The sequence below is a fragment of the Lampetra planeri genome, chromosome 30 (assembly GCF_965212315.1).
Source record: "Lampetra planeri chromosome 30, kcLamPlan1.2.h2, whole genome shotgun sequence".
In the NCBI taxonomy this organism is placed as follows: domain Eukaryota; kingdom Metazoa; phylum Chordata; class Hyperoartia; order Petromyzontiformes; family Petromyzontidae; genus Lampetra; species Lampetra planeri.
The window spans coordinates 11080340-11200827 of record NC_136136.1 but is presented as its reverse complement, the minus strand read 5'-3'; the positions used below and the strand labels follow the sequence as shown (position 1 = coordinate 11200827).

General features: G+C 50.9%; 2 protein-coding genes across 3 annotated transcripts; one reads left to right on the top strand and one right to left on the bottom strand.

The window, feature by feature from the left end:
- The first annotated feature begins 22467 nt into the window (after window positions 1–22467).
- LOC144728967 (sister chromatid cohesion protein PDS5 homolog B-like) lies at window positions 22468–53344 on the top strand. 2 transcript variants are annotated; one of them, XM_078608762.1, is made up of 32 exons: window positions 22468–22532; window positions 23925–24049; window positions 24965–25186; window positions 27643–27729; window positions 28514–28611; window positions 28990–29113; window positions 29713–29793; window positions 30482–30622; window positions 31063–31178; window positions 31289–31383; window positions 32080–32228; window positions 32462–32598; window positions 32949–33062; window positions 34019–34100; window positions 34478–34526; window positions 34745–34884; window positions 35359–35474; window positions 36040–36148; window positions 36340–36500; window positions 36897–37020; window positions 37629–37790; window positions 45439–45507; window positions 46059–46189; window positions 46707–46830; window positions 48095–48317; window positions 48454–48568; window positions 48988–49120; window positions 49217–49336; window positions 50822–50884; window positions 51361–51437; window positions 51815–51905; window positions 52127–53344. In XM_078608762.1, the coding sequence occupies exons 2-32, from the start codon at window positions 23936–23938 to the stop codon at window positions 52352–52354; spliced, it is 3795 nt and encodes a 1264-aa protein (XP_078464888.1). In that variant the 5' UTR covers window positions 22468–22532; window positions 23925–23935; the 3' UTR covers window positions 52355–53344. The 2 variants fall into 2 exon arrangements, with proteins under 2 accessions (XP_078464888.1, XP_078464889.1); XM_078608763.1 differs by lacking the exon at window positions 22468–22532 and adding an exon at window positions 22645–22923.
- Window positions 53345–54678: 1334 nt separating this feature from the next.
- LOC144728965 (sprouty-related, EVH1 domain-containing protein 2-like) lies at window positions 54679–120132 on the bottom strand. Its single transcript, XM_078608761.1, has 7 exons — window positions 119284–120132; window positions 76058–76280; window positions 73155–73323; window positions 72794–72861; window positions 69170–69334; window positions 67990–68274; window positions 54679–67449 (listed from the first exon to the last, which is right to left on the bottom strand). The coding sequence occupies exons 1-7, from the start codon at window positions 119307–119309 to the stop codon at window positions 67027–67029; spliced, it is 1359 nt and encodes a 452-aa protein (XP_078464887.1). The 5' UTR covers window positions 119310–120132; the 3' UTR covers window positions 54679–67026.
- Between the last annotated feature and the right edge of the window lie 356 nt (window positions 120133–120488).

Below are 120488 nucleotides of genomic sequence, written 5' to 3'. Positions count from 1 at the left end.
TTGTTATTTTTGTTGCCGACCCCTGGGTTCAGAGCAAGGCTGCTGCTGATGAAGGGAATGAGTTATTATTGCAGGGGTCGGCTTCCAAAATAACAAGGAAATCACATTTTTTTTTCGGATTTAGCAACAAGAGCCGCGCGATGCGTGCGGTGAATACGAGACGGCGGGTCCTGAATAAAAAAAATAACTCACGAAGCTGAGACCTTTTAAAGAGCCGCACGCGGTTCCGGAGCCCCCGCAGGTTGCCGCCGGCCCCTGGGTTGAATCGAACTAGTGGAGTTGGGGGGGTAACAGAGAGAGGGGGGGTGCCCCACGTGTCCCCCCCGCGTGGCCCCCCCCCACGTGCCCCCCCCCCCCCCGCGCCCCCCCCCCGCGTGACCCCCCACGTGGCCTCCCCACGCGTGTCCCCGCGTGCCCCCCCCCCCCACGTGGCCCCCCACGTGCCCCCCCTCCCACGTGGTCCCCCACGTGCCCCCCCCCACGTGGCCCCACGCGGCCCCCACGTGGCCCCCCACGTGACCTCCCCACGCGGCCCCCACGTGGCCTCCCACTTGCTCCCCCCAAGACCGGGGAGCTCCGCGTTGCCCGCGGCGGCCACGGAGCGTCGCACTCCAGAGGCAAGTCGCTCGCCTTGCCGCTCGCCGCTACACGCAACGCATCGGGCCCTCGACGGTGAAGCGAATCGACTGCCGTCGAGAACATGGACCGCCTCCACCTCCCTTCACACGACGGATTCAGTCTGCGGGGATCGCGGTTGTGTTGCGAGTCGGCTCTTTGTGAAGTGTGTGCATAGCTGTTAACACATTAGCAGTGTCCCCGACCTTATCACAGAACAATTCAGACCTCGTCGGCCGTCACCCCGTGCCGCTGATCAATCTCAAGCTTCATCCCACAAAGTCCCATCACGAGAAACACAAACACGTCGACGAAATCTAGATTTGACGAAACGTGTTTTTGTCGTGCCCTATTGAAACGGATGTACGCGGTGTGGACCTGCAAGCCCAAGTTTCCCTGTACAAGAATGCGGGGTAAACTCTATGGGTTGACACGGTGTGTGTTTGTGTGTATACATTGTGCCACTTGGTAAGGGCTTTAAGTGTACATGTGACGACCCGCACGCGCTACACGACGGAAATTCAAACGAAACATTCAACCGCGACAACGGATTCCTAAATCTCGTTGACCTGTACACCAGCATGCATACTGCCTCACACACACACACACCGACATGTTTAATACAGAGTATAGCATCAACAAGACTACGGGACATCTGTGTAATAAAAGAGCTTTATAGCTCGTCGGATTCCTCCAGAATGAACACATGCCTGTCGAGGGGCAGCGCTGTTGGCGAGCGCATGTTTGTTTCTGAATACTGTAACTTGTGCATGTCGTGATTCAGTCTATAGTTGTGAACAGCATACCTATCAACCCTTTATCAGTGCCCTAGCTTATTGCAGACCAATTCAGACCTTATTGGTCACACCGTGCCCCTATAAATATCAACATTCATCACAGACACATTTATTTTGTTTCCCGTATTGAAACAGCTGTACGCCTTATGAACCTGAAAACTAAAGTTCCCTGTACAAGACTACGGAGTAAACCTTCCGAGTTGACAAGTATGGAACTCCATAACGCAAGGTTTTTTGGGGGGGTTAGATCGCGTAAATATATAAATGTGTCGTTAAACCCGCCACCACCCGACACAGCCAACTAGTAAGGGTTGTCACAAACAGAACGTGCCAATTCGTTACTGGTACAGCACACATGGTGTGTATTGGACAGCAAATCCACATTTACATTCCGAGTCCGACGTTTCGCCAGTAATTACAACTAGCATCATCAGGCGAACAGCCAGATTTGCGTCGGGTGGTGGCGGGTTTAACGACACATTTATACTTACGCGATCTAACCCCCCCAAAGAACGTATATTATAGATGATAACATTGGTCGCTAAAGCCTACTACGTGTTAAACAGGTATGGAAACTGTCTTCCATGTCCGCAAAGGGTTCCTTATTACGAGATCATACATCTTGGTAGTCGTCGCCAGCGGTGGTTTCAAGTCTCACCGCTGCTGATGAGGGACACCCAACGTCGAAACCGGCCCAGAGTTTGAGTCAATGCCGCTGTGCAATCTCCACCAGAAGGACCGTGCGGCTGATGGGTGTAGAAACATACTTTAGTTTTTATTCAATGCCCTGGGTCAGATACGGGAAGGAGGCGGAATTTCCCCGCTTATGTTCATGTCCCATTATCACGAGTCAACGTCGATGAAAGTATCGACGATTGATTTATGATTGGCATAAACCAATTGATTCTCACGCGTGCAGTATTACCAGCAAAATCGATACTCGATGACTGCACGCGTGAATAAAGAGTTGCTTGCTATATTAGGCATGTACCGTATGACGAATCTCCCGAGTTGTACACGAACATATCCTGTAAATCGTAGTCAATGGCTTTGCTACCTTCAAGTGCCAAGCGGCCAGCAACGCACAGCACTAATGAGTCGTACTGCAAGAGCAAACATTGAGTCGAACGAATTCCGAAGTCGAGCGGTGCGAGGAAAGTTTTGTGTAGCGCCTCATTTAAAACGTCCTCAGTTACATTTACAATGCGGTAATTTCTATGGGAAAATGTAAGTAAGATTGTATTAGCATCTGTGAAGCGTCGTACACGGACTCGTGATTAAATTGCACCGTATTTACAGTTTTAAAATAAGTAACATATAGACTCGTGTATTTACAACATCAATGTGAGCTAACACTGTACCGTACCGAGCGTTCGCTAATCCATTATGAAAAAGTAGTTGCGCCTCACTATGAGATCTCTTTTACCAGTGGCAAAATATGATAGTAGGTTTTTACCCTTTTAACTGGTACAAAACTGACACCTTTATTCAAGGCATCATGTTTGCAATGACCACAACACAAGTAGTCAAAAAAGCAAACAAAAAGAAGCAACTCTGATAAGGATGATAATATGCACTGTCCTTGAAGTTGATTGGCCCACACCCGAGACGGCTTTCTTTAGAGCCTAGTCCCCATTGGTGTAGGGCCAGATGACACCAGAAGGCGTACAACTCAAACACAGTGCAATATCAGAGTATTGAGAGCTCGGGGTAAGCATTTACACTATGAGATCTCTTTTACCAGTGGCAAAATATGATAGTAGGTTTTTACCCTTTTAACTGGTACAAAACTGACACCTTTATTCAAGGCATCATGTTTGCAATGACCACAACACAAGTAGTCAAAAAAGCAAACAAAAAGAAGCAACTCTGATAAGGATGATAATATGCACTGTCCTTGAAGTTGATTGGCCCACACCCGAGACGGCTTTCTTTAGAGCCTAGTCCCCATTGGTGTAGGGCCAGATGACACCAGAAGGCGTACAACTCAAACACAGTGCAATATCAGAGTATTGAGAGCTCGGGGTAAGCATTTACACTATGAGATCTCTTTTACCAGTGGCAAAATATGATAGTAGGTTTTTACCCTTTTAACTGGTACAAAACTGACACCTTTATTCAAGGCATCATGTTTGCAATGACCACAACACAAGTAGTCAAAAAAGCAAACAAAAAGAAGCAACTCTGATAAGGATGATAATATGCACTGTCCTTGAAGTTGATTGGCCCACACCCGAGACGGCTTTCTTTAGAGCCTAGTCCCCATTGGTGTAGGGCCAGATGACACCAGAAGGCGTACAACTCAAACACAGTGCAATATCAGAGTATTGAGAGCTCGGGGTAAGCATTTACACTATGAGATCTCTTTTACCAGTGGCAAAATATGATAGTAGGTTTTTACCCTTTTAACTGGTACAAAACTGACACCTTTATTCAAGGCATCATGTTTGCAATGACCACAACACAAGTAGTCTCATAGTGTAAATGCTTACCCCGAGCTCTCAATACTCTGATATTGCACTGTGTTTGAGTTGTACGCCTTCTGGTGTCATCTGGCCCTACACCAATGGGGACTAGGCTCTAAAGAAAGCCGTCTCGGGTGTGGGCCAATCAACTTCAAGGACAGTGCATATTATCATCCTTATCAGAGTTGCTTCTTTTTGTTTGCTTTTTTGACTACTTGTGTTGTGGTCATTGCAAACATGATGCCTTGAATAAAGGTGTCAGTTTTGTACCAGTTAAAAGGGTAAAAACCTACTATCATATTTTGCCACTGGTAAAAGAGATCTCATAGTGTAAATGCTTACCCCGAGCTCTCAATACTCTGATATTGCACTGTGTTTGAGTTGTACGCCTTCTGGTGTCATCTGGCCCTACACCAATGGGGACTAGGCTCTAAAGAAAGCCGTCTCGGGTGTGGGCCAATCAACTTCAAGGACAGTGCATATTATCATCCTTATCAGAGTTGCTTCTTTTTGTTTGCTTTTTTGACTACTTGTGTTGTGGTCATTGCAAACATGATGCCTTGAATAAAGGTGTCAGTTTTGTACCAGTTAAAAGGGTAAAAACCTACTATCATATTTTGCCACTGGTAAAAGAGATCTCATAGTGTAAATGCTTACCCCGAGCTCTCAATACTCTGATATTGCACTGTGTTTGAGTTGTACGCCTTCTGGTGTCATCTGGCCCTACACCAATGGGGACTAGGCTCTAAAGAAAGCCGTCTCGGGTGTGGGCCAATCAACTTCAAGGACAGTGCATATTATCATCCTTATCAGAGTTGCTTCTTTTTGTTTGCTTTTTTGACTACTTGTGTTGTGGTCATTGCAAACATGATGCCTTGAATAAAGGTGTCAGTTTTGTACCAGTTAAAAGGGTAAAAACCTACTATCATATTTTGCCACTGGTAAAAGAGATCTCATAGTGTAAATGCTTACCCCGAGCTCTCAATACTCTGATATTGCACTGTGTTTGAGTTGTACGCCTTCTGGTGTCATCTGGCCCTACACCAATGGGGACTAGGCTCTAAAGAAAGCCGTCTCGGGTGTGGGCCAATCAACTTCAAGGACAGTGCATATTATCATCCTTATCAGAGTTGCTTCTTTTTGTTTGCTTTTTTGACTACTTGTGTTGTGGTCATTGCAAACATGATGCCTTGAATAAAGGTGTCAGTTTTGTACCAGTTAAAAGGGTAAAAACCTACTATCATATTTTGCCACTGGTAAAAGAGATCTCATAGTGTAAATGCTTACCCCGAGCTCTCAATACTCTGATATTGCACTGTGTTTGAGTTGTACGCCTTCTGGTGTCATCTGGCCCTACACCAATGGGGACTAGGCTCTAAAGAAAGCCGTCTCGGGTGTGGGCCAATCAACTTCAAGGACAGTGCATATTATCATCCTTATCAGAGTTGCTTCTTTTTGTTTGCTTTTTTGACTACTTGTGTTGTGGTCATTGCAAACATGATGCCTTGAATAAAGGTGTCAGTTTTGTACCAGTTAAAAGGGTAAAAACCTACTATCATATTTTGCCACTGGTAAAAGAGATCTCATAGTGTAAATGCTTACCCCGAGCTCTCAATACTCTGATATTGCACTGTGTTTGAGTTGTACGCCTTCTGGTGTCATCTGGCCCTACACCAATGGGGACTAGGCTCTAAAGAAAGCCGTCTCGGGTGTGGGCCAATCAACTTCAAGGACAGTGCATATTATCATCCTTATCAGAGTTGCTTCTTTTTGTTTGCTTTTTTGACTACTTGTGTTGTGGTCATTGCAAACATGATGCCTTGAATAAAGGTGTCAGTTTTGTACCAGTTAAAAGGGTAAAAACCTACTATCATAGTTGCGCCTCGTAAAATAAAATTAAAGGCGAGAGATGCAGCGGAGCTCGTGGTCTCGAAGTGCACCTAGCCTGGCACAAGCGCCGTGGTGACGTCACCTCCACTTCATGGCGGTTTGTTGCCTAATAACGACGGCAATATGCCACCTGGCACTGCACAGCAGAAGCTGCACTATATGATGATATAAGCACACCAATTGGGAGCAAGGCCAGCTATGGTTTTATCCCCAGCAGCATGCTTGGATCAAAAGTTTCCCATTTCATTTCCCCTCCCAACCACCAGTGTGGAAACAGGACCCTGCGGGGTGGGCTGGTAGGAACGAATAACCAAAGAATATAAACATAATGTATTATTACACTTGTTTAGCCAGGAAAGCCCCACTGAGTCTAAGGGTTTTTGTAGGGTCCTGCCAAGTGTTTGCAGTAGGGGGCGATGTTGCTACACCTAATCGGACGATACGAAGGGAGAGTTTGAGGCCTAGTTCTAGGCTTTAGGCCGCTGTGAGTTAATTTTTAATTTAAATGTTTTAATTATTTATGTAAAAGCTTTAAATGTAAATGTTTCTATTTAAAAACATCAGGGAATGTAAAATTGTAAAATATTAACTCCCTTTCACACACGCGGGGGTATGATACGAAGGGAGAGTTTGAGGCCTAGTTCTAGGCTTTAGGCCTAGCTGTAGGCTTTAGGCCGCTGTGAGTTAATTTTTAATTTAAATGTTTTAATTATTCATGTAAAAGCTTTAAATTTAAATGTTTCTATTTAAAAACATCAGGGAATGTAACATTGTTAAACATTAACTCCCTTTCACACACGCGGGGGTACGATACGAAGGGAGAGTTTGAGGCCTAGTTCTAGGCTTTAGGCCTAGCTGTAGGCTTTAGGCCGCTGTGAGTTAATTTTTAATTTAAATGTTTAAATTATTTATGTAAAAGCTTTAAATTAAAATGTTTCTATTTAAAAACATCAGGGAATGTAACATTGTTAAACATTAACTCCCTTTCACACACGCGGGGGTACGATACGAAGGGAGAGTTTGAGGCCTAGTTCTAGGCTTTAGGCCTAGCTGTAGGCTTTAGGCCGCTGTGAGTTAATTTGTAATTTCAATGTTTTAATTAAAAGCTATCTCAGGGAATTAGGCCGCTGTGAGTTAATTTTTAATTTAAATGTTTTAATTAAAAGCTATCTCAGGGAATTATAAGGGAATGTTACACTTGTTTAGCCAGGAAAGCCTCACTGAGTCTAAAGGTTTTTGTAGGGTCCTGCCAAGTGTTTGCAGTAGGGGGCGATGTTGCTACACGGACGGACGGACGATATAATCTATTGTAGACTGGTTCACTTCGTTCCTTCCAGTATAATGCATTGCTTATACCACAACTGTGCTTATTAAAGGTGTGCTTATATGTAGATTCGGCTGTGTTGGTAAAATGTGTACGTGTATGCAAATCCACTGATGTGTTTTCTTTCATTAAACCCCCAGGTTGACCCTCACCATGGGTATCTTGAACTCGATTCTACCAGGAAACACGAAGGCTGACCAAGACCTCATTGCTGTGTCAGACAATCACCCGTGTGCTGACCGTGACCCTGACTGTAATCCTGGTCAGTGCCGAGACAGTTCAATCACCAGTCACTCGCCGACAGAAACCCTTGTCCCTGCCACAGCTATTATTTCCTCGCTGGATATCAAGGCAGACTTTGTGAACCGAAGTAGTCATTTAGGCGACGCCATCTCTACCCACTGTAAAGGCACAGCGGATACATCTACCACAAGGGGAGATGCCCGAGAAAAAACCACACCACCCAACCAACCTTCACCTTTAACAAAATGCAGGCCAATATCACCGACAAGCGGCATTCAGTCTGCGGAGGCCACTCAACTGCCAGGTGGGACAGAACCAAGTGATGTCGGTGGGTTGGCAGAGGCACAGCAGAATGTCACATCTCACTTGGAACCAGTGGTCAGACTTGATAAAAATAAACAAGAAAGCCCTCTTGTTCAAGAGTCTACATGTGACCCTGCCAAAGCTGCAGTTCCAAAGCCCACGAATCGGCTACCTTCAGCCACAGCTAACAGGCATTGGCACAGAAATATAAGCCATCCGTTAGTAAAAAAGCCTGGCAAACAAAACAGGAGGAATAAACAGCATCAGGTGAGTGTGCATAAACGGGCAGCCAAACTCTTGCCACCAAAGCCTATTGCTGAGGCACATTCTGCAGTAGTTTCGATGGCGATATATTACAAAAAGCTCGACAGTTCTGCCAGCAAGAATTCTGCGGCCAGAGTCTATACTGTTTCACCAAAAAATCCAGCCAACAGCCAAAAAAAGGTATCTATGACTGACGCAGCAGAGGTCACGACACTGAAAACTGTAGCAAAGCAAGTGTTGCAAAATAATATACGTGGTTATAACCAAAGTGCAAAACAGGTGGAACAACAAAGTAGGGAAAAGAGTGATCATGGCCTGAGCGTGGCCGCACCTCAAACTGTGGATCAACCTGCCCTGCAAACATCGTCGGTCGACAAAGCTGATGCGCCAGCCCAACCACAACATTCATGCCAGTACTCGAGACCCAACAGTTACATCCAGGCTATTCAAACACCTCCCCATATTATTTCAGTCAAAAGTCCAAGAGTACCTTGCGCTGACGGTACACCGAGTAACGGTAAAGCAACTGCGGTGCTGGTTAGTTCATCACAGGGTTTGGAGGAGCAGAGTAAAGAGAGGGGAATGACTACAATGGAGACTGCCGTCACCATAGAGGGTGGAATGGAGAAAAAAGAGGAAGAATCTGTAACCAAAGTTCCACCCTGCATGGCGGCTGTTCAACCACAGGACAAGGGTATTTGTAGTACTCGCCCTCATGATGAAAAGGCCAAGACAACACACGGCAGTCACGGGGCCGACACAAGGAGCACTCGTGTTACCATCGGCGCAAATGCAATCACGATCGTGAAGAAGAGCACCCACACAACACAAGTTCGTGGTGGCAACCCCACCGGAAAAACACAAATTGCTGCTGCCACCTTCAGCACCATGATGCCGGTCGACAATAGTGCCAGCAAGGGAGACTTCATTATGGGTGCGAAGACAAATGTCACCACCAACATCACCATGAGCACTGCAGTGAATAAGACTATGAGCAGCGTAAGTCCTGCCTCCCCACACGACACGGTCACCTCCAGCAATGCTACCCACGAAGTGGCGGCCACCTCTAGCACCGCAGCCAAGAGCAAAGCTAGCAGCGCGCACCCTCGAGACGGTGCCACGAGTGCGTGCGAGGTAAATAAAGCGAAGGGAGAGGAGGACATGGCCCCTGTGCGCAGAGGTACGGGACGCTTCCCGCCCTTTGTGGTGGAAGGAGAGTGCAAGCACCACACGGCGAACAAGGCCAGCAAGCATCTCGAACGATTGCCACAAGGGCGACGATGAGACCGCCAAAAGGTAACGTTTCAATTCAACAGGTAACAACAAGCATGTGGGGAAAACATTTTCTCCATTTTTCACATTAAATAATCTTCGGGAAAATGTAGGAAACCATTTTATGCACGTTATTTGACATTTGTAGTCGCATTCTGCACGCACATCATCACATATTGTACACGCAAAGACAAAAAAACCCATTTAGCCAGCATAGACCAGTGTTTCTCAAACTTTTTTGGCCCGTGGAACACTCAGCCGATGCAAACATTTCCGCGGACCACCCAGCCCGCCAATCCGTGTTCTTGGTTCAAAACACATTCACTTCTCTTTAAATACCAGATACACAAAATCGTATTACTGGAACGTACAATTTTTTATGCAGCTATAAGGTTTTTTTTAGATCTTAGGGCTATGGTAGTTTAATGAGGGTAGTTCACCTAACTTCATTTCAAATTAAATATAAGTAAAATATGAATTTGTCTGAAACAAAAGGTATAAAATTGTCATTATTTCCAGATCAACCTATGCATTTGCATCAGCCCCGCGGACCACCTGGAGGACCGTCGCAGACCACTGGTGGTCCAGGTACCACACTTTGAGAACCACTAGCATAACAAGCACCTATTAATTTGCGAAGTGCCAACTTTTATTCTGCTTGATCGTACAAACTACTCTACTCATCACTGTGATGTTTACTTCAAGACATGGTTATTACCTCCCCTTCAACTCGGAGGGAGATGCATTCGGCCAAGTTAATCTCGAATACATAATACACACGTAATTTAATCCCTTATCTATCCGCAGTGTTTTTTCAGGACCAAAACCCTCAATCTTTGACACTACAAAACACTAAGTGCACAGTACCGAAGACAAAAAAACTCACATGGTTCTCATTCAGTCTCTGTCAATGCCTCAAACACCTGGAATGCCATCACTTTAAACATGTCCTTGATTTCTCTTCCATCTAAAGCACAATTTGATGCTCAGCTGTTGCTTATTTTGATAGCGTCACTTGAAATCGTATTTGACTCGGATATCCTTGTCAATTTACATATTTGTACAAATCACTTTTATTCTGCTTGATCGTACAAACTACTCTACTCATCACTGTGATGTTTACTTCAAGACATGGTTATCACCTCCCCTTCAACTCGGAGGGAGATGCATTGGGCCAAGTTAATCTCTAATCTCTAATACATAATACACACGTAACTCAATCCCTTATCTATCCGCAGTGTTTTTCAGGACCAAAACCCTCAATCTTTGACACTACACAACACTAAGTGCACAGTACCGAAGACAAAAAAACTCACATGGTTCTCATTCAGTCTCTGTCAATGCCTCAAACACCTGGAATGCCATCACTTTAAACATGTCCTTGATTTCTCTTCCATCTAAAGCACAATTTGATGCTCAGCTGTTGCTTATTTTTGATAGCGTCACTTGAAATCGTATTTGACTCGGATATCCTTGTCAATTTACATATTTGTACAAATCACCCTTTATCTTACTCTTTGGTTATTTCGGTAAAGTCATGTAGATAGAAAAAATAACTGATAAATCACGACGTTTCGATAGCAACACAAGCCATCGTCTTCAGGTGAAACAATACAGCAGGCGGACTGCTGAGGAGAAAATGTAGCGAGAGAGCTACTGCAACCAAAGGTTATATACGTTTGTGGTGGGTACAACCCGAGGATAAGTGGGCTGGGCTAGGGATGGAATTTGCAAGTAAATGTAATCGCAGAGAGGGTAGGGGTGGGTGACTTCGGCTAATCCGGGGAGGGGGGGCTGCTGCAATGGGCGAGAGGGTGGGGGTGAAATTTCAGAGGGAAAAAGGTTATAGAGAGAATAAAATAGCAAACTTAGAAATATAATGCAACTCAGAGAGTCGGCCAACACAACAGTTAATACGAAACCTGGTTGATTAACGTCCTTCCAAAGATTGCTAAATTTTGCATCCATCTTCTCGGTTGAAGTCATATCTGAGTTGTGTGGAAATCCTCCCCGTAGAGGTGGTTTAATCTTGATTTGAAGCTTTTGTGACTGCAGGAATTCATACTCTTTGGTTCTTTCGGTAAAGACGATGGCTTGTGTTGCTATCGAAACATCGTGATTTATTAGTTATTTTTTCTATCTACGTGACTTTACCGAAAGAACCAAAGAGTATGAATTCCTGCAGTCCCGAAAGCTTCAAATCAAGATTCACCCTTTATCTGTTTAATGTTTTTCTATAATGTAATTGTATTATGATCAGTGCAATATTTGTATTTCTCATGAGACAGTTGTGTTCTAATTCCTGTTTGCTTCATTGCTATACTTTGCTTTGTTTCGTCATATTTGTGGCCCAGGTCACTCTCGCAAATGAGATTATGCTGGTCTCCTGAGTTCTCACCTGATTAAGCAAAACAAATTTGAACCTACTAGACAATTAATTTTAATGTATAGATTACTTTAAATGTTTACTATGCAGGCGAGGCATGAGCTGACGTTGTGTTCTGTTCACGCAGGGAGCTCCAGGAGGGATGGACCTCCGGAGATGTGCGTGTTCACCATTCTTGCCTTTCTCGTCACTGGGACGTCCTCCTCAACGCCTCGCTCGTTCTCGGCTGCGATGCTATTTTTTAGTGCATCTACGATGTGACTTGTTTTCATAGGCATAGACAATTCTTAAAATATCCTACAGGTCTCAAGTTATTGCATGCAATTGTTAAAAAAATAATATATAGCCAAGAGAGACAAGGAAGCACCCTTGTATGGTAACGCAAATCAAATCCTTTATTTATAATGTCACATTTATTTTCCAAGAACGTGAAGTACCCAAGAGGAATTATCTTTTTTACAAACTATTTGTTGAGTATAGTTTTTTAATTTTGAAATGTTTGTACCATGAGACCAGCACACCACAGGAGCCTTTTAAATATATAAAAATATCTAGGTTTATAGCCAGGGATAAGGAAAAGGTGCTTGTGTATAACTGGTGTAATGAGAAAGGGCCACATGTAGAAGTAACAGATTACTTTATTTAGGTAGCGATTATACATAATGTAGTGTGCCTTCAAAATAACGGGCTAACTCTGGGGTGGATTGCCCAGGTAAATTTATTTTTCTCAAGCAATCCGTTATTTACATGAAGACAAGATTTAGGCCATTTACACCCTATAATTGTAATAGATTGTTTTATATTACAAAACATCAAATATACGACAAAATCAATTTTAAAAACACCATTGCCCCATAGAAAATCACATGCGAGCTATCCAGTGAACAATCCTCTTACATTTTTGAGCTTCAGGAGTGTGAAAAAAAACAGATGTAGAGTATTATCAGGGTACCGTTTGTTATTTTCTAAATGTAGGTGTTTTTGATATCCGAGTGTTGTCTGTTATCGTACATGGAAGATAGATAAAGTCAAGCTACTATAGAAGGGCCTTTTTGTCTTTGACTACACTTATATGTTAATGCCAACACATCGTCTTTAGTTTTTAAATTTGATAAGCATTGCATAACTCTTGAATCACTGATACAGAAGTATTTTTTATATGGTCCACAAGAGGTAGAGTTATTCTCTTGCTGGTCACCAACAAATTAATTAGCATTCTACAAATGACGACCTACCTAACTATTATCTTCACTTTGCACATATCAAAATTCCACAATATTTCACTGGATATATTTCTCACGTATATATATGTGCATAGGTTGAATTAGCCATACGTTACATGGCAAAGGGCTCGCTGCCGTCTGATTGTTTAGCCGAATTGTTGATATTTTTGATAGGCGCTGCAAGCGTGTAACTACAGCTGTTAACCATTAAAGGCACTGTCAAGTTATTTTAACTACACTTAACGTCTCCTCCCCCGTTGGTTTTGATAAGAGAGCATGACTCAGTACGCTAATGTGAATAGAACAGACCTTGTGAAATGACGTGTGGGGCAAAATTATATCCAGGTTTGTTGGTATGGATGTGACAATATATGGAAAAGCCTAAATATAAGTTCATAAGAATGTGTATTTTATGGCAATAAAGCAAAGTGACAACTGTTTACTGCTGTACTTTTAATGGTCAGTTTCCTACAACCCAACCAATTTCAGCAGCAGGCTATGTAGTTTTTTTTATCTTACCACATCCCAATTTAACACGTAGGCTTTCGCAACCAATATTATTCATAATCAACGTTTTTGGGTTTAGATCGCGTAGCATAATCACAATAAAACACATTCCAAATGATTACTAATCTACAACTCGCATCGTAACAATAGCCTGATTACTAATCTAGTATATAATTACAATAACTCCCCCCTCAAATCTTTGCACTTGATGAGTTAATGATGACGTCACCCTGCTGCTGCTCTATATAAGAACGGGAGACACAGCAGAGCCTCACCATTCTGGCGAATTGCCCGATGAGGAGGGGGGGGGTGGTGCGGTGCCTCTGTATCTCTGCTGGTGTCGTGCCAAGTCTCGGCTCCCTGGCTGCCTGGCCAGTGGCAGCCTCGCAGGCCCTCGGGGGCATGGCGACCAAGCGCTCTGGGGTGGTGAGCCAAGGTGAGCGGGCCGGGTTGGCTGCTGCAGAGGCGGAGGATGGTGAGGTGGGACTGCCTGGAGGAGGGAGACCCGCAGAGGAGAGGGACGAGGCGCGAGCATCTACCTCGAGGCGAGCGGAGGAGGACGCCTGGTGGCAGCGGGCGAGGAAGGGAGAGGAGCCGACGAGGAGTGGAATGGTGTCTGCCAGCCCAGGAGAGGAGGCGGAGGAAGCACCGAGCTCGGCGGGCCTGCAGGCGCAAGGTGCCCAAAGCGACGCTGTCCAGGCAAGTCCTGGACCTGTGGGGGCAGGGCGGCCCCAGGAGCGCGCAGGGCGGTGGCGCGGAGGATCGGGGGGGAACTTCACCCCGATACACGCCAAGCGGCACAATTGTGTACGGATGTCCTTCAAAGAGGACGTGCCAGAGGAAGTCACTATCGACAGACCGAGGTTCGTGTGGTCTGTGATGATAGAAACTCTGCGAGTGGATTCTGAGGATCTGTTTTGTTTGATTGCCCTGCCGGGTGGCCGGGCTTTTGACGTGAGCTTCAAGACTAGTAACTTGCTGCAACGCTTTATGACTTTGTTCGAGGAGAAGGCGGGGGAGAGGCCACTGTCACTGCTTAAGCTCCAACTGCTCTCCGAGCTAGACACAAAAATTGTCACCGTGTTTTTGTATAATGAGACTCTGCCAGACCACGACGTCGAGGTGTGGCTGAGGCAGCACTGCCTGGTGCTTTCGGACAGTAAACGGGTCCAAGACTCTTTAGGGATCTGGACGGGCGCCAGACAATGGCGAGTGAGGTTGAGAACGGCAGAAGGGGCTCTGCAACACATCCCGAGCGCCCTGAACATTGGTGGCAATAGGGGCTACGTGGTGTACGCGGGGCAGCCGAAGCTCTGCAGGCGATGTGGGGGAAGCGGCCATCTGGCTGCAGCGTGCGAGGCACGGATATGTTTCCGATGCAAGGCACGGGACCACGTTGTGACAGAATGCTGCGCCCCGGCATTGTGCAACCTATGCGGGAATAAAGACCACCTGTACAGGGACTGCCTGCTGTTGTACGCAAACAAGGTCCGCGCACATAGGAGCAGGGTGGCGGATGGAGAATGGGAGGTGGCCGAGGACGGGCTGAAGCCAACGCAGCCCGGTGGGAAGATGGAGGACGGGGGTGGAGAGGTGGGCAGGCAGGGTACGCCACTGCAGGACGGGAGGGAGGAGGGGGAGATGACGTCGGAGGAAGACGCGGATCCCACGGGCCGGCAGGTGGAGCACCCTGGGGACAAGGACGAGGAGCCCGTGGGAAAACCCCCCGACCCAACGGTGGTTGACTGGGCGGAGGCGGTGGAGGCGGGGGAGGACGGAGAGGAGCAGCAGAGGGAGAGCACCAGGAGGGAGAAATTCAAGAAGGTGGTGAAAAGGAAGCGGAAAGCGCTGCGTGGCCCAGCGAGGACGACCCGCAAACGGGACCTGGAGGCAACAGACTCCTCGATGGACGCGAGGTCGTCGGAAGATGGTGCCGTGGCGGCTAAGACCAACCAGGGAAGAGGGCTGCCCAAGGAGCCTAGGAGAGCGGAACAGTTGCAGGGATTGGCTGACACAAACCTGTACGAACTATTGGACGATGAGCCTGGGTAGGGAGAGGCAATTCTGGGTATGGACCTCACGGTAGCATCAGTAAACGTGAGGGGAATGTGGGGCAGGGCTAGGAGGGGGGCCATTCTACATTACCTACGGTCCCTGAAAAAGGACGTTTACTTTTTACAGGAGTGCCACTTGCCATACTTCCTTGGTCGAGAGGATCTGGCTAGGGACTGGGAGGGACACTGCTTCTGGTCCGGAAGCAATGTTAATAGGTGCTCAGGAGTGGTTATCCTCCTAGGTAGAAAGAACATAGAGGTGCAGGAGGCCCGAGAAGTGGTCCCGGGACGACTCCACTATGTCCATGTTGCATATAGTGGGGCGGCGGTCCGGCTGATCAATGTGTATGCCCCCACAGGCTCTCCGGAACGTGTGGAGTTGCTAGAGAACGTGGCAGCCTTGCTGCTAACACGAAGGCACATCGTCATGGGGGGTGATTTTAATTGCCCGCTAACCCTGGCGGGCACGCTGCCAGTCACCGGATGTCGAAAGTTGGACCCCTCCTCTTGGAGGCTGGGGGCTTTGGTTGAAGATTTTGATTTGATTGACTCTTACCGGTCATTACACCCAAAGCGACCAGGGTTCACGTGGTCGAGTTGTTTGGGAACCTCACACTCGAGGATTGATTTCCTCTTTGTCTCTGCCAAGGTTAAGGTGGAGAGGGTGGAAAACGAACCTTTTTCTTTTTCCAACCATAAGATGATAGCTGGGGGGCTCAGAATCCCAGATGAGCTGAGGTTGGGAAGGGGAATCTGGCGCATGAACTCGGGACTGCTGGAGGACAAAAAGGTGGTGGAGGAATTTGTCAGGCAGTAAGAGGAATGGAGGAGCCTGCGGTGCTGCTTTGGCACGATAGCTGAATGGTGGGGAATGGTGAAGGGGCGAATTAAGACCTTTTTCCAGTCCCAGAGCAGAAGGAGGAGTGTAGGGGTTGCGTTGCGGGGATTGAATGAGAGATTGGAGGGAGCGTATAAACTAATGGAACTGGGATTCCCCGTCATGGGAGAAATAAAGCAACTAAAAGATAGGATCTCTGCGGTGTTGGAGAAGCAGGCCGCGCAACTTGCTTTCAGGGCTCGGGTGAAGGCGGTCGAGGAGGGTGAGCGTTGCACGCGTTTTTTCTTTAAGAAATGCAGGAAAGCGGACAACACAATCCGAGAATTGGTATGTCCCAGGTTAGGTAGACTCAAGCACACAGAGGAGATAACGGAGGCTGCCAGGGGTTACTTCAAGGAATTGTACAGGAGTAGGCCGTCAGACGAAGGGGCGCGGAGCACACTGCTAGGGGGGGTAGATAGGGTTATTGGGACTCCAGAGGAGATGAACAAGCATATCCAGAGGGCAGAATTGGATGAGGTGGTGGGGGGATTACGTCGGCACAGAGCACCAGGGGTAGATGGGATACCGGCTGAATTCTATGTTACGTTTTGGGATACCGTCAGAGACGACATGTGGCAGATGTATAAGGAAATTACGGAGGAAGGCCCTGTGCCAGATTCAATGACAAGAGGGGTCATAACCCTTGTATACAAGGGGAAGGGGCAGCGCAGTGACCTCGGGAGCTGGCGCCCGATCACCCTGCTGAACACCGATTATAAAATCCTGGCCAAAGTTATCGCGGCACGACTGGGGAAGGTGGTGGGGGAGGTGGTGGAGTCTGACCAGAAGTGTGCGGTTCCGGGCAGGCGGATATCCGATAACCTCATTCTGTTGAGGGAGGTGGTGGAAACCACTGTGGAGAGGGGTAATTCATTGGGACTACTCAGTTTGGATCAGGAGAAGGCATTTGATAGCATCTCGCACAATTATTTGTTCGCGGTTTTGAGGCGAATGGGGGTGGGGAAACAGCTTATTGACTGGATAAGGAAACTATATCATAAGCTCACAGGTAGCCTGCTAATAAATGGAGTCCTCTCGGAAGGGTTTCCAATTGGGTCCGGTGTGCGGCAGGGGTGCCCGATGTCGCCGGTGTTATTCATAATGTGCATGGAGCCTTTTGCCCAGGCTGTCAGGGGAAGCCAGCTGATTAGAGGGGTGAGCATGCCAGGGTGTGCGGAACCAGCAAAAATTGCAACGTATATGGACGATGTTGTCATTTTCTGTGGGAATGTTGCTTCGGTATGGGAGGCCCTAGGACTTGCGGATAGATTATTTTTGGCCTCGGGATTAAAGGTGAATGTAAGCAAAAGTGAGTTGCTGATATTTGGTGACCCCAGGTTATTTGAGGGCCGCCCGCCAGGTATAACGGTCCTGGTGGAGGGGATAAAAATCTTAGGAGTCACGTTCTATAGGGAGGATTCTGCGGCTAAGAATTGGCGGGGAAAAGAGTGCATGGTGAGAGGCAGGCTGGCTGGTTGGGCAGACAGGTGCCTTTCAATGGAAGGTAGAATGTTGGTCTTGAGGGTGGAAATCCTCCCGGTACTTATCTACCTGGCCTACGTGTTCCCGCCGGGGGCGCAAATGGCAAAAAGGTTGGAGCGCCTGTTCTTCAAGTTCATCTGGGGGGGAGGGATGGACCGAGTGAAGAGAGAAACAATGTACAAACGTGCCGAGAACGGTGGGAGGGGGGCCCCGAATGTCGCGTGCATCCTCGACACGATTTTTGTCTGTAATACGCTGCGACTATATTTCTCCAATGGGCTCCAGGTGAAAGCCTCGTATTATGTTCTGTACAGACTGGCGTGGCTCCTGAGGCGGCTAAGCATGGCGTCGTTGCCGCGCGGCACCCCCCTGGCTTGGCCTCAGGGGTGGTTGTGCACCGCGGTAAATGAATACATCACGAAGTACGAGCCGGACCGGACACGGGGGTCATGGGTTCCCAGGGAAGTCCTGGCGGAAATGTCGAAAAAGGAGGTCTGCACAGAGGTGCCAGGTGCTCGGTACCCGGGCCCGACAAATTTGGGAAAATGTAGCATCGGCAGCCCTGACGAAAAGGCAGCGGGACTTATCCTGGCTGGCCGCATGGGACAGGCTGGAGTGCAGGCTATTTATGTGTTCCCGCAGATTGGCCCGCTCTCCTGATTGCCCGAGAGGCTGCGACCTGGGAGAGAGCGCTGCTCATGCCCTCGTACAGTGCCCATTTGCCCAGGAGGTGTGGGAGTTAAGTCGACCCCTGCTGTCCCATTTTTGCCCCGTAAAGGCCACAGCGCCTAATATGATTTGGGGGATGTTCAGGCAGAGGGCGGGTGGGGTCTGGGCTCAGGCATGGGCCGTCATAGGTGCCGTAAAAGAGGCCCTGTGGACGGCGCGCCAGAAGCTGATTAAGGGCGTCTATATGTCGCCTCCCGAGGTATACCGACTAGCCAGGGGGCTGTTAGAGAGGGTGGTGGAGGTGGAGCGGGCGACAACGGGCAGAGCAGCCACAAACGCGAAGTGGCGATGGCCGCCACCCAAGTGCGGGATAGGCTGAATTCGAAACGACCCCCCCCCCCCTTCGACGAGAATGGGTGGATGAACGTACCCCCTCCCCCTTCCTCCGTTGCTACGGTGACTTCTTGTTTTTTCTGAGTAAAGGGTGTGAAAGAGGGGAACTCGATCGCGGCGTACTCGGTGCATCGGCTGTAAAAAGGATCCCCTGTTCCCGTTACGTTCATGTGGTTTTTCCGGTCTTTTGCTGTTATTTTGGCTGTACAAGGCAGAGGCCTGCTCTTGATTGAAAGGAAATGAAAACCTTAAATCGCAATTACCAGCGAAACGTCGTACTCAAATTGTAAATGTTGTGGTTTCGCGCTTCAACACACCGGTGGGCTAAAGCAGTGAACTAATTTGTCTTTTGTCAACGTGACACTTTTTTACTGATTGGCCGTGTCGGGTGGTGGAGGGTTACGACACATTTATAAATAACGCGATCTAAAACCAAAAACGTTGATCACATCCCAATTTTCAAACTGACAATTACATGAAAACATTTTAAAATCGATGTTCATAAAATGGTACAATTAGTTTTTGTGTGAATAATACAATACTTTGTATAGCCTTGAGTCACACTGACGTGATGTTTTCAGGTCCTCAAACGGTGGTGGTGTAATACAACAAACTTGGCACAAATGTAGTTCTTTTGACCTGGTGATCTGCACAAGGCTGAGAACTTTTGTCCATGCAATGCACCCCCGTGTGTGTTAAGAAATCGATGCATTTGCATGAACAAGGCACTTCGACACTTTACTATCTCATTGCAATCAATAGAATGCAACTGTTAACCAGTCTTGGCGATTGAATCAGAAGCATTACAAACCCCCGTTCACCACCAAGTGGCGCTGACGTCACTACGGCGCTAGTGCCATTCTAGGTGCACTTTGAGGCAGTCACTCGGGTCAGTCGCCTCCTCATCACACTTCTATCGCTACTACCATGTTTACCGTTCCCGTGAACATCACCCATGTTGAGGACTTGCTCCACCAGATACGGACTCTTTCTTTCTGCTTATTCCCTGGCACTGATATACGGTGCGTTTTCTGGAAGACGTTTCTGTTTTATCCTGGATTTTTCTGTTTGCACGTAGTCACTTTAAGATGTTTCTTGTTCATGTTTTTGTTTGTTGAAACTAAATGAAACTGAAGGCCGTAAATATAATATATTTTGGGGGGGACACATCCTCTCCAATATTCAAATATGCTCAAAATGTCCCCCCCCCAATCTATATATATAAAATCGCAAATCTGTCTGTCTATCTGTCTGTGTGTGTGTCTGTCTGTCTGTGTGTCGCCGGACCATACGCAGTTTCATTGGACGAAATGTGAGGGATTTGCGAGACACGATTGGTCCGTTTGGTTTTCCACGGCGGTTGTCCCTGGCAACGGGTAGCGACGCATTTGCTGCGGGGTGGACGCCATTTTTAATTCCCGTTAAAAATATGCGCACGCATTAACACGCGACTCTGAGGTAAATTCATCAAAGTTTCACGTCCTCTTCACTCCCCCCCCCCCCACTGTGTGCAATTACTATTATAGGGTCGGTAGATAATAAAATTATAGCGATTACACAGTATTATTGTAGCGGGGGGGGGGGGGGGGGGGGTAACGGCCCCAGTACCCAGCCTCAGCCGGGTGGGCAATCTAGGCGAGGCCGGAGGCTCTGCACGGTACTAGGCCTCGACACCCCACCACACTATAGGCCGTACATATTACTGCACAGCGGCCGAGGAGATCGTGGCTGGGGGGCGGGGGGGGCAGGGGTAGCAGCCCATCTGTGTATATATGTAAGGTTATTAAGAAATATATTTTTCACTCGGGCAACGCCGGGTACTTCTGCTAGTATTGCTATAAAAATAATTGCTATGCTGTGTAAATAAAAACAACAATTTGCTAAACCTTGGCCACAATATCTGGACTTGTCTTCATATAAATCAATGCATAGATTTCTGTTTATATGATTGTGGTTATACGTTTTTCATCCCTAATCTCAAACATTACATACAATGAAGCAAGAAATGGTACAAAAAAGTAAAAACAGCAATGTAATACAATGCACTGAGACATTATTGTATCAAAGTCCATCCCATGTGTTGGTGAATTTTTTCATATTTTAGGTAGGAAATGGCAGTTTTCAAATTTAGATTTTTTTCTGGGTTGGGACCCCCAGGAAGATCTGGTCCCCCCAATGTTGACTCCATGGCGAGGGCCTTGCTGGAATTCCCTGCCCATCACCACCGCGGTGTCTTGAAGATGTCAACGACCTCGCCTGGTACACAGGAGGGCATGGGTCGAACACCGACCCTGACGCCTGCTGACTTGCATCCCACTGGGATTTTAGCACAGTGTTGGTGTACGGTGCTTTTTCTGCAATATTTTGCTGTCTTTTCTTGGATTTTCTGTTTGCACAAAGTCACTTTAAGATGTTTTCTTGTTCATGTTTGTTTGTTGCGGTTGCACCCGATTCAAGAGCCGAATGGCTCACAGGGCTATACCTAATAAATGAACTTGAACTTATATTCTTGGTTCTTTCGGTAAAGTCACGTAGAAGGGAAATAAAATAATATAAAACAATAAATAAAAATTTGAACTTTTATATTTGGAGTTTGCGCGTCTCTCTCTCCCCGTGGTTGCGTGGATTTTTCTCCAGCTTCCTCCTTTTTCCTCCCTCCACATTTAGAATCAACATCTTGCCTTTAGAGCATTTGGCTACTCCAACAAATCTACACACAATGATGATAAGCCACTTAGTTGAGCTGTCATTTGTGGCCAGGTAGCTTCTGAAAAATAGTATAGCTCAGTGAGTCTTACCTAGTAAAATAACAAGTATAACCCGTAAAAACTAAGTTTTTCACTATAAATCCTTTATATGCGTGGCGGCTAGAGTCCTCTCGTCCTCTGGCTTGAGATGGCTGCCACATGGGTCAGATGATTGCATTGCACCATTAAGCAATTGGTAATTAAATATAATATTTTAGTCCTAAAAAGTGTAACATTTTTGATTTTTTTTTTCACGAACATTAATTGTCACGCACAACGAGTCTGTGGAAAATGTCAGCTCGATTGGATCACGGGAAGTGGGTTAAAAAACGACCGAAAGATTTGCACGGTCGTAAGCAAGCGAACTTATAAAGGATTTAAAAATAGGTTAGTTCCCCCCCCCTCCTCCAAGCATCAAATAAACCTGCTCTATTCGAGGAATGTCTTAGTTAATTCTTATCAAACCCTGCTTATGGTGCTGCTTGTTGCTGGACGTTTTGTAGCCCGTGGCCCCAGCACCAGAGGTCGCAATCGGGTACCCGATACCCGTACCCGTACCCGATATCCGGCTACCCGTACCCGGCCGGGTATGGGTACGGGTACCCGTTTGCGCCCCTGGTGCGGCCGGGTACGGCGGGTACGGGTAGGCCGTGAGTCACTGGTGAGTAACCGTTTGTCACTTATTTCCCAACGTCTTGTCTCTTCTCACAATTCAAGTTCCTAGAATCAACCCACCCGCGCCTGCAACATGGCTTCATCCCAGAGGTCGCAATCGGGTACCCGTACCCGCATCCGGCCGGGTACGGGTAGCCGGGTATCGGGTAGGGTACGGGTACCCGTTTGCGACCCTGGTGCGGCCGGGTACGGGTAAGGAATCAAAACCCGTTTGCGACCTCTGCCAGCACGTGAGTGAGTGCGATGACGTCACGTTAACTTTTGGCGGGAAAGCGACCGTTGGTGGGGGGGAGGAGTCACCTGGAGGTGACGTCACCAGTGTTAAAGCTTCCACTCGCCTCAGGTGCATTGGCTGTTCGTTAATGTGTTTTAATTATTACCACTCATTACATGTATAAACACAAGCGCCGTTTATAGCATTCACAACTTGCTTTGGATTTGTTAAAATCACGCGGTAGGGGTGGGGGGTTATTTTTAGGTAACACGAGTAGCGTCTCATCCGGGAGTGTTTCTGTAGCACTAATTACACTTGTGGCGCACGGCAGCTGCTATTAATGTATTACAGTAACATCGTCGCGTTTATGATTCATTTCACTCACTTCATAAGCGTGTCGAGTACCTAATTGACACTAAAATTCGCAAGTTTTGCAATCCAGAGTGTCGTCGTGTTGATCTCCGGGCGCGGCAGCTGAAACATTGTTCCAAGTTTCTTCTTGAAGCTCCTTTCGCGCACTGTACGTAGACAACCGTGCTAATGGCAGGTGTGGAAGAGTAGACCAATGTACCCCCCCCCTGGACTCGTAAGAGGGAGGGTCTTTCCACCAGCAGTTGCTCTCTTTATCTGTAACGTCACCATCATCATCCACTGCGATGTAATAATGATGATATGATAATAATGATGATGATAATAATGATGATAATAATGATAATGATGATAATGATAATAATCCACCTTCACACGTGCAGACGAGCAGATTTCATCGCTCCATCTCCTCAGTGGATGGCCTCCGTGTCCGCGTTGCATTTCATTCGCGTACAAATCACCCCCCTTAACATTTAACTAAACTCACCCTCAGATATTGTAACTTAAACATATCGTAAACACATACATTTTTATCGGAACCTGGGTTTAAAACTCACAATTAAAATTTATCTCGCATTGATTTTCTAAATGTGTGAACTTAACGCCACAGTCCCCCACATCCACCAACCCGCACTTTAGAGCGTGGTGAAATTCTAGATTTGAAGCTTTCCTGACTGCAAGGATTCATACTCTTAGGTTTTTTCGGTAAAGTCACGTAGGTAAAATAATAGTTAAATAAAATAATAATAAATGAAGATAACTAAATTAAATCACGACGTTTCGGAAGCAACACAAGCCTCCGTCATCAGGTGTAGACTGCTCCAGTAATTTTACACCTGATGACGGAGGCTTGTGTTGCTTCCGAAACGTCGTGATTTAATGTAGGTATTTTTATTATTGTATTTATTTTCTTACGTGACTTTACCGAAATAACCTAACAGCGTGGTGAAGTATGACCGAACACCGCCCACGACTTGGACATACGTGCAAAAGAGCTTCTCAGATCATCGGATTTCTCCAGGATGAATAAAGACTCCGATTCTGACCGTCCACGACCCCCACGCCGGGGTTGAAGCACTCGCAGTGTATGGCAAAAGTATCGCCGTGTTGGTGGTGTCGTGCGCTAACCACTGTGCCACCGCTCCCCCACAGGATCAGCAGCCATGCCTGACCTCAGCTCGGATTTCAGTGATGCCGATGACACCATTGTGTACCCGGAGGGGCTGAAGGAGATATCTGAGCATCTCTCGAGTATAGAACTCAACAAAAGACTCAAGGTATCTGCTGTCAAGATCTTCATCGATGTCCTCATCACATCCCATTCTCGACGACTGCTGCATCTCCCCACATCCCTTGTGTCAGGGACCTCCTCTCTACCAAATCCCTCACCTACCCACATCTCTCACCTCCCAAAATCATTTACTTCTCCACACATATTAACAACCACACATAGCTCATATCCCCGTGTTCTATCTCTGCCATCTCATCTCATCCTACGTCCTCTACTCCCCATGTTATTATTGTTGTTACTGTTGTCAACCTGCTGCTGTTCTGGCTCGTGGATATCATTTTGTGTGCGGTTGTTTTGGTTGTGTTTTTGCGGTTGTGTAGATGTTGGCATGATGACTGATACGGATGGTGTGGTTGTTGATGTGTTGTTGCTATCTAAATGCTAATGATGTTATGGTTCTTATTGTTGTGTAGCTGCTGGCGATGGCTGGTGGTTATGATGTAGCAAGTGGTGGTTGGATGTTGGTGTGGTTGTGAAGCTGGTGGGTATTGTGGTTGTCTAGCTGATGTATGTTGTGGTTGTGGAACTGGTGGATATTGTGGTTGTGTATCTCGTGGATGTTGTGGTTGTCTAGCTGATGGACGTTATGGTTGTGTAGTTGATAAATGTTTTTGTCAATCTGGTGGATGTTGTGTTTGAGAGCTGGAAAAATGTTTCTCCCAACATTTAGAAACATGCTTTTATAGTATTTGTCCGATATAAATTTACACATGATAAGCCACTAAGTTGAACTATCAGTTGTGGCGAGGTCACTTCTGAAAAAGAGTTGTAAAGCTCATTGGGGCTTATTAGGTCAAATAAAAGTAATTTATAGTTTATCTTGAGATATTGTGGTTGTGTAGCTGCCGAGCACGCTTGGCTGGTGGATGTTGTGTAGCTTGTGGATGTTATGTTTGTGTAGCTGCTGGCACGCAGACTGATGGACCTGGAGCAGAACTCGTCGGGAGAGAGGAAGTGGCTGGCACCGCTTGCACGGCTCCTGGCCACAGCGCCATTCCTGCGCCACGCCGAGAGCGCAGTGCGCCGCCTCACGGCCTGCTGCCTCGCCAGCATGCTCCGCATCCTCGCTCCACATCACCCATACTCCTCATACTCGCCATCATCAGCGCACGCTCACATCAAGGTGAGACACGTAACCACCCACATTTCACATCCTCACACTCACACACATCAAGACTTACTGAGACTCACTGACACGCACTGAGACTCATCGCTCACCAACATACTCTACACCACCCATGCTTATCATAGGCATCTTCCTCAGTGTGACATGCTCACATCAATTTGGGGTGCCACATACTCACCGACAATCTCACAGCATTACTACTTGACTTAACTCTCACTGAGACGGACGCACTGTCAAACACCGCTCATCAGCAGACTCCGCACACATACTCGCTCCCCACCAACCATATTTATCTTAAACCCTTATTCATCGCATGCTCATATTAGGGTGAAACTCCCCCTCCACCCATACGCCTCTTCACCCACTCAGACCAGGGTGGGTCAGACTACAGAGATTCACCAATAACTCATTCCTCCTCCTCACACTTACTGCAGGGTGAGGAAATATAACTCACCGACACTCACTTAGACTCGCTGAGAATAAGTGAACACAATACGACTCAATGAAACTCTCTTTACCTCAACAAACTTTCTTCATGTATTTTTGTCCCTCTCTGGGTCTATGTTTCAGTGTGTCTAAATGTATCTTCCTCTGTGTCTGTTAATGGCTCTGGTTGTGTGTCTACCTGTTACTCTCAGTGTTTTTCTCTGTGTCTGTAATTACAAATATCTACATTTAGCAATGCCTTGTATGCAAACTATCAATGCGCTTCGCTTTGTACATTATTGGCACCCCTCAGTTTTGCGCTCTGGTCGCCCTCCCATGAGGCAACCTGTTTGTTACATGGCCATGAGATAGCGCGTTTGCTACTTGTTGCAGAGGTTTACAATTCAAGCTGCTGACGACTCTGGTTGATGCTGTGGATTTCGACTTAATACTTTCGTGACTGCAGGAATTAATATTTTTTTGTTCTTTCGGTAAAGTCACGTAGATATAAAAAGAATAATAAAAATAAAGTTAATAAAAATATAAATAATACAAATAAAATGTAAATTATAAAAAAAACAAAAACCACTAATGTAGACTGTAGCCTGGTTCTTAATCTGAGTGTACTGGCAGTCTATAATGTAGACTGTAGCCTGGTTATTAGGTTTGGTAAGTGTACTGGCAGTCTATAATGTAGACTATAGCAATGGTTATTAAGCTGGGTGAGTGTACTGGCAGTCTATAATGTAGACTGTAGCCTGGTTCTTAACCTCGGTGAGCGTACTGGCAGTCTATAATGTAGACTGTAGCCTGGTTCTTAACCTCGGTCAGCGTACTGGCAGTCTATAATGTAGACTGTAGCCTGGTTTTTAAGCTTGGTGAGCGTATTGGCAGTCTATAATGTAGACTGTAGAAATGGTTATTAAACTGAGTGAGTGTACTGGCACTCTATAATGTAGACTGTAGCCTGGTTTACTATGGGAACCTCATTTGCCAGTAAAAAATATGATAATTGGTTCTTTACCCTTCTATCTGGCAACAAAACTGACACCTTTTTACAAGGAGTCATGTTTGCATAGACCGCAATACCTGCAGTCATAATACAAAAAAAATAACATAACTCTGATAATGTGCACTGTCCTTAAAGTTGATTGATCCACACCCGAGACAGCTTTCCTTAGAGCCTAGTCTCATATGGGTAGCCTGGTTCTTAACCTGAGTGAGCATACTGGCAGTCTATAATGTAGACTTATTCTTTGGTTCTTTCGGTAAAGTCACGTAGATAGAAAAATAATCATACAAATAAAGTGAATAAAAAAAATCTATAAAATAAAACCACGACGTTTTGATCGTAACACAAGCGGTCGTCATCAGGAAAAGGGGGGTTAGCCTCTCAAGGCAAACTGTTTATAAAGGTTTAAAATGGGCGTATCCCAAGTGTCAGCAGCATGGGAGGAGCAGCTAATGTTAATGTAAGTGATGGTAGTAGTGGGTAACGGCAGTGCTGGTGGTGGGTTTCCACCAATTAAAGGGCTGCCAGGTAATCATTGCACCTCGCTTTACACAATCGCACTGTTGACGGTGGAGGTTGCTGCTAGTGGTGATGGTAGTAGTGGGTAATGATGGTACTGGTGGTGGGCTTCCACCAATTAAAGGGCTGCCAGGTCTAAAATGGAAACATTACAGCCAGTTATGACTTGAAATGGTTGATAACGTCCTTCGAGTGATTGCTGAGTTTGTACCCATCTTCTCGGTTGAAATTGTCGTCTATGTCTGTATATATAGATGGCTTCATGAACGAATCTTTGTTGATTGCCAGTGCTGCATAGACCTTGTGCTACACAGAGACAGCTGTTAATGGCAGTTCTCTCGGCAAAAACAAAAACTACAGCTAGGCATTGATGGTTGACACGATATGTAATATATGGTGCTTTGAGATTCTGGAGCATTTAAGGACCAAATGTATCCATATCCTTAATTCCTCTCCCCATCTTCTTTCCTCCCCACCCCTGTCTGTTTACTCCTAGGAAATCTTCATGTTCTTCACAGAGCAGCTACAAGGCCTGGCTGACCCAACTGGATATGAGTACAGACAGTGCTACTACCTGCTGGAGGTGATGATGAGTAGGGAAAAAAAACGAGAGGAGGTGGTCAGGTGACTCAGAGTTCAGAGTGCTGAGCCAACACTGCTGAGATGCTGGGTTCAAATCTGAGATTCAACTGTCTGGGATTAAACTGGGTTCTTAATTGTAGTGAGTTGATACGCTCAGCCCAGTCACCATTATCTTATATAGAGACCCATAGACTCTAATAGAGACCCACAGCCTTGTATAGAGACCCATAGAATCACATAGAGACTCATAAACTTACACAAACTTACTTGCCATTTAAACGGGTTTTCAAGTGTACCAGCCCGTTCAGCAATAAAAAGCAATCAATTTGGATAAATTTCAGCAACGAGAATAAACATACTGGTTTGACCAAGTATGTGCCGCACATTACTCTCATGTGGCAGAGTGGGTAAGAAAGTGCTGCCCTCTACTGTGTGGACCACAGGTCGCTTGAAGGGATTTCAGAGGGGATCTCAGAAGAGTGGTAGAGTGAATGAGTGAAGTTAGCAAGTTAGAAGGTAAACGATTAAGAGGGCAAGGGAGTGGGTGAGTGAGAGGATGAGCAAGTGGGCAGAGTATTAGTAATTGGGTGAATGAGAGAAAAGATGAGTGAATGAGGGCATTAGCAAGTGAATTAACGAAAGGTGAGTGAGAGAATGAGGTGATTGTATGAGTGATTGGTGAGCCCATGAGAGACGAGTGAGGCTAGCGTGTGAGTGAGTGAGCAGGTGAGTAACTAAGCAACTATGGTGAGTGAGCGAGTATCTGTACATGTGTGTGTGTGCAGAGCGTCACCCTCGTAGAGTCATACGTGCTCTGCCTGCAGCTGGAAGACAGCAACGAGGTGTTCACTCATCTCTTCAGGACTCTATTCTCTGTCGTTAGGTGCGGCTTAGACAGACCTGTAGATTCACCTTATTTAAGGGTCGGGGGGACGGCATATAAAACCTTGGTGGGGGGTATTAATACACACTATTTGGCACACTAAACAAATGTTAATGCTAACTATGCAATTTTCTTTTATCTCACTTGCATTCTAATCTAATTCTTACCTCCTGTGTATGAGGAAAGGCTGGTACACCCATTGCTTAATTGTGATATTTTTTGTACAAACATGTCAACTAAAATCATTTAGCAGGGTGGCTAAGTCTTGCTAAAAGCAATGAAAATGCTGCTAATGCTGCTGATGATGTTGATGATGCCATTGGTGCTGCTGCTAGTGCTGCTGATGATTCCGGTGTTGCCGGTGCTGCGGTGTTTCAGGCGGGAGAGCGTGGAGAATGTGCACCGGCACAGTGTGACACTCATGAGCACCATCATAATGGAGGCCAAGGGCGCCAGCACCGCAGTCCTTGACTCTATCCTTTACAACCTAATCAGAAGCGAGGTGTCCCACTCACAGCAGTACTTACAGATCTCCACAAAGACACTCATAGTGTATAGTAACTAAAACAAAGTGCACACCAAAACAATCACTACGAAGTGCGTAACAACATAATCATCATTATCATCAGAATCGTTACGGTCATCAGGATCACCAGTGTTATCAATATTATTATGGTCATGCATATCATCATCAACATCGTCATCATTACAATATTCTAATTTTCATGATCATGATAGTTATCATCATAATCACCATTATTATGATCATCGTAATCATAATCATGGTCATCAGGCTCATCAGCATCACACTCATAATGATGGTCATATTCTTCACAATCATTGTCATAATCATAATTATGCTCATCGTGATTATCATAATTATAATTCACATAAACAACATTATAACCATTAATCATAATCATAAACAATAATTATCCTGATCATTAATCAATGACGATGATCAGGATCACATTTCTCACCTTCATTGTTCCACCCTGAGGCAATGGCAGATATTCCACATTCCTATGGTGAAAAATGAGTTAATCTGCAGCACAGCACATTGTAATACCGCCATGGTGGCGATGGGGCTTTTGTGTTTAGGATTTTGATGAGCGATCCTATAGCCTGGCCAAGGATCTTCTGAAGAAGACAACCGAGGTCATAGAGCCATCCATCACAAACGTATGTCTACATTTACCGACAGACACTCTACTGTCGCTTTGCTACTGTAGTCATCATTATGACAGGAATTTGAATGTCGTTCTTCTGTTGCCTCCTCATCTGGGTTACTGCTGCCATGACAGATGAAACTCCAGACACTTTATCGTAACTACAGACCCTGATCTTAACTCTTGTCTCCTTCACGTCTCTGTTCGACTAGCATGGTCATTGTTACAGACACTATATTGTCATTGTTTTGCTTTCTTGTCTCTGTTGCTGCTACTATTTATAACGTCATCGTGTGGCATGCTAGCCTTCGCTAACAGCACTTGCTTCAACAGTCTGTTTAGGCTATATGGTGTATCTTTGTCACGAACGATACTATAGACATGAGTTCAGTACTAGACACTCTCATCATCGATTTGTCTCCTCCGTGTCTCTCTTACTACTATCACAATCATTACAACAGATGGTAATTCAGTCTGTTATCTTTGTCTGCTATTGCCGTCTCATCATTGCTGTGTTCTTTGCTACTATCACCATCATGCTACTATGTATGTATGTATGTTTAACTTCTTTTGCACCGTATGGAGCCAACTGTGCTGATCAGAGGTGCGGGAGAGGGACAACAAACTTAACACAAAAATAAGTTCCATGTCTATTTCACTCTGTATTTCTACGTTTCTCTATATTTCTCTCTGTCTCTCAGCTCTTCAATCAGGTGGTTATCCTGGGTAGGGAGGAGGTGAGTGACCTCTCCACGCATATGGGGGAGCTTCTCCTGGAACTCTACGCCATCGACGCCTCACTGCTGCTCTCCACCCTGCCTCAGCTCGAGGGGAAGCTTACGGTCGCCGCCCATACTACACCACACCGGCTTTCAGCTGTTACATTTTCTATTGTTCCCTCGCCATTACAATGATTGAGATATATGAAACTCTACTCCGTGAGAATCTATGGTTCTTTATGACGGAGATATGCATATAGACCCATATTTGCATAATAATCCATAGGTCTACGAAGACTAGTACACTTACATAGAGATCCATAGACCTACATGAAGCCAGTTAGACTAACATAGACCCGTAAACTCTCCTATTGAGTTTATCGGTCTCAAGGTCTTCTGATTTAAGCATCCATGTCTACGAGTTCCTTGTCTTAGAGGTTCTTGTCTAAGTGTTCTTATCTCAGGAGACTGCAAATTTCTTGTTTCCAGTCCTGTCTGTATCTTCTTTGCTGGCTGTGTCTCTGTGTCTTGTGTCTTTGTCTCCCATCTGTCCTTTTCCACAGAGTGAAGATGCCTCTGTGCGTCTCGCTACCGTCTCCCTCCTAGCCAAAATGTTTGGCGCTGCTGGATCGGAGCTGGCTTTAAAAAACTCAAGGCTTTGGCGCTGTTTCGTGAGACGGTGAGAGCACCATCATTGTGAGGAAATCGTATTTTGACCCCCATATAATTTTAACCCTGGTGTAAAAGTGTGATCACTGTAGAATTCTGCGTGTGTTTGTGTCTGGACAGCTTCAAGGATGTGAGTGCACCCGTGAGGCTGCGGTGTGTGAAGTTTGCTGCTCGCTGCCTTAAGAACAACCCAGGGCTTGCCAAGGACCTGTGCGGTCAGTTGCTGCTATTTAGATGGAATATTTACGATACGTACTGGGGTAAATGTCTTTGTGTTTACAGTAGTGATGTCACCTGATGTCATGTAACACCATTTTTTGGCGAGAAAAATTAGGAAGAGACATCACTTCTGGTTTCCAGATGGATTCAGAATTATTATTTTTCAGATTGTCTGAAATCTTATATCTAGGCTTTATTTTCAAAACATCCTAATATTGGGAGCATATCCCTAGTGGGTGAATATGTTTGTGTATATATATATGTATACGTGTGTGTATATGTGAGCCCGAGGAGCTCACATATTCATAGGCGCTCGCTATCAGCACTTGCCCCAAGAGTCTGTTAAGGCTATACGAGGGATCTTTGTTTTTGTCTTTGCCCGAGGAACAGTAGTGTCGTGCTCATGACTAATAACAACGGCGAATATTTGAACCAGTAATTTACCTTCCCTAAGTCAACCTATTCTTAAAATAAAAACCTGGTGTGGTGTGTAAACATTAGCACTGGAGGGACAAAGGGTGGCCAGGCGTGGTGTTGGCCACCCACCTCCTCGTGTGCCGTCCCATCCTTCGTAGGTGTTCACTAACAGCATTTGCCCCGCCAGCCTACTAAAAGCTCATATGGGCGATGTTTGTCTTTGTATACATGTGTATGTACTTGTATATATGCGTGTGCAATGTTTATGAGGACAGACGCGCTGGAGGGCCGATCCCGTGACCCTGAGGAGGCGGTGCACTTTCAGCTGGTCTGCTGCGTGTCCTCCGCCTTGAAGCTGGAGCCATCCCTGCTGCACTGGGATGCACTTCCCCGAATACTTCGCTCTGCTACGGCTGACAAACGCGTGTGTTAACCATCGTACCACGACGGCAACCTACCCAGATAGACCTGGCTGAAATGAATCCCTGGTTGAGATGGAAATGCTGCTGTTGAAAGTGTTGGCTATGGTGGTGGTGATTTTGTTGGTGGTGCGTTGATGATGATTTATGATGGTGGCGGTCTTGACAATAATTATGGGTGTGCCGATGGTGGTGTTTTTGTTGGTGATGATAGTGGTGTTGCCACGTGGTTGTGCAGGTGAGTGTTCGTAATGAAGCTATACGTGGCCTCGCCAGCCTGTACTACCACCAGTGCCAGCGCGAGGACACGGACGCGGTCTCCTGGATCCCTTCGGTGCTGCTACATTTCTACTACCGCAACCGTCTAGAGGACAGGTGAACAGCAACAAAGGAATATATTTACCGATCCGTACTGCTCTTCTGATCATGGGGCAACCACAGGCGCTTCAACGGTTAATAGATTAAATTACACTATATCCCATGTCCACCCTCTGCAGTATTTATGCATGGTTTAACTGTCATGTTCTATAGATTTTCACAAATCTAACCGTTTCACATACAGTAATGTGTTTTTATTCTTGCGTACATTCACTTGCTTATGAAGTACTTTGAAATATTTGTTTCCTCGTCTTTAAAGCAGTCTTTACTATATTTGTCGAGAAACCTATTTGAGCATGATGTAACTTTGGCCATGATTAAATATTGATCTTGATATTTATTCCCAGGCTCTTGGTAGAGCGAATGTTCACACAGTATCTGGTTCCATACTGTCTGGAGGCAGAAGAGAGAATGAACCAGCTCCTGCACCTGTACTCCTCTCTCCCACCCAGCGCCTGCAAGTGAGATGGGCCCTAATGTGTGAAACACGATACCTGTTAGGTATTGGTTCCCAATATTCGTCTTAATCCTATACTATTGCAAAGGCTAAAATGCCAATTTTTTTTCAGATAATGAAATCAAGTGGATTTGCAACTACTTATCTGATTTCAAATTGTCAATAACACATCATCTGATGGGACCCGCATTCCTAAGGGAATTCCTCAGGGCTCTGTGTTTGGCCGTATCCTTTCTCTTAATGTCAACAATATAGGCATCTCTATATATGTGTCTGTATATTTCCTGCTGAGGGTGTTTTTTGCATGTCAATCAAGAAACGGTAATTTTGTCCTCCGAGCAAAACATTTCCCAAATTAAATGTCTTCTTCCTGGTATTTCCCCCATTAATGTGAACCTTCTACTCTTCTTTCTCACCTATTTCCTCTCCTGGGCCATCATCTCCATGTCCACTCCACAGTGCTTCATGTCCAGATTAAATAACACCCCAATTTGGTTACTTTACCCGAATTTTATCCTGATTGTGCTATTTGCATTGTGTCATGAGATGAAGAAAGCATTTGGAACTCTCGAAGAGCAGTGTAACCCCTCGTGCTAGAGAACAGCTGACAGAAGCAGATCACTTCAAGTAACCTCTGAGATCACTTCAAGTGACTTCTGAGATCACATCAAGTGACCTCTGATCCACACAGTAGAGGGCAGTACTTTCCCACCCACTCTTCAACGGAAGATAGAATTGTATACTGTATACTACTGGGACATTTTATGCTACGTATAGGCTATTTACATGTTGTACACGAATTTAATTTTGGATGTTAATTACAAATAAAATACTAACTTGTATTATTTGCCAATTTCTGCCAATTACTGAATGTAAGAATTGTAAATGGTATGCTAATTGCACGTGAATTGTACGCTGTATGCTAATTATCCAATTTTAAGGCCCCTCTGTGTGCCCCAGGGCTGTAAATGAGATGTGGAAGAGTCAGAGCTCACTGAGAGCTCAGCTCCGGGCTCTGTTGAAGCTCATTATCAAGTCCAGGGTGAGTGAAGCTTCTTGCTGACTTAAGTTTCAGTTCACAAACCAGGGTTGGACTGTGGGGCAGGGATGACGAGAGATTCAAATGGACTGGAACACAGTACAGCCGGGAACACATTACAGACTGGAGCACAGTACAGAGATGATGGGTTTTCTGACTGGCAACATAATAGACTGCAGGGTACTACAGACTTGAGATAATTAAATATGAATATTTAGTACACAGTACAGACTGGAGTGCAGTACAGATGACAGGTCAACACTATACCTTACTCTTTACCTTACCCTATAGCACCTATATCACAGGACAGTATACACTGGAGGTCAGGTTAACAGTGGCTGTTCACAGCTCAACACTAATGGCTACTGCTGTTGTCTTAGACAAGCACTTTGGACAAGGAGATCTTGGAAGCAGAAACGGCCATTGCAGGTGTGTTTACTCATCTATCATTTTCCCCTCCACATCTTCATCGTGGAATAATCATAACTGATCATGATTATGCATGGAATTATAGATTTAAAACTAATTTTTGTGTTTAGTTTGTTGTCTTTCCCCCGCACCTCCGATAATTATCACGGTTGTCTACGTATGGTGCGAAAGAAGTTCAACATACATCGATTCATTGTTTCACTCATGTACGTGGCTAGTTTGCCTCCCAGACCACGGGACCCCAGAGAAATCTTTGCGAGGATTTACCAAACTGCTGCGCTCTGACACGGAGATGCGGAAGCTGGTGGCAGTCATTGTGGACCCAGAGTGCTGCTGTAAAACAGCAGCACATTGCCTGGTGAGCCATGGTGTTTATATCTGATGTAAATAGGTAACGGTGCAGCCCGACAATTGCTTGCTTACGCAATTACTGGAAAAAGGCCCTACACTAGAGGAAGCACGAGAGAATCCATACTAGTGGATATTTTGCCTAATTCTACATGCTGGCCAAATGTCTAAGAAAAAGTGGGAGTACCCATGCTTCACCTCATCACACATGATCTACTGATCTACTACATTGCTGCTGTATGAACAGAGGGAGAGTGATTTAAGAAGCTCTGAGGCTGGTGATGTGTTCACCTTGTGCTACACGTGGACAGCTGTCACTGGGGAGGGTGTCTCGTTGATTATACTGCCACAGGGCAGTGCAATAGAGTGCATCTTATAATCTGGTAGGTGTGTGACCAGCTTTGTAACTTCAATGGGCACAGATTTTGAGTGCATCTTATTTTCTGGAGCATCTTATGGTGAATACAATATTGGATGTTCACAGAGGGAAGCACAACAGAGGCTGGAGATGGTGAGAGCAGTGACCAAGCCCATGGTTGGTTCTGTGATGAAACTGCTGGGACGTATGGCTCCACTGATCATCGATGCAGAGGCCGTGGAGTGAGAAAAACACGGCTTTCAACACAGTACATGTCAATTCACTGCTGGATGAGGGCCTCGCAACATCATCACCATCTCTCTATCTCGCGATGCAACAATGAGGCGATGACATCGCTCAATTTCCGCAGTGTTCCTGCCTTTGGTGGCCACTCCATCATTACTCGAACCAACCGGCCATCATCGCTTGAGCTATATAAAGTATTAATATACATGTATAGCCTTTTTGTGCAATCCAGTGGTGGATGAGGGCCTCACTATGTCATGATGGTCATAGAAGTTATTTGACCGTACTTCATGGTGCAGGTTGTTCAGGGGGCAGTACAGCAAAATCATTTGTTGTACTGTATTTCTCTTCCCCTACGTCTATGCTCTTTGCCTTTACAACTCACACTGAGCAGCTTGATGAAATTTGGTCCAATAATCTTCCACAACCCGCAAGGTATGGAGATGTCCTAAGTCTGCAGTAGATTGACAAAAGCGTTATACATGCACATGCATGTGTATTACTCTGGTGAGGAGGTTATTGGACTATAACTTTCCCCCCCCCCACCACCTACTGTCACAGGGTGCTGGTGAGGAGTGTGGAGCCTCTGAGCGCTGCGATGGAGGAAGAAGAGGGTCTCTTGCTGGCACCCATCTTGCAGGATGCTAGACCAGCATTTGAGCTACTCAGAGTGAGCGAGATCGGACTGCTATCAATCCAATACCTTAACACATACAATATTTAAACAAGGAAGAAAAGTCTTGCAAATACACGTCAATGCTGTAACACTTTCCAATCTGTTTTTGTCCTTGAAAGTATGGAAAAAACTTCGGAACGTGACACGAGCCTCTCCGTGCATGTGTGTGTGATGCTGTGGGGCAGGTGCTGTCCTTCGTGCACACCGATGCATTCCTCTCTCCCCGTGTGCTGGAGCCTGTGCTGCTGTGTGTGAGAGTGAAGTACGCGGAGATCTGTTCATCCGCTCTGCACATTCTGCGCAACACAGCCCCGGGAATGCTCGCACAACGTGTGGAGACACCAAAGTAAGACGCAGCCTTAATATGGCTTTATGAGCCCTAGACAACAAGCAACCCTAACAATCATAAACATTTATTAGTCTGGCTCTATGAGCCTTGAACTTTAGGATTGTTATGCTGCATCGCTAAATATGTCTTAGTCTGGCTCTCTGAGTCTCAGACATTATCAATGAATGCTAAGAATATACAATGTCAGTTTGGCATGAGTCTTGGAATTAATAACATTCAAAAAGCTAATTTGTACACATCATTCTCATATCGCTCTCTCCACATGAAAAATTTAAGAATATTTTTACACATCCCAATGGCTACACAGCCTTTTGGGATTGAACTTTTATACCAGCATCGGTTCAACACAAGAAAACTCGAGAGCGGTTCCAAATTGACTGTTGTGTGTGGCAGGGAGCTAGTACCCATGCTGCTGTTTGTGTGTCGCCACGGTGCACCCGGCCTAGTCAAGCACGCCCTGCACTGCCTGCATGGTGCCATCCCTGATTGGCAGCGCCACTTTGCTCACGTGTTCCAGGTGACCTGTTTAACTTTTTTTTTCTTTGAAGCAAAAAAAAGACACTTGCATTGGGGATGGCTGCTTAGATATTTTTTCTCCATGCGCTTCAACATTTTGTTCCTCATCTCTAGTCAGATCCACTGTCTTCATTTCTCATTTTACTACATCTTTCCACTTCTCCCTTAGGCTCTCTCTCTCTTTCTACCCTGTTTGTTTTAAACACATGCTCAAACCAAGTCGCATCACCATTACCTTCTGGAGAACATTAAAAACCACTGATGAGGCTATATCCTTTTCATTCTTCTTCCTCCTTTCCATTGGAGATAGGCCAAAAGCCACATGAGTATGTCTGACTGTCTTTTCAAGCACTTTTTCTCTTGTTCCTTTTTTTATCTCTTTCCACAGTGTTATTCCGATTGCACCATTGGTGTAATGTAATTCAATGAATAATCCATTTCGAACTCTCAGAGCAGAGCAACCCCTGTTTTGGAGATCGAACCGTAGAAGCAGATATCACAAGAGCTACCTCTGGAGTGCTTTCAAGTGAAGTAACCTTGGTTAAATGTAATTAATGATTGCACTTGAACTACATCCTGAACAAGCCCCCAAATTGTCTCTCTCTCCAGCATGCAAGCAGTAAGCTGGTAGCTGACACTGCTCCAGAAAAGCTTCTGGGGCCGCTGGCCTGCGTCAGTGTTGTGGTCCTGCTGGCGCCAGAAGAATTCTCCAACTCTGTCACCCCCCTGGTGGATGACTTCATTGTTGCAGAGCTGCTGATGGGAAGCAGGGTGAGGTTCATATCTCATTAACAGCATCAACAATGGAGCTGGGACGATGAGTTAGCTAAGTCGATTAATCGGCTAAAAATGTTAAGCGTGGTGGATTACTTGGGCCTCTTTATAGACAGAAGCCACCCCACATCCTGCTTCCCGAAGGCGTGAAACCCCCTATAAGCCAGACCCAGGGTGACTTTGCTGCTGATAATGTCCATGGCATCACCAAAGCCTCATCCATAACCTCCCATTCAGCAGCACATGTGGGAAAAGAAGTGAGACTTTTATTTTCCCCTAACTATTTTAATATAAACTACTGAGATGAGTAAAACAATTAGTAATAGGTAATCGATTACTGACATAATAAGGTAGCCCAGCTCTAGATGCCAACTTAATTATATTGTCGCTAGATCTAGTAACTTTTGGGGTTTTCATAGCATCTGAGCAGTGTAGAAGAGTAGCCAAACATACACCATAGCGGAGCTCTCTAGAGCTACTTCTCGTTAATGCCCTTCCTCCAGGAGTGGCATAAGCAAGATTTTTCAGGTCTGCATCTTTCCTTTGTTTTACCATTTAAACATTGTCCATTGCCATTTTTTTTCACTTTAGAAGGTCTATCCAGCTGGTTATTGAGGTACATTGGGCGACTTTCCTCTTTAAGGAGTTGGCAACGCTGCTTATTGGTGTGGTGTGTAAATGTAGTGGCGGTACGCGCTGACAAGGGGGGGGCGTGTGTGTGAGCGCGCCGGGTGTGGCTACATCGAGTGTGGTGGTGTTGACGCGCGCCGACAGTGATGGATCACGGGGCGGCGCGGGGTGCGTGGTTGTGCGCGCTGACACATTGTGGGAAATAGGATCGTGGGCAGCGCGCAGTGATTGGTCAACTGGGGTGGGTGCTCTCAGCGACGTCCGCATGGAGGACTATAAAGGGGGACGCGCGGGAGCACTCGAGGAGTTAATAACCAGTTGAAGATCGAAGACGCAGTTGAAGAGGTAGGGCCCTGAGACCCCTAGTCCTGCTGTCCTTGTAAGGGCCGGGACCCTGTGCGGCTCAGAGGCGAGACTATGGGACCCGTGGTCTGACGTCCATGTGGGACGAGGCTGTGGGACCCAGAGTCGAGACTGACACCCCAGCCGGGTGGGTTCCGAGAAGCTACGGGGCGTAAGAGCCCGTGTGGGTGTAGCCAGGGGAACCCCGTGGGTTAGGCTGCAGTTAGCCACCCGTGTAATATAAGTTGGTGTTAATAAAGAGTGTGCTACCCGTAAAGTCGTCTCCCGCCAAGTTACAACATTACAACTGGCGTCAGAAGTAAACCTGTCTTCAAAAAGATGGATACTAGGAAGACTACCCGTACCCACGAGCGAGATCGGGAAGACGACGGCGTACCGGAACCGCAAGCTTCGGGAGGCGAGGACGAAGAGATGCCGCCGCTGCAGCACTTCGCGGCGATGGCCGACGCTCCGCTCGCCTCCGACACCGGCCTCCAGGATGCACACTCCCGCCTGGCGGAGTTGCTGCTCGCCGCCGCTTCAATTTTGGCAGAAATCACCGCTTCTGGAGGCGGGAGGACGACAACGAGGTTGGAGGAGGGAGCGCGGCCCGAGGGATCCCACCAAAACGCGCTCCACGCCGAAAGTTTTGAAATTGGCGCCAACTTTGAGGGTCCACCATCGATTGGCGGGAAGCGTGGACACCACGTGGTCGGGGACCTCCACTCTACACAGCCCGCGTCATCGGCGCGCACCAAAACTCTCCACCATGCGCCTGCCGACGGATCCGCCATTTTCGTCAACCACAGCGGCGCGCGGGAAAAGCATTCATCGGAGGACGACGACCAGGTCTTCCAACAAAGACTTCCCGCGCTGACGGCGTTCAAGGCGGACGGGGGCGACTGGGGGGCCTTCCAACGAAGGTTCCTCGCACATCAAGAGATGTCGGGGTGGTCCGACACCACTGCCTTACGCGCGCTGCCGGCGACGCTCGACGACGACGCACTCGCGGCCTTCACATCCGCCCCGAGGTCATCCCGCTCAACGCTCCAGGCCGCGCTACACCTCATGGCTAAGGTGTTCGGACCGCCCTCGACCTGTCGCCACCAGTTTTACGAACGGCGTAAGATGGAGGGAGAAACTACGCTCGCCTATCGCACGTCGCTGCTCGCCCTGGCGGACGCCACCTTTCCCCGCATGGACAAGGAGGGGAAGGACGCCATGGTGACAGAGCAGCTGCTGGCGTTGGCTCACGACCTGGGAGTCCCCATCAATACGGCGGACGAAATGGACATCTGCTCCTTGGGGGTTGCTACAAGTATCCACGCACACGAGGTCCTCAAGCGCAAGCGGACGGTCGTCTGTGCATCGGCGGGGATCTCGACACCTGCCGCGACGCTCGCCGAGCCTCCGACTGCTACGGCTCGGGAGGAGGCCTTCACCGTGTCGAGACCGGGGGAGTGGAGATCGGGAGGTCGTTCGCCCATACGATCGTCCCGCAAGCTGGAGCAACCGAAACCTACGACGTCCCTCGTCATGTGTTACAACTGCAGCCTTCGGGGTCACGTCGCGTCCGGGTGCCGGGCTCCGCGTCAGCGCGCCACGGGACCACGTCTGGACGACGACCAAGGCCCCAAGTCGTCCCAGCTAACCCCGGCAAGTCACGGCACCCCACACGCTCGGTCCACATACACGGCACACTCGGGTCGCCGCTTCGCGGTGGGGGGACCGCGTATGGGGGCCGGGGATTCGGTTCGGCGAGGGGGGTTCGTACACGGCCCGGGAGCAGTCAAATGGTCCGAGTTGGCCCACAGGATAGTGGCTGCGTTGGCCGGGTCGTCCGTAGTAACGGGATTTATTGACGGGGTTGAGGTCCGGGTGCTGGTGGACACGGGTGCGTCGGCCACTATCATTTCGGACCTTATTTATAACATCCTCCCCGTCCAATGTCGACCCCTTCCGGTGGACGTACCATTTTACGCGGCGAACGGGGGCTCTTTGGGAATTATCGGACAGATTCGGGCGACTATTTGTATTGGCGATATAAAATTGGCGGGTCCTATTTTTGTGTCATCATCCCTGGCAGTTCCTTGTTTACTGGGTACGGACTTTCTGGCTAAAATGCCCATTAAAATTCTCGTCGATCAGGCCTGTATTGAGCTTCCATCGGGTCGGCGTGTTGCATTTTTGACAAGTCCTACCAAAATACGCACGGTTTGTGCAACGGTTCAGGCGCTGGCAACTCAGACTGTGCGGGTGCCCCCGGGATCGCAAATGTTGGTACCCCTTCGATTGCAAAAACCCCTCGGGGTGGATGCGGCGGAACAAGGTGTTCTGTTGGGGCCATCAAACAGAGCTGTTGGGGGCCTCGACTTAGCGGTAGCTCAGACCATGGTGCGGGCGGACAGGGATCCATTCGTTATGGTTCTGAATACGGGGTCGCGGCCAGCTGTTATCACACAGGGCACGGTGCTGGCTCACGCGGCGCTGCTACCCGTGGATGAACAGCTCGTTGCACATGCGGATTCTAGCCTCGATACGCATCCTCCATTGGAGGAGGAGACAGAATGGTTGGACTCGTTGTGTGCTGGGTCTAGTAACTTGTCTAGTGTGCAGTTGGGAGCGTTGAGGGGCCTGCTACTCGAATTCGCTGACGTGTTTAGCAGACACAAGTACGATATTGGCTGCACGGACCTGTTGCGCCACCACATAGCGACGGGTGACGCGGCCCCAATTCGGCAGAATCCCTTCCGGCTCAGCCCAGCCGAGAAGGAGCATGTGCAGTCGGCTGTTAATGACATGTTGGCTGCCGACATCATTTCGCCCTCTTCCAGTTCGTGGGGTGCTCCCATCGTCCTTGTTAAAAAACAGGACGGGTCCTTGCGGTTTTGTGTGGATTTCCGCCGCCTAAATAAAATCTCGATGGCCGACGCGTACCCACTCCCCAGGATGGATGAGTCGCTGGATGCCTTGGCGGGAGCACAGTTTTTTTCGACACTTGACCTGCTTTCGGGATTTTGGCAATTGCCCCTCGATGAGGAATCGAAACCAAAGACCACTTTCCGGACACCAGGAGGCCTATTTCAATTCAATCGATTGCCCATGGGGCTACATTCCGCTCCCGCCACGTTCCAGAGGCTCATGGAATTGGTTTTGTCAGGACTCCAATGGGACACCTGCTTGATTTACCTCGATGATATCATCGTTTTCAGCCGGACTTTCGAGGAGCACCTCCAGCGCTTGAGAGGGGTGTTCCTCAGGATGCGTTCCGCTAAATTAAAATTTAAACCGGCTAAATGTCACCTGCTTCGGGAATCGGTCAGGTACTTGGGGCATATCGTTGGCCGTTCAGGGATCTCTACAGACCCTGCTAAGACGCACTGCGTCAGCTCATGGCCAACGCCAACCTCAGTCACTGAGGTCCGCAGCTTCATAGGATTCGCCTCCTACTACCGCCGTTTTGCCGAAAATTTTGCCACCATAGCCAGGCCCCTACACGCTTTGACGGCTAAAGGGGTAAGGTTTCACTGGGGGCCGGAGGAGGAGGCTGCGTTCTGCTCCCTTCGGGACGCCTTAGTGCGGGCTCCTCCCTTGTGTTACCCCGATTTCACGCAACCGTTCCTGCTTGACACGGATGCCAGTAACACGGGTATCGGGGGAGTGCTCTCACAGGTGGTCGGGGGGGTCGAACGGGTGGTCGCCTACGGTAGCAGAGTTTTGTCACCTGCGGAACAACGCTACTGTGTGACACGTCGTATCTCTACGGCCGTCATTTTACTGTTCGTACGGACCACGCGGCTCTCCAATACGCAATGCGGGTGGCGCAACCCTCCGGTCAGTTGTCCCGATGGCTGGAGGTCCTCCAAGATTACCAATTCACGACGATTTACCGTAAGGGATTGCGGCACTCGAATACGGATGCCTTGTCGCGGTTGTCGCCTCGCTCGGAATGCGCATGTCTTCTGGGATCGGCGCGGTGTAAACCCCCTGTCGCCGTCCCCGCGGAAGTTTTGCTCGCCGCCACTGACGCTCCGCGGGTCGACGCGCCCGCCGCTCCCACGGGCGGGGACTCGTTACTCGCGTTGCCTCTTATTGAGTGGGGCCGTCTCTAAATGGCCGACAGCTCCCTACTCACGTTGCGTCGGAAGGCAGAGGCTCCCGGGGGTGGGGAGACGTGGGTCGGTTCCTGGGTGGTCAGACAGGGCCTCCTGATGAAGTGGGACAATATGTCCCGGCGTCATACGCTCGTTGTGCCATCTGCTATGCGGGGTAGAGTCGTTCTGGCTGCTCACGAACGACTCATGCATTTGGGATTTCATAAAACGCTCGCCCTACTCCAACGGGACTATTATTGGCCGGGTATGGGGAGCGACGTGGCAAACATCCTCAAGGGGTGTGTGGGGTGCGCTCAAAGAAAACCGCCACCAATAGCGGCTAATCCACCGCTACAATCCATCCAGGTTTCGCGCACGAACGAACTGGTTGCGCTCGACATCTTGGGGCCCTTTCCCGCTACACCTAGGGGTAACAAGTACCTGCTGGTTGGCGTAGAATACTTCACCCGATGGCCCATGGCGTGGCCACTCGCCAACCAGTCGGCTGCGGCAGTGGCGGACGCCTTTGTCCAGGGCTATGTTTTGGACAAAGGCGCCCCTGAACGCTTGCTGACAGACCAGGGAAAGAATTTTTCGAGCGTTTTGTTGCGCGAGGTGTGCGACCTGTTGGGTACGAAGAAAGTGCGTACCTCCCCGTACCACCCGCAGACTGATGGAATGGTTGAACGTCTAAACAGGACGATTACTTCTATGTTGTGCCAACAGGTCTGCAACGATCAGGTTGATTGGGACTTACAGGTACCTGGGGTACTCGCGGCCTATCGAATGGCCCCCCATGCGGCGACGGGGTTTTCCCCATTTTTTCTCATGTATGGGCGGGAGGCCGATCCGCCCATGGATGTCCAACTGGGGATTTCCCAGCCACGTGCGAAGTCTAAATTGGCCGACCACATCAAATTTAATATCGCCAAACTGGCTGAAGCGCGGGAAGGCTGCGAGGTTGAATTCAAGGTCTCGCCAGATCGCTAACGAAAGATTGCATGCACGAAAGGTGTATACGCACGATTGGAAACCAGGCGATAAGGCCTGGCTGCACTACCCACATGCACCGTTGGCTACGTCCCCTAAATTGTTGAGACCATGGGGGGGACCTGTGGAAATCGTGCATATTGCGCGACCCCAGAGTATCCAGATTAAATGGGAAAAACGCCGTTGGTACGTACACCCCTCCCAGCTGAAACCCTTCGCGGCACCACATGGCCTCCCTTTGTGCCGTAACGACCGAGCGTGTGATGTGGCCGTCGACTCGGGGAGGGATGTGTCGCAGTCTGATCCTCACGTGTCTCCGCCTGACCCACTCCCAGGTGTCTCGGACCTGACGACTGCTGACCGTCGAGAACCGGAACCCCGAGGCACGCGCGGATCTCCGATGCCTGCCCCGTGCCTTCCTGGACTGCCGGCGCCACCGGACGGTCAACCGCGTCTGGTGCCGTACGACGGACCGGCCAGGCGGACTCGTGCTAAGACACGACACTTTTCATTAAAAAAAAAAAGGGAGGGCCCGAGATTGCAGCTCGTCGCCGCGTTCCCCTTCTGCCCGGTATAATGTCCCGTTCAAGGGGCGGTCGAAAATGAAGGGACGCTGCACGAGTCATTTTTTGTATACACATTTATTGTTGTCGCTCGCCGGTTTGTACATATTGTTCTTGTTGTTGCGGTGGCATGTTCTGATTCTTACGGATGGCGGAGTTCTTATTGTGTTGTGTTGTTGTGATTGTTGCTTGTGTTACGGGGCACACACGGGGGGGGGGGGGGGGGAATACATTTTTATAGCAGCCGGGTCGGCTGCGAGCTCTGTGGTAGGGGGTGATGTAGTGGCGGTACGCGCTGACAAGGGGGGGGGCGTGTGTGTGAGCGCGCCGGGTGTGGCTACATCGAGTGTGGTGGTGTTGACGCACGCCGACAGTGATGTATCACGGGGCGGCGCGGGGTGCGTGGTTGTGCGCGCTGACACAATGTGGGAAATAGGATCGTGGGCAGCGCGCAGTGATTGGTCAACTGGGGTGGGTGCTCTCAGCGACGTCCGCATGGAGGACTATAAAGGGGGACGCGCGGGAGCACTCGAGGAGTTAATAACCAGTTGAAGATCGAAGACGGAGTTGAAGAGGTAGGGCCCTGAGACCCCTAGTCCTGCTGTCCTTGTAAGGGCCGGGACCCTGTGCGGCTCAGAGGCGAGACTATGGGACCCGTGGTCTGACGTCTATGTGGGACGAGGCTGTGGGACCCAGAGTCGAGACTGACACCCCAGCCGGGTGGGTTCCGAGAAGCTACGGGGCGAAGAGCCCGTGTGGGTGTAGCCAGGGGAACCCCGTGGGTTAGGCTGCAGTTAGCCACCCGTGTAAAATAAGTTGGTGTTAATAAAGAGTGTGCTACCCGTAAAGTCGTCTCCCGCCAAGTTACAACATTACATAAACATTAACAATGGGAAGACAAAGACGACCAGGAATGGTGCTGACCACACGATTCCGTCGTGTCATTCTGGCCAAAATAGATCGCTAACAACAATTATTGTAGCAGCCTGTGTAGGCCATACAATAACTCTTTGTCTTTGGTGTCAGTTTCCAGAAATTAGAACACCAGCATTGTGGATTGACAAGGAGGAAGTGTCTCCTGAAACAACTGCTAAGGTATGAAGAAATACCATCCCTTCTTTACTTCCTGAGTCCTGGGGCCGGAGTACAGAAAATGCTCTTAAGATTTCTTATAAGTCCGGCAGGCTACAATTGTAGTTGTAAGATAAAACAGACCAAATGCAATTGATGGGTGGAGAGGAAGCATGGATGGCTGGGAGAAAGGCATTCCAGACTATGGGAGCAGTAGAGGAGAATGAGTGATGTCTCACTGAGTAAATGTTGACTGGAGTCGTGGACAGGAAAGATAAGGAAAGTGGAGATGAGAGGAGATAGGTAGGCGAGTGTTTAGAGAGGAGTTGAGTGAGATGAAATGGAGAGGTAGTCAGAGGCAAGTCCATGGAGGAACTTTATAAGATATTTAATAAAATTATTTTAATTGATCTGGGATTCGATTGGGAGCCAGTGGAAGGATTGGAGTATTGGGGTGATGTGGTGTCATTTATGGGTGTAGGTTAGGAGTCTGACAGCAGCATTTTGGATCATCTTAAGATTTGTAGCGATTTAATTGACACGTAGGTTTGTCACGCTCAACCCCATTGTCTCAGATGCAGGGCATGAAACTACTGGTGAGGTGGCTGCTGGGAGTGAGGGATTCCTCTCTCGTCCCCTCTACCTTGAACCTGCTCTGCAGAATCCTGGTTGCAGAAGGAGACCTATCGGGGCATGGCAGCATCAGGTGGATCTCAATCTGAATCTTCTTTCAGATTCGTTAATTGAAACTCAGTCATGCTTTGATATTTAGTGGGTAGTCATAAACATCGTTATACTTGATAGTTTTCATCCACTCATAGTCGTTGACTCCTCTTTGTTAACGTTTTACTACCCGGGAAAGTCTCACTGAATATCAAGACCCTTTTTCAGGTGGTCCTGTCAAGGCTTCGCAGTAGAAGGTGATGGTTGCTATGTTTCCCAATGAGGTAATTTGTAATTACATTTTCAAATCTAGCGAATTTGGACCACGTCAATGGCCTACTTTGCAAATGACATCATGGCACTTTTAACATCCACTATGAAGCAGACGGTGCACATTTAACACTTAATACACCCGCAGTATTAACCAGGGCAGTTTACTGGATTCGAACAAGTGGATGATGTGCTACTGCTCTTTGGAATATGTCGCTGGCGCTTTGATAAAAAATATTTTGGGCACCATTTATTTTTTTACAAAATTGACAATGGTGTTGTTCCCTCAGTGAGGCGAGTAAATCTCACCTGCGTTTGGCAGCCGCGGTAGCAATGCTGAAGCTGGCTCAGGAGCCCAGCTACCGAGATGTCTTCTCCCACCGCCACTTCCAGCTTTGCGTGCTCGTCATCAATGTGAGGACCGACACACAGCCCACCCCTAACCTATACACTATCAGGCATCACCTTCATCACACCACCCATCACCAACACCACAGCACCCACCACCTTTCAATCTCTCCAACTTTACAATAACATTCACTTCAAGGGTACTATACTCACGAAGGTTTGCAGAGTACCTTGGTCTCGGAAAAAAACTATATCGTGCGAGCCCACTGCATTATAACAATGATCAGCCACGGCAGAGATGTGTCCATGAAGCTATCCAGATATATAAACACAAGAGACAATTTACACCGATAAGATGGGTATAACAATCATTGGAAGGACGTTATTAACCAAGCAAAGTCGTAACTTGCTGTGGTGCTTCCATCCTTCCTGCCGTTTGGCTGTTATCTCCGACTCTCTGAGTTGCATTGCCCTGTTGGGTGCCTCTGCATTAAAGGGCTGGGGTCTCATTAACATGGCCACCTCTGCTCCCTTAGCCTCGATGTATCGATGGTTCTGGCTGTGTGATGGTCTATGTGTCTCACTGGTGCGACCACCGTTGGTGGTTCTCTTGCGTTGACGCGCTTGCCTCTCACAGCACAGTTGGCAGTGCCACAGCTTGTGTTACACATAGACAAGACATTAACTTGCTAATCTCCCTAATCTCTCTGCCTCTCTCCCATCAACATAGTGCTAATCTCCCATTAACACTGCTCTGTGCGCATATGCGAAGACGATACGGCGACAGAAGCTCATTTCATGCTAATCTCTCCCTAATCTCTCTCTCCCTAATCTCCCCCATTAACACAACTGACGTGCTTGCGTGCGGGGATGGAATTCCTTTCCAGCTCGGACCCCGCCTGTTTGCCCTTCGCCACATATATAACCTCTTGTTGTAACAGCTCTCTCGCCGTGTTCTTCCTGGTTCAGCAGTTCCACTGCTGGATTATTTTTTTCCGCCTGAGGACAACCGCTTGTGTTGCGATCGAAACGTCGTGATATATTATTTTTTTATTTTATTTTTCTACCTACGTGACTTTACCGAAAGAACCAAAGAGTATGGATTCCTGCAGTTACGAAAGCTTCAAATCAAGATTTAAGTGTACATAGACAGGCTTGTAGCAGTCCATAACAAGCAAAGGTTTGAAAACCATTGGCCTAGATATCTGTTGTGAGCTGCTTGTACTCTCCCGTCTCTTTCCCCTCACTCTCTCCCCTCATTATTTCTCCTCTCTTTTTGCTCTCTCTCTTTCCCCCTCTTTTTATTTCCCCATATCCTCTCCTCATGCAGGACCAGTGTTTCCAAGTGCGCGAGCGTTTTGCAGTGAAGCTGCATAAATTGCTGACTCGGCTGTGGCTGCCGCTGAAGTTTGTGTCGGCGTTTGCGCTATGCGCACGCGACCCTATGCCTGAACGCCGTCTCCACGCGCACCACTGCCTTCTGCACAACGTCGCAGTGCGCCGCCAGCTGTGGCACCAGCGCGTTAGTGCTACTAGTAGCACCACACTCACGGGTATGTGCATGGCTGTGTTCATCTCAAAAATGTACTCCATCTCCACAGATCTAGAACTGGAAATCAAAACTTAACAGCATTCTGTGACCATTGTATCTGCCTCTCCCCTCTCTCGCATTGCTTCATGTCCCCACAGATGTGGATCGTACCCTGTTGCCAGAGAACATGCTTCCCTTCACCGTGCACCTCCTGGCTCACGACCCTGACTTTAGAGACCCTGACAGTGTCAACCAGCTGCTCGATATCCACGAGTGAGAATGGGCAGCACAGGTGGAAGAGGATAGAGAGAAGGCCCCACTTTCTCACTGCTTGTCGTGTCAGTTCTACTGACTGATAGCACTGCCCTAAAATGAAATTTAACACATACGCTTCACGACTGGTGTGCTGAAGTAGTAACTCATTGGTTTGTTTTGTTTACGTAATAAACCTTACTAATTGGCTGTGTCGGGTGGTTGTGGGCTAACAACACATATGCGATATAACCCAAAATAACTGTTATTATAACTAAAAGGAAATATTTAGAACAATGGCCCTGAACAATTTAATCAGTAAATTTTCTCGGTGGATACACTCAGTTATCAAATCCTTCTTTCTCTGCCACTCCGTCATTATTCTCGACCGCCAGCCATCATCTCTTCTAGTTGTCTCAGCCTCTGTCTCTTTATTCCAGGAGTGTGCATCTGGTACTGGATGTGCTACTGGACTCGGATGAGAACCATAGTCACGCATACATGTGGAGGATGTTGGCGTTAATCAAGCAGACTCATGACCTCCACCACCCAAACAGTGTCAAGCTCAACCAGGTGACTCGTCGACACCGATACATAAAGATCAACAGGCTCACATGGAAATGCATAGACTCACATGGGTGGTGGGTTTGTTATGTGTGTTGTATGTAGAAGCTGTACAGCATATGTGATATTGTACTGGAGTATATTGAAGCTAGGAGCACCACGTACAAGTTGGAACCCACATTCAAACCACTGCTGCCAGCCGGACTCTTCACAGCACCCGACAAGGTGGGTGTGCAACTATCATCATCATCATCATTGTCATAAATTAACACCTGTCTCCATCATTGGAACCTCATTTTCCAGTAACGAAATATGATAATTGTTTTTTACACTTTTATCTGGCAACAAAACTGACACCTCTTTTACAAGGAGTCATGTTTGCATTGACCACAATACCCGCAGTCGGAATACAAACAAAAAACATAACTCTAATAATGTATGCACTGTCCTTGAAATTGATTGGTCCACACCCGAGACAGCTTTCTTTAGAGCCAAGTCTCACATGGTGTTGGACCAGATGATGCCAAAAGGCGTATTGTGGTCAATGCAAACATGACTCCTTGTAAAAAAGTTGTCAGTTTTGTTGCCAGATAAAAGGGTAAAAAAACAATTATCACCTGTCTCCATCATTGTCATCATCCTCTTCATCATACTACTATAAAAAAAAAATTCTATGCCTCGAGTTTCCTGAGTGGCTACTCGCTGGGCTCTTCCCCACCCCAATGATAATCTATTGTTAGTGGCTGTGGGCCGTTGCCACCAAAACAGCGAAAACGTTTGTAAGACATTTAATAGATTGCGACACCAAAGAGGTGGGAGTAACGAATATAGAAGACTGACACGACTCATTTAAAATTGCTCTAACCTTTCAATTTGTCCTATTAATGTAATTCCCTACCAAAATATTCGTTATTACCTAGAGAATATAAAAAAACGCAATGCATATTGGTATACTTTTACATAAAAATGCGTATTTCTGTTAGTGCGCCAGGTACAGGATTGTGAGAATATGAAAAACACAGGTATCCCTTCGATTCCATTGCAGAGTAAAGAGTTCTCTATTAGCCATAAATAATATATATCGTCCTCATCATCAATAAATGTGATCCTTTCATCATCAATCACAACCCATGCTATCCGGGTGGCTCAGAGGTCAAAGTGCTGAGCTGGCACCACTGAAGTTCTGGGTTCGAATCCGCGTTTCAGCCGTCTGTGATTAAACCAGATTCTCAAGTGTATTGACTTTATGGTCTCAGCCTGGTCACCAATGACTGCACACTTGCACAAGAACTGATCTCATTGCTCTGTCAAAAGCATGTATCAGCAGACCTCCGTTTGGCATCTCCACATATATAGAAATTAATGTTTTAGTCCATTAGCCTATTGGCTTTCCAAACTTAATATTAACCAAGCACCATTTGTTCAACAAGCAACCTCTGGACTGGTTTTGACCTGGGTTTCACCAGTGGTCAGGTATGTTATGGCAAGGCTGCTTTGTTACCAAACGTTATTGGCAAGAGTACTGCATCTAAACTATGGGGCTCTGTTCAATGCAACAAAGCAATATTGAATTGTTAGAGTGGATTACATTTTGAGTGCTTCAGTCGACTGTATTATGAGAATGAAAAAATGTAATCTACAGACCTAGACTTAACTAACATAAGTCTAAAATGAAACATCACTCAATTAGACTGCTATGTTGTTTTGCAGAGCTTTTCCAACACAAAGAGATACCTTCCCGAAGGCTTCAAGCCACCTCAGTTCAGCACTAAGGTACAAAACTGAGTGTACTACTTCATATAACTCTATTGATGATGATGATGTGGCTGAAAGCAGAACTCTGGGCAGTGACATGGCTGAGTGGTAATTCGTGTTGCTGCTTTTTGTAGAGATTTGCGGTTCGAACCAAATGGCTGCACTGGTTAATACAGGCGTATTAAACCATATTTCATGCGCAGCCTGCATCACACCGGATGTCAAATTTGTGATGTTATTCAAATCGGAGCAGGTAATGTGTGCCAGTGTCATTGTAAAACTTGGCTAAATGTAAACAAAAAAAAATACTCGCATATTCAATTACGGCCTGTTATCCTACGGGCTAAAGATAAATCCACATTGTCTTGCATTATACATAAAAAAAATCCACGTTGAATTGTGTTAGATGCTATATAATAAAACACTTGGTATTATATTGCATTGTATGGATGAATCGATGTATGAACCTTGGTGTGTGTGTGTGGGGCGTACAGGCTGTGAGGAGTCTGGCCGCACAGAGCCCCAACATTATGGGAAAGAGGATTCTGACAATCTCTGCTGCCCATAGTCTGTGAGTCCTAGCCATTGCCCCATGGTTTCTACTGCAGGTCTCACGTGTGGCCTGCCCTGGCCTACTGAGCCACATCACTCCAGTCCTCACATCTCAAAAATAAAATCACATCACTCAAGTCCTCAAATCTGTCCACTGAATCACAGTCCAGTCTTAAGTTAACCACAATGTTGCCTTCACCGTCTTCAAAATGTGGACAATATTGATTTTTAAAAATAAATTTCCTTCAGTTGATGATGAAAGCTCTTGGACCAATGTAAACCCAATCACAATTAGCACTATATTTATGAGAGAGGTTAGCAATTGACTTAAGACTTATGATTGTTTACCGACTGCTCACTAAGCGTCGCTCTTTTGCATGTCGCTTTACTCCATAGGAAGGCAGACTTACTCAGCGTGCAAGAAGATGAGACCCCGGATGATGGGAACCAGAAGGAATATTCAGGAAGAACATCATCATCCAAAAAGGTATGGCAGCTGAGGTGGCCAGAGATCAGAGATGCTGAGCCAGAACCAATGAGTTCCTGGGTTCGTATTTGGGTTTCAGCCACTCAAACGTGATTAAACTGGTTTCTCAAGTGTGTATCTTTCACTTCATCAAGACATAATGCTGATAATACTATAATCGGGATAAAATTTTGAGTTAAAATGGCAGAAATTATTCAAAAAATAAACTCCCCTGTCCTCAGTCCACAGAATCTGGTGAAACGCTGAAGAGGAAGCGGCAGTCCAAGACACCAGAGCCCAGCGGGGCCACGGGAAAGGCAGTGGAGAAATCAGAACGCCAGGTCGGGGCCAAAAGGCGAGCACGAACCAATGGAACCACCAAAGCGGAGGAACAAGAGGAGGCAACGCAACGTCGCCAGACACAACGCCGTAAGCAGCGTACGGCACGGGGAAAGGGGAAACGGCCGTGATAATGTAGTTGTGCTCGTGGCCCCCTTTAAAGGTGCAAAGGACAATGTTGGTAATGATGACGGTGATGACATTTTAAAAGTTTGGTGGAAGGACAAAGCTGACTCGATCAGAGGGGCTGACTCAGTCATACGTCGCGAGTTCAAATGCAAGTATGTGGGTTGGCTCAATCCATCAGCTTCAGCCGTGTCAGCAGTAACATGAACATCTTTGGTAGCATCACCTCCATATTTATCATCATTAGCACCTGCAGTAGCAGATATAGCATCGACATCATCATTAGTACCAGCATCAGTAACAGCAGAAAATAAATGAGCATCAGTATCCTCAGCAACAGCATTAGGTGCAGCAGTAGCAATAGCATCGTCAGTAGTAGCAGTAGCACCACCACCATCAGTATCAACAGCAATACCAAAAGCAGAAAATCTTCATCACAGCAGCAATAGCATCAGCAGCAATAACACCAAAATATGATTCAGGAGCCTCAGCAAATCCATCATCATTGTCATCATCCTCATCCCTTCGTTGTGCTCAATAAAATGAGTGGCACCTCTCTTTGTAGGGCAGTCAACAGTTATTATTTTGTGTTTCATCTTGCCACTGAAGTGTGTAAATTGCACTGTTGCGCATTTTAGAAGAGGGAGGCTTTACTTAATTGTTGATTATTATTAAACTTCGGCTTTAGAGCTTCCCTTGGTTGCCGACCTCTGGGTGCCACTTCAATGCCTGTCTCAGTGACCTGTCCTTCACCCTGCACATGTGCCCCACCCATCACTACCCCCTCTTTATGGTTACATCTACAACACCTTCCTACCACGTTCTATTTCCAACCTCCAAATTGCCTGCTGTGTTTTTCTCCATACTACACACGTTTCCCACCCATCAGTCTTCTGAATTCAATGTAGGTATTTAGAGTTGGTAAAGAAATGGATGAAAGTAAATATTAACATCGTCAGGATGCAGTGCTGGAATAAAGTGTGAGGAGTTGAGAATCGATGTGTGTGTGTTGCTAAAGCAGCGATCATCACAGGGTCTCTTCGTATTCACAGCGATCAGCTCCACAGTCATTACAACCCTGGTAAGGGGAAGACTGCCCATCGTCATTGTAATGATCGGTGTCCATCGTTACCTTCGTTAAAAATGCACAAATAAGTGCATGTCTATGACAAGGATCATAAACGTAGGTAGTGACAAATAAAATGCCATACTACAAAATCTGAAGTGTGCAAATAAATAAATCACGACGTTTCAGGCGCAACACAAGTGTACGTCATTAGGTGGGAAAGTGACGGACGCTTGTGTTGTGCCCGAAACGTCGTGATTTATTTTATTTGATACCTACGTGACTTTACCGAAAGAACCAAAGAGTAGGGATTCCTGCAGTCACGAAAGCTTCAAATCAAGATTGTGCAAAGAAGCATTGAGAGACCCATGTTCATAATTAAGTTGCGAAACAGGAAAACAAGCATATGGATCAGAAAACATACAAAACAGACGTAATATTGACTGTTAAAAGTTAACTTCAGCAGGACACATCACAGGAAAAGGATGACGGTCGTATGGCAAAACTGGTAAAAGGATAGCTAAAGGAGAGCGCAGAAGATGATCACCATGGACGTGGAGTGAGATCAGCTCATGCGCAACAGCAGCATAGACTGTGGCATTGCAGGAACGCGAGGGATAGAAGCAGTGTGTCATACAACATTGAGCTATGGAAGTCATAATCATGAGAAAACATTCCCCTTTTAAATTTCTCAGCAGTTCCACACGCCATGTAATGGCTCAAAATTCATAACGCGTGAAGCTGAGAATGAAGTGCATGGCAGAGAACCAGAAGTTTATAGATGTCATTTAAAGAGTCGTTATGCTTAACCACGTGAAAGTCCAGGGAGCATAATTGGACGACAACACATTCCTGCGGAGGGAGCTGGTAGAAACGTTAGGTTGCTCGGTCAATGGCCAGGGTCAACGGCGGCGTGGTGTATTCCGCAAATATGCCCGACTGTGAGGGCGGGCACAAGCCGGCGTGAGTAGGTTAAACGTTGAATTTTATAAGGCCACCACGGGGTGACCAGCCCCTCCCCACCCAGCCCCACCCAGCCCCACCCTCCCCATCCAGCCCCTCCCCACCCTTCCCATCCAGCCCCTCCCCACCCAGCCCCTCCCCACCCAGCCCCACCCTCTCCTCCCCACCCAGCCCCTCCCTCCCCACCCAGCCCCTCCCTGCACGACAGACGGACACAATAATCCCCTGTGGGCTGGTGTAACCAGGAGGTTCCTACCAGTATTAGTATTGTGATACATAAAGAAGACAAACGCAATAATCTAGCAGGTATACATTTTTATTATATTTAATAGTCAACCGATATGCTTAAAGTTGAAAGTATGATTAAACAAAAAACATCTTTATACTTATTTGACATTAATAATGTTTGGTATTATCTGCGTATTTACAGTACATTATACACTCGATAACGTGGTTATAACAGTATTTATGAAAGTTACAAAATAAAATATACATCATACACTTAGTACCTGTACACAGCAGTCAAATGCTTCACAAAATACAAAAATGCTATGCGATTAAAGCAAAAATATTGGATTAAATGAAAATATTCCATATGGTTTAATTACCGAGGCACTTTTGTTAGATGTGTAGGACGCAAGAAAATGAGGGAATCTGGGGGTTACTGCAAATCAAGCGTCAAATTTGACTTTGTGCGGGAAATGTAGGGGACACTTTCAATTTGAATTTCTGAATCTCAAGCCATTACAAATGCATTTTAAAGCAGGAAACATAGTTTAGTTGCAATCTCGTACCACACATTATGAGAAAGTGCTCTCCCCTAACAACAATGCTCTGCCTGTCCCTTTGCGTCCTTCAAGTGAATCGACAGTTTTCGTATTCGCTGCCACGGTTTACTTTTTCGTTGTTGCCATTATGCTTAAGTGACACGACCGGGAGAGCTTGTGCAAGAGTTGGTGTGGTTGAAGGTCAGGGGGCAGCGATTGTTTAGGGCACCTAGAGTCATGACCATCGACCGTGTTCACAAGCTCTGTGAGAGAAACGTAGACGGGCACGATCCCTGGCCTGTGAACTGGTGTAAGTTGGGCAGATTCACAGACCATTAAGAGATGTTCAAAATGTTTTGAGACAATGAATACGAAATTCAAATCTCGCAGCTATTTTACTTTGAAGCCAAGGGGCTGGCTTTGTTATTATAGGTACCCAGACGGGGCTTCAAACATGTATGTATGTTGAACTTATTTCGCAACGTACGAGTTAACCGTGCTAATCGGAGCATTGGTGACCTTTTTAGCCACTTGTTACCAAATCTGTTTTACTGCCCGATTTACACAGTGTATCCGCCAGTGATGGAAATCTGGTGAGAATTTTCGGCCAATAATTCATGACATGTCTGTGGAATTTTAGCCAAGAATTGCAGAGATAGTGCAACATTTCGTAAAGTGGCCTTTCTATCACTTCCTAATAATTATACAGCATATGTATATCATGACCAATAATCACGTTCATTGAGCACAATTGTCTCCCACTGTTATATATATTTAGGCTATCCCATAAGATTTACCATCGTAGAGTTTGTTCCAAATTTTTTGGAACAGTCCTCGCCACTGAATTTGACCAAATAAAAGTCACAGTCCCAACACGTTAATTGCACCGACTTTACACTGTCATGGTTTCAATGGGGGTATACGCAAGTCCCTCATACAGAGGCACAACTAAAATATAAAGACTTATGATACGGCTGCATAACACTTAAGAATGTTCAGTTACATATCTTGCGGACACATCAAATTTGTTTCCATGTTATAATGCTTTAAATTCCCGTGTAACGTTGCAATTGAGCTATTCAACTCACAATACGAAAATAATTGGGACACACGAACGGACGCCGAGCTCGCAAAACAAACGGCGTGGAGTTTGATGAAACTGTCACCACAACATGGCGATAGCCATGGGCATGAGCAATGATAAATCATAGTCTGAAAGCTCTTCAGATACACTGACAAGACTGGTGCTTGAGATAATGTCCGAAAAGGTGTATTTAAGTTAGTCAGTCCCCTGCTTCTCAATATTTAGTTCTTTCAAATACCTTTTAGTAAGCTTAGTGTAAGACAATAGGCGGGTAAATATACAAACAAGGTGACATTCCCACAAAATACCTGACGCTGCAAACGTGGATAATTAAATGCTCTTTGCTGCCCGCTCGCACGACACGGAGAGTAACCTGTATACGCCAGGGAATGTTAGGTTGAGCACTCAGCGATGAACACGTGAACCGCAGCTCAGTGTGTTGTGGAAGAAGTATTTCCACAACACAGCCTCCCACCACCGCGAAAACGGCATGTACATTACCCCCAGTGTGTCGCCTTTAGTTAATATCATGTTAATGCAGGACACACAAACAACTGATTGCAACTGCAAATTTTTCTATTATATATTTTAAATTAACATTTTTAAAATAGACAATTTAAAGGCTATTAACAACAATGCTCTTAAAAAAAAAAGTGTTATCAGTTTCAAAAGGTACCGTTCGCTCTGGTGCTACACACGTCCCGTGTCTTTCAAAAAACACAAAGGCAGATTAAAAACATCTCGGCAGTGCTCCTCCCACTGACAGAGCGGGGGGGGGGTGGCGTATTGGCCAGCAACCAGCGGACAGGGGTGACGTGAACCAGCGAGAGAATGTTTCTGTGGAGGTGGAGTGCAGGGTAATGCCGAACAGAGATCATGTTGCAGAACGCGGCCTCCTTAGTATAAATCGAGCGATGTTGTTGGCGGCACGGAGGCACCACGCCCCACGAATATTGGTCAGCCTCGACCAAGGAGGGGGCGGCAACCAAAATAACAAGAGCATTTCTTTTAGAATTCGGTAAAAGCAAAAAATCATCAATATTTCAAGGGCCACAATGCATGTGAATAACGTCACGAAGCAGTCCTTAAAGAGCCGCATGCGGCCCCCGGGAGCCGCAGGTTGCCGACCCCCAGCCTAAGCCAATACGCCCAGAACCTTACCCCCAGCTTTCATACAGCGAAACACGTAAGTGCTGCCAGGAGAGCGTCTGCTCATCCCTTCTACAAGAAGCAAAGCTTTTGTGGGTGCTTATCAAGAAGCCAGCACCAATAATAAAACACATTGAGTTTGCTACCCTGGTGTGGCCATCCACAAGTCTCACAATTGGTGCTGCCCAAGAAAAACAAGTCACTCCGACCAAAATCCCCACTTTGTGCAAACGGCACATCACAGTCCACGTCACTTTGCAGGGGGCGCCAGGTACCTGTGGCCTGAACAAATGAAACTCCTCACTTCACGGCATTTCGATTTGACTTGCGTCGCCACATTCGCTCTACCCAAAACGAAGTCACAAAAAGGAAATTGACTCAAGGGCCGAAATCACATTGTTACGGTGTTCGAAAAGGTTCCTTGTCCAACCAATGATAATTCAGTGAAGATATTTTGCTGTGACATCAGAGCAATTTGCTATTTATAAGATTTAGAATTACTTGCAATTTTGATTAGTTTTACCACGTTTAAAGTGCGGTATGGTGCAATCATTGCGTGGTACGGACATTTCTTGTAGTATCCAAATATGACTGTGTCAAATAGCAACCCTGCAATTAGGTAACGTATTTCACTAAAACATTTTTTTATCGTAAAATCGTCAAGTGCACGAATTATAACAATTTAGCAATGCCCAGTCTTCTTCATAGATGACATCTTACCAATATAAAATGGCTCCAGGACCCTTTGTACAGCTCTGCCTTTAACTCTTCATCACAACCAAATCACTGAAGAGAACGCCGACATTGCTTGAAGCTTCAAGAAAATATCTTCTCTCCTTCCTGTCCAAATTCTGGCAACCACGTAAGACAACCTTCGGTGTGATGGCAACTGAGCACAGAGACTTGGGCGCTTTTCTCACTGCCACCGCAAACCCTGCAGCCTAGTTCCCTCCCGCACAAACTTGGTGGTGCCACATTAAGTCGATCACGACCTGAAGGAGTTTAGGCAAGGCCCTCTGTAAAGTGACATCTCACATCTTGCTCCCATCGGCTTCCCACGAGTCCCAATGTCCTCACGGCTTCACGAGCACACAGGAAGCTTTTGAGAAGCCTCGGTGTAAACAGCAGACACGACACCCTACCTGTGTCTGAATACAAATAGTACATTATTTAACTTTTGCATATGGTAAGAGTCCTTTCGGTCGACACGAGCTCCACTGCCGGTGCTACATGCACGGTGTGTGGATCAGACGCTCTTCCTCGTCCTTGAAAGTGTAGAAAATATACAACGCGTAGAAAAGTCCCGACATTTACCATCAAGTTATAAGGGACCCGAGAAACAGCCCCTGACAGGTCAAAACCCCTAAACGCAAGGAGCGAGCAGCCCCGGGGGAACGGGCTTGCGAACGACGCCGCCGCCAACGCGCCAACATTTAAAAGACACACATTTCGTCGGATCTCAACTCTCAAAAAACATTGCCCGGTACAATTACACGGAACAACAACAAAAAACTTGCCTCGATCCTCGTCAAATATTTCACCCAAAGCATCTACTCAACGCAGCTTCACGTCGTTACAGTTCCGGTTGAGCTGTGTGTCGGACTGAACGTTTACTTCCTTCTAAAGTGCGTTTATTTTCGTGAAAATGCGTTTAAAAAAACCCAGCCATTTAAGTTTCACGTTCGGAGACGGCGGCCCGCGTCCAAGTAGTCGGTGTACCAATGTGAGCGCGTACCTGGTTAAACTCCTCCATATGTGCACCGCTTTCAGTGTGGGGCTGGAGAAAAACCAAAATGGCCATTGAAAACGGAGGCTCGCGAGTCGGAAAGCAGCGGTTGTCCACAACAATTACTGATGGTTTTACACACAGAACAAATCTGCACAGGTGGTGGGGGAGAGGGTGGGGGGTGTAATGGGTTCTAGCCAAGACATGTCTCCAGAATTTCTGTACAAAAGCGTGAGTCCCCTCGCCCAGCACTTGCGGCTGTGAGCCCATTCAGCCCGGGGCCGCACAACGCTCTCGTCCATGGGCCAGAGCAGAGGCCGGTCCTGTTCAAGGTAGACAAAACTTTCCGACCGGTTAATTCACTACGGCTAACAAGAGTGAACTGTTTGATAACGCACGGATTTCAAACGGTTATCACTCGATTCAGTGTCAATGGTACCGTCGCCACTTTTTCCATAGACCAAACCCAGATGTACTCATCGGTCAACCCATGTCTATGAAAACTGCAGGATTTCGTAATAAAATTTGACACGATGCCACCAGATCTTGGATAAAATTCCATTCTTGCCACCAGAACGCAGATGTCAATTCATTGGATTGGGTCAGGCAGAAACCATAGTTATTGGCCACATAAAAAAACTGGAATCACGAAGATGATTCCATCTCAGGTGGTATGGACAAATGGGATGTCTGGTCTGGGCTCATGGACTACACCCGGCTCGAATCACATGACCAGCATTTCCCAACAAGAGGTCACTTCCATTGTGTCCAAACGTTACAATGGGTGATACAATAACCTCACTTCACAACTGCCCAGAAATGTCCACCAGCAAACGTATGGTGTGCAGGGTACAACCAGAATGCCCGGCTCGCTACAATCTCCCTCGCGCACAGATCCTCTGCTTGGTCGAGAATGCGGCAGACACGAGCGCCGTTAGCCGATGTCGTTACTTCTGCGTGTTAATTTCCCCTGCACGTTGCCCAACACACGATCCCATGTAGGCAACAGCACAACTAGTTGTTTTAACGCACCGCTGATCACATGGGTTCCCCTCATGAGGACTTCCCAAGCGCGCCCCCCCCTCCGCCCCAGTGCTCATGCCTCACCACGTGTCCACTTTTACACCTGTTCACACCAATTTGAATGCGCATCAATGAGACGGTCAAGATATCTGATGATTGGTAGGTGGCTCAGCGGGACAGCCAGCAGGCTCGCAATTGGAAAAGTTGCGAATTAGATTGTGGCTTAGGATCGACTCAGCCTTTCATCCCTCCTTCTTTAGAACTGCTTTTTGTGTTTAGTTTGTTGTCCTTCCCCCACACCTCCGATTAGCGTAGTTGGCTACATACGGTGCGAAAGAAGTTCAACATACAAACACATCAGTTATTCTCTGAATAGACTCAGCCCTGCCATGGGAATATGGAATTCCCATCGTTGGCTCAGGGGCTGTAAACAGGAGATACGCATTGCCTCAATGCTCATTTCAGTAGAAACAGGGTGGGGACGTGGGTTATGGGGGCTTGAGAAAGCCCTGCTGCTGCTGCACCACACGAACGATACCGTCTCGCCACAGGTGGCTGCCCTCGCTGGCCTTTTAAACTTCTGTGCATGCTACAGCCTTTTTTTGTGTCAATCCACTGCTACACGAGGGCCTCCTCACACCTTGTGCGCCGTGGGGATTTATTTCGACCGTACTTCGCCACGCTGGTTGGTTTAGTGCGGGGTGGGGGGAGCTGAAGTTTTGCAGTGCGAATCCGCCGCTCTGTCGGGCAGCAGCGCGCGTTGCTGCACGTCCCTCTGCTGCCCACCGCGCGGCACAGCGCACCCCCGCCGCCCGCCCCCGCCACACTCGCGTGTAAATCTCTGGAAATAATAACACCGGCCCATAGCGCCAATAGCAACTCTAACCGGTACCACCTGGGCTGGCAAATGCTACTCCTTAGACACCTATTGGCAGAGCGAACACTCCGTGTTTTCTACACGTTTATATTCTCGAGACGTTTAATTAAAAAAAAATTGTCCCTCCCCAAAAACGATCTTCGCTGTCACACACACGGATGCAGCGGTACCTTCTGTTAACCATCTCTTTCTCGTTCACAGTTACCATTGTGACCTCGCTAGAAATAACTGTGATCTAAGAGGATTCAATTGGTTCAAGAAAATGAACATCAGCATGTGTCACCCGGGATGGTACCGATAAGAGAATTTGTTTGGCCAATGGCTCAAGCGCCGTGATGCATCACCGATTGGTCGTGCCAGGAGTGCCACGGTTCTTGACGAGCACGTGAGACTTTCACGGACTCCGGTGCAGTGCCGCAGAGGCCAGCATGGTGGGGCATTTGCAACTCAGTCTGTCATCATGCGTGCCTCCTGGCTACGGCCGGCAACGACGAGGACAACAACAACAATAAAAAGTCGCATTTATTCTGGGGGAAAAAAAACCCTCATTATCACCACCACCACCAATATACGACGTCGAAAAGGAAGTGGAGACCAATCAGAATCGTCGCGCTAAGGAGGCGAATGGCTTGACGACACTCCAGATTGATTGTTCTTGTCGGAGTGAAAGAGCGTGGCGGCGATACCCATCTCATGAGTGCCCAGAGCTGGTGAGGGGAGTTGGAATGAGCTGAGTGGCAGCTCACATGTGTGGACTCAAGTCCATCTCACGGAGGGTAATGGCACAGTCCACGCGACTGCATGTGGAAACGCTTTCGGTATAGAGCAGTGTGGCTCTCGGCTGTAACACATTTTAAACCTTAAGATGTTTTGCTGAACCCCTGATGATCATTCTGCGGCGCATTATACAACTGGATATTTTGTTCCCCTGAAGGGGAAAATTATGTTAAGTTTTCAACAATTTCAACGAAGGCAATTTAAACCCAAGTCAACCGTAATGCCCAAACAAGAACACTCCACGTTTTTTCCACCACTCAGCATCTGTACACCGATAAGAGCACAAGTACACAACTCCACGACAAGAGACCTATCGACAGGAAACACCACGGTGTGATTCTGGCACCCTCCTCCCCACCCCGCCTCCAACGACGCACGCACTGCATCGTCCCTGCCTTACATATGCACCGTGCACCCTCACGCACCCCACCGTAACGGCAGTAGCCTATCACAGTACAGTCCAGAATTCCACGGCCAACGGTCGTGAGTGGCGAGCGCCGTGCATCGACGCGCATCACGGCGGCTGGGTACCCTGGCGGACTGGCCGGGGGGGGGTTCCCGCCGCATTAGGCACCACGTTCTGTTGCGAGACGGGGGGGACTTCTTTAAAGACCCTGTGACATCACTTGCGTTATGCCTGCACCACAGCGTCATGGCCATAGCCAAACTTTTGAAATTACTCACAATTAAAAAGTCTAAACCAGCTCCCCTGAAATCTCTCTTGCAATGAAGAATACATTTTTTGTTGCTGGCTAACCATCGGACAATGACGGTCACTGCATCGCGCGCTTCCAAATGCGCTTCTGCGGCAGTCTGGAACGCTCTTCCTTCCGATATTAGGAAGCCACTGGAGCAATGCACTTTCCAATCTAAATTGAAAACTCATTTCTTTAGAACGACTTTTTGTGTTTAGTTTGATGACCTTCCCCCTCTATACCGATTAGCACGGACGGCTACATACGGTTGCAACACACGTACATCTCGCTCGGTAAAATATGGTCACATAAAGGGTGCGCAATTAACTAAGTGTACCGTAAATGGTTGTAGTGTGGATCGTTAGGTGTCAATGGAAGCGAGGATGGGTGGTGCTGTGCATGAATTATAAACCTTGTCCGTTTAGTTCCAGGTCACGAGGGGCTGCCCCCCCCCCTGTCGCCATGGTGACGACGCACGCGAATGAACGTACCACTGCCCCCTCCTCCGAGTACCACACACAGCAGGGTCAACACCCACAAACAACAACAACCAACGGGCTAAATATCACACGATTAAATAACATAAAATCTGTATTACGTCAAAAATATAGAATCATATGACGAAACATTTAATAATAATACTATTTCAATGTTTAACTCAATTTAGATGTCGTCTTTATATATAATATTTTAATATGGGTATCCCCAGTGTGGGTGTTTTTATTTTTGTATTTTTTATTTTTATTTTAAAAATACTGCAATTCGTGCAGCGATATTTACCTCAAACCTTTGCGCGTTCATCTCAAAGAGTTTATTCATTAAAAACGTACGAGAGCCGGCGACTCCGCACTGCTAAAATAGAAAATCTGAAATGTAGAAAAATACAAAACAAAAAAGGTTGTCCCCTGTACACATCTGTGCAGCAGCAGCAGCAGCTTCTACACGCACGCACGCACGCACGCGGTACCCCTCATCAAACGAAGCGGCCCTCTCCTCCTCGTGAGCCCGCCACGGACGCCCCCCGCCAGTCCCCACCACACGGCGTCACGCTTGGCACCAAGGTGGTGGAGGGTGCACGCGGGCGAGGGGGGGGGGTGGTGGAGGGAGGAAGGAGAGCGTCAAATACAAAGTGAGACGAAGAGAAAAGACGCGGAGAGACAGCGACTGCGAGAGGGACACACACACAGAGAAAGTTTGATTAAAAACAAGAGAACGTACTTGGCAGTTAGGCTGGAATTGGTACGGAGGTTGTTTTTTTTACTTCTGCACTTTGCAGACGACGAGCCAAGGCGATCGCCTGGACTTGCGACACGACGGTGAGGAGGCGAAGAATGAAGAGGGGCGTGCGTGGGGCATGGAGGGAGGGACAGGGGGGGGGTAACGTGCCAGAGACCAAAGAAGGGTCCGGGGAGTTAGGGGGCAGTAGCGGAGGAGCCGTAAGGGTATCGGTCATGGAGGCCGAGAAGGGGGACACGGCAGCACCTCGTCGGAGTTTGGACCCAGCGGGAACTGCAGCTGCTGCAGGAGCGTGGTGCCCGCGCTCGCGTGGCCGCCCCCCCCCCTCCCCTGTGGCCGTGCCCGCGCCCTCCGCTTGGAGATTAAAGAGACGAGCGGACGGCGCGCCAAGGGACATCCCCGTCAGCTCCACGCTCTTGGGGAAATTGATGTTTAAAAAGAAAAAAAAGATTTAACAGAAAAGCGATGCCGTTGCTTATTTTGGCTTACGACTTGCTCCGAAAGCAGCATTGTGGTAGCGCTCGTTTAAACAAGTGTACCGGCGCGTCGTCGCCAGCGCGGTTAGAGTTGCAGTTAGTGTCGCAATTTAGAAACCGTTTAACTCCCGTGTTTAAATTTGGGAGCCGTGACGACGGAGGGTTCTGTTTGGGCGGAGCGAGCGGTGCAGCAGGTGGAGCAGCACGGGGGAAGCGGCGGTGAGAAACGCTCCTGAGGTCACTCCGTTGCCTCCGCCGTGCGCCCACCGGCCCCACATTTTTAAGCTGCGTAAAAATGGGGCACAGGCTCTGTAACACAGAGCTTCCGGGAGGACCTGGGAGGGCCCCCCACCTCGTGCCAGGAGCAGCCCGGCGCCGGCCCCTGTGGCACGGTGACACGCAAACCGCTCAGACACGCCACGGCGAATTAACCACGGCCCCGGGGAGGCTGCACCACCACCAACAACCCCCCCCCCCCCCCCAGTTAAATGAAGAATATGCGGCCCATGAGCCAAGGGGGTTGCGATCAGTACCACTGAGGGTAACGAATGCTACCAGCGTCAAACCGTGGGCAGTATCCACGCCCGTGTGCAGAAAGCTTAACGTAAATACCGACTGCTCTATATACAACACGTTCTATTTATTGTTATATTCCGAAGATGTTTCACATTGCATTTGATTTTTTTTTTCAAAATGATACTTTGCTATCAAATTTACCACAGTACCCTAATAATGACACACGTCTCATAAACACCAACGAGCGAGCTTGCTGTCGTACATCAGTGTGATCTAGGAGGTAACAACGCTGCAAGGAATTCATCGTGAGCATCGGCCACCCTGGATGATACCGGATCAGCCATTGTTAGGCCTGTGGCGTCGAGGACCAAAGACACCGTCTCCGGGTTGCCCATCTGCAGGCAAGGCGTAGTTCCAAGTCGCTTCCTGCTGGACGACAAACTGCAGCTGACCGCTGTGGCAACACTCGCCGCCGAGCCAGTTTGCACGGAGCCGGCAATTAAAATTGCGGCAGCTGCCCAAGTGATATTTCTATGAGAAATACGCAGAGGGTCTCCATTCACGCTTACCCTGTGACGTGACTATTAACACCCACCGTTCACAAAAAGAGTCCGTCGAGTTACCACGGTGTCGTACCCCAAGGTGCGCACGTTAACTTGATCTCGGCTTCATCACAATGAAAAAGTAACGTTCCTACACAGCCAGTCACGCGAGCCCCCACCCCACACACTCCTTGCAACAACAAAAAAGACTGAATCTCAATGGGTGCTCGCCCGGTTAAGAGAGGAAGCGATTAAACAATGGGGCTCGGAGAACACCGATGTTGTGCTGCTACCTGTCGGGCCGATTACCAGGGTGGAGAGAATGGCTGCAGGCGTGCAAGCGCCGTGGGCCCGATATCCTGGATCTCGTCCTGACGACGCTCGACCTTTAGTTTCGATACGAATCGTCGCGTACCTAAACCCTAAAATTTCGTTCTGAGAATTGTTCTTCGCCGTCACGGCGTGAACCGAAACACTCGCGTAACCGCGGTGACATTTCCACCCGAGCGGCAGCGTCGTAGGGCCTTAACGATGCAAATCCGGCCAGATAATTTATGCAGCTGGAAATCGACAAGGAATCGCGAGGCGCGATCGTTCACCCTTCAACGTAACTCGCCGCGGCTTCCCTCCTCTGGGGGCGCTAACTTTGAGCTCGCGATGCCACGCAATGCACTGCGGACTCTCTCGCATCTGCCCGCCAGTTTCAGCCAGCTGACAGATTGGCACCACTTTCCCCACCCCCGCCCCACCCCTGGCACACGTGGAAGCCAGGAAGATATTTCTGCGCGTCTGTTGCTCACGCTCTATTTGGGCGTCCCGCGGCTTTGCGCTTCCCCCGTGGTCTTAGCACAGCGCCAAGGGGGTGGCGGGAGGATGGGACGGGAGGGGCGGGAGCTCGAAGCCGATGTGTCGTATCGCCCCCTACCAGCAACCCGGCGCCCTGCTGACGATCTCGCGCTTTCGCGATGAGCCCAAATCAGTGTGGTACACCGGCGCCGCTCTAGGGACGCCCGGCTCGCAGCATCACGCCCAGGGTCTGGAAACCGTGACCAACTGGCAACTGCGCGTGGGACCCGAGCAGCAGGTTTAGCTCGGGATGGACGCGCCGAGGTGGAGCCGACTGCGTGAAGGAGCATTGTTCGCGTCCCCTTCGCACCACAAATTAATCTAGGGGTCAAATGCACGCGGTTTGGAAAATGAACACAGGATGAACTTTTGTTTGATAAGACCGACCACGTTACATGTCAACGCCCCCCCCCCCCTCGCCGCTCCCTGCGCAACTCAACGCGATGGCAGCTCATCCCTCCACGCCCCCCGTGTGCCACTGGGAACCTCAAGGCCGGTGCAGGGGCACGCGACGCGAGTGTGAACAGACACGGAGATCACGGTGACACAATCGGCCTGAAAGCCAGGATGCGCAAAACTAAAGAGATCCGGTGTCAGGAATGTAGATGTGCAAGAGCAAGCCGCAGGTCCGCGCTCTGGACCTGGCGTTTCAAGGTTTGCGTTACTAGGTTCTGCACACGCGCGCGCACTTTCGCACGTAGCGTACGCACGTTTCCAAATGCAACGGCTCTACGACGAGCAGTCTTACGAGCATCGCGAGCCACGCGGGCTTGGGCACCGTCCGCAGACTCGTCGTCGCCAGCGCCGCCACCGCGTGCGTCTCTGCACCTTGCATAGCCACGACTGCCGCCGCCCGCACCCCCTCTGCCCGCCGCCGGGGGCCGGTTTCCACTCGCGTTCGTCCCCCCGCCACCCCACCCCCCCCACGTCCTCATCAGCTGATGGCCTTGTGCTTGCCCCCGCAGCAGCCGCACCGCTCTCCGCAGCGGTGGCACAGCATGAGCGGCGGGTAGCAGCACATGCAGGGCGCCAGCAGCGACAGGCCCGAGAGCGCGAGCCAGCGCAAGCAGAAGGAATCGTCCGTGGGGTCGCACGAGCAGGGGTCGGTGTAGTCGCCCTCGGGGTCCGACATGCAGTGGTAGAGCACGCTCTCGGCGCACCACAGGCAGCTGGCGCGGTGGATGCAGCCGCGCACCGGGTCTGGCGCGTCGGGGCAGCGCCCGCGGCCGTTGTCGCGCGCGGCGAACATCTCGCGGCAGTAGACGCAGCGCTGGCGCTCCACGTCCTCGGGCGGTGGCTTGCCGCCACCGCCGCCACGCTTCTTGGAACCCGGCGATGGCTGGGTCACCACCACCGACTACATGACGCACACCCACAGCACCGACACGTCAGTCAACGACACGTCAGTCCACGACACGCCGGCCACCGACACGCCGGCCAACCCGGACTCCTTCTCATCTTCTGCTTACAGCCCAAAGCCATTGTTGGAAATTCCCACGTTCCTCAAGTGACAGCAAGTCTATTCATAGCGGACAGCCACAATTAACCTCCCCCACAAAGTGGTGCTCACTTTATCGACCCCGGAGGGTTGAGTCAACCCCCAAGTAGGATTTTAATTCGCCGCTCGCTCTAGCGCCGAGCCACCCGGCTCATTTTCAGAGGGCCGCCGCTTACGTCGACAGCGCGTGTAACGGGACGCTACGGAGACAAAACACTATCATCCCAGACTCATACCAAATCGTTGAACACAAATGTAAGTGGAAATATTTTTTTTCTCTCTCAGCCTATTGGCTTTTCCACATAATACCACTGTTATTATCATCCAGCTGGCGATTTCATTCCCGACCTCGCTATCTTAACGGCCGCCCCCACACCGTGCCCCATTCGCAGTGCGTACCAGGCCGTCCTTGGCCGTGCTGTAGGGGCCGCCCTCCAGGTAGGGGTAGCTGTAGTCGTGCTTCTTGCTGCCGGACTCGGCCTTGTCGTCAAAGTGCACGTACGAGTCGGCGGTGCCGGCGGCGGCGGCGTCGTGGTGGTGCTCGAGCTGCCGGCGCAGCGCCAGCGCGTAGCGGTAGTCCTCGTAGCCCTTGAACCAGACCTCGCGCCGCGGCTCCACACGTGCCGCCTCCGCCTCGTCCAGGAAGCTGACGTGGCGCGTGAAGCGGCGCGGAGGCGGCGCCGCCTGCGTACGAGCGAGCATGCGTGCGCGTGTGCATGCATGTGTTTGTGCGTGTGCATGTGTGGGTGCGTGCGTACGTGTGTGCGTGTGTGAGTGAGTGCGGGAACAACGGCGTGCGTCGGTGAGGTCACCACGCGCGGCATGTGAAGTGTGTGTGAGCGCATGCCCGTCAGATTCCTCCACGACAAATACATTTTCTGATTGCGGTGATCCATCTTTGGGCCTCCCCTAGCCTCAAATGAGTGATATGTAGATATTGCAACTGGGTAGACAAAGGCGACCGGGCGTGATGCTGGTCACTCACCCCTCGTGTGCCGTGCCCGGCCTTCGTAGGTGCATGCTAACAGCACTTGCCCCAACAGTCTGTTGAGGCTATAAGGGGGGATATTTGTCTTTGTCTGCGTGCGGCCCCAGAGGCAGCAGGCAGGATGGTCTCTACTGAGAAGGGAATGTTCCCCTTATTTTCTCATTTTTCTGTAGACAACACCATGGTCCAAGGTAAAGGTGCAGCCCTGCAAGTGCTTGTTCAAGCCTCCACTTGCGAGAACTTTAGAGAGCCACGAGAGAACCTTCAAAAACTGACCGGAACATCTCGGAAGAGACTGAAGTACCCGCACTTTACCCCAACACACGCGACCCGCCGATGGATGTCACCGCGGTGAACATTTACACCACGTTGTTCCAACCGCCACGCTGACGGTTGCAATCGAGCCCGACGACCTCTGGACCGCGAGTCTGGTGCCATGACCCTCGCACCACAGAAACCGCTACCGTTGGTAGAGACGGGGGGAGAAAGCGGATGCGGAGCCGGCGCCGAGATTACCGATGGGAGCGATCGGCGCTCCCGCCGGCTGCTCCGGCCACCCCGCCACCCTGACGTCGCGCCGTCACCACTCACCTGGTGCAGGCAGTCGGAGGGGTAGTGGCGCGTGTAGGCCTCGTGCGGCGAGACGTGGTAGTGCCCGCGGGACGCCTCCGTCGCCAGGCTCGCCTGCCTCCTCATCTGCTCGCGCCGCTCCGTCGCGCACAGGTGCGACGAGCACGACGTGCCGCTGTCCGCCGCCTGCGGAGACGCGCACGGAGGGGGGTGGGGGGGGTGGCGGGGGTAGAGATGTGTTGCAAGGTTAGGGATGACAGCACATTCATTCATGTAATCATTCACGATTTCATCATCTGCCTGGCTGGGTCACATCCGTAACAATATTTGGCTCAAGCCCACGCCTGTGTTGGACCATCAACCCCACGATGATAACACAGAGGAGGCGATGCACCCCTGTACCGTGCTGCACCGAGCGACGCGTGGGGGCGTGGTGCTTGGGCTCGCGTAGCCGCCCCACTCGGCCTGTGCCACTCCCTGGGTCCGGGGGTACGACCACGTCTCCGTGCGGTGCCGTGGCTACCGGCAAAGCGGAACGACGCTCTGGCTCCTGGCGACGCCAGGGTCCCGTGCCACGACCGTCCGTGTCGCGACCCTGCACACCCCGCCTCTCTCCTGGACGTCTGTGAGAAAGAGCTTTGTAGCTCATCGTATTTCTTCAGGATATTTAAACAAAGATTCGGATTCTGTCGCTCCATCTCCGGAGCGGGCTCCCTTCCCCGGCACGTTCTGCCGTTCCGTCGCTAGCCTCGTTCGCCCGCCCGTCGGCCCCGTCCGGAGACGCATCCAGTCCAAGCCCGTCTAGTTTCCGCGTCAATGTGTCTCCAATTTTTATGCTTCCCTGGTGTGCATTGCGTTGCTTTTCTTTTCCTGTTTGGAGGCGCACAACGCCACCACTACTTTAGCGTTGACAAAGCGCTCCCCCGGCGACCCCCACCCCACTCGAGCCATCCCCCAGCACGAGCAGTGAATGGACGGCGTTGCGGTGCTGTTCCTTTCCAACGTGCCGGCGATGAGCGCACCGGCCACTGAAGCCGATGGACGCGCTGCACTGCGCTCTCGTTGAACCCCGAAGCTTTGCATCGCTAGCTTCGAACTATTACCGAGATATGAACGGGGCCCTCTGTGCGCCACACCGATACCAGTCGGGCCCGACAAACGCCAGGGATGCACGCGCATCCACATCAGCGCCACCACGAGGGCCGGGATGCCAGACCGACGGAGTGGCAGGAGACGGTCATGGGCATCTCCCACGAACGCACGTCGGGTTTCCAGCCAATCGGAACGGCTCATCGCCATCTCCACGGCAACGTCGCACGCTCTCACATCCTCGTTTGCCAACTACCTCACTGTGTCCTCTTCGGTGTCCCCCTCTTTCCGTCTCGTTCAACCGTCACGTTGCCGGGCATTCTTCCCGCGACGTGGTGTGTCGACGTTCTGGTGACGCGTTCCAACATCTCAGGTCTTCTCTTGCTCCGCTTCCTTCGCCATCGACAACGCTACCTTTCTCTCGTCATCCCACTTCTTTGTGCCTCGTAGAATCGTTTCTCCTTGCTCCACCAAAATATCGATCTGGGCGTTCTCATCTCCATCACCGTCATTGCGTGCGCCGATCAATTCTCGAGCGCTCAGTGCTCCGAGCCATGCATTAACTATTTAAACGCAACTATTTTTTTTTTTACCAGGTAAGGCCCACTGAGGCATGAAGCCCTATTTCAGAAGCGACCTGGCCATAAATGATAGCTCAAGGCAAGTGACTCCTCATGTGGAAATTTATAGCATCTAAAATAATCTAAATGCATGTGGTTTCTAAATGTGGAGGGAAAAACCGGAGAACAACTTCAAATACAAAGCAGGCGTCAGGGGCGGGATCGAACCCATACAAGGTGAGGTCGTTAACATCTCGCCACGGTGGCATAATCGCCACAAACGGATCGAACGTGAGGGCTGCGATCAGCTGGACCACGAGGAACTTCTCACACTGCTCTCCGCTTGCGAGTGAAGGCCTGATTCCAGGCAGCAGGCGGTATCTTAAGAAGAATGCGATATGACACGTGCGGGTGTGAAATCCCCAGATGTAGTAGCGAACAGCGGGGAAAACGTGCCTTCCAAATCCATTCGCCGTGCATTCTGACGATCTGAGGTCACGGCAGCGGAGCGCATTTCAGCCGATCGAAACAGCAACAACAAAAAGCCACCCCCGCTCACCGCCTTCACGGCAACCGAGAACGCCGCGCTTCCGTGTGCGAAGAACGGCCCCTCCATCCGGACGGCCGCGAGCGACACCGATCGCCACGTAGCCGCGCGCGTATCGAAGTGGACACGGGTTTCAACGCCACGAAATACGCGGTATTGACGCGCGAGCCCACGGCGGGTTGGAGACACCGACGCTGGCCGGCGATGCCGTGACCGTGAGCTCTGCGACATTCGCGTTGGGGGTTTGTGTGGGGAGGCGTCCCCGTGCCACCCAGCACCTGCCCTCAAGCCTTGGAGTCCAAGAAACCTGCAGACCTCCAAGTCCCATCGCAGGCAATTCCTCGGTTATGCCGCCGCTGGCGGCTGGGCCTTCCGTTAGACGGAGATCAGCAGAGCCCCACCTAGAGGAGTGATTGGCGTACTCTTCCACGGCCCAGATGTCTTGAAAGAAGCGGTAGTGCCCGCACTTTAGCCCACCGCACCCGACCAACTGTGGTTGTAAACATTGCCACTGCTGGGTGCTCAAGAGGTGGCGGTGATGGTGGTGGGGATTTAAAAAACGATTGTGCGACATCGCTCCTCAAAGCATCGCCTCTCCACTTCCGTCTCTTCCACATGTAACGTTCACCTCCCCCTGTGCGGGACACCAACCCGCTCGCTGGTGTTACGACTCCGATACGCTCCACCGCTGGTGTTCCCCGAACCCAGCCCCATTTGACCGTACATGCTGTAACCTTCCCCCTGTTTTTGTTTGTTTGTCATTTCCCTTTCAATAAAATACTTTCGTGAAACCTCCCCCCACACGGACTCCACTTGGGTGGGCCAGCGAGCCCAAAAGCTCCCCCCCTCCGTAGGATCCTGTCATGCCAAAATAGGGTCGCTGTTCGTGGAGTTTCTGTTTCCGTTCCCGTATTGTACCGGGCTCACAGCGAGTTGCAATAAAAACACAACATATATGTACATATATACTTTGGAGAACAAGAAATGTAACTTGTGCCATTGTTTCAGTTGCCGCGTCGGGATTAGAAGTCCGGTGGTCCGCAAGCTCGGTGTGCAAACCCTAAATAATAATAACCACCATAAATGAGTCCCTATCCTAACCCTTGGCTACAAACACGACGTTTCCATTTGTTATGTAGGGCCCATGTTAAAGTATCTGACACACACACAGGGGCACGATTGGCTAGAATGTTTAATCGTGGGGTCAGCGTTACCCAACCCCAGCGCCCGATGGCGGGGGGTGGGGGGCACGGCACACGAGGCCCCCAATGCTGGCAGCGTCGCCGGGTCAACCGCCTCCGAACGCTGCGCAATCTACGACGACACTGCCGCCGGTGGCACGCGGAGCCACCAACGATCCGTTTGATCGGAAACTCGTTCATTAAAAAGTGACAAAAAAACATATCGAAATAACAATAATAAAATGTCAACAACAACAATTACACTCACATTGCAGCCTTCGTCCTCGGAGCCACCATCCCTTTCGCTGGACACGGTGCCCGGTGGCGTGGGGGCCCCTGCATGCACAAAACAACAACTGCTTCATTTTGTACGGCGTGCAATCACGTCTCAAGGCGCGTCATAGAATGTCTCCTCGAGGATGCAAAGCGTTGGACGTGAATTATGAGAGAGCAACAATTCCGCGAAAAAAAAACTTTGGCAGGGCCCTCCGCCGGGTACACGGGCAGACAGAGCGGGGCGGGGGGGGGGGCGGAGAAAGAGCAGGGGGACCAGAGAAAGCAGGGACAGTGGAGGGGGGGGATCGGGGGGCACAGGGTAGAGTGGTGGGCCTCCCCTCCATTGCACGCACCGAGGTTGAGGTCCTCCAGGGCCTTGCGAACGCCGCGGTCGAACGCGCGCGCGTCAGCCGGGCTCTGGAAGGTGAGGCCGAACTTCTTCTGGTGGATGCGCCAGTGGTGGAAGGTGGGCGTCACCTTGTTGTACACCAGGTCCTGGTCCAGCAGGCACTCCAGCATGACCTGCGAGGGCGGCACCGCAACGCACCTCAGACCGCCGTCGCCTCTCGCGCGCGACGCGGTTTCTCGCGCCAAACCGTTTCTCCGCTCGCGCTTCCGGCACGGTGTGGGGTGGCTTTTTCCACCAAGCAGGAACTGAGCCGTGCTATGCTGGCCTCGCACGCCATCCGAATCTGGTTCGGGTCAAAGCCGTGCTGGTTGGCGGGGCTGCAGACACACGCGATGTCAGTCATTGGAAAACACAAACACCGCGTCATCTGCATGCGTCCTGGTGTGAAGAAGTGCGTGGTGACGTGAGTGGCACGGCCCGGTTTTTACAGTGGAAAAGCGAGCTGTGCTTCCTGATCCGCGCCGTGCTGGCTTGGCCCTGCCCCAGCACGGCTCGGATTTGCGAGTGGAAAAGAGGTATAAGAGGAATGAAATCGATAATTCACTTAACATGGTCTCATTTCTAAAGACCGCCCTGGAATTGAAACGAGGCACTCGGTGTTATTCTTCTGAGCCAACCAGTCATCTTTTGAAACAAAAAATAATTGGAGACCAGAAGTTTGGAATCCAGGTACAAATTTTAGTCACATAACTGGTTCATGATCAACCCCTGAATGGCAGAGGACCTGACTCCTAATATCTCTGAGCAACCCTGCCACTTGAAGCAGCACGCACTATGCCCGAGGTAGATCACTTGCTGTGTTGTAGCCGTTGAGGCCACTGCTGCTGCTGCAGCGGCTGCACGCTCCGCTTTGCTGCCATGCTGCAGAGGAAACACGTTTCTGAATGCAAATGCACGTGGAGTGCGTGCATTAATTGAGAATTTGTAAATCGCAGTTTTCATTGACAACAAAGTGGTACTCATTTTATCCATACTGGAAGGCTGATTGGCTGATTTAACACCAAAACCAGGATTTAAATGACAAACCTTCCGACAGCGCGCTGCTCGCTCCAAACGCTGAGCCACCTGGTCGGTAAGTAAATAATTATATATACACAAGTACTGATATCAAAACATGTCAGCTTTAAGTCAACCACAGCCCATATGGGGCCACTCAAGCAGCATGAGTGGCCCCATATCGCTCGCCAACGACACGGGAATGTGGAATTTCTGGCCCCAGCGCAGGTGTGGACCAGAAGGAAGTGGGGGGGCGGTGCAGCCCAATGGGAGTGGACACCACAAATCACACCCTTTGTGTGGATATCAACATCGCTGCTAGTAAGACTGTGCCTCCAGCGTCGGTACGCGTGGGGGGGGGGACCACTTAAAAATATACGAGCCGAGAAGAATGTCAAGAATCCTCCTGTTGCCAACTTTCGTGCTGACCACGCCGGCGGAACGGCGGCTACTTCCACGAGGGTTCAACGCCCCCCCCCCCCGGCGTCGCGAGCGGGGGGGGGGTGTGGTAAACCGTCCAGGCCCGAGGGGAAAAATCCCGAACTCCCCGGGCGACGCTCCAACTTCTGCGAAGTTCGGGAATCGCGACACCGCGCCCGGCAACCCTCCTGCGCAAGGAGCGACGAGGTTCGGGTTCCGTACAACTCATTTTTTGGGTCGGGTGTTGTGGAAAACCTCCCTTCAACCGACGCGGTCCCAAAGGTGAAGTTGCGAGCGTGAACAAAACGTTGCCCATTCACGGCCGCTTTGGCAGCACGGCCGGCATTGCTGCAGAGCGGCAGGCGTCTGGCGGCCGCCTGACGACGCTGGCTGTAACTACCAGCGAAACGTCCCGCGGGCTCCCAGCTCTGAAATGTCGTGACGTCGCTCTCCGACGACAGCACCAGCGGCCGGCGGTGCTGCTGAAGACGTAACGAGATTGGCTACGCTCGGTCATCGCGTGACAACTTCACTCATCAGCCGTGTCGGGTGGAGGAGTGTTTGCGACACACATTTTACTTTCGCCATTTAACCCAAAAAATAAATGTTACTGGTCTCGGAGGCCTCCGTGTGACGAGCAATTCGGTTTGTTCAAAGGCTAGTTTCATTGTATAGATTTACATTTGGGGTTTAGAAGTTTGCCTGGGGCAACAGAACACAGTGACGTTACGGGGTGTTCAACATCCCCTTTTACAACGAAGAGCACGCTCTGGTAAGTGTGCGGAGACATGAGCGACATTGGCAGGCATTGCATCATCGACTCCGCTCAGTTTGGCACGGCGGTGAGAATGCCGACCACCGGACTATTCAGTCGCCTCAAAATAAATATGACCTGGAAGCAGAAACTGAAGTGGTGTGACCTGCAGTGTGGTGGTTGGGTGAGTGGGTGGTTGGGTGGGTGAGTGAGTTGTTGTGACCTGCAGTGTGGTGGTTAGTTGAGTGGGGTTGTTGGGTGAGTGTGTGGTTGTGTGAGTGGGTGGTTGGTTGTGTGAGTGGGTGGTTGGTTGGGTGAATGGGTGAGTGGGTGGTTGGATGAGCGGGTGGTTGGGTGAGTGGGTGGGTGGATGAGTGGGTGAGTGGGTTGTGGCGACCTGCAGTGTTGGTGGTGGTTGGGCACAGTGTGGTGGATGAGATGAATCAGTATCCAGTAGCAATAGTGGAGGACTCGGTGAGTGTGTGCAGCGTGGGAGCTGTCACCCCGGGTGGAGATGCTTGGTGGTGCCAGTGGTGTTCGTGGTGGCAGTGGCGGTGGTGGCAATGGTGGCGGTCTCAAGAGTTGTGGCCAAGGCAGTTGGTGGCAGTGGTGGCATTGGTGGCGGAGGTGGTAGCGGTGGCCGTGGTTGGCGGTGGCGGTGTTGGTGCTGTGCTCACCAGGTTGTCTCTGGGCCGCTCCCCGTGGATGCGGAAGGTGGTGGTGGTGGTGGCGGTGGTGGCGGCGGGGGTGGCGGTGGCGGCCGTGGCGGCCGGATCGTCGGGGCCGCGCTGCCTGTAAACCCCCACCTTGCTGAGGCCGCCGCCCCCCAGCGGCACCCAGCCCCCGCTCGAGTCGTCGCGCGTCATCACCACGGCGCGCACGCACACCATCGGGCTGTCACTGCGGAGGAACGACGCGGCGGACAGAGGCGGCTTCGTCAGCATCGGAATCTTCGGCGGTGGCGGCAGCATGACAATCGTCGCAGTCACTCCCAACCGGCTGCCACTGCCTCCACCCCTGCTCTCTAATGCGTAATAACAATCATAGTTGACAAACTTGTAGCGCCTTACACCGCCTGTCATCTCAAACATGAAAACTGGACCATGCAACTCACACTATTGACCATATAAATAAAACCAGAGAGATACACACAGACCCATAGAGGTACACATAGACCTATACAGACCCAGAGATAGAGACCCATAGAAATACACACAGACCCACACAAACCCACACAAACCCATAGAGATACACAAAGACTCAAACAGACCCATAGAGATACACATAGACCTATACAGACCCGGAGATACAGAGACCCACAGAAATACACACAGACCCACACAAACCCATAGAGATACATATAGACTCATACAGACCCATAGAGGCAGAGCCGGCCCAGCCACTAAGCGACCCTTGCAATTGCAAAGGGCCCCGTGGCCAACAGAGGGCCCCCTAGAGTCACTGCTAGCTTAGTGGGTGAAAAAATCATACATCAAAGGGGCCTCCAACCAAATTTTGCTTAGGGCCCCCAAAGGTCTAGGGCCGGTTCTGCATAGAGATATGCAGAGACCCACAGAGATACATAGCGACCTATATAGGTACATAGACACCTATACAGACCCAAAGAAATGCATAGAGAATCAAACTCGAGTCGCCGGGTTCGTTAGGCAGCGCGGCGCTAACCGCCACACGACGCTGCCGCTACCCAACGTTCAATGCCACCACCACCAACCAGCGCCGCCGAGCAAGAAGGTGACCACCACGGCTGCCCGCGGTTCGTTCTGTCCATCCAGATCTCCCCGCTCACCCCGCCGCCACTCCAAGAGTGATAATTAATCTCGGCAGCCTTCGCGTGGTTGAACTAGGCCAACAGAGTTTGTAGAAGTGAAATCGCAACAAGAATAATGAATGACGCCGATGCCAGCACGCGTTGGGCTCTGCGGGCGCACAGTTCCAAGGGTGGCCACGAGGAGGCGGCCTTGCCGATTCTACCTTCGGGAGGCGAAGCGGAAGACTTCTGCGACTTGCCGCGCATGCGGCAGCAGCAGCAAATGTGGTCCAGGAGCTAGATTTGTTTTAATTTATTTTACTCGGTAAGGCCCACTGAGCTCTTCAACTAATTTTCAGAAGCGGACCTGGCCACAAATGATTGCTCAACGAAGTGGCTTATCACGTGGAAGTGTACAGCAGCCAAATACTCTGAGCGCGTGGTGTTGACTCTAAATGTGGAGGGAAATACCAGAGGACCCAGAGAAAAAGATCCACGCGACCAAGTGGAGAGAGACACGCAAACTACAAATATACAGCGAGCGGCAGGGTCGGGATCGAACCCACGACCTCCTGCGTACAGGGCGAGGAAGTTATGGCCATGTCGAGGTCTGATAGCCACGCAACGAGAGGGCTTCGGGAACATCAAGAGTTGGCGTGGTTTTCGCCACGCCTTCTCCGTTGAAGGACCGCAGACTCACTCCAGTGGCTGGCCAGCCGAGTTACTCAAGTGGGAAATCAACATCTGATCGTGATTCTGGTTCACGGTCCGTAGTTTGGGTTGCATGACCACACTCGGAAGGTTGTTTGAGTTCAAATCCTGGTTGGGGGTTGACACAGACCATCATCCCTCCCCCTCTACCGGCTCACAAGAAAAAATGTGCTCCAGTTTATGGAGGAAGTCAACAGTGGTTTTCCAATGGGTAGACTCGTCCCCGCAAATAAGGGTGTGGAAATTGCACTGCTGGCTCAGGGTTGTAAACAGGAGTGAGCACTGCCTCGATTGAGACGTAACAGTCTGCTTTTGATTCCGCTGATGAGAAAGAGAATGCCGAAACCGGCCCAGACAGAGTTTACTGCTGCTAAGATGCACTCCCAGAAGGCCGTGCGGACAATGATTTGCGTAACAATTATTGTTATGTTGTATGTGGAGAGACGGACGTTGGGAAGGTGTTATTTATTCAGGGATGATGGTTTCCTGTCTAATTGCTGGGTGGATGTTTCCAGCCGAGTCTGCAGGTTTCTAAAAATACGCCGGAATTAAATGTGTCAGTGGTGCACATCCGCAGCCACGGCTGAAACGATGACGATTTCGTGAGTCCACAAAGGGTTCACAACGTTACAAATGAAAGAGAAACGAGGACACAGACCTCGGGGAAACAAGTTAGACGAAAGCCCTGGCCTCGGGGAGGGCTGGGTTGCTGCCCGGAGACGCCTGGAGCAGCGAGGCGATAGCTTCACAGTTGGTTCTGCACATTTATCAGTAACCTCCCCCCCCCACAACACTATCCCTGTGGCTATCACAGATGGAAACTAAATGTTACAAAGTTCTTGGTTGCAGATCAACGTAATTCCGATTTGCATGGCACGGTTCTAACATATTGGTGGAGGATGAGTTTACGTGCAGAGGCCCGTGGTCACCCCACCCCCTGACCACGACGGAGTCCTCCTCCACTCCTCCATTCCGCCTCCTCCTCCTCAGGGTGAAGTGCTGCCCCTTTAGAGTTGGCACCACGTGCGTTCTCTGGTCATCACGATTCCACCCCACTACCACCATCGCTCTCCAACCCTCCCCAAACTCGTGCTACTGGAGGTAGCAGTCACGATTTGAGGCGACGATTCGATCGTGTGCTTTTGAGTTTGTCGAGGCTGTGCCCGTGTGTGTCCCTGCAGTCACCGATTTTCCCAGCTCGTCTATTAAAAGCCCTGCAAACCTTCCGTGTAACGAATAAACATCGATTGATTGCACATGCAGGTAGGCGCCACAGTGGCAAGAAGTTAACTACCTCACCTGGTATACAGGAGGTCGTGAGTTCAAACCCGACCCTGACACCTGCTGTAAATTGGTATTTTCCGTGTCTCTCTCCCCGTGGTCGTGTGTATTTTTCTCCGAGACAACCAGTTGTCCCCTCCACATTTAGAATCAACATCACGGGTTTTAGAGTATTTGGCTGCTATACATTACCACATGATGAAAAGCCACTTCGTTAAGCTATCATTTGTGGCCAGGTCGCTTCTGAAAAAGAGCTAGACAACTCAGTGGGCCTTACCTGGTAATAGCATAAAATCTATCTCCTGAACCACATTGCTTCTGCTATTGTTAAATAAATAGTTTGGTTTAGACTAGATGGTTTAGCTAGGCCTGCAAGCAGGGAATGACTGCCTGTGCTCATGCGCAGCCAGCACGACTGCCCCCCGTGCCAGCAAAGACGATGCATCGAGACGATCAACGGCCTCGCCAGACTACACGTGGGCCGGCGCCTTGCGGTCGCTCAGCAGGTCTGCGTACGCGCGTTGACCCCGTAGCTCCGTCACGTGACGCGTGGCACCTTGATGCATTCATCCCACGCCGCGGCTCACGCCTGCCACATGCACGCCGTGCACACCCCGACTGTCCATACACTGCCGGGCCATAGGCCCCTCCGCACCGTGCGGATGATCGTGGGCGCTGTTTGACCGTACTTCGGCGCGCCGGTCAGCGCGCGGCGTTGACGGGGGAAGGCGGAGAGCAATGCACGCGGGAGAGAGGCAGCACTGTGCAGTGCACCGATGGATTTTTTTCTTCCACGAGGGGTTTAAACGGTGCGACGGACATTGACTGCACGTCAATTGTGCAGCAAGGGAGCTTTAGGCACGGGCACACTGTTGGTGTTGGGGCCCCCCAATCAAGTCCACTGCTCCACCCCCCCAGCCCCCCCCACCAGATTTTTAAGGCCACAAATAATGAGAGATGGCACATCCACGCCTCTCGCCGATGCAGTGGCAGGGCAGTTTTGTGTTTCGTGTTTTGTGTTTTCAAGGTGTGCTGTCACCGCAACTCGATGCTTTCTCCTGCATGGTATCCGTGCCGCTCTCCGCCCTGGCGCGACCTCACGGGCTGAGATCCGCTGCAGTTAACGCTTAAATTAAACAATTTTTTTATTTTACCAGGTAGAGCCCACTGAGCTATGTAGCTTTTTTTTCACAGGCGACCTGGTCACAAATGATAGCTCAACAAAGTGGCTTATCATGCGGGAAGGTGTAGCAGCCAAAAACAAGTGATGTTGATTCTAAATGTAGAGGGGAAAACCAGAGGGCCCAGAGAGAAAAATCCGGACGACCACGGGGACACACACACACACAAACTCCAAATATACAGCAGATATCAGGGTCAGGAACGAACCCACGACCTCCTGTGTACCAGGCGAGGTAGTTCATTGACGTGAATGTGGCCGGTCAGATGGGGAAGAGCAACGCGTCTGAGTTCACCCGTGGAAACCATGGCCACTACCACCACTACCACGGCCACCACCACTATCACCGCCACCAGTACCAGCACTACCACAGTCACGGCCACCACCACCAACACTACCACAGCCACCACCACCACCACTACCACGGCCACCACCACCAACACTACCACTACCACGGCCACACCACCAATACCACGGCCACCGCCACCACCACCACTACCACGGCCACCGCCACCACCACCACCACTACCACGGCCACCACCAACACTACCACCGCCACCAGCACTACCCCCGCCACCAGCACCACCACGGCCACCAGCACCAGCACTACCACCGCCACCAGCACTACTACCACCACCAACACTACCACGGCCACCACCACCAACACTACCACGGTCACCACCAACACTACCACCGCCACCAGCACCAACACTACCACCGCCACCAGCACCAGCACCACCGCCACCACGTGTGAGCATGCCAGCTCAGGTTGTTGTGCCGACTCGCCACGGGGCTCCCCGAGTGGACGCCTCTCGCTTTGCCTCGTCCAATGGGACAGGACCAATTTCACATTCGGTTGCCATGGATTCCACCTCCCATTCCTCCCGATGCTGTAGCGGCAGGAGGGTGACGTCGTCGAGGCGGCGAGCGGATGTTTACTGTCGGAGTTACCGGGTCACGCAGTGGCACACACTCCACTACCAAACACCACTCCTTCTGCCCACCCCTCTCTCTAGCCTCGCGCGCTGTTTGTTAAGGAGATTTAAATCTCGGTGAAGCTTCCTGGTTAAATAAAGGGGAGTAGTCGTGGTAATAATAATAAGTGGTGATAACGCACACAGGTTTTCCACAAAGCAAGAGGATGACACGGCTCAGTGTGAATTGTTTCACTCGGAGTTGTGGCTGTGTTCACGTCAGCTCGAAACCAAAGCCTCCCCCCCCACTCTTTCTTTCGTTATGAGAAATTTTTCACTTTTCTGGCCTCTCTTTGCACTGTGCAGAAGAGCCATTGCCCAAAACGTCACCTACCACAGACTTTAACCTTCAAGGCCATAACAGGGTTATTATCCGTGCTTGTGTGCCACTGCCAACCCACCACCAGCAGCAGCAGCATCGCCACAATCCTTGAGCAAACTGTAGCTGGGCCCAGGAGAGAGACAGAGGTTCAAACGGGAGCTACTGGGACAACATTTGTCAGCAACACGGTCTGGGTGAACCGACGATTTGCTCAACTCCCAAAGAGCCAAGGAATTGCGCGTGCAGCGCACGTCGCTTGCGAGTAACGCAGCTCAGCAGCTTGAGCAGGAGGTGACATCCCATTCAACAAAACAAACGTCCTTCAACGGTGCGACGGCCAACGGGATGGACCGCTCACCGCCGGCCGCTTCCGCAGCGGGGATCCACCATGGCCACTTGGAGACGCCGGGAGGTTCTGCGCTCCACTCACGCCGTGCGTGACACAGTGGCGCCTCTGTGCCACTGTGTCAGTCTGAGTGGCCCAACCACTTGCCCTCCCTCCCTCCATCCTTCCCCCTCCCTCCCTCCATCCATCTCCTCCCTCCATCCCTTCCCTTCCTCTCCTCCCCTCTTCTCCCTCCCGCCCTCATTCCCTCTCCTCCCCCCTCCCCCCCTCCCCCACCACTTCCTCTCTTGCCAAGGGCAGGTGCAGCACCGTCAGCTGTTGTGCACCGGCCCTGGGGCAGGTGCCCGGGACGCGAGCGGTGGTCATGGGGGGGGCGGCCATCCCAACAGCGGAGGCTGAACGCGTGCCACGCTTCCGAGACATCGCCACAGCTGCCCCTCCACGCTTCGTCACCCCCCTCACCACTCTCACCCCCCCCCACCCCGAGGCTCCTACTCACCCCCCCCCACCACCCCCAGCCAAAATAAGAACCCGTGTTATCATTTAGCGACAAGGCAGCCTCAGCCTTTTCATCACGGGCACAAGAAGCGTTTCTATTCTTGCGCATGACAGCAGCGGCGATGCGGTTCAGGAGCTCGATGCCAATGTCGAGGTCTGCTGCTGGCCACGGCGAGAGGGCTTCGGTTCGTGTCGATTTACGATGAAGAGGCGCAGACGACGGTGGCTTACTCTACGGTCTAGCGGTTGGGCCGCACGGAAACAATGGCGCTGCTGTGGCTCGTGTTGCGGGTCGTCCTGTTAACGATGTCACGTGATGGGGTTGATGGTTCCACCACCACTGTGACTTGAGGGGATGTCAAAGCCGGGCGGTGTGCGATGTTTTGCGTCTCGAATGAGGCATTTAAATCTGGACGTTCTTCACCACCTGGGTGATGCTCTATGATGGTGACAGTTCCATAAAGGGGGATCAGGACACAATAAGAGCAAAACTTTGCCATGCTGATGTCATTATGGCCCAAAGCCTCCGAAGGCACCTGCTGTGGTGGTGGTAGTGGTTGGTGTCCAGCACAATGCCACCAGGGTCATAGCCACTCCTGAGCCAGTAGTTGTTCCGGGGTGCCACTGTGGGCCTCCTTGAGGCCTACATGCCGTGAGTGACCACCAGCCAGTGACCCAGGGTCCTCCGCTGTCCTGTGGGCCACTTTGGGCGAAAAACGCGTTTAGCAAAAGAAATTTCTGCCTAAATCATGTAACGAGAGAGTGTGGCGAGATACGATGTACTACTACTACGGACACCCAGTGAGATGGCAGGACAAATAACCGAGGGTGCGCAGCCACTGCATTATTTTATCGCTCCGCGTACTGTTTCACTGTACCGCTCAGCCGCTCAGCTCAAGAAAGCGGTTCGTCGTCAACCGCTCAGAAACGGCGCGATAACGGCGCGCGATCAGCATTATAACGGTGCCGCCCATGTGGCCACGTCGCAGCAGAGACACGGAATCGCTGGCTCCTCTCAAGGACGCGCACCGTGTCTGGAGGCGCTCAGCGACGAGCTCACCGCAAGACAAAAAGTGCTCCGCTGCCAGAAGTTGCAAACGAAGGCAGCGTTCCTCTCTTTTAATTGCGAACCCTGGTTAGGGCAGCACCTTCATAAACTGACCGCGCAGATTGATTAATTTGATTGTTCTTCATTCAACCGGCTGAGAGCCCCTGGAGGTTCATTACCGTTTGCAAGAGACCTGCGAGCGTGTAGGCATGGGTGGTTAATACACGCGTAGTTTGGACTCCGATACGAACACACGACCACCGTTGTTGGTTGTTGTTGTCACAAGCGATAAGAAGGGGCCTCTACGTCACTTTTGCAAACCCCCCCCCCCCCCCGTGAGATTATTGTTACGAAACGAGCATGAGATGTAAGGCCACACCGGCTCCCCCCGCGGATCTGCCAAAGCACGAGCCGACCCAGTCGCATCCGCGACACACACCGCTGCGCCAGGGCCTCGGGCCAAGAAAACGTCAAAACTCTAATTTGTCTCAGAAGTTTCGCAGGGCCCAGGGGAGGGGGGTAGAGGAGAGCGCAACAAACAAAAAAAACCCGCCGGTGTAACTGGAGCTTCCCTCGCCGGAAAAGGACGACTCGGCCAGCGCCTCGGTACGAGCAGAAAGCAGCGCCTCTTAACGTGTGGGCGCACGCACGAACGCAGCGAGCACGTGGGCACGCGAGCACGTGGACACGTGAGCATGAACGCACGCGAGCACGCGAGCACGCGAGCGAGCGCGAGTCGTAGGAACGTGCCGGCAGACGCGCCGGGCTGCGGAGACCGGCACTTCTCGCGACACCGCACTCGTGTGAACCGCCACTGTACACAAAGATTCCTCTATCCCTACACATACACGCACATACATATGGATGCATATATACATACATGCACATGCATACATGAAGTTCAACATGCAATTTTTTTTGTTTTACCACTGAGCTGCGTAGCTCTTTTTCAAAAGCGACCTGGCCACAAATGATAGCTCAACGAAGTGGCTTATCATCACGTGGAAATGTATAGTGGCCAAATACTCTAAATGCTTGATGTTGATTCTAAATGTACAGGGAAAAACCTGAGGACCCGGACAAAAATCCACCCAACCACGCCGAGAGAGACACGCAAACTCCAAATATACAGCAAGCGTCAAGGTCGGGATAGAATCCACGACCTCCTGTAAACCAAGCGAGGTAGTAAACACCTCGCCAACGTGGAGAGTCGTAAACATACCTACTATAGAGTACGAAGATGTTTTTGCAGAGGGGAAACGATGGTGGTGAACTCGGGGATACCGCAGGACGGATCCGGACCTCATCGCGGAGCTTCCACACTCACACAGGCCCGCCGCTGGACACACGCGTACGGCGTGCGCACGGAAAGTTACGTAACCGTGTCCCGGTACCCGTTTAAACGCACACACCAAACGTGGGAGGAGCGTGGGTTCTCGCTCAGGGCCATGTGGCTACCGCGTGGGCCGTGCGGGCTGCGCACATCGCCCCGCGCATTTCGCCGTGGGTGGACAAGTAGGACGACCGTACTCTCCGGGTCGTACGGCGCTCCGGATAAGACGCCGCCCCCTCACCCAGGCCTGGCTCTCACACCCACGCCGACCGGATCGGTTACCGCTCAAATGCCCACGCTTTAACCGCAGCGCCATCAGCAAACGACGGTGCGCCCGTGTAGCGAATGCGTCGACCGGCTGGGCAGCGGCGGGAGATGGAGTGGAACCGGGGGCCAGGTGCGCTGCTAACCGCACACATGTCTGATCGCCGTTGTTGAACTACCGCGACACTTCCCTTCTCTTGGCCTGCAGCGACATTGCTCGAAATATAAACATGCACGGTCCCTGATCGACAGGGATAGTGGTGTGTAAAAAAAAAAGAAACGGTTTTTAACTTGTTTAAAATTTGCTCTTTCCTGATGAAAGGTAATTTTTTTTTTAGAAAAAACAAGAAATCTTAACCACAATCTTTGCCGCGAGCCAAACCCAAAGCAACCCCTCCCTTTCTAGCACAGCGATATCCTTTGCCTCCAGCCTAACCGCAGGCGTAACCCCAACCAGAGCCTTATCCCGAACCCTGACCCAAGGATCTCAGTTCCCACGTTAACAAAGTTTGCACCGGTGCCACAGTCACAAACCAAGGCATGCATTTTGGCAAAATTGTGTAACTTTTGTTTAACCCCATCACTCTTACTTATTACAAAGCCACAAGTCTCTCCCACCCCCGACTGCACCCACCCTCGGCTTGGCCCCAACGCGGTGCTCGTGACACTGGAGGTCACCTTTAGCACCCCTCCCCAAGAGACTGGGAAACGAGGCAACGTGCCGACGAGGTGACGAGGTAACGAGGCGACGAGGTAACGTGGCGATGAGGTGACGAGGTAACGTGGCGACGATGTGGCAACAGCGGAAAGCCGCGGCTCGAGGAGCGAGAGCGGCGACGGAGCGGGCAGCGTGCAAATCGCTTTCTCCAAAAAAACCAAACATTGTTAAAGGAAGTTGGCGGTTTTCCCTAGATTTCAATTGGCTTGGCGCTCAGCTCCCTGTGGTTAGCTACACGCTCTCCACGCCAGCAGGGCTTCCTGTTGTGGAAAGAGGTTTTTTTTTCTTCTTTCCATGAGCAGGCCGCAGTGGCGGCAGCTCGCATGTGGAAGCGATTACCCGGAGATTGTTGGGCCTGCGCGCGCCCTCAACTGCTCGTGTGTTTTTTTCTTCAGTTTTTTTTATATACGTGCCTCAGAAAGGAGGTTTCTCCATCGCAGCCACAAAGGGGGAGGAAAATAAACCTCAAAGTGGCGGCCGCCTCGAACCACCGAGGCCCCTTGTTTACGAGTTGCCTCGTGCACCAAAATGCGTTGGCACGGAAAACCCAACGTTTCGGTTGCGTCGCACGGGTCTGTGTATTTGTGTTGCGAGGAGTGGGGGAGCGGTGGTGCAGCGGCTAGCAAGCCGCGCCAGCAAACCCGGCGACCCGAGTTCGATTCCTGCTCAAGGCAAACACCGGTGACGATGATCTTAACTGGTCCTGGGCCTCCCCGAGGCCGACTCAAGTCTCAAATGAGTGCCTGGTGTGGTGTCTAAACATCGCCACTGGGGAGACAAAGGTGGCCTCGTGTACTGTGTCGGCCATTCATAGGTTAACCGCACTTGCCCCAACAGTCTGTTAAGGCTACACGGGGGATCTTTGTCTCCGCGTTGCGAGGAGTGGCGGTGTCGTCGCTTAAACGCTGCGCTACAACCACAGCCCCTGCTCGGTTTTGTTTCACGGCCTTCTGAAATCTGTGAACCCCAGTGGAGGGGTGGGAAACAAAGGTGGCCGGGTACGGTGCCGGTCACAGCAACCCGTCAAGTATCGTGCTGGCCTTAACAGGCGCTCGCTAAAAGCCCTGATAATCTACGAGGATGAATGGGGGATGCTTAATTATGATTACGTATAGAGTGGTGTCGTAGCAGTAGCTCGTGCAGCAGAACTGGGCTAAGCAACAGCATCACATGCAGCGATGGTGGCAAAACGCTTTTCAGAGTTAGCTCGGTGATGTCCGCTTCTGCGGAGCATTCTCTCACACTGCCCTTCTCTGTGAGAGATCCGGATGGATTATAAGTTACAAACGACCACAATCTCTGTAGCAAGGGGTCAGGGTTTTGGAGAAACTGTTAAACGTATCTTCACAGGGATGCTCCGCAGCTTCGAGGAGTCACCGTCAAGATTTAAAAATGCGCTGCTGGACGCGCAATTGCGTCACATCGCTTGTGGAACCCCCACCCCAGCCGGCGACGTCGCCACAGAAAAAGTGGAAAGGAAGGGGCGATCGCTTGGTCTCCCAGCGTCACTCGATGTGGGAAGATGGGCCAAGGCGGCGAGGAATGTTAACTCCCTCGTCTGGAACGCAGGAGGTCGTGGGTTCGATCCCGACCCTGACGACGCCTGCTGTATATTTGGAGTTTGCGTGTCTCTCTCCCCCGTGCGTTTCGAGTATTTGCCTGCTATACATTTCCACACGACGATAAGCCACTTGGTTGAGCTATCCTCTTGTGGCCAAGTCGCTTCTGAAACAAAGCTTATATCGCTCAGTGTGCCTAACCTGCAAAAAAAAAAGAAGAGCTGACAGTTTTAGTTTAGAATCGACGCGCGGTGCAACAAGCCGAGGACCGCCGCCTTCGTGAAAAGCGTGGCCCAACTCTCTCCTCACTCCTTCCCCTGCGTGGTGAGCGCCTTCCCAAACCCCGAAAACCGATGGCTCCCACCACCCTCGCCCTGAGCTTGCTCCCCCCCCACCCCACGCACAGCCGGGCCCAGCCCGTCGTCCCACAAGCGAAGGGCCGGCCCGGGAATCCATCTGCACCTCTGTGCGCCGCGACGAGTTAAACAACCGGTGCTGCTGTATCGAGATGGCCCGGTGGCTCAGTGGGTCAACGTTTCTTCCACGACGTGAGCACTGAGTGAGCGAGTGAGCATTCACATTCCGGGTTCGCATCCCGGCTTCCCACAAACAACGAAGAGTGGTTCTCGAGGTCGGTGCGGTTGATGTGTGTACGTATGGAGGTGTGTAGGTATGTATGTATGGAGGTGTGTGTGTACGTATGTATGTAGATGTAGTGACATCGTTGGATGTCACTGTGTGAAGCCGGCCTGAGAGAGGCACGGCGTGCGATGTCATGACATCACGGACACCACTTGAATGTGGATGCAGTAGCGACCCTAGCGGGGCTCGGTGAGCACTGACCGACTGTGATGAAGGCACCACGCTCGGCGTGCAGTGCCGACCCCTATAGGATAGGGGGGTGAGGGTGCCGGCCAGGGGAATGGGGTTACCGAAGGCCGTGGCACTCTGGTCGACCCCAGAGGACACGTGATCGGTGGAGTCTCCACAGGAACCCCCAAGTAGGGGGCTGGCGGGCGATCACGTGTGAGGAGAGAAACCACTGGGGGATTCTCGAAGGTGGTCGTGGTCAAGGGCGGAGCGAGCCACGGGAGGGGCCATATAAGCCGGGTCCCCGAGAGCGACCGGCTGCTGCTGTTATCCTGAAGAATCTACGTCCTACGGTCCACGAAGAGTCACCAACACGTGGACCTGGACCCAAGCTTGGGTCCTGTCCGTTGTAGCTACTCCCAGTGTCATTAGTGTAGTTAGCCTGGTGGTCCACGACCGTAGGTTGCTATCTGGTAAAGGGGCAGTTAATGTGGCCTTTGTGTTAGTGTGTTGGTGTTAATAAATGTGTTGCCTCCAAAGAGTACGTCTGCGACTCAATTGAACTCACTACATAGGTATGTGTGTACGTATGTAGGTACGGTGAACTTCTTTCGCGCCGGAATGTAGCCAACCCCGCTAATCGTAGGTGCCCGGCCAGGACACCTAACAACCCACAAGTAAAATAATAAAACAAACGTGTTTCTTTTTTTTGCCGAATTCCATACGGCCCAGCTCACACGGGCGGCTACGGGAGGGGGATCCAGCGGTGTTGATTGGGGACCGCCGCCCCAAGAAGACTGAGAGCCACTGCGCCCCGTGCACGGTTGTTAATTCGCCACGCAATCGTCGTACAACACACACACAAAACAAAAATCCCCCGCATAGCCTTAACAGACTGTTCGGGCAAGCGCTGCTAGTGTGCACCTATGAAGGCCGGCACGGCACACGAGGGAGTGGGTGGCTAGCATCACGCCGGCCGCCTTTGTCGCCCCAGCGGCGATGTTTACACACCGCCCCAGGTACTCATTTGAAGGCTGAGTCGACCTAGGGAAGGCCCAGGACCGATTCAAATAATCGTCACTGGTGGTGGCTGCGAGCGAGAATCGAACTCGGGTCGCTGGGTTTGTAGCGCAGGGCGCTAACCGCTACACTACCGCTCCACACACACACACACACGTACACACACACACGTACACACGTACACACACACACACACACGTACACACACATACACACACACATACACACACACATACACACACACACACGTACACACACACACACGTACACACACACACGTACACACACACGTACACACACACACGTACACACGTACACACACACACATACACACACACACGTACACACACACACACGTACACACACACACACGTACACACACACGTACGCACGTCAATGTCTGTCAGTAGCAGGGACTTGGAGCAGAATGCTGCGAGGAACAAATGCATTTTTCTAAACTATTTGAATTCAAGGATCGGAAGAAGCAACGGAATAAAAATTGTGTAATGGCACACGACAGACTTCAATCAGTTTAGCTCTGGAACGTATCCAAGGAATTACACACTCTTCCAAGAACAATTTTAAAACCACATATGCCTTCCGCGATATATACATTTGCAATGTCCTGCGAGCATTTAAGAGTGAAGCGTTATCAAGTTACATTTTTTGTGGCAATGCTAGATGTGAGAGGTGGAGCGATTTGAGTTCGGTGTTCGGCGATTGATTCATTAAGACACACACTGAAGGAGTCCTCAGGTTTGGGACAACGAGTGCTAATTGGCATCCTCGTGAATACTGAGACGAAGGCGTGGACGCTCGAATGAAAGATTCCCGGAGGTGTGGGCGCTCTCTTTCCACTGCCGGGGTGAGCGACGGTGGAAAACCACGGAGGAAGTTGCACGGGCAGATAAATCAAACAATCGAAGAAAGGATGAACTCCACTTGGAAAATTCACTTGTAATATCAGAGTTGCAAATGTGGCGGCTTGATTTGGCATCAAGGGGGGGACACAAGGGGGGGACACAAGGGGGGGAACGAGGGGGTGGGACATGAGGGGGGGGGGCACGAGGGGGGGCAAGTGGGGGGAGAAGCGAGGGGGGACATAAGAGGGGGGACATGGGGGGGGGGGCTTTGTTTGGATGGAGGGTGGCGGCGGGCAAGGAGCTGGCGATCCGAACCCTGCGCTCCGCTGACCGAGTTCCAAACGAATGTTTTTACTTTGTGACGTGAACCGCCGCTGCGAGCACAGCTGATGTACATTTTGGGGGGGCTGGGCGGGGGGAGCCCCCCACCCAAAAAAATAATTTTTTGTGTTGCACCACCATGTGGCGGTGGTGCGTCGCTCATGCCGCCGAGCATAAAAAAACGGAGTTAGGTAACAGACTTCTCCTGCGCGGGAGAAACCGATAGGGAACGTTACTCTGCGTGTCGCCAACCACCCACCCCCCCCCAACTTGTTTGGCGACGTTTCTACGGACGCACAGCGGCGTCCCCCTTGACGCGCGAGTGAAACGGACGGGAAATTCGAAAACTACCCGGGAACGCAGGATCAGGATATTTATTTACACTGGAGGACGCTGAACGATTTCGTTAGGCGATGGCAACGGAACGGCACATTCATGCCAAGCCTTCTCCATCCTGGGGGCTAGAAGTGAACTCAGCGGACATCGCGGCGCTGCTGAACGTCGATGTGCCGCCTTGCGTGCACTGCGGCTCTCTTTATTTTCAAAACCGCAGATGATGGTTCTCCACCCCCCGCATCACCCCGGTCCCAACTCACCGCCACCCACAGCCGGAGGGGGACCCCAGCGCATCCTAGGGACCGTCATGTAATGGACTACCCAACCATGATTCACAGCCTTTGACGCAGCTCACGATTGGAGAGCCGCACCATCTGTGGTCCACCACAAAGACCGGAGTGTGTGAAGGGAAAGTGCGCGTGTGTGTGCGTGTGTGTGCGTGCATGCGTGCGCGCGTGTGCTCCATTATGCGCGCGTAACGGAATTCCTGAGCACGCGTGGACTACAGATGGATTTTTCAGACGGTGGTGCTTAAAAAATGATTTTCATTCACGCCGATGTCCCTTTTGAAGACGGCAGCTCGCTGTTATCTGTCCGTGGCAATGCGGCCGCGGCGCGCAGGGCGCGCGTGGCAGTCTTGCTTTAGTGACGCGGCAACGTTTTTTGCGACGTGCGTAAAAAAAAGGAAAACGTTGATTCGCCGGGCTCAAAATGGTGGCCGCTCGCAATTTCTGAATGCGTGAGAGCGAGAGAGGGAGCGAGCGAGAGAGCGAGCGAGAGAGAGAGGGATCTCTCCAGCGGCTCACGACGCCACGGCTCGACAGCAGATCGCAACGCAGGGCCACGGTCAACGTCACAAACGCTCAGCGATGGGAACTGGCCAAGAATGTCACTGTTGTTGCAGGGACCCCTCGTTAAAAAATAATCCAGTGGAGACTCGGTGAGGCTTCCCTGGATAAACACAGGGCGTTAGGTACAGGGCCGACTGTAGCTGCACGACGTTGCGTCCCCCACGAACGACGTGGCCTCGCTGCCCCCCACTCCACTCCCTCCCTCCACCGCCCCTCCCGCCCGCTCGCCCGCCCACTCTCCCCTTGCACAAAATTGGCTTCACGTTGACAATCGCGTACAGACACCTGGGACGCACGAGTGTGCGCGTGCGTGCTCGCATTGGAGTACACGCGCGCGCGCGCGCGAGCGTGCACACGTGGGCTTGAGCGCAGAGTGCCACGGTTAGCGCACCGTCTTACTAACCCGGTGGACCCAGGGTGTTATTTCCGGTCGGTTCCTTCGACATCGGAGGCTGGGGCAGCCCTCCTGCAGACCGATCCTGCGGGCCTCGTTGTGTCGGCGGGAGCGGAGGAGACGAAGGTGGCTGGGTGTGGTTCTGTGGCCCTAACGCCCCCTGCCGTGTTCCGTACGGTGCCGGCTAGACCCTAATAAGGGGCTCCTGAAAGCACTTGCCCCTACAGTCTGGCCAGGGTGAAAGTGAGTCCTTTGTGTGCATGTGTGTGTGCGCGTGTGTGTGCGCGTGTGTGCGCACGAGCTCGTGCGCGTGTTCTTGTGCGTGCGTGTTTGTGGGGAAAGGTAGTGTAGTGGTTAGCGCGCTGCGTTATGAACCCGGCGACCAGAGTTCGATTCCCGCTCAAGGCCAACATCGGAGAAGAATATCTGAACCGGTCCTGGGCCTCCTCTAGGTCGACTCGGCCTCAATTGAGTACCTGGTGCAGTGTGTAAACATCGCCACTGGGGAGACAAAGGCGGCCGGGCGTGGCGCTGGCCACCAACCCCCTCGTGTGCCGTGCCGGCCTTCATAGGTGCTTGCTAACAGCACTTGCCCCAACAGCCTGTACGGGATATAGGGGGGATCTTTGTCTTTGTGTTTTTTTCCGCGCGTGTTCGTGTGCGTGCGTGTGTACGTGCAGGTCGAGGCAGGCAAGAGAGAGGCGCGTTTGTGGTGAACGCGCCCGGAGTAATTTACAAACACCGAAGTTATTGAGCCGATTTTTCTTACCCCGGGGTCATTTTATTACTCAATACATGTCGACAAATGGGGCTAATTGACTTGTAAAGCTAATGTTAGTGACTACCTTCCAATGTTGTCACTTAGGCGTGTGTGTGTGTGCATAGAGCTGTTTACAGGCCGTACACCGCCCGGCAGTATTAACCGGGGAGGTTACGCGGCTCGAACCGCGCTGCCGCTTACCACCCCCCCCCCCTCGACCCCCCCCCCCCCACGGCCGGGCCACGCGAGCGAGCGCCTCTCCGCAGTCTCACGGCGCAGACAGAAGCGGTGGGGGCAAGGGGGGGGGGGTATCTGCTGCACCGCACGCACGTTGGTCTACGTGCGCCGTGGAATAAGTTCAACGTACACACGTGCAATCAAACGATTTCGCGACTTGCTGCACACGTCTGACTCGCTTGCGTGATCCACCACAAGGAGATGTCAACACAAGGCAACCGCGGCGGTGCCAGCGAGTGGCTAAGATGTGCCCTTCTGGCCCCAGGTGTCTCGCCCCGTGACGTCGTCGAGCGACGTCGTCGTCTCGCGCTCTGCCCCGAGGCATGCCCTGCCGAGGAGACCTCGTCAATATTATTCACTCGGCAGACAAAGTTGAACATTTACCGGTCTCATTCCATCCCCCACTCCCTACCCGCCCCACCCACCAACCTTCACAGGCCCTCCCCTGTACAGCTGTCAATAAAGGCACACTATCTGTGCTGCTGAACAATCACAAGACAAAGATCCCCCGTGTAGCCTTAACAGACCGTCGGGGCAAGTGCTGTCAGCGAGCAGCACCTATGAAGGCCGGCACGGGTTGCTGACGTTTTAAACACCTCCAGCAGTGGATTGTCCAAGGCTCACGGTAATGTTGATGATGACGACGAAGAGGAGCTGTACTCGACGGTGGAATTGCGCCGCCCTCCTGTCGAGTCGTTACTCCGCGCGGCGGTCGGTAGAGCGACGTCGTTTGCGTGCCGCCAGCAACGCAAATCGAGACACCGCGGAGACAGTTCGCAAATTCGGGCTAAAAAACAAAAACAGCGTCCGGCGTCCGCGTGCTCCAATACGCGCAACGCTGGTCGCAATGTTCAGAGGCGACCCTTACAATTGACGCCGCGTTAAGCCGCCGTCAACATGGTAGCAGCGACGGCAAAGCCTGCAATGGAGTCGGCGTGGTGGAGGGGGAAAAAAGTTTTGGTTTTTTTGTCCAACTGACACAGAACCCCGATGGGGGCTGGGGGTGTCTGACGGTTGGGACGAGACTTGGGCTAGGAGCAACTGGCGGGTGCCCGTTCTCGTTTTGTTTTTGTTGCAAACATGAGGGCAGTCAAATTCTCGCCGACGCAAACCGCCGGAGGCTCACTGAGGGGGGGGGGGGGGGCCGCCCGGCCGATGTAAAAGAAAAAGAAAGAGCTTCATAGCTCATCGGATTTCTCCAGGCTAAACTAAGCTTCCGATTCTGATTCCAAAGCGGCCGCGCGAGCTGCCAGCGTGGGCCCCGAGCCTTCACAGGCCGTGGGTGGGGGGGGGCTGCGACTTTCTTTTGGACCCCACAACTGGAAAGGCGCCGACACCGCCGCTGGAGCCGTGACCGTTTTGTGGATGCCGCCACTCGGCGTAAAGATAACGAGGAGACCTCACGGCTCGTCAGGCGGCCGAGCGAAGAAGGGTCTCGCCGGGCGCCGTGTCGTGAGCCTGCTCAGGCAGCGACGATTTCCCCGGCGCGTAAACAATGTCGCCTCGCACTCGTCGCTTGGGGCTCACGGTGGCTAGGAGATGTTAACTCCCTCGCCTGGTATACAGGAGGTCGTGGGGTTCAATCCCGACCCGGACGCCTGCTGCTGTATATTTGGAGTTTGCGTGTCTCTCTCCCTGTGGTCGTGTGGATTTTTCTCCAGGTTCTGCGGTTTTCCCCTCCACGTTAAGAAAGAGTTTTTAAAATGTCCACTTCGTTGAGCTATCATTTGTGGCCAGGTCGTTCCTGATAAATAGCTACGTGATTTCAGTGGGCCTTACCTGGTAAAATAAAAAAAACTTGTTCAGTTTAGTTTGCTATTTCGTTGCCTGGTCTCGAAGTCACCCCGCGCCAGAGTTGGAACGAGCCACATCTGGCGAGCGATCTCATTGCGTGTCGTTTGACATTTCCGCGAGCGCTCCCCCCAGGGCCCACACCGCCCCCTTCCCCACCATTGATGTAAATTCTCATCAGCGGTGGAGTTTGTTTGACAGGTCTATATGCGGGACAGTTTCAGGCGTCACTTCCCATGTCGATAAGGCAGGCTCGTTTCTCAAAACTCCGGCCATTCGGAAGGCGACTGCAACTTTCCACGCAACGCAAAGACGGACGCGGAGAAGCCTTCCGCCAATGCACCACCACTCAACGTGCCTCGATGCAACCGAGCAGAAAAATAACATCTGAGAATTGTAATATTCACCATCAACACCCCCCACCCACCACACCCACCCCCCCTCCACCCCCGCCTGCAATGAGAAATTGCAAGCACCGTTTCAAAATGAAAAAGGCAAAGCGAAGGTTAAACACGAGACCAGACCTTGACATTTAACAAAAGGACTATTTTCCCTGGCTACCAGTGCCGGGAGAGGCCACCGGATGCGTGAAAGGACAGGGTGTATATATATTCGTGGAGTTGGATCCCCCCCCCCCCGCGTTGAAACCCAATGCCTGCCGCCTCCTCCTTCACTGGTGCCGCAGCGCCGTGCGTGGCTCTACACCTGGGAACCCTCCGTGTCCTTCGCGGACAGTTAGCGGGCCTGCCGTCCCGGCCAGATGCACAACAAAACTAATGCTGCTGCTAGTGCGGTTGGATTCATTTCATTGACCAGTACAGGGCAACGTGTACCTTTGAGTTTGGACGTGGGGTTAGCTCGGCCCATCATCTCCCCCGCAGGGCTGGCTAAAATACTTGCCACCTGTCAAGTCGCGCTGCAGCATGGGAATAACTACCAAAGACAGTGTAAGAGCGCATTGCTGCTCACGAGATAACAATCGAGGCGCTGATGATCATCTCCTGGTTTCAGCCCTCAGACAGTGGTGGAAATTCCACTTTTCTACGATGGGGACGAGTCTATCCACCGTTGACCTATCGACCCAGGAGGGATGACAAGCAGAGTCGACCCCCGAGCCAACGCGATTGCGAGCCGCTCGCTCTACCCCGAGTCACTTGGGCAGGTGGGCCACCAGGTGGGCCACCTGGTGGGCCACAAGATGGGTCACAAGGTGGGTCACTAGGTGGGCCACCAGCTTCTGTAATTTGCTGCTTGCCATCTCATTGACCGTGGACCAGTAAGAGCAACATCACTGAGCACTTCCAATGCTGGCAAAGCGGTGTGAATAGTGTTAAACAATGCTATCTCAATCGGCAGCACAGGAATCTATATTTTATCATTGTTTTGCAACAGCAAGGCAAGGAAGGTTGACATCTGCACCTGGGATACCCGACTCACAAAATAAAGGTGATAAGTTAAAATCCTCATCGGAGCTTGTCTCAGCCCATCATCCTTCTGAGGTTTATAAAATTTGTACCACATTGTGGGAGGTCCAGAGTAGTTCAAAGTATTTGGGCTGCTTTCCATTCCTTATGATCAGCCACTTCGATGAGCGATCATTTGTGGCCAGGTCGCTTTTAGTTATTCTGGAATATCCACCACTGGCTTAGGCCCTAGAAAGGAGACGTGTGATGCACAACCGCTCACGTGTCCGGGCGGTTTTGAATGTTTTTGACATCATTCCAGTTCTCAAGTTCCTTCACAATCCAGCAGTGCACGCACTACAAGAATATCTTTCATACCCCCTACGTCCTTGCTCCTGAATTGTCTCTTGAACTCATCCCCCCCCCCACTCCGCAGCTCCCCAACCTTCCCTCCCACTCTTTCCGCTCCAAAAAAGCGCTGCCTATTCTCTATGAACCTCTCATCGGCCCTCGCTAAACGGGAAGGTCGCTCCATCTCCTCTGCTGCCAGGAATGTCCTTTCCCAGAGACGGTCCGTATTCCCGGCTCACCGCATCTATTTAAGATCTCACCGACGGGGCTTGTCCCTTCCACTCCCAACTCAAAGCCTGGACCGTGCCTTCTGTGACATGCCCCGTCAATTGTTCTACGATATAAATCCTCTTTATCCATCACCCTACGTAACCTAAGGCTGGCTCCTATCATCGGCAGAAACCGGCAAAGGGGTCCACGATAGCTCCTCTCGTAAGCGGAGGGGGGGGGGGCGCTCCACCGATAATTATTCGCCGTTACTCGCAAATGTTTCTCCATCGCGGAACGGCTTCCGATTACGTGCGACATTTTCACGGTTTTTACGGCGCAAATTCACGTAGCAAACTCGCACAATCACCCACGTGGGAATTTACCGGGGGACCTTTTTTCCCGGCATGCTCTGCGGGAAAATGTGTCACATCTCAAATTAGTCGCAGAAGTTCCACGCATGAGAGGAGTTGAGCAGCAAATGCCTATGCTTATCCGGGAATTATTTCCCCGCGGGTAAGTGGTTTAGATGTGTGGGAAAGCCCCCCACGGGTAATTGGGATCTGCGATATTAGTCCCCCCCACTACCACAATGGATAATTGGAACTCCTCCTGTACGAACGTGACCCTCGAGTTCACCGTGACGAGCATAGGGATGGCGGGTTGTTCACTTCTGAAAATGTCCCGTAGATATAACTGCTCAACTCGAGCTATACGTGTTCTGATACTTTCATCGTCTTTGTACTGTTCGCCATTTGGCGTTCTCTGGTCTGACGCCGGCGAGACTAGGCCATAACGAAGTCTGCCTCTGGTGTAGGCCAATCAGTTTCAAAGACAATGCATATACTATCAGAGCATGTTTGATTGCATGTTCACCACAAGATCCGTGTGTGGTTAATGCAGACTTGATGTCTTGCAAAAGGTTTCTATTTGGTGTTTGGACATCTTAACGCCTCCTGTTTTATTGCCAGAAAGGGTAAAACCGATTCTTATTTTTCATCATTTTTGATACTGGCAAAAAGGTCCCATCGACATGTTTACTTCCGAGCGAAATCTGCGATCGTTCGTGCCCGCCCCCCTCCCTCCCCCCCGGTACCAACACATCTGTTACGTAGCAGCCGCTGCCAACATTTTTTGTTGCTGGTTTATTTAGCTGCAACAAGTCAAAAAAAGTGCGTCACCCAGCGAGGGGCAGAAGCCACGTGTGTGAGCCCCCATAACAAGACGAGGCCAAGGCATGGCACAGCAATGACATGACAGCACAAAAGCAGCCAACACAAAGCAGCTCTCTCTCTCCCTCCCTCTCTCGGTGGCAGCTCGAGCCGTGCCTCGTTGGGGCAAGTGACAAATACAAAACGGCGGCCCGAACAACGCGAAAGGAGGAGGAGGGGGGGGCACGCGGCTCGCCACACCGCGGGGCGTAATGCGGCACGATGATTCACAGCACGACACAACGAGGCCCAGTCGTGTGCGCGTGCACGCAGGCGTGTGTGTGTCCCCGTGTGTGTCCGAGCGTCTGTGAGTATGAGGAGCAGCGTGGGGGGTGAGAACGGGGCAAGCGGTGAGCACGATGCGTTATGGACCCGGGAACCCGAGTTCGATTCCCGTTCACGGCCGGTCCTGGGCAACCCCCCCCCCCCTGCCTCCCCCAGGTCGACTCAACCTGAAGCAAGCACCTGGTCAGGTGTGTAAACATCAGAACCTGGGCCGTGGTGCCGGCTACCCACGCCCTCGTGTGCCGTGCCTCGCCCGCTACAATAGGTGCTCGCTAACAGCCCTTGCCTCGCCGGACTGTTAGAAGGCGATGAAGGGGATCTTTGTCTTGAACGTCGTGAAATGTCGTACACCCGGAGCGTGGAGCTCCGCTTAGTTTTCGTGAAAGGGGGGGGGGTGTGGGAGTTGGGGTGTTCAGTTTAACATTTCATTTCCGTTGTGACTTTCTGGGAGGATTGTCATTGCAAGTTAAGTAGGAGGTGAGGGAAACACGAGACGTCGTTGCAAAGAAACGTTCTAGAAAATATTCGGGCAAAACTGGCATCGCAAAATGATATTTTGCTTGGAACGGTTTGCACAGCGGCCGAACGCACAGGCCCAACAGCAACTCACGGGCACTGTCAAAAGTTGTGGCAGAAGGGGAGGAGTGCGGCACATTTCTTGAACTGAGCGAGAGGTTATTATTGTGTAGAGGCCGGGGGAGGAGGAGGAGGGAATTCCAAAGGCGAGCGGCGGCTGCGAGGGAAGGAGCCGAATGATGATGCGGGGGGGGGGGAGAAAATTCCAGACAGCGGGGACAGCACAGGAGCGGGGGGGGGATGACCTCTCGCAATTTGGAGGTCGAGTGTGGGGTGTTTTTTTTTTACCAAGAGCCCTTGCTCTGCGGAGACAGAATGTCGGCGTGCTCACTCCTCGCCGTGCGCTGCACCGACGCCGGCCCTCAAGAACAATTTGGGCGCCACCGCCTGAAAACCTTGGAGTGGCATAAACCATCATCGTGCACGGACTCCTCCCGTGGTCAGCAGCAGCAGCAGCGGCGGCTTTTTGGCTGGTCCATCGAACAAAGACGGCCACCGCATCGCACGGTGATTTTGCGGCCGTCTGGAATGCTCTTCCTTCCAGATATTAAGAAGCCACCGGAGCTATGCACTTTTAAACCTAGAATGAAAACTCATTTCTTCAGAACTGCTTTTTGTGTTTAGTTTGTTGTCCCCCCCCTCCCACAACATCCGATTAGCACTGTTGGCTACGTACGGTGCAAAAGAAGTTCAACATACAAGAAGTTCAACAAACATACATACAAGTTCAACATACATACAAGAAGTTCAACATACAAGAAGTTTAACATGCATACAACAAATTCAACATACATACATACAAGAAGTTCAACGTACGTACGTACGAACCGCCCCCCTTCGTGAGTCCAGTGACGGGTGACCCGAGTCTCGCGTGTGCGAGACGATCGCAGCGCCGCGGAGAGGCGGCCGCTCGTCCCACGGTGCCGTCAGCACGCCCGGGCGTGTGGGGGGGGGGGCGTGAGGGCACCGGGGTGTTCCCCCCCCCCCGCTCGCTCATTTTTCCGTCAGTTATTTTGTTGTTGCTGTTGTAAGAGATACGCGAGGAGGCACGAGCAGCGGATGCGGGAGATCGAGGCGGGCAAACGAGAGAGAGACAGGGGAGAGATTATTTGTGACGTAACGATTGGAAGCGGATAGGAAAGCAAGATTTTTTTTAAACGAAGCCAAAGTGATTTCCTGCTTGCGAGAGCATTGAGCCATCGGTGCTGATCCCCCGTTTACGGACCTGAGCCAGTGATGGAATTTCCCCATTCCTGTGGCAGGGGTAAGGCTATCCATAAGACAACCACTGTTGAGTTCCCTGTAAAGTAGGTACTCATTTTATCGATCGTGAAATGATGATGTGCCGGATCAACTCTCGACCAGGATTTGAACACGCAAGCCTGCTGACCGTATAATAGCCGATGGAATCGTTGAGAATATAATTAGACCGTACATTGGTGTATCACTCAAAAACACACAAATGTATTCGCTGTTCTTTCCACACGTGAAATGGGAATGAGCGACTCAATCGTGAGTTTCAGTTTTGCTGGACAGCAGAAGCAACGCGCTGCGTCAGCAAACTGTGGACAACTCAAATTGCAAACAAACAAAACTGTAGTCAGTTTCATCGCCAATAAAAGTGAAACGTTATTCCCCTGATCGTGCAATGGCCTTCGGACGAACGTCTCTGGTGGGGCCCAAGCAAGTCCAGGCTCGGCCAAGTTCAGAGGAACGCTACTCGGAACTCGATAGCCGCCTCGATGGCCAAATCTCGCACTCCCGTGGCTCGTGTCTTTAATGTTCATGTCGTGAACGAGAGGAGCGCATCGGCCTGTTCGTGTACCTGTTGATGTGGCCAAAGCAACCCAAACGATGGACCGTACACTCAGAATCAGAATATTTGTTTATAGATGTCCAGGAGTAAACCACTTGACATGCGCCTGTCTCTCCTTCACGAGCGAATTACATTCCGCGAAAATTGCTCGTCTTTAAGAGACAACTCGCTAAATGATCGTCGATTTCCCATTGACTCCCATGTTGAAAGCTGATATACCTTTCAGCCCCAAAATGTTCCACTCTTGAACAGCTCTTTGAACGTGAGAAATACAAATAATGCTTTTAAAATAAAGTAATAAAACATTAACTGTAACGCTTACCACATACGAAGAACCAGTGCAAGATCCCCCGTATCGTCTGAACAGACTGTAGGGACAAGTGCTGTTCACGAGCACCTACGAAGGCCGGTACAGCACACGAGGGGTGGGTGGCCAGCACCACACCAAACCGCCTTTGTCTCCCTCGTGGCGATGCTTACACACCACACCAGGTACTCATTTGAGGCTGAGTAGGCCTATGAGAGGCCCGGGACCAGTTCTGATCATCGTCACCGGTGTTGGCCTTGAGCGGGAATTGAACTCGGATCGCCGGATTCGTACCACTGAGCCGTAACCACTACACCACCGCTCCCCACACCCATTTCAGTGCCACCACGAGGCCCCCTCCTCCCCCACGTGACCAAACACGTGGGCAAACACGTGACCAAGCACAGGACAGCTGGTGAACAAACAACTGCGGGCCACCGTGCTCCCCTTCCCTGCTGCCACGGCATATTTATCAGTCTGCGCTCGTTAATCGAACATGTTACTCGTTTTGCGAACATATGGGTCTAAATTCGAATTGCTCGTGATAGCGAATCCTGGTAGGAAGAATGCTCGTTAAGCAATTAGCACGGTTGGCTACGTACGGCGCTAAAGAAGTTCAACATACGCGCCTGTAGTCTGCGCTCTTTCAACGCAGAAAGAACAGCAAAGCGACACAAACTCTCTCTCTCTCCTGAAGCCCTCTCGTCGTGGCAAGCAGCAGACCTAGACCTCCACGTTGCCATCGAGCTCCTGAACCACATCGGCCGCTACCGTGATTCGCACGAACAGAACAGCCACCTAGACCATCAATGGGGTCCCCCTTCACACTCGGCGTGCACGCCGTGTGAAAGACGACGCAGGCGAAGCGAGCTACGGGACCCGTTCGCATGCAACGCCAGCCGCACCGTTGCGCCTTGCGGACAACTCACAGCCATAATAACGAGGGCGTGTTGCCGCATCGCCCGCATCTGTCTCGGGGTTCTTTTTGTTTAGGCTGCCGCCCGCTTTATTATTTTGTCCCCGGGCGTTCGGAGTCGGTCAGGTGAGCCCCACACACAAGAGACGTGATAAGCTCACGTCGCTGCAGACTTTGCCACCAGAGTCTGAACAACAACAAAAACATGATCTCGCGGACCGACACAAAGCGCGTTACGTTTCAGCAGCTCGGCCGATTGCAAAATTCCGCGCGCTGTAATAATAAAAATAACATTTGCTTCATAACAGAAAATATCGAAAAGTTCCTGAATGCAGCAGGCTATGTGGCACAGACTTCACCCTGATCGTGTGGGCGTGTGAAGCCGCGAGGTCTACTTTGTCTGTAACGCTAAACAATAGTTCACCCACGTTCTGGAGAACATAACAAATAATTGAGCGGACAAGACGCTTCTCTTCCCGAATCTGTCCTTCTACATTACATTTTTTTAAGTATTTGTTTTACTCATCCCATCAGCCAAGACGGCCTTCTGGTAGCACGTCATTTCAGCGGCATCAGGGTCAGCACAAGCAAACGCTGAACATTGGCAGTTCACCAGCATTGGTTCAAGCGAGTAGCCTGACTGCTGATGAGAGTTTGGCGTGTGTTGAACCAATGCTGCTAGAATTTTGCTTTCCCAGAGGGCCGTGTGGCTGCACAAAAACTTCTACGTGGGGGGGGACAGATGTAGGAAATCGGTGAATGAAATGTGCGCGTGTTTATTTTGCTACTATGTTTACGGATGTTACGGATTCCGCAGCACAAACGAGATCATGCCGACACCGCCAACACACGCTCATTGAAGAAAACGCGACAGTACGGCACCCGTTGAGGATTTAGCGCCGCACGCCCAACTTCCTGCTAATGCAATAACACGTTAAGCCTTTTAATTTATTTTCACAGCCACGTCCCCATCTGCTCCGACACTGCGCCGACGTGCAAAGCATCCCAATGTAAATCCGCGGACGTCGCGCCGATCAACGAAGACGAACGGCGTGTGGACTTCACTTCCTCTCGAACGCATTTCCACATGCGCGGACGGCGGCATCCGCGGCTGCGGCGGGGTAATGCATTTCCCTGCGTCGCCTCGGCCTTCTGGGAGGCTGACGGAGAAGAAGAAGATGATGATGATAGCCACGCGGCAACACGGTGGTCGCCCTTGGTTACAGGGGGAGGGGGGGGGCTTCAGTCGCATCGCAGAGAGCGATTCAGCACACCAGCATACCCCCCACGACGCGGCACAGAATGCTTTTTCTTTCTCGGAAAGAAAAGTGTTGCACACCATTACGTCAACCGCTGATTTACAAACCATATTACTTTAAAAAAAACACTTAAACCCACCCACCCACCCACGCTTTTACTGACATTTCGATCGGTCAACGAATGGTATTCAGACCGAGTGATGAACAATGTCAAAATGTTTATCCGCCTCCTACATCTTTTATGCACACAACAGTTAGTGGCGTGCGGTGGGGTAAAGTGTGGGTACCTCCACCTCTTCGCCCGCGTGCAAGAGCAGGGTCACTAGACGGGCTCTCTGGAGAGGGGCTCTCTGCAGCTCCCTCTAGTGGAGGCCCTTCTGCCAGTAGTGGGTGTGGGCAAGTAATAGCAGGGCTGCTCCTTTATCTATTAAAAGGCCACAAGTCCATGGGCATCACGAAAATCATGCATCTCTCCTCGCACGAGGAGGATCTTCCTGGGGGTATTTCACCTGAACTCGCCCCAACTCAGACGATGGGAATATAAATCAGAGCAGGCCGGGGTGAGGATCCTACTTTCATATTTCCCCCAGCTCGGTCTCGCAGCGTTAACTGACGGCAACCGTGATTAATGCCCGGAGGCACGTGCGGGCAGAAATGCGCGCTCAGAAGTCAGAAAAGCACAAAGTGACAGAAAGAGCACTCGAATCAGTCGGTGGTACCACAAAGTCGGTGGTATCGCACCACGAAGTTGGCTTGGCCAGTTGGGCCACAAAGAACAACGGGACAAGTGAGGGAATGGCAGCCAAGGGAGAAACCGCACCACCACCATCATCATCATCATCGCCGCCACTGCCTTTGACAGGAAGCAATGAGATCAGTTCGTATGCCAGACTGGGGCGCCACGGTGGCAAGATGTTAACTACTTCGCCAGGTATACAGGAGATCTTGGGTTCAATCCTGATCGCTGACGCCTGCTGTATATTTGGAGTTTTCATGCCTCTCTCCCTTTGGATTTTTCTCCAAGTCCTCCGGTTTTTCTTTCCACATTTAGAATCAACGTGCGTTTGGAGTATTTGGCTGCTATACATTTCCACGTGATAAGCCGCTTCGTTGAGCTATCATTTGTGGCCAGGTCACTTCTGAAAAAGAGCTACATAGCTCAGTGGGCCTTACCTGCTAGAATAAAAAATAGTTTAGTTGTATTTTTTTGTTTGCAATACCACAAGAAATGGCATCGCGTGGGGAAGGCATTCATGCAGCAGTAGACGGTGACTGATGATAGTGACAATGACGACGATGAATGCATCCCTGTGGGGCACGAGCCACATGGCCAGCGGCTCCGTGTGGGGCGGCCCCTCGCACTGTCACGTGTCTCATCACGGCACAGACGCTGGCCGGACGGCTAGAGCGTTCAACTCGCGTCCCCGTGTCTTCTAAGTCCGAGTTGGAGTCCAAGGGAGTCGTCTGAATCGCCAGTGGATAGGTCCGCGCTCAACATGACCCACCTCTCTTCTTGAGCAGAAGAGGTCCAAGCGCAAAAGACGACTTAAAAATAAGTTGTATTCCACAAAACGACCTGCGTTTGGCAAATACAGCCGAGGGGCGTTTGCGTGGCCACTTGGCAACGCCCCGAGGAAATCAGCGCCAGCGATGGGATTCAACCAATTAAAACGACAGACACACTCGAATATTCCGTCTGTCTCAACTTGTTTACACCTTTAATTAGAACTCACCCGCACAACATTTGCAACTGTTACCGTGCGGATATAAACCATATGAACCGGTGGTGTGCATTACTTATCATACTGTTTATACAAAAAAAATATGTACGTGTTTGCTTGTTAATATTAATTGTATAGATTCATACCAAAAAGTTACAGATTTTAAATGTGTGAATGTGTCGTGACATGTGTGCTATGAGTCCCATCTCACGGGAATTTCCATGGTTATATCTTTTAATGAAATAAATCGGTGCCAATCCCATGGCCAGGAGATGTCTGTATGTATGTTCAACTTCTTTCGCACCGTACGTAGCCAACCGTGCTCATCGGAGGTGTGATGGCGTAGTTGCGCAAAGCAAGAGGTGCCCTTTTCTGAGAGCCGCGATTCAGACCCAGGCCATGGACGACTGGCGACCGTTAATGCGAAATCAAACGAGCAGAATGATGCAGCAGCCGCAAATAGTGATCGGTAAATCGGGGGGCTCGCACTTTAGATCGGTTCCAACCACAGGGATGGGGAGCGTCCACCAACGGCCAGCAAGAGAGCTTACAAACATCCACGCACACAAAAAAGCTAAAGGATGACGCCAAAATATGCCGAGCGGGCAGGAAAACCTCCTCCTGAATGGAGAGTCTTGAGGCTCGATGAGGGCTGCCTCTTGCAATAACTTATCACCTCGAGTCGAACACGAATTCTCGGCAACACTAAAATCTTCCTGGAGAATTACTTGAAGCGCACGCCAGAAACAAAGATCCCCTGTGTAGCCTGAACAGACTGTTGGGGCAAGTGCAGTGAGTAGCTACCTACGAAGGGCGGAACGGTACCCAATGGGGTGGGTGGCCAGCACCACTCCTGACCGCCTTTGTCTCCCCAGTGGCAATGATTTTACACACCGCACCAGGTACTCATTTGAGGCCGAGTCGACCTAGGGGAGGTCCAGGACCGGTTCAGATAATCGTCACTGGTATTGGCCATAAACGGGAATCGAACTAGGGCCACTGGTTAACAACCCATTTGCTCGAACTTCTGCACTACCGCTCCCCAGCGCACGCGACACACAAACGCACACACGTCACACACACGTCACACACACCTCACACACGTCACAAAACCGTTTATTTAGGTTTCAATGCAGGAGGGGGGGGGTACCCCGGTGGCCATCCTCATTGGGTCCACTGCATTGCGTGCCGCGTGTGTGTGTGTGCGCGTGCCGCGTGTGTGACGGCTGTTTTGGCGGCACTTTGCTCAGCAGGCCCGGCCCGGACACGAAGAGTTCACCGTCGGCCACAATACGTCCGCTCGTTTTGCCGCGTAACCGGTTGGGGGAGGACGATTTCTATCGCCGCTCGGCCGGCTAATTCTCAAATCGTAAAGCGCGCTTGCTCCTGCCTCGAGGCCCCGGGGTCAGAGCTGCCCCCAAAGCCCTCCCGTACGCGACGAGGGCAATGTAAACCCCGGCGGTGGATTGTGCACCGCTGTACGTGCGTGGGGGATGGGGTGGGGGGAGTTGTCACCTCTGAGATACAAAGCACCGGGACGTGACGTGGGAAGGATATCTCACAATACCGCGTGCGAGTGGGGGAGGACTTTAGGCAAGTACATTCACTCTCCCTTGCATGGCGCATTGTTGAACGACTGACAAAAAAGAGGAATATTAATGTCACGGGACGACCGACAGCTATCCCAGGAAAATCTGCGACCTCACTCCAACAATCGGACGATCCCTAGGAAAACCAGGACAGGTGGCGACCGTACACTTGCACATACGTGAACAAACAGTAATGAGCCGCAAAGTTTCCACCGCTCGGACTTTTATTTTCATTGTTTAGCGATCACTCGCGACACGTCAGCAACGAGGCGGCGCGTCCCTGGGAGACGGAGCGCCTGCGGGAAACGGAGCGCCTGCGAGAGACGGAGCTTCCAAAGAAACGCATCATGACGAGGTTGTCACCCGCCGCGCGCTCTCCGCCGCACGGCCGCGACGTCACCGCGCTCGCTCGCTCGAGAGGGACTCGTCTCCTCGCGATGCCGGCGATCTCACGATGAGCGACCTTCGTCCTGGTGGCAGTGGCGAAAATTCTGTCAAGGGAGCAGATTCTGTGCCGTGACTCACCGCAGAAGTGGCTCGGGCGGCGTTTACCGTACTCTTCGGAGCGGAAGACGCTTCCCAACGCCAAAGCTCACAAACCCCCCCCCCCCAAAACTCGGGAGCCCAGTGCCAATATTATACTAATCTGGTCACGCACGCACACACGCATACACCTACTGGATTAAAAAGCAAATTATTTTGGCGACGTTGCTGCTGCGTTGGCAGCGGTGCACGAGCACAAATAACAAACAAAATCTAACCACAACACATTCGTCAATAACACTGCCTTATAAGTGTAGAAAAGGCAGAAAAAATGTTGGGCAATGTCCCTTTTCACAGCGCTACCGGATCACCAGATGCAGCACCCCCCCAATGTTTGCCTCAAAATACATGGGGGTGGGGAGAGGGGAGTGTGCCGTCTGATAATCTGGATGAGAGGGTAGCAGAGGCAAGCGGTGGTGGTAATGCCGTCAAGGGTAGCCGTGACTCACGTTGGAGGCGAAGTCAGGAATTCGCGAGCGTGCCTCGAGTAACGTCACCACTGAACGCGGCACACCAGCGCCGTGACCACGTGAGATTTCGTTTGTTGGTGGTTACAACGTCCGTCAAAAAAACTGGGACACAGCTCGAGATCCCCGGAAGGCTACCCGAGATGAATCCAGAAATTCTAGCGAGGTGAATTCATAGTTTCATTCCAGTCACTCACGGCTAGACAGAATTCACAGAATAAACCGGGTTGCTTTTAAGTATAACATTTTTTTAAATCGCAGCTCCTGGATTTGATATACAGTAAAACCTCGTTATTTCGGAAATTTGATCATTCATAATTTGGGATAATTTGACACGGCTGCACTTTCGGCATGTATACAGTACAGTATAAGTAATTCGCCACGAGCCGAATTGCTGTAGCTAATGGTCCAATTTCGGCATACACGTGGAGCGACGCTGCACTAACGCTCGCCACGCGTGCCGCATGGCGAGCGTTAGTGCAGACCCGTCGCTTTGGACCTTACCTCGTTAATGCACTCTGTGAAAGCCAACCCTCTCAGAAATGTCGTCTACACCCACACCAAGAAGTAATAGAAAGGGACTGAAGTAGAAACCCCTTTAGTCTTCGAGACAAATCTAAAGTTTTTGATAGAACTGATGCAGTGTGTCAATGCGTATGGTGTGTGAAGAGTTTGGGAAAACAAATTTGGATATTTTTTATTGTGGCAGGAGCCAATGGGGAGTGTACCATTGCACATTATTCAGAATATTGGACAATTCGGAAAGGCTAGAGCCCCATGTGTGTCGAATTAACAAGGGTTTACTATAGTTGCGTACATTGAGCATTTGCGCCAATCTTATAACACAAGGCTATCACGAAGGCGCTGCGTCTAACACACAAAGTCTGCAGTAGTCTCACAGTTGGGGCAGATGTTGTCGAGAAGTTTGCAGGTACTGTAATCAAATTTATATGTTGGATATTTGAGCCACGAACGCTGGAACACAATGCCCTACTCTTTTAGAATGACGTCGCGAGAACTTTGAAGTCTACTGAAGCGGACGGGGCGTAGTATTATATATATCTTTTAAAGCAATTTGCTTATCTCTCCTATACTTTGTGCCGTTTGTTGTTGTAACTTTCTGCCCCTGCCCCTACTGGACATTTGAAAAAGAGCTTCAAAGCCCATCGGATTTCTCCAAGGATAAATCAAGTTTCCGATGCCGAGTAACCAAGGTGTGGCCTGCCACATTCCCACGGCGAACCTCCGGCAACGGGCGGCGGACGCTGCATCACAGAGCCGCGTCACTGCTCCAAGAAACGGAATGTCCAAGTTTGTTGGCGGCATGCGTCAAGAAAACTCCGCAACTACGCCGAAAAAAGGGGGCACGTGACGTTAAACTTGGCTGGCAAAAGGGGCCCATGGAAAACACAGCCAAAGTTATTCTGTAGTTTCGCCCAGCGTGGTTATTCCCCAATGCGATATGTGTTTTGGCTGCCTCTGCAACATTCCATGACTGAATATCACTCGAGTTTTTGTTTAGTTTTTTTTGGCCTGTTACAGAGAAGAATATAATTTTAATACAACCGGTGGCAACTTTTTAAGAAGCATCTTTTTTTCACCCCAAAATTTTGCCCCCATAAATTACAAAATCTGTTAGAACTGGAAATAAATATTTTCGTTACAACCCCTTTTTTGTGTTTTGTTTATTGTCCTGCACCCGCACCTCCGATTGGCATGGTTGGCTACGTACGGTGCGGAAGAGGTTCAACATACGTACATGAAAAATATTGAATAACAGCGAGTTTCTTTTCCCCGATCCTAAATACAGTAACACATCAAGTGAACCTTTTGGCCTAATCTCACTTCCTTGTGAAATGGGACTGATAGCATCAGCAACATGACCTGGCAAAAAAAAAACCAGTTCGCGCCAATATCACCGCTTGTGCAGCTATTTCTTTGAAAACGCGGACAAAGCAAAGGGCGATTCGAAACGACTGCAATTTGTTTTGATTCCGCGCATGCCGTGATTTTTGTGACGCTTTAGCGCTCTTTTGGTTCTCAAAAATACAACAAGTACAAAGAGAAACGGTTTCCGATGTAGCAACGAGCGGTGGTATTTGCTCTGCGCCGAGTACATCCGCTTGGGATTCCGTTCCGCTCCAGCTGGCATTGTTACGCTACAACACTGTATTGTACCGTGCTCACGTCTATATATACACACACTGTTCCCGGGCCACCGGAACAAAACCATCGTTTTGTTTTAATGGAATTCCACGAATGCAAAGTTTCTAGAAATTGTCCCCCATTGTGACCGTGGACCAGATATTATTGATCGACTGATGTAACCAGTGTAGCGGCTATCTTATGAGCCTTAAAATATTAATAAAATGATGTCGTAAGGTGTCTCTATGGCGTTGAATGCCAATATTAGGGCACTGAACCAATGGAATTTATGGGTTTTAGTCCCAACCCAAGGAACAGACAATTCTGTCCATTCTTAAGCGAGCGCTGCTCACTGTTCTCACGCCCGCTCACTGATTACCAGACTCAGAAAAAGGATGTTCGAAAAGTGGTCTTGCGAAAGTGGCGGCCGGGTGGTTTCAGGGTTCAGAGGACTGAGTCGGTACTGCTGCTGGCATCCAGAGTTCAAATCTGGGCAGTGATCATCCAGATTTACACTGGCTGCTCAAGTGCAGTCAGTTGATGGTTTCAGCCCTATCAACAATGACCACACAACACACAAATCACGTGAATATTTGTTTAGTTTTGTTTTTAAGACTTAATTTTGGAAAAAAAATAAAAATCCAAGTTTCAGTTATTACTGCCATGCAATGAAATCTCTACTGCAGAGTCTGCAGGAAAGTGGTGCGAGCAGCAGCAGCCTGAGCGCAGGTACGAGGTCACGTGACAGGATCTCAGAATTAGTTCTGCGGTGTCACTTTCTGCACGTCGCTTTCTAATATGGGGGACATTGCGCTGCTCCGTGACGGTTTGAAATTGAACAACTGCACGATGCCAAAAGCACGATTGTAAAAAGAAAAAATTACGAATAAAAATTACTTCACGTTATTCTCCCGTCGAGCTCAGAGATGTGTAAGCGAACGTTTAGGTGGACAAACAATGCACAGACCTCCACTCGTCACAGTTACAGGTGGTCGAGTTCTGATTAACGATGGGATGTCTCTGCAATAGACTTTGTCTGCAATAGACTCATTAGACCAGCAATCCTTGAAATTAAGTAATACTGCCTTGGGCCTGATGCCTCGAGACCACAAACACAATTAAATGCTGTGCCCAACAGTAAACAGCATTCTCCCTGTCACAGACAGGGGGCATTTTGCATACAATTTTTTCTTACTTAAAAAAATGGTCTTGATGGGACTGTTGAGTGTACGTACGGCTGCCCACAATTTACCACACCTCTCGTGATATTTTACTAGGTAAGGCCCACTGAGCTATTTCTAGCTCTTTTTCAGAAGCGACCTGGCCACACGCGATAGCCTAACAAAGTGGCTTATCACGTGGATGCATAGCAGCCAAACACTCTACACACGTGTTTCCTCATGTGGAGAGAAAAACCGAAGGGCCCAAAGAAAAATCCACGAAACCACAGGGAGGACATGGTAACTTCATATATACAGCAGCAGGCGTCAGGGTCGGGATCGAACCCACGACCTCCTGTATACCAGACGAAGTAATTAACAGCTAGCCACCGTGGCACCCCATATGGCAAACGACTTGAAGCCAAAGTGCCACAAACACAAGCATGGGTAGTGGTGGTGGGCAACCTCTGTTGGTAGCCCCCTCCTCCCTCCTCGGCCAGTGGTGAAAATGACACATTGCCACGGCAAGAGGCCATAGAGCTCAAGCCTACTGTTGACTCCGGTGATGGAATGTTGCTTGACCGCAAACTGGCATTTTAAATTCACAACTTGTCCATATTGTGAATTTAAGAGGCTGCAACGTGGGAAAAGTCTTGTACGTTGGGTGGCTAAACTTGGCCGGGTGTTGTCAGCGGTAGAGGTTGATTGACTCGGCCCATCATCCCTCCGGAGTCCCATGATATCACTACGACTTTGAAGGGAAGTCCACAATGGTTGTCCTATAGATAGACTCGCCCCCACCATAGGTATGTGGACATTCCACCACTGGCTCAGGGCTGTAAACAGGAGATGAGCACAACGCCTCAATGCTCTTTTGAGCAGTAAATCACTTTGACTTGTAATGTTGTAACCAATTCTCTTTCACAGTTGGCCACTTAATGACCTTCCGCTTTGCTGGCGAGTGTAAAAATGTCTAATGCGATAGACGTGAAAGACAGTAAAGTACCCCCATTTGCAGAAGCAGTCAATGATGCCAATTTAAACATAAGTTCAACCACAGCCTCTAACAGACTGTAGGGGCGAGTGCTGTTAGCGAGCACCTATGAAGGCCGGCACAGCACACGCGGGGATGGGTGGCCAACACCGCGCCCGGCCGCCTTTGTCTCCCTAGTGAGGATGTTACACACCGCACCAGGTACTTTTTTGAGGCTGAGTCGACCTAGCGGAGGCCCAGAACCGGTTCAAATAATCGTCACTGGTGTTGGCCATGAGTGGGAATCCAACTCGTGTTGCCGGGTTCGAAGCGCAGGCCGCTAACTGCTGCGCTACCGCTCCCCACTGCAACCACACACACGCAAGCGTATGCTAGCAACCTTACAATGACCTTTCATCCCAGGCTGTCCACATTAAGTAATTTGTACCGAGCGAGGACAGGGTGACCCAGAACCACTCACCCAAAGTGTTGCCCATTCAAAGCAAGGGACTCACTCCGATCCTTGTCCTAAGGATCTCCGGCGCAAGCCATGAGAAACATCGGCGACACCACGGCGATTAGCGTCCTGCGACATAAACCTCCCGACAGAAAAGAGCACGCGGCTGGATGATGGTGGCACTGAGCCAGGCATGATGGCAGAGCCACCGCTCGTTGGCTCATCGAAAAGGCCACGGTGAGCCACGGCGAGCCACCGTTTTATTGCGCTGTCGTTGCTTGAAAGAGTCGCCGCAATTCTTTATTCGCGACGCGGTTTGAACGTAAAAGTCCCTTTTTCCTTTTGAGAACCGCTCGCTTCGTCCGTAACAATCATCTCATTTGTGGAGCGGTCCACCCAAAGACGACCCCACGGAAAGCACAGGTGGACCGCCGCCGAAACTGCTTTTCCGCGCTTCCACAAACTCAAATTGTACCTGGCCATTTCCAGCAGTGCCACTGCAAAACATGTTCCGCGGCATCTGCCAACATAACCATGTCTCAGATTGAGGTAGGGGTGTTAGTAGTGGTGGTGGTTAAAGGTCCTTTTCATTGCCAGCACAAACAGAATGGGCTCTCTACCCAGTAAACATTTCTCTCTCTAACCGTTCTGCAGCATTGCCTCTCCACAGTCAGTCACAACAGTGTTTCGCTGCCAGCAGGCTGTACTTGCCCTCTTATCCACCTCGGCTATTTATTAATTTCGAGGTGCATTTAACCTGCAAAAAATGTGTCTGCACGTACAGTGTTTTAAACTGCCAGAAGGTAACGCAGGCCCGTGCGTGTGTCAAGTGTCGCACACTCTGAACAGACATCCACAATTCGTTGTCTGTTCAACACGGTAGTTGGGCCCAAGTTTTGTCCACTGTACGTGCAATGTGCTTTGCGTTATGGCCGATTGCGAAAATGCATTGGGCATTTTACGAGTTATGATTTGTGAAAACGAGCTAATTTCTCGTGCTGTTTAATTCTGAAAGTGCCTCCACGTGCGTACGCGATGCACATGTCAAGCATCACAGTAGGGGTTGTCACTGTACCCAGCGAGGTTCTGCGGTTGCTTAACAATAATACTACAAACTGAAATCGCAACGCGAGACATCGATGGGTGTGCAATGAACAGCGATGCGGTCTCCTGCCGCTATCGATGGCCGTACTGCCGAGCGGTTATGCCAATCTCGCCACCCAACTGGGCCGGTCTCCACGAAGCTAAAAAAGTTTGGACGCGTGTCCCGGCACCTGGTTGACATTTTCAAGGAATTATCAAAAGTGCTGCTGCTGCTGGTTGCTTCGAAGCGGACGTCAGAGACGGTGAATTAATTCACAAGGGCATGCGAGTGTGGCAGTGCCCCCCACCGCCAACCCCGCCCTCCCCCCCCAAAATGAACATACAGCACTTACTATACTTACATTGAACACAAAGTTCCTCAACCGTGTCCACCATGCCTCCATTTGTACATGAGGCAATGATGTTGTTTCCTTTCTCCACCAGACCCCGGGGCCCGCCACGCTGGCGAGTGCGGCAGGCCGCCCTGACAAATCCCTCGCCACCGATACGCTTTGGGGGGGGGGGCTTCCATCCAGCAGTGGATTGAAACGGGCAGTGCGTGATTACAGTGTTTATCCGACTCAGCGTGGATTCTCAGCTGTGTAATGGGGGGGGGGGTGTAGATTCAAATGCAGGGAATAGAAACGCCTCGTGTTTGTGTGTCAGCCAGGAGAGGCTGCCACGTACTCCTCCCCCCACCGAGGAGGAGGGGCGGTGGTTGTCGTGGTTGTGGTGGTCGTGGTGGTTGTGGTGGTTGTGTGTGTGGGGAGCGGTAGTGTAGTGGTGTGTGTGGGGGGAGTGGTAGTGTAGTGGTTAGTAGCGGTGTGTGTGTGGGGAGCGGTAGTGTAGTGGTTAGTAGTGGTGTGTGTGTGTGTAGCGGTAGTGTAGTGGTTAGTAGTGGTGTGTGTGTGGGGAGTGGGAGTGTAGTGGTTAGTAGTGGTGTGTGTGTGTGTGGGGAGTGGTAGTGTAGTGGTTAGTAGTGGTGTGTGTGGGGAGCGGTAGTGTAGTGGTTAGTAGTGGTGTGTGTGTGTGTGGGGAGTGGTAGTGTAGTGGCTAGTAGTGGTGTGTGTGGGGAGTGGTAGTGTAGTGGTTAGTAGTGGTGTGTGTGTGTGTGGGGAGCAGTAGTGTAGTGGTTAGTAGTGGTGTGTGTGTGGGGAGTGGTAGTGTAGTGGTTAGTAGTGGTGTGTGTGTGGGGAGTGGTAGTGTAGTGGTTAGTAGTGGTGTGTGTGTGGGGAGTGGTAGTGTAGTGATTAGTAGTGGTGTGTGTGTGGGGAGTGGGAGTGTAGTGGTTAGTAGTAATGTGTGTGTGTGTGGGGAGTGGTAGTGTAGTGGTTAGTAGTGGTGTGTGTGTGGGGAGCAGTAGTGTAGTGGTTAGTAGTGGTGTGTGTGTGTGGGGAGTGGTAGTGTAGTGGTTAGTAGCGGTGTGTGTGTGTGTGTGTGGGGAGCGGTAGAGTAGTGGTTAGTAGTAGTGTGTGTGTGGGGAGTGGTAATGTAGTGGTTAGTAGTGGTGTGTGTGTGGGGAGTGGGAGTGTAGTGATTAGTAGTGGTGTGTGTGTGGGGAGTGGTAGTGTAGTGGTTAGTAGTGGTGTGTGTGTGGGGAGTGGGAGTGTAGTGGTTAGTAGTGTAGTGGTTAGTAGTTGTGTGTGGGGAGTGGTAGTGTAGTGGTTAGTAGTGGTGTGTGTGTGGGGAGTGGGAGTGTAGTGATTAGTAGTAGTGTGTGTGTGGGGAGTGGTAGTGTAGTGGTTAGTAGTGGTGTGTGTGTGGGGAGTGGGAGTGTAGTGGTTAGTAGTGTAGTGGTTAGTAGTTGTGTGTGGGGAGTGGTAGTGTAGTGGTTAGTAGTGGTGTGTGTGTGTGGGGAGTGGGAGTGTAGTGGTTAGTAGTAGTGGTGTGAGTGTGTGGGGAGCAGTAGTGTAGTGGTTAGTAGTGGTGTGTGTGTGGGGAGCGGTAGTGTAGTGGTTAGTAGTGGTGTGTGTGTGGGGAGCGGTAGGGTAGTGGTTAGTAGTGGTGTGTGTGTGGGGAGCGGTAGTGTAGTGGTTAGTAGTGGTGTGTGTGTGGGGAGTGGGAGTGTAGTGGTTAGTAGTAGTGGTGTGTGTGTGTGGGGAGCGGTAGAGTAGTGGTTAGTAGTGGTGTGTGTGTGGGGAGTGGGAGTGTAGTGGTTAGTAGTGGTGTGTGTGTTTGGGGAGTGGTAGTGTAGTGGTTAGTAGTGGTGTGTGTGGGGTGCGGTAGTGTAGTGGTTAGTAGTGGTGTGTGTGTGGGGAGTGGTAGTGTAGTGGTTAGTAGTGGTGTGTGTGTGGGGAGTGGGAGTGTAGTGGTTAGTAGTGGTGTGTGTGTGTGTGGGGAGCGGTAGTGTAGTGGTGAGTAGTGGTGTGTGTGGGGAGCGGTAGTGTAGTGGTGAGTAGTGGTGTGTTGTGTGTGTGGGGAGCGGTAGTGTAGTGGTTATCGCGTCGTCGTCCCTACATCAATTGCATCTCACGGCTACCACCGCCTTCAGTGATTATCTAATCTAGGTCGACTTAAATTTGTAACCTGCTGCGGTGTGTTAACATCGCCACTAGGGAGACAAAGGCGGCCGGGCGTGGGGCTGGCCACCCCCACACCCTCGTGTTTTCTCACTCGCAGCCCTTTGCCCCAACAGTCTGTTTCAAAGGCTATACGGGTGATCTTTGTCTTGTGGTTTTGGTGGTGGAACGAGCGGGGTTGGGGTGTACGTGCGGTGGGGGAAGGGGTATTGTGGCTGTCGTGGTTGGTGGTGGATGGTGGTGGGTGGTTGGTGGGGGGTGGGTGGTGGTGGGTGGGTGGTGGGGGGTGGGTGGTTGGTGGGGGGTGGGTGGTGGTGGGTGGTGGTAGTGGGTGGGTGGGTAGGTGGGTGGGTGGTGGTGGTGGTGGGTGGGTGTGTGGTGGTGGTGTGTGTGGTGGTGGTGTGTGTGGTGGTGGTGTGTGTGGGTGGTGGTGGGTGGGTGGTGGTGGTGGGTGGGTGTGTGGTGGTGGTGTGTGTGGGTGGGTGGTGGTGGTCGCTGTTGAGACAGCGGCACGGATGTATAACGGGCCTGGGCATTTATGAATGAAAAGCGGTCAAAAATAATGCTGGCACCACAGTGACCACACTCGCAAAGACCGAGAGACTCCCCCGTGGTCTTATTTCATGGGCTGGGCGCTGTTATCGCGAACACCGAAGAAGGCCGCACACGAGGGTTGTGGAAAAGGGTGGGGGGGGGGGCAACACTACGCCCGGCCGCCTTTGTCTCCCCGGTGTCGAATGTTTTACACGCCGCTCCAGGTGGTACTCGTTTGAGGCCGAGTCGACCTAGGGGAGGCTCGGGACTGGGTTTCGTATATTGGGCAGTTTTTGTTGGCCGCAACGCTGCCGAGGGCGCGTCATAGCGCAGTGCGCTAACCGCTGCGCCACCGCTCCCACGCACCCCCTCACACGGGGAGACACACGCACTCACACACGGGGAGACACGCACACTCACACGGGGAGACACACACACACTCACACGGGGAAACACACGCACTCACACACGGGGAGACACGCACACACTCACACGGGGAGACACGCACACACTCACACGGGGAGACACACACACACTCACACGGGGAGACACACACACTCAGACACGGGGAGACACGCACACTCACACAAGGAGACACACACACACTCACACGGGGTATAACACACACACACTCACACGGGGAGACACACACACTCACAATGGGAGACACACACACACTCACACGGGGAGACACGCACACACTCACACGGCGAGACACACACTCACACAGGGAGACACTCACACGGGGAGACACACACACACTCACACGGGGAGACACACACACACTCAAACGGGGAGACACACACACTCACACGGGGAGACACACACACTCACACGGGGAGATACACACACACTCACACACTCCCACGGGGAGACACTCACACACTCCCACGGGGAGACACACACACACTCACACACTCCCACGGGGAGACACACACTCACACAGGGAGACACACACACGGAGAGACACACTCACACAGGGAGACACACACACTCACACGGGGAGACACGCACACACTCATACAGGGAGACACTCACACGGGGTGACACACACACACTCACACGGGGAGACACGCACTCACACGTGGAGACACACTCACACGGGGAGACTCACACGGGGAGACACACACTCACACGGGGAGACACGCACACACACGTGGAGACACACTCACACGGGGAGACTCACTCACTCACACACTCACACAGGGAGACACACAGACTCACACGGGGAGACACGCACACACAGGGGCACACACTCACACGAGGAGACACACACATACTCACACGGAGAGACACACACACACTCACACGGGGAGACTCACTCACTCACACAGGGAGACACACAGACTCACACGGGGAGACACGCACACACAGGGGCACACACACACACGAGGAGACACACACATACTCACACGGAGAGACACACACACACTCACACGGGGAGACACTCACACGGGGAGACACGCGGCCTCCATACTAATGGGGCCGCCCTGGTACAGTGCGCGCGTGTTTCACGGCGTTCTTTTGTCGAGAACATGGAGGGCATTTCCAGGGGAGGGCCGGGGGGGGGATGGAGTCGGAGGGAGGATGGAGTCAGAGGGAGGAGGATGAGGAGGAGTAGGAGGGGGGTGAACGTTAAATGGCCGTCACGGCCACGGCCCGTTGCGTTGCGGTCCTTGGGCGCTCTCCGCCGCAGCGGTGGCGAGAGACGCCGACTCCGGCACGGCGGCGGCGGCGCGTTTCATGAATGGACTCCTCCTATGCTAATGAGAGCGATTGATAAAAACATGGCGGGTTCTCTGGGCGGAATGGCGGCACCTGGCGGCCCCCCTCCCTCCCCCCTCTTCCCTCGCCGTTCTCCCGCCCCTGGGCATGGAACCAGAGAGCCCGCTCAGACGATCCCACAAGACGTGTCCCCATCCCTCCCACATCCAGTCCCTCCTCCTGCTCCTCCTGCTGCTGCTGCTGCTCCATCTCCAGAGCCACCTCTCGCCCTGCATCAGGGGTCCCGCTCCAGCAATGGCCGGTTTTCGTTTTTTTTCCGTTTTGAGACATCTGCCGTCCTGGGAACTCACTCAGCCTCGCGAGGACTCTCTTATCCGTCTCCCCCCCCCAGGTGATTGTAAAACCCGCAGGTCTCCTGGCCCACGGGCTGGTGACACCATCCTGGCTTTCTTCAAAAGCGAACCAACAACCTCTGCCACACGCGTGCGTCCCATTATTGAGAGCGGCCGCTCAACCCGTCCCAGGAGTAACAATTTACATCTCTAGCTGAAATCTCAATCCTGGGAAATCCCGACCTCTCCCTGGGTCATCTCCACGTGTGCCCTCTTAGCAATGCAACCCGCCCTCCTTCCTCGGTCCTCACACTGGGAAACACTGGGAAAGCCTTTTGCCCTTCTTTGCAAGCACCCCCGAAACACGACGTGCCCAGCACACGCACGGCCGTGTCTGAGGACTCCACGGTGGCCCAGACGAGAGAGAGAGAGCGGCATTGAGAGGGGGGGTCTGTTCGTGGGAAGGAAAGTTGTTGACGAAGGGAGTAGGGGGAGGTGGATGGTGCAGGGGAGCTCGGAGAGTGTAGGTGTTGGTGGATGGAGATGCCGGAGGGAACGGGACATGGGCCGCGTGGTGATGCGTTGGCAACGCTGTGCGCGTTGGTAGGAGGCGAACGAGCTGCGTAGATGGCGAAGGATGTGGTGAGGGATGTGGTGAGGAATGAAGGGCGGAGGAGGGAGGTAAACAGTTGGATGTTGTGCAGGATTGAAGAGACAGATGGGAGGAAATGACGGGCGGTTCTGGACTAACGAGACAAACATTGCAGTGGTGAAGGATTTTTGACGAATGATGATGGGAAGGCAAGACGGAGAATACGAGAGGTTTCTGGATGGACGAGGTAGTGGATGGACGGGTATTGATAGAGCAGGTGGTGGTGGTGGTGGTGGTCAGAGGTGGTGTGGGGAGGTGGAGAAGGGGGCCTCGTCCCTGCCACTTACTCGTCTGGGCGCGTCTCTTCGCTCATCTTTCATGTCCTCGGAGCTGGCAGCAGCGTCACACGCATCATGTCGGCCCCTCTCGCGGCTCCCCGCGCACTCCACCCTCCAAAACCCCAGCAGACGACGAAGAGGAAGAGGACGAAGAAGATGATGATGATGTAGATTGTGGTAACGGTGGGTTAGAGGCGAAAGCGAGAGGAGAGAGTAGCAAGCCCGGCTCGTGTGCCCGCCACTCACATCCTCCTGCTGCCCTGTGTGTGTGTGTGCCCCGTGTGCGCACGTGTGTGTACGTGCGCGCGTGTGGCTAATGACAGCTACATATCTGTACGTCGATGTGTGTTTTTGTTATGTATGTAATAGGCGCGTGTGTGTGTGTGGTGGCGAGGAGGTTTGTATATAGGAGACGTGTACGTGCGTATCGAACGACGAGCCCGAAATTTGCGCGGCGAGGATGGGTACGCGTGCGTGTGCGCGTGCGTAATATGTATCGTGTGTGTGTGTCCCGTACGTGTAGATGCCTATCTATAGCCGTGAATGTGTACCACCAGTGCGTCCACGAGTGTTGGTATGCGATACGGCATCGCCTCTACAGTATATATCGATGCGTGTATCAATGTGTAAGATCCTATGGCTAGCGGTCGTAGTGTCGACTAGAATACGGTATCTCTACAGCGTCTATAATACACACGCGTGTGTGTGTGTACATACGAGTAGGTTGTATGTAACACAGAGAGCCGTGTGTGTGTGTCGCGCTTGAGTATCCACTGCCCAGCACGCTCGCAATCCACGACCCCTCTGCCTGCCCGACTCGTGCACAATCCGGCGGCTGCTGCTGCACCGCGAGGGAGGGGAGGGGGGCAGGGAAGGGAGGAGGGGGGGGGCAGAGGGGGGGGGGTTGGGGCTTCCGAGCGGAAGCCAGAGCGGAAACGGACCGCCTCACCGCGTTGTAGCCATGCGCGCCGAGCCACCCCCGTATGTAGTTCTACACCCACCCCCCTCCCTCCCTCTCTTCCATCCCCTCCATCCCCTCCCTCTGCATTCTCCACTGTGTTGGTAACTGCGGCCACATTGCCCCTGCTGTACTGTTGTCACAGCGCGTGTTGTGCCGTGTGTAGGCTGTGCTGCCTCTGTTTTGCAATGCGCTGCCCCCCCCTCTAATACAGACGGCCCCTTGCTAAACTAAAAGGCCCCACTGAGCTACGTAG

Excerpts from the sequence above, each read along its gene's own strand:
- LOC144728967 (XM_078608762.1), top strand. The coding sequence starts at position 23,936 with ATGCCTGACCTCAGCTCGGATTTCAGTGATGCCGATGACACCATTGTG. Across the intron at positions 29,794-30,481 it reads TAGAGCCATCCATCACAAAC|CTCTTCAATCAGGTGGTTAT; the intron begins GTATGTCTACAT and ends TCTGTCTCTCAG. Across the intron at positions 51,438-51,814 it reads ATCTCTGCTGCCCATAGTCT|GAAGGCAGACTTACTCAGCG; the intron begins GTGAGTCCTAGC and ends TTTACTCCATAG.
- LOC144728965 (XM_078608761.1), bottom strand. The coding sequence starts at position 119,309 with ATGAGCGAAGAGACGCGCCCAGACGA. Across the intron at positions 72,862-73,154 it reads CCTGGAGGACCTCAACCTCG|GGGCCCCCACGCCACCGGGC; the intron begins GTGCGTGCAATG and ends TTGTGCATGCAG. Across the intron at positions 67,450-67,989 it reads GCACGGCCAAGGACGGCCTG|TCGGTGGTGGTGACCCAGCC; the intron begins GTACGCACTGCG and ends TGCGTCATGTAG.